Raw genomic sequence first — 122,173 nt, 5'->3', positions numbered from 1 at the left:
CTGCGCGAGACCCTGCGTCCCGCCCTGCTGCACCCCGGGCCGGGGTAGGGGAGCCGCAGGCTTCCGCGGGGGACCCCTCACCCCGGCCTGAGGCCACAGAAACCTGACTCCCATGCATAACCCTGGGGGAGGCCACTAAGACTGAGAGTGTGAGCCACGGGCTGAAAGCCGCAGCCACACACTCAACCCACTTTACACGAGCACACGCAAACACGTGTAGATGCACAGAGAAGCAGACACTCCTGCGCGGTGTAGCAAAGACGCTCTTCTGCCCTAAGGTGCACCAACAATCTTAGCTTTCCTGAGTTCAGCATTAAATTTTAAGAAAACCCCAAACCTTTTAAGCCTAAAATGAAGATCATATTGTTAGCATCAGCAGAGACTGGTTATTTGCATATCTTTCCAGTCTCTAGTTAAAAAGACAAGGAAAGGGGAATGTTAAGCATTTTATGTCAAGAGACAAAAAGAGTAAGTGAACACCTTCTTTGTGTGCCCTTTAAGGTTGGTCCAAAGTCCAGAACAAGTCCCTTATGCCTGATATTGGCCTTCTATTTTGGGAGCTCAATATCCTGGAAAGTTTTTATGCCAAATAATGGAAAAACTATTTACCAAAGAACTAAGTATCGCTCTACCTTTCTCCTTTTTAGACTAAATCTTGGTCTGTCATCTGGAGTTCAGTGACTCGATCACAGCTCATTGCAGGCTCCGCGACTCTTGGGTTCAAGCGATCCTCTTGCATCAGCCTCTGAGTAGCTTGGACTACAGGCGCGCGTCAATATGGCATAGAGACGAAGTCTCTGCGTTGCGCAGGCTGGTCTGGAACTTCTGGATTTAAGCGATCCTCCCACCTCAGACTCCAAAACTGCTGGGATTGCAAGGGGTGGGCCACCACACCTGTCCTTATCTGTTGTTGTTGTTGTTGTTGTTGTTGTTGTTGTTAAAAGAATACATAGTATGACCATAAATATGGAAAACACACGAAGACCCTTCAGCTGCAACAGCAGCTTCCTTGGTAGTGTGTGCAGCCTGTTTCTTGTATTGGCTGCTCTAAGGGACCTTGGAGATAGGCCTTTCAGATGTATGTTCCTGTCTCTGACCTTGCACTACCGCAGTGTAGGCTCCAGAGAGGTTTTCAAGGTGCCTTTGGAAAGCCCCAGGACACTGTGGCCAGGGTTCACATTGGCCAAGTTATCATGTCCGTTGGCACTAAGCTGCAGAACAAGGAGCATGTGATTGAGGCCCTGCACAGGGCCAAGTTCAAGTTCCTTGGCCTCCAGAAGATCCACATCTCAAAGGTGGGGCTTCACCAAGTTCAATGCTGATGAATTTGAAGACATGGTGGCTGAGAAGCGCCTCATCCCAGATGGCCATGGGGTTAAGTACATTCCCATTGTGGCCCTCTACGCAAGTGGTATGCCCTGTACTTTGAGGGCTTCTACTGTGCTGCCCTCTCTTAATACTCACTAATAAACCGTACTTCCTGTCTACCAAAAAAAAAAAAAAATTCTTTGGAATTTTGTTTCATTCTATTTGATTTTTGCTGTTGCTTTACTGTAAATCAGTATTAAAAGTTTTCTCTGGCTGGGCACAGTTGCTCATGCCTGTAATCCCAGCACTTTAGGAGGCCAAGGCAGGCAGATCACCTGAGGTCGGGTGTTCAAGACCAGCCTGACCAACATGGAGAAACTCCATCTCTACTAAAATTACAAAATTAGCGAGGCGTGGTGGCCCATGCCTGTAATCCCAGCTACTTGGGAGGCTGAGCTAGGAGAATCACTTGAACCCAGGAGGCAGAGGTTGCATGAGCTGAGATCATGCCATTGTACTCCAGCCTGGGCAACAAAAGTGAAACTGTCTCAAAAAAAAAAAAAAAAAAAAGAAAGAAAAAGAAGAAAGTTTTCTCTGAATGAAATTTGCTATATACAAATTATTACATAGCTAGGAAAATAAGTAGCAGTATTTTTTATGTTATTCACACGGATAAAAATAACACATTGTATAGAAATAGATTTTGTTTGATAACTTCATATGTGTTTTAAAAATTCAATCTCAGCCAGGCACAGTGGCTCATGCCTATAATCCCAGCACTTTGACATGCCAAGGCAGGCAGATCACCTGAGGTCAGGAGTTCAAGACCAGCCTGATCACCATGGAGAAACCTGTCTCTACTGAAAATACAAAATTAGCTGGGCGTGGTGGTGGATGCCTATAATCGCAGCTACTCAGGGCTGAGGCAGGAGAATCACTTGAATCCAGGACGCAGAAGTTGTAGTGAGCCAAGATCGCACCATTGCACTCCAGACTGGGTGACAGAGCTAGACTCCATCTTAAAAAAAAGGTAAACGAATAAATGAAAATTAAAAATTAGCTGTGCTTAGAGGAGGGGTGCCTGCGATCCCAACTACCCGGGAGGCTGAGGTGGGAGTATGACTTTCGTCCAGGAGGTTGAGGCTACAGTGAGCCATGTTTGTGCCACTGCACTCCAGCCTGAGTGAGATCCTGTCTCAAAAATAAAAATGACTGGGCATAGTGGCTTACGCCTGTAATCCCAGTGCTTTGGAAGGCTGAGAAGGAAGATTGGTTGAGCCCAAAAGTTCTAGACCAGCCTGGGCAACACAGCAAGATTCTGTCTCAAAAGAGAAGAAAAGGAAATAAAAGTAATAATTTTAAATCTATTTCCTTAAATTCTGCTTGAAAAAAAAATTCAGGAGAGGCATAGTGGATTACACCTATAATCCCAGCACTTTGGGAGGTTTATGGGGGAGGGTGGCTTGAGGTTAGGAATTTGAGACCAGTCCAGGCAATATAGAAAGACCCTGTCTTTAAAATTAACAAAAAGAAAAGAATTTAATAAGAAATTTTTAAAAAATTCAATCTCAAGACATGAGATTGGGGAAACATTCTTCTTTTTAATTCAAACAAGAAAAACAGAAAGCTCAAAAAACTAGGCATTATTGGCCAGGCGCGATGGCTCACACCTGTAATCCCAGCACTTTGGGAGGCCGAAGTGGGAGGATCACTTGAGGTCAGGAGTTGGAGACGAGCCTGGCCAACACTGCGAAACTCCATCTCTACTAAAAATACAAAAAAAGTAGCCACATGTGGTGGCGCACACCTGTAGTCCCAGATACTCTGAAGGCTGAGGTGGAAAGATCACTTGAACCCAGGAGAGCGGAGATCACACCACTGGACTCAAGCCTGGGTGACAGAGCGAGACTACATCACAAAAAGAAAAAAAAAAAAGAGATGTTATCAAGGTCCCACCAACAGAAATACCCACTGTGAAGATTGTTAAACATTTATCCAAAAATCTCTCCATGTATGCATATGTAAATGTTGAAATACAGGTATTTAAGAAATCCCTTAATCTCTTAAAATATTTCTTTAGGGCCAGGCCTTGTGGCTCACACCCGTAATCTCAGCACTTTGGGAGGCCAAGGCAGATGGATCACTTGAGGTCAGGAGTTCGAAACCAGCCTGGCCAACGTGGTGAAACTCCATCTCGACCAACAATGCAAAAATTAGCCAGGTGTGGAGGCACACACCTGTAATCTCAGCTACTCGGCTGAGGCAGGAGAATCTCTTGAACCCAGGAGGTAGAGGTTGCAGTGAGCCAACATTGCATCACTGCACTCTAGCCTGAGTGACAGCAAGATCCCATCTCAAAAAATAAAATAAAATATTTATTCAGACGTTCTGGAACACATTAAACACCATTGATATCTAAGATTTTTCAAGGTACTCAAAATTAGTAATAGCATATGCAAGAAATTCACACTTGTTATATTTGAGTGCTGATTTCCTCAGGCAAAGGTTAAGAACTACTAACGTATTGGCAAAATGATAAAATGAGTTAACATACATAAAAATAGTTTGTAGGCTGGGTGCGGTGGCTGAAGCGTGTACTTCCAACACTTCTGGAGGCCAAAGTGGGCAGATTGCTTGAGCTCAGGAGTTTGAGACCAGCCTGGGCAACATGGCAAGACCCCATCTCTATAGAAAAAAAATATATGAAAACAACTTTATAGCCAGGCACAGTGGTTCACACCTAAAATCCCAGCACTTTGGGAGGCCGAGGTTAGCAGATCACTTGAGGTCAGAAGTTCAAGATCAGCCTGACCAACATGGTGAAACCCCATCTTTACCAAAATTTAAAAAAACTAGCCAGGTATGGTGGGGTGTGTCTGTAATCCCAGCTACTTTGGAGGCTGAGGCAGGAGAATCACCTGAACCCGGGAGGCAGAAGTTGCAGTGAGCTGAGATTGTGCCACTGCACTCCAGCCTGGGCAACAGAGGGAGACTATCTCAAAAAAAGACAAGGCATTACTGTGCTCATTCACCTGGAAAGAACGCATGTTGGATAGCTCTGTAACTTATCCTTGTTTCAAGGCCTTCAGCAAATCTTGGTTGAATGTCTATCATCCATGCAGAATTGAGCTAATTGCTTTAGAGAAGATAAATAAGCAACCAGGGCCTTTGGCTGTCTTCCATGAATTTCCTGTCTGGTTGAAGAGGCAAAAAAGTAAATATTTAAACTCAAATTGCAATTCATTCAATTAATTTAATAAATATGGTCTTGAGCAACTATTAGATGCCAGATTCTGGGGATACAGCAACGAACAATGCTGATGAGGTCTCTGCCCGGTAGACCTAGTTTGCCAGTGAGCAAGGAAAGCCTATAAAGTCAGACAGTGGTAAATGTGACGAAGAAAAAGAAGGCAGGCTAAAGGACAGTGACAATATGCTATTTTTAGATGGGCTAATCAGGGAAGGCTGCTCTGAGGAAGCGATATTTGAGCTGAGCTGTAAGCGAAGGAGTAGGCTGTGACCATCTAAGGAATGGTCCTTTAGACAGAGGGGACGGCAAACACCAAGGCCCTGGGTCAGGAACGTGCTCTGTGCACAACATGATGAGGCACTGTGATTGAGTGTCAGATGTGTGCTGTGGTATAGAATCAAAGCATGTCTTCTGGAAGGTACCTTAAAAATCATTCAGCTTGGGCCGAGCGCAGTGGCTCACTCCTGTAATCCCAGCACTTTGGGAGGTCTAGGTGGACAGATTGCTTGAGCCCAGAAGTTCAAGACTTCCCTGGGCAACATGTTGTTTCTCCTAAAAATACAAAAAATTAGCTGGACATGGTAGCTTGTGCCTGCAGTCCCAGCTACTTGGGAGGCTGAGGTTGGAGGATCACTTGAGCCTGGGAGGTGGAGGTTGCAATGAGCCAAGATCATGACACTGCACTCAAGCCTGAGTGACAGAGTGAGACCCAGTTAAAAAAAAAATCATTCAGCTCCCTGGACATGCTGGCACAAACCTGTCATAGCTACAGGGGAGGCAAAGGTGGGAGGATCCCTTGAGCCTAAGAGCTAGAGACCAGCCTGTGTACCCCATCAATTTTAAGAAAAAAATATTTTAAAGAAAAAAGAATTATGCAGCCCAAAGTAAAACAGTTGGGTATTTTGCATACACAAAAATATACAGTTAACCCTTGAACTACTCAGGGTTGGGGCAATGACCCCAGCAGCACAGTTGAAAATCGGCGTATTACCCCAAGAATATTATGGGAAAAAAGAAAGAAAGAAAATTGGCATAACTTTTTTGTTTCATTTTGTTTTGTTTTGTATTTTTTTCTTTCTTTTTTCAATTTTTTTGTTTTATTTTTTTAAATTTTTTTAGTGTTTTTTTTAACTTTTTTTTTTTTAAGGCACAGTCTTTTTTATTATTATTATTGATTTTTTTTTTTAAGACGGGGTTTCACCATGTTGGTCAGGCTGGTCTTGAACTCCCGACCTCAGGTGATCCGCCCACCTTGGCCTCCAAAATGCTTGGATTACAGGCGTGAGCCATCACGGCACAGTCTTACTCTGTCGCCCATGCTGGAATGCAGTGGCATGATAACGGCTCACTGCAGTCGCTCAAGTAATCTTCCTGCCTCCGCCTCCTGAGTAGCTGGGACTACAGACGTGTGCCACCAACCTGCCTAACTTTTTCTGTTATTTGTAGAGATGGGGTCTTGCTATATTGCCTAGGTTGGTCTTGAATGTCTGGGTTCAAGCAGTCCTCCCACTTCGGCCTCCCAGAATGTTGGGATCACAGGTGTGAGCGACCACACCTGGCCGGCATATAACTTTTGATTCCTCAACATTTTAACTACAAGACAAGTGTGGTGGCTCAAGCCTGTAATCCCAGCACTGTGGGAGGCCAAGGTGAGAGGATTGCTTGAGACCAGGAGTTCAAGGCTTCAATGAACTATGATCATACCTCTGCATTTCAGCCTGGGCAACAGAGATCCTGTCTCTAAAAAAAAAAAAATTCAGGCTATGCACAGTGGCTCACACCTGGAATCCCAACATTTGTGAGGCTGAGGAGGGAGGATTGCTTGAGCCCAGGAGTTTGAGACCAGCCTGGGCAACATGGTGAGACTGTCTCTAACAAAAAAACGAAAGCAGCTACTAACTACTAATATTCTACTGCTAACCAGAGGCTGTATGGATAACATAGTCAATTAACACATATTTTGTATGTTATATAAATTATACACTGTATTCTTTTTATTTATTCATTTTTGAGATGGAGTTTCACTCTTGTTGCCCAGGCTGGAGCGCAATGGTGCAATCTTGGCTCACTGTAGCCTCCGCCTCCTGGGTTCAAGTGATTATCATGCCTCAGTCTCCTGAGTAGCTGGGATTACAGGGGTGTGCCACCACAGCTGGCTAATTTTTGTATTTTTAGTAGAGACAGGGTTTCACTATGTTGGCCAGGCTGGTGTCAAACTACTGACCTCAGGTGATCTGCCCACCTCGGCCTCCCAAAGTGCTAGGATTATAGGCATGAGCCACCGTGCCCAGCCAACTTTTCTTAATTTTTTCTTTTCTTTTTTCTGCCATTTCTAGGCTATGCAGTTCATCTGTGAGTTTTTTCAAGTTGTCCCAAGTCTCCAAAAATTGTTATCATACATTTATTGAAAATATCTACATATAAGTGAACTCACACAGTTCAAGGAACAACTGTATTCACTTTCCCCAACAAATATGCAATGTTTTATTCCAAATAATCTACTACTGCATTTAAAAAAATAGACTACACCAATTTCAGTAATCAATTTTACTCAGCCTTTTCATTTTGCTATTTAGAACAAAATAACAGGCATTTATTGGATTCCTGAAAATCATCTACGTTGATACGCCAAAAAACACGGTTATTACAACCCTAGACATTTTCCTCCATAACTTAGCATCCTGTTCGTTCTCCATATTTTTCTTCCTAAACAAAAAAGATGTTGAATTGATGGTCTTAACTGGCAAGATTTACTGAAACACCAATGTTCTACAGAGTAAAAATTTAGTAGAAAAATAAGAAGAAAGAAAACTACCCAAGAATCATGCAAATTTAAATCTGTTTTCATTTAGTTATTTGTTATTTTTAGAAATGAGGTTTCACTTTGTCACAGGCTGGAGTGCAGTAGTGCAACCTTAGCCCCCTGCATCTTGGAACTCCTAAGCTCAAGTGATCCTCCTGCCTCAGCCTCACAGGTAGCTGGGACTGCGGGCATGTGACACCATACCGGACTAATTTTTTCATTTTTTTTGTAGAGATGGGGGTCTTCCTATGTTGCCCAGGCTGGTCTCGGACTTCTGGCCTCAAGCAATCCTCCATCTGGGCCAGTGTTACTATTCCAGTCCAGCCTCCTACTTCCCTGGTAAATCCACAGGATTTCCCAGGCTGGTCTTGAATTGCTGGCCTCAAATGATCCTCCCATCTTAACTTCCCAAAGTGCTAGGATTACATGTATGAGCCACCATGCCCAGCCTTGATTTATTAACTTGAATAAAACAGAAGGGGAATTGCGCATAAAAACTATAACCTGATATAATTAATAATTGTCATTAAGGCAGGATATGGTGGCTCATGCCTGTAATCCCAGCACTTTGGGAAGCTGAGGACGATAGGATAGCTTCAGCCAGGAGTTCAAGATCAGTCTAGGCAACATGATGAGACCCCATCTCTACAAAAAATGAAATAGGCTGGGCGTGGTGTCTCAGGCCTATAATCCCAGCACTTTGGGAGGCTGAGGCAGGCAGATCACCTGAAGTCAGCAGTTTAAGACCAGCCTGATCAACGTGGTGAAATCCTGTCTCTACTAAAAATATAGAATTAGACAGGCATGATGACACATGCCTGTAATCCCAGCTACTCAGGAGGCTGAGGCAGGAGAATTGCTTGAACCTGGGAGGTGAAGGTTGCAGTGATCCGAGATCACGCCATTGCACTCCAGCCTGGGCAACAAGAGGGAAACACTGTCTCAAATAATAATAATAATAATAAATAATAAAAAAATTAGCTGGGTGTGGTGGTGTGCACCAGTAGTCCCAGCTGCTTTGGAGGCTGAGGCAGGAGGATTTCTTCAACCCAGGAGTTCAAGGTTACTCCTGGGTTGAGCTATAATCCTGCCACTGCATTCCAGCCTGGGTGACAGAACAAGACCTTGTCTCAAAAAAAGAAACTGTCATTACAACTAAATTTTAGATAATATGTGATTAAAGTACTCTATTCTGCAGTTAGTGAGACCCATAAATAATAGTTCATGAATATTAGTATCTTCATCATTTACATTATGAAGCATTTGCTCCAGGTATTAATAATCTTAGGCACCATTTACAAACCTTCCTCTTTTTGCACAAAATATACATTATTGTTTCATGTTCTTTTTATCCTTCATAAATACCAAGAGGATTCCAAATAGGGAAATATTTTTCGGTGAGACTTAAAAATAATTAGCAGTGTTGAAGCTTGTATCTTGTTTTTTTTTTGTTTTTTTTTTTTTAAATTTTTTAAAAATAGAGACGGAGTTTCAACATGTTGGCCAAGCTGGTCTTGAACTCCTGGCCTCAAGTGATCCACCCACCTCGGCCTCCCAAAGTGCTGGGATTACAGGCGTGAGCCCTCGTGCCCATCTGAAGCTTGTATCTTGTTCAGGAGAATCCAAATTGATTGACTGATTGACTGATTGACTGATTGATTGAGACAGGGTCTTACTCTGTCACTCAGGCTGGAGTGCATTGGTCCAATCATGGCTCACTGCAGCCTCCACCAACCTACTGGGCTCAGATGATCCTTGCACCTCAGCCTCCTGAGTAGCTAGGACTACAGGTGTGCACCACCATATATATATATATATATATATGATACAAGATTTTGCCACGTTGCCCAGGCTGGTCTTGAATTCCTGGACTCACACAATCCTCCTGCCCCAGCCTCCCAAAGTGCTGGGATTAGAGGCATGAGCCACCTTGCCCAGACAAAATTTATTTTATTTCTACTGTTCTAGAAACGAAATTGCTCAGTTTACAAGCCACTTTGGGGTCTTTGGTGTGTGTATATGTGTGTAATGGTTAATTTTATGTGTCAACTTTACTGGGACACAGAGTGCACAGATTAAACACTATTTCTGGGTTTATCTGTGACAGTGTTAGTAAAGCAGATTGGTTTGAAGCTTGTATGTGAGCCCTGAAAAAGACTCCTATCACCTATAGCCACAGGGCTGAGACTGCTGAAAATCAAATGCAGAACCTCATTCTGTGACTCACTGAATTACATCTAGCCTCACAGGGCATCTACTGTTAAAGTGAGCGTATTGATTGGTAAACAACGGTATCCTGGAAGTTGAAATAGGGATGTGTGGGAAGACCCTGATAAGAGACATTGAGCCCTTAAAGTCTGATGAGTCTTCCATGCCAGTGGAAGAGGCCTCCCTACCCCAGTGGTATTGGTCTCCCCATCACTCCCCAACCCCCATCTCAGGGAATTAACTCTGCATTGCCTTAGGAAACTGTAAAGGCCTCCACTGAGGCAGTTGCCAGGCAAAACTACGCTGATTCTCTTCTGGGCCCACGCCAACATCCTCCTTTGCTTCTAGACCTGTAACTAAACCCAAGTACCAGTAGGCCCCTAAGGTGAAGCACAAAGTGTGACTTAAGAGGAGGAATGCAATGCTCCAAAAGAATGACAGCAGTCCCCCCAATCCATGGCTTTGCTTTTCATGGTTTCAGTTACCCACAGTCAACCATGGTTCAAAGTATTAAATGGAAAATTCCAGAAGTAAGCAACTCGTACTTTTTTTTTCTGTTTCTTTGTTTTGCTTTTGAGACAGACAGGGTCACACTCTGTCACCCAGGCTTGAGTACAGTGGTGTGATCATAGCTCACTGCATCCTTGAACTCCTGGGCTCAATCCATCCTCTCGTCTCAGCCTCCCAAGTTAGCTGGGACTACAGGTGTGCACCACCAAGCCTGGCCAATTTTTTTGTTTGCTTTTGTTTTTGTAGAGATGGGTCTCACTATGTTGTCCATGCTGGTCTTGAACTCTTAGCCTCAATGGAACCCCCACCTTGGCTTTCCAAAGCACTAGAATTATAGGCATGAGTCACTATGCCCAACCAACTCATAACTTCAATTGCATGCCGTTCTGAGTAGTATGATAAAATCTCATGTCATTGCTAAATGGACCTAGGTTGTTTAAAAGAAATAAAGAATAGAAATAAAATAATACAAGAAAATTTTTTAAAAATCTTACACCATCCTACCCAGGATACAAATCATCCCTCTGTCCAGCATACCTGCACTGTGTATGCTACCCACTGATTTTCATTTAGTAGCTGTCTCAGTTATCAGATTGACTGTCATGGTATCGCAGTGCTTGTGTGCAAGTGCCTCTTATTTCACTCAATAATGGCCCCAAAGTGTAAGAGTAGTGATGCTGGCAATTCAGATATGCCAAAGAGAAGCTGTCAAGAACTTCTAAGTGAGGAGGTGAAAGTGCAAAACTTAATAAGGAAAGAAAAAAACTCCAATGTTGAGGTTGCTGAGATCTATAGTAAGAACAAATCTCTCTGTGAAACTGTGAAGAAGAAAAAGAAATTCATGCTAGTTTTTACTGTCACACCTCAAACTGAAAGTTAGACTAAGGTGTGGGGGCTCACTCCTATAATCCCAGCACTTTGGGAGGCCGAGGCGAGCAGATCACAAGGTCAGGTGTTCAAGACCAGCCTGGCCAACATGATGAAACCCCGTCTCACACACAAAAATTAGCTGGACATGGTGGTGCGCACCTGTAATCCCAGCTACTTGGGAGGCTAAAGCAGGAGAATCACTTGAACCTAGGAGGCAGAGGTTGCAGTGAGCCAAGATCATGCCATTGCACTCCAGCCTGGGCAATAGAGTGAGATTCCGTCTCAAAAAAAAAAAAGTTAGACTATAGTGAATGACAACTTTCATTACAGTATATTGTTATAATTGTTCTGTTTTATTAATTATTGTTAATCTCTTCCCATACTTAATTTTTTTGTTTATTTGTTTGTTTTTGAGACAGAATGTTACTCTCTCACCCAGGCTGGAGTGCAATGGCGCGATCTCGGCTCATTGCAACCTCCGCCTCCCAGATTCAAGCGATTCTCCTGCCTCAGCCTCCTGAATAGCTGGGACTATAGGTCTGGCTAATTTTTGTATGTATGTATGTATTGAGACAGGGTTTTGTTGGACAGGCTGGTCTCAAACTCCTGACCTCAGGTGATCTGCCCGCCTTGGCCTCCCAAAGGGCTAGGATTACAGGCACAAGCCACTGTGTCTGGCCTAATTTTTTTTTTTTTTTTTTTTTAGTAGAGTTGAGGTCTTGCTATGGTGCCCAGGTTGGTCTCAAAGTCCTGGGCTCAAGGGATTTTCTCTTCTCAGCCTCCCAACGTGCTGGGATTACAGGCGTGAACCACCACACCTGGCCTACAGCCTAACTCCCTAAACTGAAACATTAAAGGCAGAATCTCTGCTTAATGGGCCCATATCAATTAATTTAGCCTGACCCAACCTCATGTTCTTTCCACCATCATCCCATACCCTTAGTATCCATTCTCACACTTGCTCTCCCATTTCTGTGCATATAAATCAGAAAACTCAACTAGAGAAGTCCCCTCTTAGCCTAAGAGAATATGTTCCAAGACCCCCAATGGAAGATTGAAACTGTGGATGGTACTGAACCCTACATATACTATGCTTTTTCCTGCACACATACCTATGGGAAAGTGTAATTTATCAATTAGGTGCCTGGCATGGTGGCTCATGCCTATAATCCCAGCACTTTGGGTGGCCAAGCAGGGCAGATCACTTGAGGTCACGAGTTCAAGACCAGTCTGGCCAATATGGTGAAACCCTGTCTCTACTGAAAATATAAAAATTAGCCGGGCATGGTGATGTGCACCTGTAGTTCCAGCTACTCAGGAGACTGAGGCGGGAGAATCCCTTGAACCCGGGAGGCAGGGGTTGCAGTGAGCCAAGATCACACCACTGCACTCCAGCCTGGGTAACAGAGCAAGATTCAATCTCAAGAAAAAAAAAAAAAAGCCAGGCATGATGGTGTGTTCCTGTAGTCCAAGTTACTCAGGAGGCTGAGGCAGGAGGACCATTTGAGGCCAGGAGGTTGAGGCTGCAGTGAGCCATGATTGTGTCACTGTACTCTGGCCTGGGTGAAATAGTGAGATCCTGTGAAAAAAAGAAAAGAAAATGCTCTAACACTTTGGTTGGTTGGCTCAAACATGGAAAACGTGGACCAAAACCTGGCCCATGGTGAGCAAATTGGAAATGCCGTACCTGCCTCGGTTTAATATAAAGAAAGGAATTCAGAAGCATAGGGAGATTGGCATGCTAGAGTGAATTTGTCATTTAAGGCCGATTCACCCACACTGGGATGGCTTAAAAGACACACCTTTCACCAATACTGTAAAACATAACATTGTGAGGGGAACACATCCTTGGAGAGCTCTGTGATCGCCCTACTCTGTGGGCTGACACTGGAAACTGTGCTCACAGAATCAGGAAGCCTAAGTGCAATGGGAGTCATTGGATCCCACCCCTGCCTAGAATGGCAGAGGCCAAGTTTTGGCACTCAACCAACAGAGGCAAGGGGGCGTGGTTGCCATGATGAACAGGTTACGTCAGAATGGTCTGACTCATGCAGACCTTTGGAGACCTTTGGGTGTTGGCAAGTTTATCAGGGTGTTCCTAGAAGTGAAATATGTTCTTACTTGTTCTGTATGTGCAGAAAATTTCTAGGTCAGATGAACAAAAGTTTAACCTGAATCATAAAAATCAAGTCATAACCCCTCAATGAATTGCTGGACCTCAGCCACTTTACTGACCCAGGACCACTTGAATGAAGGGGAAACCTGGTCCTATTGAAGAAGAACCTCAATACTTCTAAAAATGTATTTTTTTTTTTTTTTTGAGACAGAGTCTCACTCTGTCACCCAGGCTGGAGTGCAATGGCATGATCTCAGCTCACTGCAACCTCTGCCGCCCAGATTCAAGCAATTCTCCTGCCTCAACCTCCTGAGTAGCTGGGATTACAGGTATGCATCACCATGTCAGGCTAATTTTTGTATTTTTTTTTTTTAGTAGAGACGGGGGTTTCACCATGTTGGCCAGGCTAGTCTTGAACTCCTGACCTTGTGATCCACCTGCCTCAGCCTCCCAAAGTGCTGGGATTATTGGCATGAGCCACTGTGCCCGGCTTTTTTTTTTTTTTTTTTAAGAGACAGAGTCTAAAGTGGCATGTTCGGGGCAGGGAGAAGAGAGAGAGAGAGACAGAGTCTCACTCTGTTGCCCAGGCTGGAGTGCAGTGGCATGATCATGGCTCACTGCAGTCTCAAACTCCTGGGCTCAAGTGATTCTCCCATCTTAGCCTGCCTACTAGCTGGGACTACAGGCACAAACCACTGTGCCTGGCTAGTAAAAATTTATGCTATTAATCTTTTTCCCAGTCTTCCCCAAAGGGACCTATAGCCAGGGATCTATAACTATGGTAGTTGTGCATTGGGAAGAAGGAAATAATCAGAACTTTCAGGGACTACTGAACACCAGCTCTGAACTGATACCAATTCTGGGGTACCTAAAATGTCATTGTGGCCTGCCAGTGAGAATAGGAGCTTATGGAAGTTAGGTGATTAATGGAGTTTTAGCTCAAGTCTGTCTCACAGTGGGCCCAGTGGGTCCCAACCCATTCTTCAGTTGTTTCTCCAGTTCCAGAAGGTGTAACTGAAATAGACATACAAAGAAGCTGGCAGAATCCCCACATTATTTCCCTGACCTGTGGAGTGAGGGCTATTATGAGAGGAAAGACCAAGTGGAAGCCACTAGAGTTGCCTTGAACTAGGAAAATAGTAAATCAAAAGCAGTAACACATTCCCAGAGGGATTGCAGAGATCAGTGTCACCATCAAGGGCATGAAGGATGCAGGGGTGATGATTCCCATCACATCCCCATTTAATTTGCCTATTTGGCCTGTGCAGAAGACAGATGGATCTTGGAGGATGACGCTGGATTATCAGAAGCTTAACCAGGTGGTGACTCCAATTGCAGCTGCTATATCAGATGTGGTTTCATTGCTTAAGCAAATTAACACATCCCCTGGTTCCTGGTTTGAAGCTATTGAACTGGCAAATGCCTTTCACCCCCATTCCTGTCCATGAGGCTCACCAGAGCAATTTGCTTTCAGCAGACAGGGACAGCAATACACCTTCGGGTCCTACTTCGGGGGTATATGTCAACTCTCTAGCCCTATGTCAAAATTTACTCAGAAAGACAAACGTCACATGTTCTCACTCATTTGTGGGATCTAAAAATAAAAACAACTGAACTATGGACAAAGAGAGTACAGCTTGGTTATCAGAAGCTTGGAAGGGTAGTCGGGGAGGTGGGAGGTGAGGATGGCTAATGGGTACATAAACAGTTGTTAGAAAGAATGAATAAGATCCACTATTTGATAACACAACAGGGTAACTATGTCAATAATAACATAATTGTGCAATTCAAAGTAATGAAAATATAATTGGATTGTTTGTAATACAAAGGATAAATGCTCGAGGAGATGAAACCCCATTCTCCATGTAATTATTATGTGTTGTATGCCTGTATCAAAGCATTTCATGTACCCCATAAATACATAAAATTACTATGTACAAAAAAATTATTAAAAATAAAACAAAGTTAAATTCCCAAGGAATTGCCTTTCCCTTCCACAAGGTATCACACTGATCCATTACATTGATGCCGCCATGCTGATTGGACTCAGGGAGCAGGGAGTATCAACTACTTTACACTCACTGGTAAGACGCTTGCATATCAGACGGTGAAAAATAAATCCAGCAAAAATTCAAGAGCTTTCTACCTCAGTGAAACTTCTAGAGATCCAGTGATGTGGGCATGTTGAGATATCCCTTCTAAGGTGAGGGAGAAGTTGTTGCATCTGGCCTCTCCTACAGGCAGAATACAGGCACAATGCCCTGTGTGTATCTCTGGATTTTGGAGGCAATGTATTCTTCATGTAGATGTGATATTGGAATCTACTTACTGGGTGACCCAAAAAGCTGCAGGCTTTGAGTGGGACTCAGACCTGGACAAGGCTCTGCAACGGGTCCAGGCTGCTGTGCAAGCTGCTGCTCCCCTTGGGCCATATGATCCGGCAGAGCCAATGGTGTTCGAAGGGTCAGTGGCAGACAGGGATGCTGTTTGGAGTCTTTAGCAGGTTCCTGTAGGTGAATTGTGGCACAGGCCTAGAATTTTGCAGCAGAGCCTTGCCATCCTCCACAGATTACTCTCCTTTTGAGACACAGCTCTTAGCCTGCTACTGAGCCTTAGTAAAGACTGAATGCTCAACCGTGGCCACAAAGTTACAATGTGACTTGAGCTGCCCCTCACAAACTGAGTGCTGTCTGACCTCTGATGCCATAAAGTCGGATGTGCACAGGAGCACTCCACCATCAAATGGAAGCGGTATATGCATGATTGGTTTCAAACAGGCCCTGAAGGCACAAGTAAGTTACTGAAGGAGTGACCCAAATACCCATGGTCCCCATCCCTGCTACACTGCTTTCTCACTCCCATTCTGTACCAGGTCCCTACAATCAGCTGACAGAGGAAAGTAAGACAGGCCTGGTTTACAGGTGGTTCTGCACAATACGTGGGTGCCATTTGAAAGTGGACAGCATCTACAGACATACCACCCTGAATGCGCCCAGTCTCATCTGAAAGTGGACAGCACTACAGCTTCTCTCTGAGACATCCCTTAAGGACAGCAGTGAAGGGAAATCTTCCCAGCGGGCAAAACTTCAGGCAGCGTGCTTTGCTTGAAAGAAGAAATGGTCAGACATGCAATAATATACCAGTTCAATGGGCTGTGGCTAGTGGGTTGGCTGGATGTTCGGGAACTTGGAAGGAATATGATTGGAAAACTGGTAACAAGGAAATTTGGAGATGTATGTGAATAGACCTTGCAGAATAAGCAAAAATCGTAAGATATTTGTCTCTCATGTGAATGCTTACCAAAGGGTGACCTTAGCAGAGGAGGACTTTAATAATCAAATGGACAGGATGACCTGTTTTGTGGAAACCCATTAGCCTCTTTCTCCAGCCACCCCTGTCATCAGTCAATGGGCTCATGAACAGAGTGGCCATGGTGGCAGGGACGGAGGTTAATCACGGGCTTGGTAATATGGACTTCCACTCACCAAAGCTGACCTGGCTGTGACCACTGGTGAGTGCCCAATCTGTCAGCAGCAGAGATCAAGACTGAGTCCCTAACAATCCCTGGGGATAATCAGCCAGCTACCCAGTGGCAGGTTGATTACACTGGACTGCTTCTATCATGGAAGGGACAGTGTTTTGTCCTTACTGTAATATATTTTTTTTCTTAATTTTTATTTTTTATTTTTAGAGATAGGGTCTTGCTATGTTGCCCAGACTGGAGTGCAGTGGCTATTTGCACAGTTCATGGCACACTATAGCCTTGAACTCCTGTTCTCAAGAATTCCTCCCACCTTGCCTCAGTCTCCCAAGTATCTGGAACTACAGGTGTGCACCACTTGTAATAAACTCTTACTCTGCATATGAATTTGCCTTCCCTGCACACAATGCTTCTACCCAAACTACCATCTGTGGACTTACAGAATGCCTTAGCCATTGCAATGGTATTGGTATTCCATACAGCATTGCTTCTCATCAATGAACTCATGTCACAGCAAAAGGAGTGCAGCAATGGGTTCAAGCTCATGGAATTCACTGGTCTTTTCCCACCATTCTGAAGTAGTTGGTTTGATAAAAGTGTGGAAGGGTCTTTGAAGACTTAGTTACAGTACCAGCTAGGTGGCAGTATCTTGCAGGGTTAAGGGGAGGTTCTCCAAAAGGCTGTATATGCTCTGAATCAGTGTCCAATATATAGTGCTGTGTCTTTTATTTATTTATTTTTTTGGAGATGGAGTTTTGCTCTTGTCGCTCAGGCTGGAGTGCAATGATGTGATCTCAGTTCACTGCAACCTCTGCCTCCCAGGTTCAAGTGATTCTAATGCCTCAACCTCCCAAGTAGATGGGGTTACAGGCACCTGCCACCATACCTGGTTAATTTTTGTAGTTTTTAGCAGAGACAGGGTTTTGCCATGTTGGCCAGGCTAGTCTTGAACTCCTGACCTGAGGTGATCCGCCAGCCTTGGCCTCCAAAAGTGCTGGGATCACAGGCGTGATCACCGCACCTGGCCATGGTGCTGTTTCTCTTACAGCAGGAATTCAGAGTCAGGAATCAAGGGTGGAAATGGGAGTGGTACCATTTACCTTTTTTTTTCTTTTTAGACAGAGTCTTGCTCTGTTGCCCAGGCTGGAATGCAGTGGCATGGCCATAGCTCCCTGCAGCCTCAAACTCTTGCTCAAGCAATCCTCCCACCCAACCTCTCAAGTAGCTAGGACTGCAAGTGCCTGCCACCATGCCCAGCTAGTTTAACAAAAAACAATTTTTTTTTGTAGAAATAGTGTCTCCCGCCGGGTGCAGTGGCTCACACCTGTAATCCCAGAACTTTGAGAGGCCTAGGCGGGTGGATCACAAGGTCAAGAGATCGAGACCATCCTGGTCAACATGGTGAAACCCCGTCTCTACTAAAAATACAAAAAATTAGCTGGGCATGGTGGCGCATGCCTGTAATCCCAGCTACTTAGGAGGCTGAGGCAGGAGAATTGCCTGAACCCAGGAGGCAGAGGTTGCAGTGAGCCGAGATCGCACCATTGCACTCCAGCCTGGGTAACAAGAGCGAAACTCCGTCTCAAAAAAAAAAAAAAAAGAAAGAAAGAAAGAAATAGCATCTCCCTATGTTGCTTAGTCTGGTCTTGAACTCCTGGCCTCAAACAATCCTCCTGCTTTGGCCTCCCAAAGCACTGGGATTGTAGGCACGAGCTACTGTGCCTAGCTGAACCACTATTACTCCTAGTGACCCACTAGCAAAATTTTTGGTTCCTGCTATCACAACTTTATGCTCTGCTGGTCTAGAGCTCTTAGTTCCAGAGGAAGGAATCCTTCCATCTGGACACAACAATAATTGCATTGAACTGGAAGTTAAGGCTACCACCCGGCCACTTCGGGCTCCTCAACACCCTGAATTAACAAGACAAGAAGAGAATACTCTAGTGGCTAGATAAATTGATTCTGACAACCGAGGGAAACTTGGACGACTGCTCCACAATGGAGGTAAGAAGGTATATCTGCAATTCATGAGCTCCTATAGAGCATCTCTCAGTATGACCATGTCCTCAGATTAAGTGGAGTGGAAAAATATACAACAATCCAATCCAGACGGGACTATACATGGCCCAGACCCTTCAGGAATGAAGGTTTGGATCACAACACCAAATAAAGAACCATGACCCCCTGAGGTGCTTGCTGAAGGCAAAAGGAATACAGATTGGGGTAGTGGAGGAAGGTAGTTACAAATAAATACACTGCCATGATCACATGACTGGTTACAGAAATGAGGACTGCAGTTGTTATATTTCCTCCTTATTTTATTATGAACATGTTTGTGTAGCAAATATCTTTGTTTCCTTTCCTCTCATTTTATCATGTAACAAGATATATTGACTCTATATCATAGGATTTAAGTACTGTTAATTTTATATCTGGCTGGGTGTGGTAGTTCATGTCTGTAATCCCAGCACTTTGGGAGGCTGAGATGGGAGGACCACTTGAGCCCAGAAATTCAAGACCAGCCTGGGCAACATAGGGAGACCCTGTCTCTACAAGTGGTGGCGCTTGCCTATAGCCTTAGCTACTTGGGAGGCTGTAGAGAGAGGATCTCTTGAGCCCGGGAGGTGGAGGTTGTGATGAGCTTTGATTGTGCCACTGCACCCCAGCCTGGGCAATAGAGTGAGACCTAATCTCAAAAAACAACAGCTGAGGACGGCGGCACCTATAATCCCAGAACTTTGGGAGGCCAAGGCAGGTGAATTGCTGGACTCCAGGAGTTTAAAACCAGCTCAAGCAACGTGACAAAACCTCATCTCTACTAAAAACAAAAAACAGTAGCCAGGTGTAGTAGCACGCACCTGCAGTCCCGGCTACTTGGGAGGCTGAGGTGGAAAAATCGCTTGAGCCTGAGAGGATGAGACTGCAGTGAGCTGTGATTGTGCCAGTCCACTCCAGCCTGGGCAACAGAGCCTCACCTTGTCTCTATTTTTTTTTTGGTGGGGGGATGGGGTCTTGCTACATTACCCAGGCTGGAGTGCAGTGGCTATTCACAGGCGTGATCCCACTACTGATCAGCACGGGAGTTTTGATCTGTTACGTTTCCGACCTGGACCAGTTCACCCCTCCTTAGGCAACCTGGTGGTCCCCCGCTCCTGAGAGGTCACCATATGGAAGCCGAACTTAGTGCAGACACCCGATCGGCATAGCGCACTACAGCCCAGAACTCCTGGGCTCAAGCAATCCTCCCACCTCAGCCTCCCAAGTAGCTGGGACTACAGGCATGCGCCACTGTGCCTGGCTGACCTTGTCTTTATAGAAAACAAACAAACAGGCCAGGCATGGTGGCTCACGCCTGTAATCCCAGCACTTTGGGAGGCCTAGGTGGGTGGATCACCTAAGATTGGGAGTTCGAGACCAGCCTGACCAACGTGGAGAAACCCTGTTTCTACTAAAAATACAAAATTAGCTGGGTGTGGTGGCGGGTGCCTATAATCCCAGCTACTTGCGAGGCTGAGACAGGAAAATCGCTTGAACTTGGGAGGCAGAGGTTGTGGTGAGCAGAGATCGTGCCATTGCACTCCAGCCTGGGCAACAAGAGCAAAACTCTGTCTCAAAAAAAAAAAAAAAAAGAAAAAAAGAAAAGAAAACAAACCAATAATAACAACAAACAACAAAACTTTTACATCTATTCCACAAAAGTGTCACATATGCAAAGCAGCCCTCAAATGCCAAAGGAGCAGAGAAGCCAAGGAATGAGGCAGACGAATCCAGATTGTTAATGAAGGGTGATTTCTGAGGGAACTAACATACAAAAGTTTAGTCTTGAGCATCAGCAAGACAGGTAGATCTCAGCACAATTCCTCCCCAGAATCAAGGCTCACCTGCCGAGAGGAAAAGGGCTATATGCTCTATAGAGACAATTCAAGGCAACTGATACAGTTTGCATTTTTGTCCCCTTCAAATCTCATATTGCAATACGAGTCCCAATGTTGGAGGTGGGGCCTGGTGGGAGGTGATTGGATCATGGGGGCAGATCTCTTATGAATGGCTTAGCACCATTCCCTTGGTGATAAGTGAGTTCTCACCTGACTGCACGTGAGATTTTGTTGTTAAAAGTGTATGGCATCCACCCCTTCCCCGTCTCTCCTGCTCCCACTTTCTTCATGTGACACACCTGCTCCCCCGTCACCTTCCACCATGACTGTCAGCTTCCTGAGGCTCTCACCAGAAGCAGATTCTAGAGCCATGCTTGTACAGCCTGCAGCCTGCAGGTGGGAGAATTGTGATCTCGACTCACTGCAAGCTCTGCCTCCCAGGTTCAAGTGATTCTCCTGCCTCAGCCTCCCAAGTAGCTGGGATTACAGGCCCTGCTACCACATCTGGCTATTTTTTTTTTCTTTTTGTATGTTAGTAGAGACGAGGTTTCACCATGTTGGTCAGGCTGGTCTGGAACTCCTGACCTCAGGTGATCTGCCCGCCTTGGCCTCCCAAAGTGCTCGGATTATAGGTGTGAGCCACCGTGCCCAGCCTACCTAGCCTCGGGTATTTTTGACAGCAATGCAGGAATGGTCTAACACAGCAGCCCTCAAAAAAAGGCAAGAATGCTATGTGCGTCATAGCCTGTGATTTGTGTGGTAACATCAAGGTTGCCTTGACCTAAAGGCCGTATTTAGAGTGTGTACATGTTCTTACACCAAGGACGGTAAATAAAGTAGGAATCAGAAGGCATTCATGAAACTGGGGTTAGCGAGAAGTCAGCAGGGCAGATCAGCATTCAAGATGGAGTCACTTTTGTCTCTGCAACATCATAGTATTTAAGTTACAGAAGAATATCAAAAGGAAGAGTAAACACCACTCATTTCCATCCGATTCTGGGAAAGCGTTTGTGCTTTCAGTAGCACACAGGATAGATGTATCATATTAGGCAGAATGATGACCTAGTTATTGTCTTTATTTGGCGATTAAGTATGGTTTCAGGAGATGAGGATGAGTGTCAAGTTGACAAGGGGTAGACTTGTGATGGTTATTTTTATATGTTGACTTGATTGGGACATGGGGTGCCCAGGTAAAACATTATTTCTGGGTGTGTCTGTGAGAGTGATTTTGAATGAGACTGGCATTTGTATCAATGGCTGAGGAAGGCAGATGGCCCTCCCCAGTGTGAAAGTCCTCATCCAGTCCCATCATCCAATCCATTGAGGGCCTGAATAGAACAACAGAAGGAGAGGAGGGGGAGTTTGCTCTGTCTGCCTAATTGGTTGAGCAGAGATATCGGTCTTCTGCCCTTGCCTGGGACTTAAACCATCAGATCCCCAATTCTCAGAGCTACATCACGAGACTTTCTGGGTCTCCAGTTTGTAGAAGCATGGGAATTCTCGGCCTCCATAATCACATGAGTTAATTCCTTAAAATACATCACAGATGATAACATAGTGATAGAGATAGAGGTGGATAGACAGATAGATTGAGCAATCCTATTGGTCTATTTTTCTGGAGAACCCTGACTAAAACAGGGTGTGTTTTAAGAGCTCTTTGGTTGGGAGGTGGCAATGTGGAGATGTTGGTCAAAGAGTATGAAGTTTCAATTATACAGAAGGAATAAGTTGTTGAGACCTATAAGAGAACTGATTTTATTTTATTTTTAAATTTTATTTTATTGAGACAGTATCTTGCTCTATCACCCAGGCTGGTGTACACTGGCATGGTCTCAGCTCATTGCAACCTTGACCTTCTGGGCTCAAGTGATCCTCCTACCTCAGCCTCCCAAGTAGCCGGGAAAACAGGTGCATGGCACCATACCTGGCTAATTTTTGTATTTTTGTAGAAATGGGGGTCTCACTATGTTGCCCAGGCTAGTCTCAAACTCCTGGCTCAAGTGATCCTCCTGCCTTGGCTTCCCAAAGTGTTGGGATTACAGGCGTAAGCCACTGTGCCTGACCAAGAGAGCTGATCATAAATGTTCACACCATAAAAAAAAAATTATGTGAGATGATGGATATGCTTGATTTAATTATTCCATAATGTGTACATATCAAAATATCACATTGTATCCCATATACATATATATAGTTATTATTTGTCAATTAATTTTGTTTTTCAAGACAGGGTTTCACTCCTCTCATCCAGGCTGGAATGCAATAGTGTGATTTTGGCTCACTGCAACCTCTACCTCCCAGGCTCAAGCGATCTTCCCACCTCAGCCTCCCAAATAGCTGGGACTATAGGGGCACACCACCACGCCCTGCTAATTTTTGTATTTTTGGTGCAGACAGGGTTTCACCATGTTTGTCAGACTGGTCTCAAACTCCTGAGCTAAAGTCATCAGCCAGCCTTGGTCTCCCAAAGTGCTGGGGTTACAGGCATGAGCCACTGTGTCTGGCTGAATAAATATTTTTAAAAGACCTTTATTTTAATTTACATCCTGTAAAATTCACCCATCCTAAGTGTACAATTCAGTGACTTTTAGTGAAGATACAGAGCTGTGCAATCATCACCATACTCCAGTTTTAAAATACCTCCATCCCCAGAAAGATCTTTAAGGTTCATTTGCAGTCACTCCTTTTCCCACTTGAGCCCTAGGCAGCCACTAATCTACCTTCTATCTCAATAGCTTTGCATTTTCTGGATAATCTCTGTCTTGAGTCGTGTTTTTATAGAACTTGACCATGGCGGTCACTAAGGCACCCAAAGAGAATTGGGAACTCAGCCTAATAAGAATGGAAAAACCCCACTCCCAGAATGAGTTCATTTTCTCAAATTTTTGGACCAGTCTGTATCAAATTCAGAGATTTTTCAGATTCAAGTTTCCACAAGACCACGTAGGCAGCTCCTCCCACCATCTTCCCTGTTACTAGAGGAATTAGTGCCTTTAGCCAGAGGCATGCAAAGCAAATGTTGGTCTCTGGGCAGCCACTTTAGTGGAGAGAAAACTCAGAAACCCAACTAAGATACAACACCCTAGCAGTGCTGTGCATTTACCTCTGTCGCCCAGGCTGGAGTGCAGTGGCGCAATCTCGGCTCACTGCAACCTCCACCTCCCGGGTTCAAGTGATTCTCCTGCCTCAGCCTCCCGCATAGCTGGGATTACAGGTGCCCTTCACCACATCTGGCTATTTTTTTGTATTTTTAGTAGAGATGGAGTTTCACCATGTTGGCCAGGCTGGATTTGAACTGCTGACTTCAGGTGATCTACCCACCTCGGCCTCTGAAACTGCTAGGATTACAAGTGTGAGCCACCATGCCTGGCCCCATTTTACCCTTTCTTTTTAACCCATCCCTGCCAGGTAGTCTGTGGATGAAGAAGACTTCAGACAAGGTGGTCTTGCCTTAGATGGTGCTCACTGACGATTGCTATGTCACCTATCATTAAACAATCCAACCAGGCAAATTCCGTTTCAGAAGACAAAGGCTCTTTTGTCAGAATAGCATGAAAAAAATGAAAAGAAATAAAAAGGCAAAGCCTCTTACTAAATGTCAACACTGCACTCCAGAATATTCTCGTAACAGCGCCTACATAGCTTGAAACACAGTCCAGGCCTGGTCACGAAAGAAGTTTCCAAGGCCCCTTTCTAGAACCAGGTTTTACTATTGTTCTTGTTTTGTTTTGAGAGTCACCTTCTGCTTTGTGTCTAGGAGACAAGTATGACCTTCCTGTTCCTCCTGTAGACCTTTTCTATCACATCTCCAGGACATGGCGGAAGCCTCTACTCCAACCCTACACACCTAGTTCTTGTCTAGGCTACTGCATATCTTTCCAACTGTTGGTTTGGAATCATCCACACCAACACTTGGAACCCCCTCCTCCTGTAATTCCAACATTTTGGGAGACCAAGGCGAGGGGATCTCTTAAGCCCAGGAAATCGAGGCTGCAGTGAGTTGTGTTCACATGACTGTACTGTAGCGTGGGTGACAGAGCAAGCCTTTGTCTTCCCCCACAAAAAAAGAAAAACGAAAAGAAAAAATGACAATGTCACTTTGCTTACAGCACATGATAAAATCAAGCTCTAAGCAGGATGATAGCCACGGAAGTCAGAATCTGCTAAGGAGTGTAAGTAACAACCCGCCTGCCAGAAAAAACACAAAAAAGAAACAAGAAACAAATCGAACTCCAGATTTTTTTTTCTGCTCAAACCCATTTCTTTCACTGTCTTCTGCATCTCAATAAACGATAACCCCGTCCTTCAAGTGACTCAGGCCAAAATCCTCGACATCACCTTTAAGGTTTTTTCTGCCCCACCACACATCCAATCCACCACTGATGCTGCAGGCTCTTCCTTTAGACGGCAGCTGCCTACTTTTTAGGAAATGCACCAACCGCTGGCATCCAAACCACCAGTGTTTCTTGCTGAGATGATTAAGACTGGTTTCTCTGCTTCCAGCCATGCCTCTTGTCCATCTGCTCTTATCCCAGGAACAAAGAGATCCTTTGCAATGGAAAGCCAGTGTTTCTCCTCTGCGCCATGTTTCCCAGTGGCTTTACACCACACTCAGATCCTTAACACGGCTGCAAGGCCCTTACCTGGTCCAATCCCATCTCCTCTCTAGCCTTGTATCCTGCTACTGGATCACTATGCTGCAGCCACATGCGTCTCTGCATTATTACGGAAACCTCCAGCATGCTCACCCGGCAGGGTCTGCGCACATGCTCGTTGGAGACTGGTGCCTCTTCTCCCAGTAATCTCTGTGCCCTCCTCATTTCCTTCAGGTCTCTGCTCAAATGTTGCTGCCCCAGAGGCCTTCCCTGACCGCTCTCTTCTACAGTAACACGCCTTTACAAATGCTCCATTTACCCAAATTTATTCTTTGGCTTTAGCACTTATTTTTAGCACCCAGCATGCACTTATTTGCCTATTCATTGGTTGTCTGTTTTCCCCACTAGAACGTAAGCTCCTCCATGGGAACAGGAGGTTGGTCTGCAAGGCAGACAGGCTCTAAGATAGTCTCCCATGATCCCCACTTCCTGCTGCTCACATCTTTATGTAATTCCCTCTCCTTCAGTGTGGGTGGGACCTGCAATTTGCATCTAACCAATAGCATATGACAAAGTGATAGGATATTATTCCCATGATTATGTTTGTTGTGGTTGTTTGATACAGAGTTTCGCTCTTGTTGCCCAGGCTGGAGTGTAATGGTGCAATCTTGGCTCACTGCAACCTCTGCCTCCCCGGTTCATGTGATTCTCCTTCCTCAGCCTTCCAAGTAGCTGGGATTATAGGTGCCCACCACCAGGCCCAGTTAATTTTTTTGTATTTTTAGTAGAGATGGGATTTCACCATGTTGGCCAGGCTGGTCCTGCCTTGGCCTCCCAAAGTGTTGAGATTATAGGTGTGTGAGTCACCGTGCCCGGCCATGTTTTGTTTTTGTTTTTGTGTTTTTGAGATGGAGTCTCACTCTGTTGTCCATGCTGGAGTGCAATGGTGCAATCTCAGCTCACTGCAACCTCTGCCTCCTGGGTTCAAACGATTCTCCTGTCTCAGCCTCCTGAGTAGCTGGGATTATAGGCGCCTGCCACCTCGCCAAGCTAATTTTTGTATTTTTAGTAGAGACAGGGTTTCACCATGTTGGCCAGGCTAGTCTCGAACTCATGGCCTCAAGCAATCCACCTGCCTCAGCCTCTCAAAGTACTGAGATTACAGGGGTGAGCCACCGCACCAGGCCCATTATGTTGTTTTATAAGACTCAATCTTGGCCAGGCACAGTGGCTCCCTCCTTCAATCCTAGCCCTTTGGGATGCTGAGGTGGGAGGATTGCTTGAGGCCAGGAGTACAAGACCAGTCTGGGCAACACAGTAAGGTCCTGTCTCTATAAAAAGTTTTTTTTTAATTAGCTGGGCATGGTGGTGCATGCCTTTAGTCCCAGTTACTTGGGAGGCTGAGGCAGGGGGATCACTTGAGCCCAAGAATTCGAGGTTACAGTGAGCTATGCAAAAAATACTTCCATCTTTTTTTTTTTTTTTTGAGTCTTGCTGTATAACCCAGGCTGTGGTATGTGCTCACTGCAACCTCCACCTCTAGGGCTTAAGTAATTCTCTGTCTCAACCTCTCCATAGCTGAGATTATAGGCACCTACCAACATGACTGACTAATTTTTGCATTTTTAGTAGAGATGGGGTTTTAGCATGTTGGCTAGGCTGGTCTTGAACTCCTGACCTCAGGTGATTCACCTGCCTCGGCCCCCCAGAGTTCTGGGATTACAGACATGAGTCACTACTCCTGGCCAATAAGACTTCCATCTTGCTAGCAGATGTGCTCTCTCCTCCTGGCCTGGCCTGAAGCAAGCTACTGCTTGTCAACTGCACAAAGGCAGCTTCCAGGAACTAAGGACCTTTGACCAACAGCTGGTAAAAATTCAATGTTCTCCATCCTATTCCTACAAGAAAATGAAGTCCGCCAACCACTGGAGTGGGCTCAGAAGCAGGTTCTTCTCTAGTTGAGTTTCCAGATGAGAACACGGCACTATTGATAGCGTGATTGCAGCCTGGCAAGAACCTCAAGCAGATAACTCAGGGAAACAGTGCATGGACTCTAGACCCACAAAAACTAAGTAAATGTGGGTTTCCTTAAACTGCTACATTTGCAACAATGTGTTACACAGTAATAGATAACTAATACGGATTGGTTTGTTCATTGCTCTATCCTGAGTACATAGGACAGGATTCAAGCATATCTTAGGTACTAAATAAATATTTGTTGACTGAGTATATTGTTACAGAAAAGCAAAATAGCAAACAAAGTGGGCAAATGTTATAATATGTTACCAGTCATGAGTGTCCTATCTGCATACACATCTAGACTATCTCTAGAAGGGTATACAAGGAAGTAACAAAAGACTGGGGGAGGGAAACTGGAGAATAAGAAATCCAGGAAGAAGTGAGGCTTTCACTTTATACCCTTCTGAACTGTTTGAATTTTTTTTTTTTTTTTTAAAGATGGGGTTTCACCATGTTGGTCAGGCTGGTCTTAAACTCCCGACCTCAGGTGATCCGCCCGCCTTGGCCTCCAAAGTGCTTGGATTACAGGCGTGAGCCACTACGCCCGGCCTGAATTTTTTTTTTTTTTTTTTTTTTTTTTGAGACAGAGTTTCGCTTTTGTTACCCAGGCTGGAGTGCAATGGCGCGATCTCGGCTCACCGCAACCTCCGCCTCCTGGGTTCAGGCAATTCTTCTGCCTCAGCCTCCTGAGTAGCTGGGATTACAGGCACGCGCCACCATGCCCAGCTAATTTTTTGTATTTTTAGTAGAGACGGGGTTTCACCATGTTGACCAGGATGGTCTCGATCTCTTGACCTCGTGATCCACCCGCCTCGGCCTCCCAAAGTGCTGGGATTATAGGCGTGAGCCACCGCGCCCGGCCCTGAATTTTTTTTTTAAGACAGGGTCTCTCTCTGTCACCCAAGCTGGATCTGCAATGGTGTGATCATGGCTCACAGCAGCCTCCAACTCCTGGACTCAGGCAATCCTCCCACCTCAGCCCCCTGAGTAGCTGGGACTACAGGCACACAGCACCACATCCAGCTAATTTTTTAAAATTTTTTTTGAAGGGACAAGGTCTTGCTCTGTTGCCCAGGCTGGTCTCGAACTCCTAGGCAAGGAGGGAGAAATAAGGGAAAAGCTTGGCCCCCTTGTTTTGCATTTTACTTCAGAAAAGGCCCTTGTGGCTTGGCTTTACACATGTCTGGAAAAAGAATTTGTAAAACAAAGGAAATGTTTTAAAAGAAGAAAATAAGAATTTACCTTTCTGCTGCTTTTGTTGTTGTTTGTTTGGGTTTTTTTTTTTTTTTTGAGACAGAGTCTCACTCTGTCACTCAGGCTGGAGTACAGTGGCATACCCTCGAGTCACTGCAACCTCCATCTCCTGGGTTCAAGCTGTCCTCCTGCACTCAGCCTCCTAAGTAGCTGGGACTATAGGGGCATACCACCATGCCTGGCTAATTTTTTGTATTTTTAGTAGAGATGAGGTTTCAACATGTTGGCCAGGCTGGTCTTGAGCTCCTGACCTCAAAAGATCTGCCTGCCTCAGCCTCTGAAAGAGTTGGGATTACAGGTGTGAGCCACCGCACCTGGCCCTTTTCTGCTTCTTCGTGATGTAGTCAAAACATAATGTGCTATTGACTCTGAAATTCTTTGTTTTTTAGGTAGGCCAAGGCAGGAGGGATTCCCCAGGCACTGGGATTATAGGTATGAGCCACTGCATGTGGCCTGAATTTCATTTTTACTTTATAAATGTATCACTTAGACATATACCCCCAAACCAAATAGCCACCATGACTTCCAATTTCAAAGGTTTCCAAGTAAAATCCCTTCTTGAGCACTTACTCCTTTGCTTGGCCCTCTGCCTTCCCCATCCAGGAATCACCCTAGTCTGTTGTACCTGCCCGGTAATCCCCCTCCAGGATATTTTGCAGGGAGTGCAGTCAACAAAAGAATAGCTGCAGAATTAAATGTGTTTGGAACCACATGCACATTGTGCTTTGATTACTTCACAAAGGAGCAGAAAGGCAAATTTTGTTTCCAGGCATGTGCAAAGTCAAACCACAGGACCATCTCCAAGGTAAAATGCAAAATGAACGGGTCAGGCTTTTCCCCTTATTGTTATTGTGTAGCCAGCCTAACAGACATTTAATTTGAGAAAAACTTTGAATAATAATATGGAGTTACCCTGGAGTTTTGGGATGGTCTAAGAGTAAGCTTTGAAAAGTGTGGCCAAAATGATTATGATCAGGGAAAGGGGAGCAATTTCTGTGTTAATTTCTCTGACATGAAAAAAAATCCAGCTGAAAATCTGCAGGCTGACAAATGGACAGAACCCATTACAGAGCAAGAAAAACTGAGTCAGAGAGGACAGCCTAGAGCTCTGGGAGGCCACACACCTTGCGCCAGAAATCGAAGCTGCCAAACTTATCACTTACAAACCTTGTTATATCATGTTAGTGGAACGATTTCAAATGTATAGCCCTAATCTGTCTTGAAACTAGCCAATATAGCTGGGTGCGATGGCTCACACCTGTAAGCCCAGCACTTTAGGAGGCCAAGGCAGGTGGATCACTTGAGGTCAGGAGATCGAGACCAGCCTACCCAACATGGTGAAACCCTGTCTATACTAAAAATACAACAGTTAGCCAGGTGTGGAGGCAGGCACCTATAATCCCAGCTACTTAGGAGGCTGAGGCAGGAGAATTGCTTGAACCCGGGAGGCGGAGGTTGCAGTGAGCCGAGATTGTGCCACTGCACAATCTGGGTGACAGAGCAAGACTCCATCTCAAAAAAAAAAAAAAGGCAAAAAATAAACACTAGCCAATATAACCAACTTAAAATATAATGAAAATTATTTATTTTAGGGTTTTAGAGAATATTTGAGACACAGTGAGTGGACTGTTCTTGTGATCACATCTTATTTACCTTCAGTAATTAGCAAAAGACTGACCACAGCAATACAAGATTATTAACCTTGTTCAAAGTTCTAAAACTGGACCTGAAAAACACAACCATAATTAATGTTGAATGATTAATCAACATATATGAATTGATGTCTAAAAAACCTTGAGTTATAAGACATTATCTCTGTCTAGCTTTTTAAATTATAGTTAGTTTTGGGTGTGTGTGCGTATGTGTCTACAAAACATTACAATTTTGCCAGGCACAGTGATGAGTCCCTATAGTTCCTGTCACTCAAGAGGCTGAGGTGAGAGGATTGCTTGAGTCCAGGAGTTCAAGAACAGCCTGAGCAACATAGTGAAACGCCATCTCACAAAACAAGCAAACAAAGCAGCTATAAAACACTGCAACTTCTCACAGGTGACACTATGGCTACATCTGCTTGATATTCAACCTGTTCAAGCCAGACAAGTTGTCAATGTGGCTACAAGTTCATGACTTTGGATTCTATGAAGATCAAAAGCCATGCTCGGGCCAGGTATGGTGGCTCACACCTGGTAATCTCAGAGTTTTAGGAGCCTAAGCTGGAAGGATCACACTTGAGGCCAGGAGTTAGAGGCTGCAGTAAACTATGATTGCACCACTGCATTCTAGTCTGGGTGACATACATAAATAAATAAGGCAGTGCACAGCCTCTTGGCCACAATAACACCCTTTTCAAGAAATATCTGGGTACTTGACTAAATAGCTGCTTTTGCCATTCTTTCATTCATTCATTCTACCAATATATAACACTTGGGTGCAAGGAGGCATAAGTGAGGGTCGTTACTCACAGTCCAGTGGTCCATGGGTTTGTGGGTATGTCTTCCAGCCAATGTGTCATTGTAGCCAAATCTTTTCTCAATTGGTTGGAGTGTGAGCTCCTGGAAAACAGACACAAAAGATGAATAACTCAAGTGGGGAAACTGGTGTTCCTGGAGCAGAGCGTCCTGGTGCCATATCCTCAAATTCCCAAGTGATGAGGAAAGAAGAATGATCAGGAAGAATCTATCTCAACACATTTATTTATTTATTTCTCGCTTTCTTTCTTTCTTTTTTTTTTTTTTTTTGACAGGGTCTCTCTGTGTCATCCCCATGTTGAAGTGCAGTGGTGCGATTTTGGCTCACTGCAGCCTCTGCCTCCTGGGCTCAACCAATTTTCCCTCCTCAGGCTTCCGGGTAGCTGGGACTACAGGTGCATGCCACCATACCTGGGCTAATTTTTTTGTTTTGTTTTGTTTTTGTTTGTTTGTTTCACCATGTTGCCCAGGCGGGTCTTGAACTCCTGGACTCAGGTAGTCCACTTACCTTGGCTTCCCAAAGTGGTGGAGTTACAGACGTGAGTCACCACACCCAGCCCCCATCTCAACACATTTCAAAGAACAAAAATCACACATTCCTCCCATCACTACTTTTTTTGGGGGGGAGGCACGGGAGGTGACGGTCTTCTCTGTCACCCAGGCTGGAGTGCAGTGGCATGATCTTGGCTCATTGCAGTCTTGACCTACCAGGCTCAAGTGATTCTCTCATCTCAGCCTCCAAGTAGCTGAGATTACAGGCACACACCACCATGCCCGGCTAATTTTCTTGATTTTGTTGTAGAGATGAGGTCTTACTATGTTTTCCAGGCTGATCTCAAACTCCTGATCTCAAGCAATCCTCCCACCTCACCTTCCTAAAGTGCCGGCATTACCGGCATGAGCTACAGCACCCGCCCCCTTCACTATTTCCTTCCTTCCTTCCTTCCTTCCTTCCTTCGTTTTCTCCCTCCCTCCCTCCCTCCTTCCCTCCTTCCTACCTTCCTTCCTTCCTTCATTTCTTTTTTGAGACTGAGATGGAGTCTCACTCTATCACCCAGGCTGGAGTGCAATGGTGAGATCTCGACTCACTGCAACCTCCAACTCCCAAGCTCAAGCAAGTATCCTGCCTCGGCCTTCCAAAGTGCTTGGGATTACAGGTGTGAGCCACCGCGCCTGGCCCTCCTTCTAGCTAATTGAAACTATAGGCTATATTATTTTTTGTTGTTTTTTTTGTTTGTTTTTAGACGGGGTTTCACCATGTTGGTCAGGTCTGTCTTGAACTCCCGAGCTCAGGTGATCCGCCTGCCTTGGCCTCCAAAGTGCTTGAATTACAGGCGTGAGCCACCACGCCCAGCTTATTATTGTTAACTATAGTCATCCTATACAGGTATAGAACACTAGAACGTATTCCTCTTATCTAGCTGAAATTTTGTATCCTTGACAAATCTCTCCCTATCCCTCCATTCTCCCTACCCTCCCTAGTCCCTAGTATCCTTTGTTTTACTTTTTACTTTTATGAGATCAACTTTTTTGCAGCTTCCACATATGAATATGAACACGCAGGCCAGGCGCAATGGCTCACACCTGTAATCCCAGAACTTTGGGAGGCCAAGGCGGGAGGATCATTTGAGGTCAGAGGTTTGATACCAGCCTGACCAACATGGTGAAACCCCAAGCATCACTTTAATCTGAGAGGTGAAGGTTGCAGTGAGCCGAGATTGCGCCACTGCAGCCCAGTCTGGGTGATAAAGTGAGACTCTGTTTCAAAAAAAAAAAAAAAAATAGAATATGAACATGCAGTGTTTAACTTTCTGTTCCTGGCTTATGTCACTTAAAATAATGTCCTCCAGTTTCATCCCTGTTGGCACAAATGACAACATGGCTGAATAGTATTCCATTGTGTAAATACACCACATTTTCTTTATCCAGTCATCTGTTTCCAAATGACTGGATCAAGTTGATACCATGTTTTGGTTGATTCTGTATCCTGGCTATTGAGACTAGTGCTGCAATAAACAAGGGGTGAGATGTCTTTTTTTTTTTTGAGACAGAGTCTCACTCTGTTGCCCAGGCTGGAGTGCAGCGGCATGATCTCGGCTCACTGCAATCTCTGTCACCTGGGTTCAAGCAATTATCCGGCCTCAGCTTCCCAAGTAGCTGGGATTACAGGCACCCGCCACCACACCCAGCTATTTTTTGTATTTTTAGTAGAGACAGGGTTTCACCATCTTGGCCAGGTTGGTCTTGAACTCCTAACCTCGTGATCCACTTGCCTTGGCTTCCCAAAGTGCTGGGATTACAGACGTGAGCCACCGCACCTGCCTTTTTTGTTGTTGTTATTGTGATGGCGTTTCACTCTTGTTGTCCAGGCTGGAGTGCAATCATGTGATCTCAGCTCACTGAGACCTCTGTCTCCCGGGTTCAAGTGATTCTCCTGCCTCAGCCTCCCAAGTAGCTGAGATTACAGGTGTATGCCATCAGGCCTGGCTAATTTTTGTATTTTTAGTACAGATGGGGTTTCACCATGTTGGCCAGGATGGTCTCGAACTTCTGACCTCAGGTGATTTGCCAGCCTCTGTCTCTCAAAGTGCTGGGATTACAGGATTAGAGGTGTGAGCCACCATGCTTGGCTGAGATGTCTTTTTGGTATACTGACTTCCTTTCCTTTAAATAAATATCCAGCAGTGGGGTGGCTGGATCATACGGTAGTTGTATTTTTAGTTGTTTCAGGAACCTCCTTAGTGGCAGTACTGGTTTACATTCCTACTAACACTGCATTAGTTCGCTTTTCTCCAGATCCTCACCAGCATTTATCATTTTTTTGTCTTTCTGATAATAGCCATCCTAGCTTGGCTGAGATGATACCTCATTATGGTTTCGTTTTGCATTTCCCTGAAGATTAATGATTTTGAACATTTGTTCCCCTGTATTTGTTGACCACTTGTATGTCTTTACGTCTTCTTTTGAAATCATTTGCCTTTTTTTTTTTTTTGAGATGGAGTTTCGCTCTTGTCACCAGGGCTGGAGTATAATGGCGCGATCTCAGCTCACTGCAACCTCCTCCCCCCAGGGTCAAGCGATTCTTCTGCCTCAGCCTCCCAAGTAGCTGGGATTACAGGTGTCCACCACCACACCTGGCTACTTTTTGTATTTTTTAGTAGAGACAGAGTTTCACCATGTTGGACAGGCTGGTCTCAAATCCTGACCTCAGGTGATCTGCCTGCCTCAGCCTCCCAAAGTCCTGGGATTAAAGGTGTGAACCACCATGCTGGCCCTCATTTGTCTACTTTTAAATCAGATTTTTTGTTTTGCTGTAGAGATGTTTGGGTTTCTTGTATATTCTAGATATTCATCACCTACTGGATGAGTAGTTTGCAAATATTTCCTCCCAATATTCACTCTGATGATTGTTTCCTTTGCTGTTTAGAGGCTTTTTAGTTTGATATAATTCCATTTACTTATTTTTGCTGCCTATGCTTTTTTTTTTTTGAGATGGAGTCTTGTTCTTGTTACCCAGGCTGGAGTGCAATGGTGTGATCTCAGCTCACCACAACCTCCGCCTCCCAGGTTCAAGCAATTCTCCTGCCTCAGCCTCCCAAGTTGCTGGGACTACAGGCGCACGCCACCATGCCCAGCTAATTTTTGTATTTTTGAGTAGAGACAGGGTTTCACCATGTTGACCAGGATGGTCTCGATATCTTGACCTTGTGATCCGCCCACCTTGGCCTCCCAAAGTGCTGGGATTACAGGCGTGAGCCACCGTGCCTGGCATAGATATTTTTTTCTAGTAGATTTATAGGTTCTGGTATTACATTTAGGTCTTTGATCCATTTTGAGTTAATTTTTGTATAGGGTGAGAGGTGAGGGTCTAGTTTCATTCTTTTGTATATGGATCTCCGGTTTTCCCAGCACCATTAATTGAAGAGGCTGTTCTTACCCAGTGAGTGTTCTTGGCACCTTTGCCAAAAATCAGTTGGCTGTAGATAAGTGGATTAATTTCTGGGTTCTCTATTCTGTTCCATTGGTCTATGTGTCTATTTTTATGTCAGTACCATGCTGTTTTGTTTACTACAGTTTTGTTATATATATATATTTATATGTAGACATATGGATACATATATTTTAGACAGAGTCTAAATTTTTCTTTCTTTAGACAGAGTCTAGATTTTTTTTTTAAAGACAGAGTCTTGCTCTGTTGCTGTCTCCAGGCTGGAGTGCAGTGACATGATTTCAGCTCACTGCAACCTTCACTTCCTGGGTTCAAGCAATTCTTGTGCCTCAGCCTCCTGAATAGCTGGGCCTGCAGGCCCATGCCATCATGCCCGGCTTTTTTTTTTTTTTTTTTGAGATGGAGTCTCACTCTGTTACCCAGGCTGGAGTAACATTCTGTTACCCAGCTCACTGCAACCTCCACCTCCCGGGTTCAAGCAATTCTCCTGCCTCAGCCTCCCTAGAAGCTGGGATTACAGGTGTGCACCCCACACCTGGCTAATTTTTGTATTTTTAGTAGAGATGGGGTTTCACCATGTTGGCCAGGCTGTTCTTGAACTCCTGACCCTGGGTGATCCACCCGCCTCAGCCTCCCAAAGTGCTGGGATTAGAGGTGTGAGCCACCATGCCTGGCCAGAAGAATTATCTTCTATCCTAACACAAGAAAGCTAATATAATCGCCCTACACATTGACAAGCACTACTCCACAGGTGTGACTAACCAATAGAACTCTTACACACCCAATGTAAATTTTTGAGCCTGAATATCTTAGACACACACAGACATTTCCCGCACCTCAAAGAACAACTTAAATATAACTGAAGAGCTGAGCACTGTGGCTTATGCCTGTAATTTCAGCGCTTTGGGAGGCCAAGGTGGGCACATCATTTCAGGCTAGGAGTTCAAGCCCAGCTTGGTCAACACGGTGAAAACCCGTCTCAACTAAAAATACAAAACTTAGGAATGGTTGCACATGCCTGTAGTCCCAGCTACTCAGGAGGCTGAGGCAGGAGAATCACTTGAACCGGGGAGGGGGAGGTTGCAGTGAGCCAAGACTGTGCCACTGCACTCCAGCCTGGGTGACAGAGCAAGACTCTGTCTCCAATAATAATAATAATAATAAATAAAAAGCTCAAGGTATTTTAAAATGTGCCAGGCATAGCTGTGGGCACCTGTAGTCCCAGCTACTCGGAGGCTGACGCAGGAGGTTCTCTTGAGCCTGGGAGTTTGAGGCTGCAGTGAGCTATGACTGCATCACTACACTTCAGCCTGGGTGAGAGGGAGACTTCAACAGTAAAACAGAACAAAACACACACTGTCTCTCTCTGTCTATGTCTATACATAACTCAAATATGCTTTGTGTTGCCTTGAGTTCTCCCAAGGTTTCAAGTGCAACCAGTTGTGTGGGTGATCCCAAGAAACACCAGTGGGCAGAGAGGAAGTCCAGTAGGGAAGGGACGGCAGCAACAGTGGATGTGTTTTCCAGCAGGGTGACCCTGGGAGCCTCTAAAACTTAATCTGCTGGAGAACTCTGGGAGCCAATGTAGAAAGTGCTCCTGACCCTCCTGCCCAAGGGGCAGGAGTGTGGGGCCTTTATGCACCTCCTCCTGTCAGTCATCCATGGAGGGATGGGGGCAGGTGAGTCCATTCTCTGCACTTCTGAACCGTCATCCTGCGGCAAAGGAGGACCTGGGGGTTCAAGGAAGTCCTCAGGCAAGGAAATGCAGCGGGTGGCAGCTGGAAGTCAGGCTGGTGTCACCAGAGTGTCAGGATGAAGTCAGGTAGGCGGGACTCCAACTGCATGGGCCACATTCTCTTCCTCATGTTTCTATGTAGGCTTTAGTGACTCTTTTCTCCTGTTTCCTCTGGAATTCACCGGGCTGTGTCATCCCACATAGACTTCTCAGGCTTCTCATTCTTGTCAGCAAGCCTTGGAAGACAGGGACAGGGACTTCCTCACCTCTCAGCACCTGCAGGGAACCAGCATGGTGAGCGCTGAGTCACGTGCAGCCTCCAGATACCCAGTGCCCTGTTCTTTCTAAAGCTCTATTTAAAGCAAGGAGAAAATCCAGAGTGCAAGAGGGATACTCAGGTTTCTGATTCTTATTTTTCTTTCCAAATATAAAGAAAAGAAATCTGGGCTGGGTGCGGTGGCTCATGCCTGTAATCCCAGCACTTTGGGAGGCCAAGGTGGGCCAATCATCTGAGGTTGGGGGTTCAAGACCAGCCTGATCAACATGGAGAAACCCTGTCTCTACTAAAAAAATACAAAAATTAGCTGGGTGTGGTGGCACGTGCCTGTAATCCCAACTACTGGGAAGGCTGAGGCAGGATAATCACTTGAACCCAGGAGGCAGAGCTTGCAGTGAGCCAAGATTTGTGCCATTGCACTCCAGTCTGCACAAGAGAGAAACTCCATCTCAAAAAAAAAAAAAGAAGAAGAAGAAATCCAAGTCACAGCATCAAAAAAAAAAAAATTAAAAAAAAGGAAGAAGACAAGAAGGAGGAGTAAAGGAGGGGGGAGGGGGAGAAAAAAAGAAGGAGGAGAAGGAGAAGAGGGGGAGGCGGAGGAGAAGGAGAGGAAGAGGAAGAGAGGAGAAAAGAAGAAGAGGAGGAAGAGGAGGAAGAAGAAGAAAGGGGAGGAGGAGGAAGAAGAAGATGAAGAAGAAGATAGAAGAAAGAAAGAAAGGAAGAAAGAAATAAGAAGAAAAGAAGAAAAAGAAAGAAGAAGAAGAAAGAAGAAGAAGAGGAGGAAGAAGAAGAAGAAAGAAAGGAAGAAAGAAGAAGAAGAAAGAAAAGAAAGAAGAAAAAGAAAAGAAGAAAAGAAGAAGGAAGAAGAAGAAAGAAGAGGAAGAAGAAAGAAGAAGAAAGAAGAAGAAGAAAAGAAGAAAGAAGGAGAAGAAGAAGAAAAGAAGAAGAAGAAAAGAAGAAGAAGGAAGAAGAAGAAAGAAGAGAAGAGAAGAAAAAGAAGAAGAAGAAGAGAAGAAGAAGAAGGAACAAGAAAGCTGGACCGGGTGCAGTAGCTCACACCTGTTATCCCAGCACTTTGGGAAGCTGAGGCAGGTGGATTGATTGAGCTCAGGAGTTTGAGACCAGCCTGGGCAACATAGTGAGATCTTGTCTCTTCAAAAGATGCAAAAATTAGCTGAGTGTGGTGGCAGATGCCTGTGGTTCCAGTTATTTGGGAGGCTGAGGTGGGAGGTCGGTATGAGCCCAGGAGGTGGAGGTTACAGGGAGCTGAGATCACACCACTGCACTCCAACCTAGGTGACACAGCCATACCCTGTCTCAACAAGACAAAACAAAACAAAACAAAACAAAACAAAACTTTTCTTTTTTAAAAAAAAAATATATAAAGATGGGGGTCTTGCTGTGTTGGCCAGGGTGGCCTTGAACTCCTGGTCTCAAGCTATCCTCCTACCTCGGCTGTAATCCTCCTGGGATTACAGGCATGAGCCACCACACCCAGCCCAAAATACTTTTCAAGAATTATCTTCTACGCAGGGCACAGCGGCTCATGCCTGTAATCCCAGCCCTTTGGGAGGCCGAGCTGGATGGATCACCTGAGATCAGGAGTTTGAGACCAGCCTGTCCAACATGGTGAAACCTGTCTCTATTAAAAAATACAAAAATTAGCCAGGCGTGGTGATGGGCGCCTGTAATCTCAGCTACTTGGGAGGCTGAGGCATGAGAATCACTTGAATCCGGGAAGCAGAGGTTGCAGTGAGCCCAGATTGCACCGTTGCACATCAGCCCGGGCAACAAAATCGAAACTTGATCTCAAAACAAAAAAAAACTACATTTCTTCTTATTTTACTTGAATAACTAATTATATTAAATAAACTCACGATATTGGCTCCCACAAATGAGAGCAGAAACATGTTTTTCCTGGTTTCACTCTTTTTCTTTTTTCTTTTTTGAGATGGAGCTCACTATGTTGCCCAGGCTGGTTTCCAACTCTTGAACTCAAGGAACTCTTCTGCCTCAGCCTCCCAAAGTGCTGGGATTACAGGAGTGAGCTACTGGCCTGGCCTTGGTTTTACTCTTACTAAATGGAAGTAATTGATGATAGTAGATTGTTTACTCAAAAAGAATTTGTTCTTTTCATGGACAAGCATACATGGCTAAAAATGTAAAAAATTTAGGGTAACTGTGTTCTCATAATTAGGACTCCTATATAAGAGTAGGATGGATAAAAATACATTTAAGCAAACTCTCGAAACCACTTGTTTATAGTTTCTCATTCTGCATAGAAAAAAATTACTCAAGTTAATTTTGTTCACTAAAAGAAGAAAATGCTCAATTAACTGGACCAAAATAGTCCCAATTAAAGATATCTATTTCTGGCCAGGCACGGTGGCTCACGCCTGTAATCTCAGCACTTTGGGAGGCCATGGCAGGTGGATCACCTGAGGTTAGGAGTTCAAGACCAACCAGGCCAACATGGTGAAATCCTGTCTTATAAAAAAAAAAAAAAAGAAAGAAAGAAGAAATAAAGATACACATTGTTCTGATGAGCAAAAATTGGGAATCTTTCATGATATGAAGACAGAACTTTTTTTGTTCTTAGATAAACTAATATGTACTTTTAACTTACAGAAAGGACAAGATAAAAAGAGCACTAGGCCAGGCGCAGTGGCTCATGCCTGTAATCCCAGCACTTTGGGAGGTGGAGGTGAGTGAATCACTTGAGCTCCAGAGTTTGACACCAGCCTGGGCAACATAGGAAGACCCTGTCTCCACAAAAAATTAAAAAAAAAAAAATGAGCTGGGCATGGTGGCATATGCCTGTGGTCCCAGCTACTTGGGAGGCTGATGTGGGAGGACTGCCTGAGCCCAGGAGGTTGAGGCTGCAGTGATCCATGTTCACGCCAATGCACTCCAGCCTGGGCCACAGAACAAGACTGTGTCTGAAAAACAAACGAAAAGTAAGATTTTGAAACTCTTGATTTTGTGTGTGTGTGTGTGTGTGTGTGTAAACCAACAGAAGCAATAAGCAGGCTTTGAGGTTTCAGAGAAAAGAACCCAAAAACTTCCTTAAGGAAATTAAGATTTCATAGGAAAATGCTTTCTGACCTCAAACTACAGATGTGTTCTACCTACCTTGGGCCTTGTTTCCCATCTCAGTAGACCACTATTCAGTCAGTTCCCTAAGTGGGAAACTCAAGCGTCATCTTAGCATTTGCTTTTGTTCCATCCTCCAAAGCCTCCGCATCACCAATTCATCCATTTACGCAGGAGGAGGACATTAGCGATTGTGACTCCTTCCTTCAGCTGCAGCTGTCTGTGTTTTCTCCTTCATACTTTTATCTGAAGACTGCTCTGTCTTCACCGGCTCCATTTCCTCCCCTTTCACACTCCAACTCCCTCCAACCTGACTTCTGACCTGGTCACCATGGAAACAGCTCTTGCTAAGATCCCCAGTGACATCCATGCCTCGAAACCAACCGACGTCCCTCATCCCCTCTTGCATCTCTCAACCACATCCAGCTCTTAGCCCCTTCTTCCTTCTGAAGGTGCTCCCTTACTTCTTTTTAAATTATTTTTCTTGAGACACGGTCTCACTCTGTCACCCAGACTGGGGTTCAGTGGTGCAATCTCAGCTCACTGCAAACTCTGCCTCCTGTGTTTAAGCAATTTTCATGCCTCAGCCTCTGAAGTAGCTGGGACTGCAGATATGCACCACCATGCCAAGCTAATTTTTTGTATTTTTGGTAGATACGGGATTTTGCCATGTTGGTCAGATGATCTGGAACTCCTAGCCTCAGGTGATCCACCCGCCTCCGACTCCCACAGTGCTGGGATTACAGGTGTGAGCCACCATGCCCCGCCACTCCCTTGCTTCCTTACTTCTTGACTGAACTCTTCTGGTTTTTTGTTTTGTTTTGTTTTGTTTTTTTTTAATGTATAATATGAGGCTGGGAATGGTGGCTCATACCTGTAATCCCAGCACCTCGGGGGGGCAGAGGGAGGCGGATCACCCGAGGTCAGGAGTTAGAGACCAGTCTGGCCAACATGGGGAAACCCCATCTCTACTAAAAATACAAAACTTAGCTAGGCATGGTGGTGCATGCCTACAGTCCCAGCTACTCAGGAGGCTGAGGCAGAATAGCTTGAATCTGAGAGGTGGAAGGTGCAGTAAGCCAAGATAGTGCCACTGCACTCCAGCCTGGGTGACAGAGTTAGACGGTATCAAAAAATAAAAAAAAAGCCGGGCGCAGTGGCTCACGTCTGTAATCCCAGCACTTTGGGAGGCCGAGGCAGGTGGATCATGAGGTCAAGAGATCGAGACCATCCTGGTCAACATGATGAAACCCCGTCTCTACTAAAAATACAAAAAATTAGCTGGGCATGGTGGCGCGTGCCTATAATCCCAGCTACTCGGGAGGCTGAGGCAGAACTGCCAGAACCCAGGAGGTGGAGGTTGCAGTGAGCCAAGATCGCGCCATTGCACTCCAGCCTGGGTAACAAGAGCGAAACTCTGTCTCAAAAAAAAAAAAAAAACAATAAAAAATAAAAAAATAGAAAAAAAATTAATAAAATGTATAAAATGTAAGCCAGGCAAGTGGCTCATGCCTATAATCCCAGAACTTTAGGAGGCTGAGTTGGGAGGAGCACTTAAAGCCAAGAGTTCAAAAAACCAGCCTGGGCAATATGGCGAGACCCTATCTCTACAAAAATTAAAAAAATTAGGTACTATGACGCACACCTGTGGTCTTGGTCCCAGCTACTTGGGAGACTGAGGTGGAACAATCACCTGAGCCCAGAAGGTGGAGGCTGCAGTGGGCTGTGATGGCAGCACTGCACTACAGCCTGGGCAACAGAGACCCTGTATTAAAAATAATAATAATAATAATAATAAAGGCCGGGTGCAGTGGCTAAGGCCTGTAATTCTAGCACTTTGGGAGGTTGAGGCAGGTGGATCACTTGATGTTAGGAGTTCAAGATGCCTGGCCAACATGGTGAAACCCGGTCTCTACTAAAAATATAAAAATTAGCTGGGTGTGGTGGCACGTGCCTGTAATCCCAGCTACTCGGGATGCTGAGACAGGAGAATCGCTTGAACCTGGGAGGTGGAGGTTGCAGCGAGCCAAGATCATGCCACTGCACTCCAGGATAGGAGACAAGAGAAACTCGGTCTCAAAAAAAACAAAACAGTATAAAATGTAGAGGCTACTGGTGTGAGCCACTTTAAGTGATCCACCCACCTCAACCTCCCAAAATGCTAGGATTACAGGCATGAGCCACCCTGCTCGGCCCTCAGTGTGTATTTTTAATGGGCTATTTTGGGTGATTTTCAAATAAGCATATTTTAAAGCAGATCTTTTTTCCTATGGTCATATGGGGAAAAATTAGTCTTGCTTTGTTGCCCAGGCTGGTCTCAAACTCCTGGTTTCAAGTGGTCCTCCAACTAGGCCTCCCAAAGTGCTAGGGCTACTGGTATGAGCTACTGCACTCAGCCTTCTGGTTTCTTCTATATCTCAGGGGACTCCTGTGTTTCTTTTCAGGTTTATCCTCCAACCAGGCTAGCACATACTAGATTTCTTCACAACTTTGTCTCAATCTTCCTTATTTTCTCTTTCTAGCTCTTACTAGACCAGCAGTTCTTAAAGTGTGTGCCACAGATCCTTTTCAGGGGACTCATGAGGTCAATACTATTTTCACAGTACTAAATGTGACCTGGCACATTGGGGCTGTGGACACTAAAGCGATGGGGTGGAACTGCTGTTGTCTAGTATGAATCAGGGTATGGGCACCAAACTGTATTATCACTGCATTCTCCACACTCATGCACTTACAGGAAAAAAAGCCAGCTGCACTCAAGACTATACTTGATGAATTAGTAAAAACAAATATTAATTGTATTAAATTTTGACTCTTGAGTATGTCTTTTCCATATAGATATTAGTTATTCTAGCACTGTTTATTGAAAAGACTATTGTGTTTCTCCTCCATTGAGTTAACTTGGTATCTTAGTGGAAAATCAATTGACCATATAATTATGAGACTATTTCTGGACTCAGTTTTGTTCCATTGATCTGTCTTTACTTATGCTAAAACCAGACTGATTTGATTGCTATAGCTTTATACACAGTAAGTTTCAAATCAGGTTGCGTGGCGCATATGCACAGCCTAACACCCAGGTCAGCTCCCTTTTTTTTAATGTTTATTTTTATTGAGACAACTTGCTCTCGCTGCCCAGGCTGGAGTGCAGGGGTGTGATCTGGGCTCACTGTAACCTCTGCCTCCCAGGTTCAAGCGACTGTCCTGCCTCAGCCTCCTGAGTAGCTGGGACTATAGGTGCGTGCCACCACGCCTAATTTTTGTAGTTTTAGTAGAGACAGGGTTTCGCCATGTTGGCCAGGCTGGTCTTGAACTCCTGGGCTCAAGTGATCTGCCCATCTTGGCCTTCTAAAGTGCTGGGATTACAGGTATGAGTCACTGTGCCTGGCCCCCCACTTTTTTTTTTTTAAAAGAAAGATTTTGCTCTGTTGCCCAGGATGGAATCATGATTCATTGTAGCCTCAAACTCCACTCCTAGGCTCAAGCCATCCCCCTGCCTCAGCCTCCCAAGTAGCTGAGACTACAGGTGTGCGCCACCACGCCTGGCTAATTTTTTTTAATCTTTAGCAGAGACGAAGTTTCACTGCGTTGCCCAGGCTGGTCTCAACTGAGCTCAAGTGATCCACCCGTCTTGGCCTCCCTAAGTGCTGGGATTACAGGTGTGAACCACCGCGCTTGAACAGTGTTTCTCTTTTTTGCTTTTTGAGATATAGTCTCACTCTGTTGCCCAGGCTGGAGTGCAGTGGCACAATCTTGGCTCACTGCAACCTTCACCTCCTGGGTTCAAGCGATTCTCATGCCTCGGCCTCCTGAGTAGCTGAGATTACAGGCATGAGCCACCACACCTGGCTATTTTTTTTTTTTTTGAGATGGAGTCTTGCTCTGTTGCCTATGCTGGAGTGCAGTGGCAGAATCTCAGCTCACTGCAACCTCCACCTCCCAGTTTCAGGCAATTCTCCTGCCTCAGCCTTCTGAGTAGTTGGGATTACAGGTGCACACTACCACACCCAGCTAGTTTTTGTATATTTGTAGAGATGGTGTTTCACTATGTTGACCAGGCTGGTCTCAAATTCCTCCTTTTAAGTGATCCGCCCACCTCGACCTCACAAAACGCATTACAGGCATGAGCCATGCTGCTCGGCCCCCAGTGTGCATTTTTGGGTGATTTTCAAATAAGTATGTTTTAAAGCAGACTTTTTTTCCTATGGTCATATGGGGAAACATTAGTCTCCATTATCCAGTGCCATGAATAATACTTGCATGCTCTACTGAGCTATTTGTGAATAGTTAAAACTGTCTGGTGTATTTACGAGTTGTTTTCCCTTCTGTGTTGTTAGAGCGGTAAAGTTGAATGGTAGAAATCCAGACCCAATTATCCATGCCTCAGAATCTAAGAAATTTTTAGGATGGCACATCTCCAGTGTAATCTCATCTTCTGTTTTTCAGGATGATTCTGCATTTAACAACCGCTTTAAGAGCTTGATAGTAAAACAGAAAATCACACACAAAACAACCAGAAAACCACTAGCATTTATTTACGCAACTAATATTTATTAAGAGTCGACTATATACTAGGTCCTGTGCTAAATATCCTGCATATTGTTTATAGGTTAGAAATTTGTGGGAAGAACAAGCAGAATGAGAAGCTTTCTTCTCCTTGAAAATAATTATATTTTATAAATAACTGATACAGAGATAATTCCTTTTTGGAAGAATTATTCTCCAGGGAAACATGCTTGGGCCAATCATTTAGCTAAATAATCACTAAACATACACCTATACCTTAAAATTCATGAGCAAGGACCATAATAAAGCGAGGTGTTGCATATGGTACAGCATTTCCATTTTCCCACCATATACAGAATCTGGGTCATTTTACTTGGTGCCATGGGCTAGGAACTCCTAGGGCTGGGAAACAATCTTGGTTTCCCAACAATCTATATCATGTAGGTAAAAACTGTAAAACATACCACAGTGCAGACAAATTCTAACACTACTAGCTCATTTTATGCTGCTATGGAAGTAGTGAATAAAAATTAAGTCCTGGGGCAGGCGCGGTGGCTCATGCCTGTAATTCCAGCACTTTGGGAGGCCAAGGTGGGTGGATCACGAGGTCAAGAAATCGAGACCATCCTGGTGGTGAAACCCCGTCTCTACTAAAAATACAAAAAATTAGCTGGGCATGGTGGCGTGTGCCTGTAATCCTAGCTACTCACGAGGCTGAGGCAGGAGAATTGCCTGAACCCAGGAGGCGGAGGTTGAGGTGAGCCGAGATCGTGCCATTGCACTCCAGCCTGGGTAATAAGAGCGAAACTCCGTCTCAAAAAAAAATAAAAATAAAAATAAAATAAAATAAAATAAAGTCCTATATTGGGTATCTGGCCTTTTATCAAGGCAACTGAGATCAACCATACAGAAATTTTCATATTTCCCTTCTCATCAGGCAAACGGATAGACAATGGAGCCAGTCCAGAGGCCCAGCTGAGAAAATGATGCACTGGGAAACTCCCTCCTTGGGCCCCAGCTGTCACCCTAGTACTTTGAAGACACCGTGAAGTAATGCTGGAAAGTTGTGCTGTTTTAATGTCTCTCATATATTCCAAGCAACATGCATTAGCAAACAAACATCTAGGAATAGGGTTATTTGGTATCTTAAAAAAGATTTTGTAAGACACTGTAACTAGGTCAAGACAGTTGCAGGTGGGCAAAAAGAAAAAAATTAAGAAAAAAAAAGATTTTGTAAGACACAAAACTGTTAAAAAGTTGTTTATTTAAAAATATCTTCTTCCAATTCTGATTCCATATCAAATTAAATCAAGGAATGATGTTACAGCAATAACTCATCAAATTCATGAGTCGGGAGGATGGCAATGACCCCATTAGCTCATTAGTATATTCTAATAAGTAGTGAAATACAAATTCAACTCATTTACTTCTTCACAAAAAGCAAACATAATTTGTATACTTCATATAAAAAAGCTAGTTTATAAAGCCTGTCTTCGTATTTCAGTTTAACGTTAAGCTAATATAAAATGCCTTAAAAAGCCATCCAAACAAAGCTTTGGATTTTCTTTTTCTCCAAAATTCAAGGAAAACATGATTGAAGTTTCTTTACTTTTCGCAAATTAGTTAAGAGCTACCTGAGATTCCTTTATGCTTCCACTCTTCCACCCTTTGAGTTTCCAATGATTAAAATATGTGGGAGACACAATTTAGGGAGTGCTAGAAATGCCACACAGATCTCAACACTTAAAAAAGAGTTTCTGGCCAGGCGCAGTGGCTCACACCTATAATCCCAGCACTTTGGAAGGGAAGGTGGGCGGATCACCTGAGGTCAAGAATTCGAGACCAGCCTGGCCAACATAGTGAAACCCTGTCTCTACTAAAAAAGCGAGGTGTGGTGGTGGGTGCCTATAACACCAGCTACTCAGGAGGCTGAAGCAGGGGAATCACTTGAACCCAGAATGGCAGAAGTTGCAGTGAGCCCAGACTGTGCCACTGTTGTCCAGCCTGGGCAGCAGAGCGAGACTGCATCTCAAGTTAAAACAAAACAAAACAAAACAAAACAGTTTCTGACAGGTTTTTTTTTTTTTTGGAGACTGGGTCTCCCTGTGTCACCCAGGCTGGGGTGCAGTAGCATGATCTCAGCTCACTGCAACCTCCACCTCCCAGGTTCAAGCAATTCTCCTCTTTCAGCCTCCCAAATAGCTGGGATTACAGGGATGCGCCACCCTGCTTGGCTAATTTTTATATTTTTAGTAGAGACAGGGTTTCACCATGTTGGCCTGGCTGCTCTCGAACTCCTGACCCCAAGTGATCCGCCCACCTCGGCTTCTCAAAGTGCTGGGATTACAGGCATGAGCCACCACGCCTGGCCAGGTTTGGAAGTTTTTACAGAATGTAAGCATTAAAGAATGACTTTCAGAAATGTATACATTCAAAGAAAACCTTTTAGTATTTTGAGAATTGAATACTTTGAGGAAGAAGTGGTTTCTTTCTTGGATTAAGAAGTCAGTCTTTTCTCAACAGTTTCTTGATAAGCAATAAACCTTCTCAAATTCATCTTCACATTGTCAAGAACACACAGCTGATCTGTGCTATAATTCCCTTTCCCTTCTTTACGTATCTGCAACAACAACAACAACAAAAGAAAACACACACACACACACACAAAAAAAACATTATATATGACTTGGTACATATGACTAATTCATTTGAATAAAGTATTTAATTTAGGATGTATTTTACCATTTGCTGAACCAGACAGCTGCAAGAATTTGGAAAAAATGTTTTTACTTCCAAGGTAAATGGAACTTGGTAAGTAAAGAGTGAACTGAGAACGTGCACATTAAAAATGACAGCTACAAAGGTGACTGAATGGTAGATGTTAAGTTATATAAGCTATAGAAAGGAGTTATGTAGGCTGGGCGTGGTGGCTCACACCTGTAATTCCAGCACTTTGGGAGGCTAAGGTGGGTGGATCACCAGGTCAGGAGTTCAAGATCAGCCTGACCAATATAGTAAAACCCCGCCTCTACTAAAAATACAAAAATTAGCTGGGCATGGTGGCATGTATGCCTGTAGTCCCAGCTACTCAGGAGGCTAAGGCAGGAGAATTGCTTGAACCCGGAAGGTGGAGGTTGCGGTGAGCCAAGATTGCGCCATTACACTCCAGTCTGGGTGACAGAGTGAGACTCTGTCTTAAAAAAAAAAAGGCTTTTCGATCCGCCATCTCCGCCTCAGGTGAGGCCGCCACCAAAATGCAGATTTTCATGAAAACCCTTACGGGGAAGACCATCACCCTCAAGGTTGAACCCTCGGATACGATAGAAAATGTAAAGGCCAAGATCCAGGATAAGGAAGGAATTCCTCCTGATCAGCAAAGATTGATCTTTGCTGGCAAGCAACTGGAAGACGGACGTACTCTGTCTGACTACAACATTCGAAAGGAGTCTACTCTTCATCTTGTGTTGAGACTTCGTGGTGGTGCTAAGAAAAGGAAGAAGTCTTATACCACTCCCAAGAAGAATAAGCACAAGAGAAAGAAGGTTAAGCTGGCTGTCCTGAAATATTACAAGGCGGATGAGAATGGCAAAATCAGTTGCCTTTGCTGAGAGTGCCCTTCTGATGAATGTGGTGCTGGAGCGTTTATGGCAAGCCACTTTGACAGACATTATTGTGGCAAATGTTGTCTGACTTACTGCTTCAACAAACCAGAAGACAAGTAACTGAGTTAAAAAAAAGACATGAACTAAAAAAAAAAAAAAGGAGTTATGTAAACTATGATCTGGGAAAACAATCCCTAACCTCTAAAGGTCTGGTGCTCAGATTGATTTTTCTATTTAGTATGCATTGCTATGGTAATAATATTTAATTGTTTTCCTTCTCTCAAAGGTATAAAGCCCTAAAGAAATTCCTTTCTTAGGCTGGGTGCAGTGACTCATGCCTGTAATCCCAGCAGTTTGGGAGGCTGAGGAGGGTGGATTGCTTGAGTTCAGGAGTTTGAGACCAGCCTGGGCAACACAGTGAGACCTCATATCAAAAGAAAAAAAATTCCTTTGTTAGCCAGAGGTTAATCTGTAGTGTTGTGGTTTTTCTGTTTGTTCTTGGAACATGGTATCATTCTGTCATCCAGGCCAGAGTCTCATGGTGTGGTCAGGGTTCACTGCAGCCCACCTCCCAGACTCAAGTGACCCTCCCACCTCAGCTACCATAGTAGCTACGACTACAAGCGTGCACTACTATGCTGGGGTAATTTTTAAAAATTTTTTAGTAGAGGCGGGATCTTACTATGTAGCCCAGGTTGGTCTTGATCTTCTGGACTCAAGCGATCCTATAGCCTTGGCCTTCCACAGTGCTGAGATTACTGGTGAGTCACCACGCCCAGCACTGTTTTTTTTTTTTTTTAATAGAGATGGGTTGTGCTTTGTAACCTAGGCGGAGTGCAGTGGTTCAATCAAAGCTCACTGCAGCCTCCAGCTCCTGGGCTCAAGCCATCCCCCTGCTAAGCTTCCTGAGTAGCTGGAATGACAGGCATGAGCCACCACTTAATGGTTAACTCTAAAAAACAAATTTTTTTTTTTTTTAGACCGGGTCTTGCTCTGTTGCCAGGCACCAGGCTGGAGTGCAGTGGCGCAGTCTGAGCTCACTGCAACCTCTGCCTGCACGCCACCATGCCCAGCTAATTTCTGTATTTTTAGTAGAGACAGGGTTTCACCATGTTGGCCAGGATGGTCTCAATCTTTTGACCTTGTGATCCGCCTGCCTCAGCCTCCCAAAGTGCTCGGATTACAGGCGTGAGCCACCGTGCCCCCGCTAAAAATTTTTTTGTAGAGACAAGTTCTGGCTGTGTTTCCCAGGCTGGTCTTGAAATCCTGGACTCAAGTGATCCTCCTGCCTGAGGCTCCCAAAGTGCTGGGATTACAGGCATGAGCCACTGCACCTGGCCTGTGGTTTTTATATCAATTTCATGGAATGTGAATTTGATCTCACCTCTAGTCTAGAGCAGTGGCTCTCAGGTTTCAGTGTGCAAAAGCATCATCTGGAAGGCTTATTAAAAAACAGACTGGTGGGCCCATACACAGAGTCTGTGACTCAGTAGGTCTGGAGTTGGAGCCGAGGATCTGCATTTTGAACAAGTTACCAGGCGGGGCTGATGCTGCTGATACAAGGAGGGCACTTTTGAGAAACACTGCTCAAGAGAAGTTCTTGATTGTTCATAAATGCATTTTGTATACACTGAACAGCCTTTAATACAAATTGTGGCTTCCTTTCGCAAAAAAAAAGAGTTTCATATAAATAACTACAGGCTAGCGTCTGCCTAGTAAGAAATCTCATTAGAGCTTTATACCTTTGATAAAAGAAAAACAAATGTTATTACGACAGCAATACATACTGAGTAGGAAAATCAATCAGAACACACACCTTTCAGAGGTCAGGGGTTATTTTCCCAGTTCACAGTTTACCTAACCCCTTTCTAAGTACTTGCTTCTGCAGAGTTTGAGGACTCTAATTATTAATATATCTGCTTTCCTTGCAGCTGCAGGGAAAGAGGAGATATTTTCTCCTTATCTTGTAAGCTCTTTATCCAGAAATTTAAAGGATCTTTTAAAATGTGGCCAGGCGTGGTGGCTCACACCTGTAATCCCAGCATGTCTGCCTGGCCTACACCTGTAATCCCAGCACTTCAGGAGGCTGAGGTGGGCAGATCACCTGAAATCAGGTGTTTGAGACCAGCCTAGCCAACATGGTGAAATCCCGTCTCTACTAAAAATACAAAAATTAGCCGGGTGTGGTGGCACGCACCTGTAATTTCTGCTACTCAGGAGGCTGGGGCAGAAGAATCATTTGAACCTGGGCAGGCAGAGGTTGCAGTGAGCCAAGATTGCACCACTGCACTTCAGCCTGGGCAACAGAGAGAGACTCTGTCTCAAAAAAAAAAACCAAAAAACCCAAAGCAAACCAAAACAAAAAACAACAACAACAATGTGGATATCTTGTATGTACTGGTATGAAAACATCTCCACAAATAAAGTATAGGACTGTGATTTTATTATACTACCTTTTGGATTAAACACACACACCCCCGACACCCCCCAACACACACACACACATTTGAGACAGAGTCTTGCTCTGTTGCCCAGGCTGAGGGAAATAGTGTGATCACAGCTCAATGAAGCCTGGGCTCAAGTGATCCACCTGCTTCTGCCTCCCCAGTAGCTAGGACTACAAACGTGTACCACCATACTCAACTAATACTTTTATTTTTTATAGCGATAGGGTCTTGCTATGCTGCCCAGGCAAGCCTCAAGTTCCTAGGTTCAAGTGATCCTCCTGCCTCAGCCTCCACCTCCTGAGTAGCTGGGACAACAGGTATATGCCACCACGCCCAGCTGTTATTAAATTTTAAAATGTAACATGCCAAAACATAAAAATATTCAAAACAAACCAATATTAATAGTCTTAAAACAACACTGACTTTAGATGGAAGAAAGATGTAAAGCATGTGCATGACATGTGTTACTATTTTTCTTTTCTTCTGGAAAAGAAAACTTTAAAAAATTTTTTTAAATTAATTATTTATTTATTTCTTAAATAAAATAGAGATGGGGTTTCACCATGTTGGCCAGGATGGTCTCGATCTCTTGACCTCATGATCCGCCCGCCTCAGCCTCCCAAAGTGCTGGGATTACAGGTGTCCGCCAGCGCACCCGGCCAAGAAAACTTTTTTATGCATTAAAAATTTTTCAGAAACTTTGAATTTCTAAATAATACGATCACATTCACCTAAAATAAACTTATTATGTAGTTCTCTCCATGAAAACTGAATCCTATTTTAGGAGTTTGTTCAATAAAAGTAACATTGGAAAATAAAAAAAGTGAGCAAATTTCTCATCAAAACCTCTATTCCTTCAACAAATATTTAGAGGCAAATGTTCAATCAAAAATCTAAAGGTAAATATTTGTATTTTGCAAAATTACCAAGTTTAAAATTGGGTTGAGATAAGGGGAGAATGGTAAACTAGTACATAGACACATAATCAACGTCTGTTTTCAAAATTCCTGGTTGTGCTGCTACCCCTACACCAAAAGAGCTTTTAAAATTATTTTTTGACTCAGAGTTAGCTTCTGATAAACAATAAATAAAATGACTAAAGAAGGTAGGAGCTATATTCTCCAATACAGAATAGCCTGGAATTTGCTCTTTTTTTTCCACCAAAGGGAACTATCCATAACAATGAAATTAACATATAATGTATTACGTGATATAGAATAAATGTAGGCCGGGCACGGTGGCTCATGCCAGTAATCCAAGCACTTTGGAAGGCCGAGGTGGGAGGATCACCTGAGGTTCGGAGTTTGAGACCAGCCTGGAAGACATGGCAAACCCCATCTCTACTAAAAAAAACCAAAAATTAGTTGGGTGATGTGGTGGATGCCTGTAATCTCAGCTACTCGGGAGGCTGAGGCACAAGAATCGCTTGAACCCAGGAAGCAGAGGTTGCAGTGAGCTGAGATCCTGCCACCGCACTCCAGCCTGGGTGACAGAGCGAGATCCTGTCTCAGATAGATAAATAAATAAATAAATAAATAAATAAATGTAAAATGTGCATGAAAGTGCTTTGCAAAATACAGAGTATAATACTGATACATATGAAGCATTGTTAAAATTACTGAACTGTTTAAAAAGAAGAACTTGTCAGATATCATTTTGGCTTCAGTTTAAGTGATTCAATAGTTACACTGCTGAGCTATGACTCAGTCAACAAGCATTTTACAAAGTACTGGGGATGTAGTGCTCCATGCGGGGATTTGTCATGCACATGCTTCTGAGTTGCACGGCGGTAACTACACATACCCTTGTCCCCACAGAATGTTCAGACTTATGCATTTATAAGTGAAATGGCTACAAACCTTCATTTTAAAGACCGGCTGGAATTCTTTCAGAGCGGATAATAATTTAATTTGAACTGAGGCTCTTTCAGCTTCTTTACCATCTGCAAAAACATCGAAGAGGGCATCCAAAGCTTCTCCTGCTACCACAAGGGAAGGATCTTTGGTGGTAACCTCAAGCAGAAAGCACCCAATATTCTGGAAACAAGAAAACACATTTACTATGACTAACACCAGTCTCCAAAACGAGTACCAACTTTGAACGTGGCAATAACTCATGCATACTATTTTATATACAAATGCCAAGGAAAAATTAAAACTTTAAGAGATTAGACTTAAATACTTATAAACATACAAAGTATAATATAAGCAAGATAAATTAAACATGTTATAGTTTATATTCCTAAATAGAGTGAATTAAGATCCATAAAAGATGTATGATTTTGGAAATCACTAAATTTTCCCCACTACCTCTCTCAAAAAATCTTGTTCCGTGACGTCAAAATACATAGAAATCTTATCTGTAACAACAACAACAACAACAACAATCTTCTTTTAAAAGCATAAGAAAAACACTTTGGGGCCAGTTGCAGTGGCTTACACCTGTAAGTCCAGCACTTCGTGATGCCAAGGTGGGGAGGATTGCTTGAGCCCAGGAGTTTGAGACCAAGCCTCAGCAATGCAGTGAGACCTCATCTCTAAAAAAACATAAAATAGGACTGATCTGAATCTAATCTAGTCTGTAGACTTAACTGTCATTTTGCAGGAAATACAAGGATAAAAGAACAAGTTTAACACCACAAGGAAGCAATCAGTCAAATCTGGAAGGTTGGACACTATACAGGACAACTGATCCAGGAGCTGAGAATAACCAGGTGGTGCTAGGCAAGAACTGTTCAAGAGTAAGAGAGATAGAAGACCCCACAGCAAGCACAACATGTGGGCTTCTGCAGTTTACACAAGCTATCTGTAAACAGACACTTTTGAGGCAACTGTAAAATTGCGAATACGGACAAGGAATTACACATATTAAGAAATAACTATTGCCAGGCGCAGTGGCTCAGGCCCGTAATCCCAGCACTTTGGGAGGCCGAAGTGGGCAGATGGCTTGAGCCCAGAGTTCAAGTCCAGCTTGGGCAACGTGGCAAAACTCTGTCTCTACTAAAAATAGAAGGAAAGAAAAACTAGCTGGGTGTGGTAGTTCATACCTGGAGTCCCAGCTACTCAGAGACTGAGGTGGGAGGATCACCTGAGCCCAGGGAGGTTGAGGCTGCAGTGAGAGACTGCACTCCAACCTGGGCAACAGAGAGAGACCCTGTCTCAAAAAAGAAAACAAAGAAAGAAAAGAAAAGAAAAGAAAGAAATGACTGTTAATTGTATAAGGCATGACCACGGCAGTTAATTAGGAAACTGTCTCTTATTTTGAACCAATATGAATTCTGAACCAATAGGACAAAATACCACAATGTCTTCAATATACTTTAATATACCCAGAAAAGAAACTATATGAAATACATATGATAGAATATTAGTGACTGTTAAATCAGCTTATGGGTACACAAAATTCATTGTACTTTCTACTTTTCTTCATGCTTGGAAATAAAAGCCATTTTTAAATATTGTATCTAAATAAATAAATAAATGTGCTATCTGAGAAAAACATCCTGTTCCACTAAATCGGAGCTTGGAAACTATAGTCCCAAGGGAGGCTGTGATTACATGTACACCTGCTCATTCATATATGTGAACACATCTATGCCACACAGCCACACTCTCATTTAACTGTATATATAGCAAAACTCCTGCAATGATACTGAAGAAACAGCTAACAGTGGCTGCCTCTTCAGAGGCAAACTAGGGAGCTGGAAGTTTAGGAGTGGAGGTGAATCTTTTCATTATATAGACTTTTATACTTTTAAAAATGTTTTGTGCCCAGGCTTGGTGGCTCACGTCTCTAATCCCAGCACTTTGGGAGCTTGAGGCAGGTGGATCACTTGAGGTCAGGAGTTCGAGACCAGCCTGGCCAACATGGTGAAACCCCATCTCTATTAAAAATAGAAAAATTAGCCAGGTGTGGTAGTAGGCACCTGTAATCCCAGCCACTCAGGAGGCTGAGGCACAAGAATTGCTTGAACCCAGAGATGGAGGTTGCAGTGAGCCGAGACTGCACTATTGCACTCCAGTCTGGGTGAAAGAGTGAGACTCTGTCTCAGGGGGCAGGGGGAAAAGCTTTTCAAATATCATTTTTCCAAAATAGATTCTTAAAAACATCAGTCATCATTGCAAAGTTCTTAGCAAGTTAAGAGGTACTTTATAATAATGAATTTATTATCCATTAGTCAGTCATTAACACTTCAACAATTAGCAGCACACCAAAGGGTAATTTTACTATGACTATCCTTGTGATTACTAGTGACGCCGTACTCCGAACAGTACAGTTTGTGAGTAACTGTGCAAATACGCTGAGTGAATTCCTAGTATATTGGCACTACTAGGGTTGCTGCTTAAAATTTATGGAGTGATATCAGAATTAACTGTGTGGTATTTTTCAGAATGCATGTTTCCTGGTGTGCAAGGAAAATGGTGTGGATTGTTCCTTCATCAGCAGGAGTATGTAACATGCATACATTGTATGCAACAGCAAAGGCAGAGGGCTTCTTTAAAAATTCTGAATTTGCCCTTTCACAAAAGATAGGCTTATTTTTTTAAAAAAACACCTCTGGAGTAATGTTAAATTGTAAAATGTGGCTCAAACTTTCAAGTACTTACTTAATACACATAGTTAGATCAAACCAAAGGGGATATCCTAACAATATAACTGAACAAAGCAACTTGATATGATTTCTTCTCTTCATGTCCACAGAAGTTTTTAAAAAATCCTACATCAACAGTTCTTCTCTCATTTCTAATTATTTAACATGTTAGGTCAGAAGCAAATTGTTTTACCTTAAGAGTTTCAAGTGTACCATCTTCTTTGGCAAGGACACTACCAGTGATTCCTAAAATGCTAACGACATTCACTCTAACCCCGACATTACTACTATGAATGCCTCCTTTGCATAATGTCATCAGCTGATCAGGAGTCATACACTATTGAAAGAGAAGAGGAGAGTATTTATAATGTTAATCTCAATCATTTCTAACAGCATGAAACACAGGACTGACAGGAATCTCTTCTACAGGCTGCAGGATTTTAAGAGTGACAAAAACTCCTGGCAGGTAAGTTACTATTAATATGTATTCCAGTTCTCCCAGACAGAGCTGGTAATTCTGAACTAAAGAAAGCTCTGCTCATGTTGCTATCCTTACCTAACATAAAGGGGCTCCAGGTCCCATTCATTTCCTTTGAAGAAGACTTTCATTCTAGATTTACAGACTAAAGACATTCCAATTCTTTTTTAATATTAATAGTAAAAAAAGGCTTTGAAAGTATAAATAGGATTATGTAGCTTTAAAAAAAGTGGCTGAGTCTATACACGATAAGAACTTACTTTGAGATGCTTGCATCATCATAAATTATTAATGATTGTAAAAACCATTATATTATACAGCGCTTCTACCATGTAGTGGATAATTTTCAGTTTAAGGTTGGGTACAGTGGCTCACGCCTATAATCTCAGCCACTTGGGAGGCTGAGGCACAAGAAATGCTTGAAGCCGGGAAGCAGAGGTTGCAGTCAGCTGAGATCGTGCCACTGCATTCCAGCCTGGGCAACAGAGTGAGACTCTATCTCCCATAAGCAGCAGCACAGCGTGATGATGAAAGGCTTGGAATCTGGAACCAGACACCCTGGGCTCAAATCCTAGTTTCACTTTACCACTCACATGCGCCCCTATACTGGACTAATTTATTTTTATTTTTTGTAGACATGAAGTCTCACAAAGTTGCCCAGTCTGGTCTTAAACTCTTGGGCTCAAGCAATCCTCCTGCCTTGGGCTCCCAAAGTGTTGGGATTAGCAGCATGTGCCACTGTACCTGGCCCTGAGCATAGCTTTGAGTATTTTCCTTAACCACCACACTGATCCCATAAGCTGCTGCATACATACCAGGGGAAAGCAACAAAATTATTTTGTATTCCTATAGGCCCTAGAGTATAAGGTTTTCTGGTCCATCCAACAGCCACATGGCAGGCTATGCATCCCATTACCATTTCCGTTTCTTAGAAACTGGGGGTCAAATTATGCTTTTCAAAAAAATTCTTAGTTTTGGAAAGCTAAGGTGAGAGGCTTGCTTGAGGCCAGGAGCTCAAGACCAGATTGGGCAACACAGTGAGACCTCATCTCTATTAAAAAATTAAAAAATAAATAAAAGTACAAAAAAATTTTAAAAGCATTAAGAAAAAAATCATATAAAGAAAAAAGAAGCAGAGTGACGCAGTGGAAGCATGCTGGGCCCGTAACCCTGAGGTCGATGGATTGAAACCATCCTCTGCTACCAAAAAAAAGAGAAAGAAAAAAGAAATAGTGGTGTTTTTAGCAGTAACAAGAGCATTGTTATTTTGATACTATTAAGTACATTCTGTAGGGTAAAGCAAATAATTTTAATATCACTACAAATTTTAATGTTACTACAGCAAATAATTTTAACGTTACTTTACAGCAAATAATTTTAATGTCATTTAATGTCACTACAAATTTTAATGTCACTGCTATAAAGTACATTCTTTAGGAGAAAGCAAATGATAAAATTTTTGAAAAATCTTTTTCTTTCTTCTTTTCTCTAATTTTAATTTTTTAAATTATCTATTATCATTTTTTAAGCCAGTCCAACTTAGCAGTGGGGGAGCTGTATACCAACTCTAGTGACACTAATGTTAGTAAGTTCTGATAACCTGCTACCAGCAGACCAGCTGCAAGTAAGAATTTTAATGTCACTAACGTATCTTTTCGGGCACAATGTACCGTTTTGGGTACAAATGTGTTTTTTGGGAGCACAAAAAGATACAAATATAAAATAAAAAATTAAGTAAAAACACTGTACCATTTTTTATTTAAACTGGAAATTATCAGGATGAACTTACTATTTTTGTCTCCTAAAAAATGCTTATTGCCTAGCTATTTCCACTAAAAAGACCTAGAAGCAATGACAACATGGTAGGAATAAGCACTCCAAACTTCACTTTCCCCACTAAAGAAATCAGAGCTTCTTGGAAAACTAACTGATTCCAGGGTTGTTTTTTTTTTTTTTTTGAGATGGAGTTTCACTCTTGTTGCCTAGGCTGGAGTCCAGTGGTGTGATCTCAGCTCATTGCAACCTCTGCCTCTGGCTTCAAGCGATTCTCCTGCCTCAGCCTCCCAAGTAGCTGGGATTACAGGTGCATGCCACCATGCCTGTCTAATTTTTTTATATGCAGTAGAGACAGGGTTCTTCCATGTTGGTCAGGCTGGTATTGAACTCCTGACCTCAAGTGATCCACCCACCTCGGCCTCCCAAAGTTTTGGGATTATAGGTGTAAGCCTCTGTGCCCAGCCAGATTCCATGTTTTAAGCAAGAAAATTACAAGTTGAACCCGGACATCTTATGCCTGGAAGCAAAAGTGATCAAAAACGTAAAATTCCTGTCAAAGAGACACAGAAGCCAATCTGAAGGGACTCCTACAAAGATGGGATGATTTTGGCAGCAAAAAGCATGACTGTAATGGAATGAAATAAAAAGTATAAAAAACCCTGAGTTCATAATGATACTAAAAAGAAAAAAAAAATCCACTGGTCACTTTTAGAGATTGCTAGGGCATCTGTTCTGCCAAAAAAAAAAAAAAAGCGGGAGGGTACGGGGGAGAAATATACACTTAGCTCTTTTCTGTAAGATCTTTACTTCAAAGTTACTAAAATCACTGATGAGAATTTCTTATTTACAGAAAAATCACAGCTAATAAAAAAAAAATGACAAAATTAGGATATCTCTATTCTGCAAGCCACTAATGACATAATGGAGCCAGGTAACCACAATCACTGTTGTAAAACCATTAAGTGAACCCACTAATTAATCTCAGCCTCACTATTTTATGATATTACGTGATTTGTGATATAAATGTAGGAAAGATATACAGCACTATGAATTATTCTTGCCAAAGAATCTGGACCTGTCTACATTACTTATGATAAATTAAAAAAAAAATAATAATCTGGACCTGGATCTAATTAAGGCTCTAGACCTAGCTCCTGGCTCACAGAAAACACAGGAGACAGCAGCATGCTGAACGATGCCATCATGAAAAGTCAGCCAAATCTGCCAGTGAGGAAAACACTATAGAACAAAATGAGAGTTTCTTCAACAGTAAGTGTATGGGAAAAGAGGGGTAGTGAGGGAAATGTTATAGATCAAAAGATTTAAGAATGTGTGAATACACTAAAACCACTAAATTGTACATTTTATCTATTTATTTATTTTTGAGACAGAGTCTCGCTCTGTTGTCCAGGCTGGAGTGCAGTGGCGCGATCTCAGCTCACTGTTAGCTCCACCTCCGGGTTCAAACAATTCTCCCTGCCTCAGCCTCCCAACTAGCTGGAATCAAAGGCGCCCGCCACCACGCCCAGCTAACTTTTGTATTTTTAGTAGAGATGGGGTTTCACCATGTTGTCCAGGGTGGTCTCAAATTCCTGACCTCAGGTGATCCACCCACCTGGGCCTCCCAAAGTGCTGGGATTACAGGCGTGAGCCACTGAGCCAAGTCATGTTAAAAGATACTATGGCAATCTGGGAAAACTGAACTCAGACTGCAACTGGGAAAACTGAACTCAGAGTGCAAAAGGATAAGAAATATTTGTTAATTTGGAGGTTTGGGGTAATGATATTGGGGTTAAGACTTTTAAATTTTCTGTCAGACATGCATAGTGAACTATGTAGTAAAATACTGATGGGTCAAATATGATTTGCTTTACAATACTCCAGGAAACAAAATTAAGGACTCAGTGAGATGAATGAAACCATGTCACAGGAATGACAGGATGCTAATAACCTGCTGAGGATGGGCAATCGTGCATGGAGCCTCATAAAATTCTCTCTGCTTTGGGTATGGTAGCGCATGCCTGTAATACCAGCTACTTTGAAGGCTGATGTGGGAGGATCGCTTGAACCCAGGAGACTAGCGTGGCAGCGCAGTAAGACCCCAACTCAGAAAACAAAACAACAGAATTATCTCTGCTTTCAGGAATGTTTGAAAATGTCCTTAATAAAAAGTAACACAAGTGGTGAGGTACCTATGGGAGATGAAGCGCACATGGATCACTGTGGAGGGTCAGGAGGGCATGCTTGCAAAGTCTGTAATGAAATGTTAAAAAAAAAAAAAAAAAAGCTGGGCACGGTGGCTCACGCCTGTAATCCCAGCACCTTCGGAGGCCAAGATGGGTGGATCATTTGAGGTCAAGCGTTCAAGACCATCCTGGTCAACATGTCAAAACTCCATCTCTACTGAAAATACAAAAATTAGCTAGGTGTGGTAGCGCATGCCTGTAATCCCATCTACTTGGGTGGCTAAGGCAGGAGAATCACTTGAACTCAGGAGGCGGAGGTTGCAGTGAATTGAGATTGTGCCAGTGTACTCCAGCCTGGGTGACATAATAAGATTGTCTCCAAAAAAAAAAAAGTTAAACAAAAAGACCAATGATACTTATTTACAACATATTATTTACAACATATCTATCAATTAAGTTGTATTGATTAAAAAGCACTTGTTTTGCACTTTGGGAGGCCGAGGTGGGTGGATCACGAGGTCAAGAGATCAAGACCATCCTGGTCAACATGGTGAAACCCCGTCTCTACTAATACAAAAAATTAGCTGGGCACGGTGGCGCGTGCCTGTAATCCCAGCTACTCAGGAGGCTGAGGCAGGAGAATTGCCTGAACCCAGGAGGCAGAGGTTGCAGTGAGCCGAGATCGCGCCATTGCACTCCAGCCTGGGTATCAAGAGCGAAACTCCGTCTCAAAAAAAAAAAAAAAAAAAAAAAAAAAAAAGCACTTGTTTTGTTAGTAAGCCTATATATTAAAAAATTAAAAAAAATTAAAACACCTGTGTGTGTCACTGACGGTGGGAAGCAGAAAGATATTACTTTTTATCTTAATCATTTTTGTTTTCTTTTTTACAAAGATCACATATAACTCTTGTACAGAAATATGTATTTTAATAGCTAAGTAATGAATTTTGCCTCTATAATACAGAATCTTTACAAGTTTCATACAAAAATTTTTAAAAATCTTACCTGGGAAATGTTCTTGGAGGCCACTGTTTGCAAAAGGGCCCTCAAAGCACTACTTATGGCTTCTAGAAAGTCAGCACGTTTAGCAAAATCTAGAACATAAAAATGAAACGTAAAATTTGCATTTCTCCAAGATAGGCTATTTTGTAGAAGAAGAAAATGAAACAAATCATGCTAAATGTTAACAAATGCTATTAGATTAAAAAAAAAAACAACCCTCGATATTTAAGATAAAATATTTAGTTAACAGCCCCCTGTATACTCTATACCTAAGTCTGAAAGATAATCAAGGTGGAAATAATCACAGCAAGGAGTGTTCTACAGATGGTCCTTGACTTCCAGACACTGGGTTTTCATTTGACTCACACTTTAGCACATAATAAACCTGAGCTAGCTTTTGCAGACTGAATGCTGCCATTCATAGATCTCCATCACAGTGCTAGGGAGACCTCTGGTGGAGTCAGAATGCTTCCTTGCCAACCCAAGCCCACTGCCTAGCCATGAACTGTTGCTTGTGCAGAGCCAGGACATGACGGCACCACGATTTTCACCGACCCAACTTCCCCCCCTCACTCCTACTCCTTATTCTCACTCTTTTCTTATTGTCCCTTCTTCCCACACAGGACAAACAGAACAGCAGCAGTAAGTCATTATACTGGCACAGGCATGCTCAAAGGACAGTGAAGATCACCCAGGAGAGTTACCTCCTTAACCCCTTTGATGGGAAGGAAGACAGAGTTGCTTGGTGTGGCAGACTGTATTTTCTAAAAATGGCCACAGCAGTATTTTAAGTCCTGCGTGATCTTCCAGAACGTTGCCACTTCCCATAACAATGTGAAATCTACTTCTCCTCTCCTTCAATCAGGGTGGGACTTTGTGATTTCCTCAACCAACAGAACACGAAGTGACAGGCTAGGTCACAAAAGGCAGTATGACTTCCAGCCCTGACTCACTGGTGCATGCTCTTTTTTCTCTCTAGACTTTTGCCCTGGGAATCCAGCCACCCTATTATGCGGAAGCCTATGTCACATGAAGAGGTTACCGTGGGTGTTCTTCCTGATGACTCCTGCACCAACTGCCAGACATGTGAGTGAACAAGACTTTGGATGATCCCGGCCCACACTGCGAGTTTTCCAGCAGAGGCCCTAGACTAGTGTTTCTCAGCCTCTGCACTACTGACATTTTAGACTAGATAATTCTTCATTTTATGTGTGCAAAGGGGTCTCCTGGGCACTGGAGGGTGTGAAGCAGCATCCCTGGCCTCTACCCTCTAGATACCAGTTGCAACTTCCAAGTTATAAAACCAAAAAATACTTCCAAACATTACCAAATGTCCCCAGGTAGGAGGTAGGGGCGGTTAAGTGCCCGTGGTTGAGAACCGCTGGCCAGCCTAGACATTGTGGAGTAGGAACAAAACATTTCCACTGTGCCCTGTCTAAATTCTTGACCTAAGGAAACTTTGAGAGATAATAAATGATTACTGTTGTTTTAAGTCACAGAGTTTTGGCGTAATTTGTTATGTAGCAATAGATACATTGACTTCCTTCCCCACAGTGCCTGGGACTTAATAGCCATTCCGATCTCCCGCTTTTAGGTTACCCGGGTGGAAGAGAGGCAGCTTCTGTTCAATTTTAATCCTGGATGATTGTATTTTTGCTCTTTCATTTTCAGATACATATTATGTATCAAAATAGGGGATTTCCTGTAATGATCACAGAACAGGTAATAGGAGAGCTTTACACACTCAGCACTGGGATGGAGTCCTGCCTTTGACCTAATTAAGTGACTCCTCAAGACTTCATTTTAGTCTTGGCTCAAATGTTACCTCCTCATAGAGGCCTTTCCATACTAACTGGCCTAGTGTAACGCCTTATATCATTCTGCTTTTATTTTTTTCTTCATAGCTGATATCACATAAAACATTTATTTATACTAGAATGCAAGCTTCATGAACATAGTGACCTGGCCTATATTGTTCACACCTGCATCCCCAGGATCTAGAACAGTGTAAGACATAAAGTAAGTGTTCAGTAAAATCAAGAATACAAATAAAAGAATGAATGACCTGGAAGAGGTTCCTTAAACTTTCAGCTAAGGTTCCATATCTCAGCTTCCTCATGAGGACGATGAAGTAGTAAAGCCTGTCTCATAAAACATGGCATCTAACAGGCACTCAAAAGTTAGTGTGAAGCTGTTGGGTTTTTTTTCATAGGGTCTTGCTCTGTTACCCAGGCTGGAGTGCAGTGGTGTGATCTCGGCTCACTGCAGCCCATACCTCCCAGGCTCAAGCAATCCTCCTGCATCAGCCACCTGAGTAGCTGGGACCACAGGCACATGCCACCATGTCTGGCTAATTTTTCTTGTATTTGTAGAGACAGGGTCTCATCATATGTCCAGGCTGGTCTCAAACTCTTGAGCTCAAGCAATCCGCCTGCTTCAGCCTCCCAAAGTGCTAGGATTACAGGTGTGCACCACCCTGTCCAGGCAATTTGTTGCTATTAAACTTAAAAAAGTTACCATATTGACTCTAAAATGTATATTTGATTAAAGCTCTAAGTAGAGCCCTATAAATTTATGAACTGCACATAAAAGAGGTGATTCAAAATGTCTTCACTGTCAACAACTTTGAACAGTATTTAAGAATTTGTAGGATGTCAGCCAGGTGGAGTGGCTCATGCCTGCAATCCCAGCGCATTGGGAGGCTGAAGAGGGCAGATCGCGAGGTCAGGAGATAGAGACCATCCTGGCCAACACGGTGAAATCCTGTCTCTACTAAAAATACAAAAATTAGCTGGGCATGGTGGCATGCGCCTATAGTCCCAGCCACTCCGGAGGATGAGGCACAAGAATCACTTGAACCTGGGAGGCAGAAGTTGCAGTGAGCTGACATCATGCCAATGCACTCCAGCCTGGAGACAGAGCAAGACTCCGGCTCAAAAAAAAAAAAAAAAACCAAAAAGAATTTGTAGAATGTCTAAATGTAGGTAAATATAACCCACAAGTAATTTTTATACTTAGGTGAATTTTTCAGACTTTTTTTTCTTTTTTGAGACAGTCTTCCTCTGTCTCCCAGGCTGGAGTATAGTGACATGATCTTGGCTCACTGCAACCTCTGCCTCCCCAGGTTCAAACGATTTTCCTGCCTCAGCCTCCCAAGTAGCTGGGATTACAGGCATGCACCCCGACGCCTGGCTAACTTTCATATTTTTAGTAGAGATGGGGTTTCACCATATTGGCCAGGCTGGTCTTGAACTCCTGACCTCAGATGACCTGATCACCTTGGCCTCCCAAAGTGCTGGGATTACAGGTGTGCACCACCACCCCCCAGCCTGAATTTTCTTTCTTTTTTAATTGATTTTGAGATGGAGTCTTGCTCTGTCGCCCAGGCTGAAATGCAGTGGTGCGATCTTAGATCACTGCAACCTCCACCACCCAAGTTCAAGCAATTCTCCTGCCTCAGCCTCCCTAGTAGCTGGGCCTGAATTTTCAATATTCTGATACGGAATGGAAAATATATCCCAGAATGGGATACTACCATTTTAATTATAATGAAAAAAGAACGTTCTGATTCTTAAAATCTGGGAAAACAGAATCCTAAATGATTTTAGAACTCATGTAATGGAGCCGAATGACAAACTGACCCAATATGAAATACAACATTGCTAAAAAATGCATTGATGTTTTGAAAACCAATAGCTTTTAATGAAGGAGACAAAGATGTTAGTGTTTTGAAAACAAGGACCAGATTGTACTAAGCCATCCTCCTTTTATCTCTGATATCAGCCACAAACACAAATGTTGGTATGTACAGAGTATCACAAATGTTATAACTACTATATTCAGAACCAGAGTTAGCATTAAAATTAAAACAAGTTAGAGCTATAGAATCTTCATACCTTTTTCAACCATAACACAAAACAGTAGAGATATTTAGTCCCATCCTCCCTACCAAATTCTCTCTCTTTTTTTTTTTAATTGAGACAGAGTCTCACTGTGTTACCCAGGCTGGAGTACAGTAGCATGATCTAGCTCATGGCAGCTTTGACCTTCTGGGCTCAAGCAATCCTTCCATTTTAGCTTCCCTGGGACCATAGGTACAAGCAAGCTACTGCTCCTGGGTAATTAAAAACTTTTTTTGGTGGAGACAGGATATCACTATGTTGCCCAGGCTGGTCTTGAACTCCTGGGCTCACATGATCCTCCCTATTCAGCTCCCAAAGTGCTGGGACTTCAGGTATAAGCCAGTCCCCACTAAATTCTCTTGTAGTAGTTCCCACCATCCATATAGAACCCATAGGATTACATTTAATAAATCCCAAATGCTTACAAGGACTGCATTAGAATATCATCTCTAAATATAAGCAATTATCCTTTATCAAATTCATTCTGATAAGAAAATATACTATTATTCCAAAATAAATAACAATGACACTACTTTGAGTCATTTTGATTCTCCATTTCTCCAAATGCCATGGTAGGTGATATAAAGGCCATAGATGGGATATGAGGATGGGCCCCAAGCAAGCTGGACAGCCCAGAGGCATTGTAACCATCCAAACCCATCACACAGGCAAGGTCAATTCAGACTACCAATCCCTGTAAGTCACTGAGCCCACATTGTTAGGTGAACACATTTGCAAAATTACTGTTACGACAGTAACATGTAGCAGGTGCTTTCTACAAAAATAACATCATGGCCCTCAGGATACACAAAAGCATTTCTTTTTTTTTTTTTTTTTTTTGAGACAAGAGTTTCGCGTGCAATGGCGTGATCTCGGCTCACCGCAACCTCCGCCTCCTGGGTTCAGGCAATTCTCCTGCCTCAGCCTCCTGAGTAGCTGGGATTACAGGCACGTGCCACCGTGCCCAGCTAATGTTTTGTATTTTTAGTAGAGACGGGGTTTTACCATGTTGACCACGATGGTCTCGATCTCTTGACCTCATGATCCACCCGTCTCGGCCTCCCAAAGTGCTAGGATTACAGGCGTGAGCCACTGCGCCTGGCCCTAAAAAAAAAAAAAAAAAAAAAAAAGAAGGCCAGGCATGGTAGTTCATATCTGTAATCCCAGCACTTTTGGAGGCCAAAGCGGGAGGATCACCTGAGGTTGGGAGTTCGAGAGCAGCCTGACCAACATGGAGAAACCCCATCTCTACTAAAAATACAAAATTAGCATGCATTGTGGTGCATGCCTCGAATCCCAGCTACTCAGGAGGCTCAGACAGAAGAATTGCTGGAACCTGGGAGGCAGAGGTTGTGGTGAGCTGAGATCGTGCCATTGCACTCCAGCCTGGGCAATAAGAGCGAAACTCCTTCTCAACAACAACAACAACAACAACAACGATGATGTCAAGAATAGACATGAAATGGGAATTCATTTAAAATCAAAGTGCTGGGGCTGGGCACAGTGGCTCATGCCTGTAATTCCAGCACTTTGGGAGGCCCAGGTGGGGGATCACTAGGTCAAGAGATCGAGACCATCCTGGCCAACATGGTGAAACCCCATCTCTACCAAAAATATAAAAAAATTAGCCGGGCATGGTGACTTGCACCTGTAGTCCCAGCTACTTGGGAGGCTGAGGCAAGAGAACTGCTTGAACCCAGGAGGCAGAGGTTGCAGTGAGCCAAGATTGCACCACTACATTCCTGCCTGGCGACAGAGCGAGACTCGGTCTCAAAAAAAAAAAAAATCCAAGTGCTTAGTTATATTTTCCCACAATTGAGAAACTTTCCAGAACTCAGCTTGGGACAGTGGGAGTCCCACTCCCACCCCACAGGACACCTTGCGGGGCTGATGGGAGCCATAGTAAACTATGAAAATCTGTTAGAATAACATGCATTAGACTTTGTACAGCTAGGTTGTTTTTTATTTTTGTTTTTTTACTCCAAGTGAAACCTGCAGCTAGGTCATTTAAAAGAACATTTAACTCTGGTATTTCTATAGATCTTTGTGTACATATGAAATTGATCCGTACCAGAGACCTGTAACTTAGAGAATCAGCTCCTACCATGCAAAGGTGTTAGAAGAAAGACACATGTTAGATGATGGCAAGGTGTACAACTGTGTGGATGGTATTCTACCATTTGCCTTACATACACACACGCATGCATACATGTGCAGGCTCTCTTATATTTGGAGAATCTCTCTGGAAGGATATACAAGTAACTGGTTTAACAGTGACTTGACTCTGAGAGAGGAACTGGGTGTGGGAGAAAGGAGGGAAGCTTTCCAGTTTCTGTTCTCCAATAACTTTTTAATTCCTTACTACATACATATATTAGTCAAATTTAAATGCTTACAACTAGGAGGAAAAGAATAGAGAATTACTCAAATATTATTACTGGGCCGGGCGCGGTGGCTCACGCCTGTAATCCCAGCACTTTGGGAGGCCGAGGCGGGTGGATCACGAGGTCAAGAGATCGAGACCATCCTGGTCAACATGGTGAAACCCCGTCTCTACTGAAAACACAAAAAATTAGCTGGGTACGGTGGTGCGTGCCTGTAATCCCAGCTACTCAGGAGGCTGAGGCAGAAGAATTGCCTGAACCCAGGAGGCGGAGGTTGCGGTGAGCCAAGATCGCGCCATTGCACTCCAGCCTGGGTAACAAGAGCGAAACTCCGTCTCAAAAAAAAAAAAAGAAAAAAAAATATTATTACTATTATTGAGACAGTTTTGTTCTTTTGTTTTTTAGCAGAGACGGGTTTCACCATGTTGGTCAGGCTGGTCTTGAATTCCTGACCTCGTGATCCGCCCACCTCGGCCTCCCAAAGTGCTGGGATTACAGGCATGAGCCACTGCGCCCAGCCCAGAGTTTTGTTCTTGTTGCCCAGGCTGAAGTGCAGTGGCATGATCTCAGCTCACCGCAATCTCCACCTCCTGAGTTCAAGTGATTCTCCTGCCTCAGCCTCCTGAGTAGCTGGGATTACAGGCATCCGCCACCACATCCAGGTAATTTCTGTATTTTTAGTAGAGATAGGGTTTCACCATATTGGCCAGGATGGTCTTAAACTCCTGATCTCAGGTGATCCACCCACCTTGGCCTCCCAAAGTGCTGGGACTACAGGTGTGAGCCACTGTGCCCAGCCGAGAATTACCCAAATATCTTAATGAGGCCTTTATGACATTTATGATTCAGCCTTGATTGGCCTGACATAAGTGGATGAAAACAATTTTAATAAAAAAGAAAATGATAAGCTCAAGAACTGCTTGCATACTTCATTTTGACTCTGTACCCCCTTGCCAACTACAAATACACGATTCTTTGTGTCTGGGAAGGTTTCTGCAGGTTGGATGACAAACAATATACATTTACAAAATCCAAGTTCCTGACCCTTCAAAATTCTGTTCCATCTGAGTAGTCTTTCACAATAAGGCCTAAATATTTACCTGGTTGAGAAAAAAGCAGCTGTGACAGATGCTGTGCAAGTGTCTGAAGGGCTGCAGCTCCTCCCAGGTGCTCCACATCCAGGAGGGACACAAGACTCTGGAGACACAGGAGGGCTCTGCACTGGATAGTGTTCATCCTGGAAAGGAAGTAAAACAATCCCATCTGTTTCTCCAGAAAGGTGCCCATCAGAATTCAGTATTAACTTTTAGCCCAAGCTTCAAGTTCTGACTGAAATTATCTGTAAATACAAGGGGATCTATGGTAGTTAGCAAAGAATCACAAGGTGAACTGTTTTTTGAGTTTTCTAAAATTTATTATTATATTTAGACAATTATATAATATTATTAGAAAAATAAAATAAATACAAAATTAATTATATTTTTATAATAGTATTATAACGTTATTATTTTTGCCCAGGCTGGAATGCAGTGATGTGATCACAGCTCACTGTCTCAACCTCCTGAGCACAAGTGATCCTCCTTCCTCAGCCTCCTAATGAGCAGGATTACATGTGCATGCAACCACATCTGGCTGTTTTTTATTTTTTGTAGCGATGGGGTCTTGCTATGTTGCCTAGGCTAGTCTTGAACTCTTGGCCTCAAACAATCCTCCTGCCTGGGCCTTCCAAAGTGCTAGAATTGTAAGGTGAACTGTTAATCTGCCAAATCAAACTGCTTGAGTATTCACAGCCTCCGATACACAACTAATTGATGAGTCATGAGGAATGTCTTTTGGAAAAATTTCTGTGTAAGGTAGTATCCTTAAAATTATTATTTTTTTCAGATAGGGTCTCATTGCATTTTCCAGGCTGAAGTACAGTGTCACTACCATAGCTCACTACAGCCTTACACTGCTGAGCTCAAGCAATTCTCGCTTCAGCCTCCTGAGTAGCTAGGACTACAGCTGAGTGCCACAATGTCAGGCTAGTTTTTGTACTTTTTTCTTTGTAGAGATGGGGTCTTGCTATGTTGCCCAGGCTGGCTTCAAAATCCTGGCCTCAAGTGATCCTCCCATCTTGGCCTACCAGAGTCCAGGGATTATAGGTATGAGCCACCACACCTGGCCTAAAATTATTTTTAATTGTGAAATGTGGCATATATACAGTTAAGTATACAACATAGAGAGTTTAACGAATAGTCTATGAAGCTAACACCCATGCACCTGGAAAAGAAATAAACACTGCCGGACCCTGAAAGCCCCTGTATCTCTTCCTCATAACATCCCACCTCCCTGACACCTAGAGGTAACCATTATACAGACTTTTACGGTAAACGTTTCCGTGCCTGTTTTTTAAAAAAATAGGTTTATCACCTAGGTATGCATCCCTGAACCAAATAGTTCAATGCTGCCTGTTTCTCAGCTGAATCACAGTGTGCATATTCTTTTATGTCTTGCTTTGTTGGTTCAACAATGTAAGTTTTAGCCGAGTTATGAGTAGTTCTAATTCAGATCCCTTTTACTGCTGCATGTATTGAAGTGCATGATTTTGTCAAAATTTATTTACCATTCTAATTCTGATGGACAACTTTGCTTACAGGTTGGGGCAACTGTGACACACATTGCTATGAACACTCTCACAGACATGTATCCTAGGGCATGTGGGCACCTATTTTTCTAATGTATTTACCTAGGAACAAAACTTCTGGGTCCTTGGGGGAGTCAGCACCTTCTATTTAATGACCCATCACTTCATAAGATAAAATAATGTTTTTGAGAAGAGTAAAGTTCTTACTTTCTAATCAAAGGTTTCCAAGTAGGGTTCCTAGAACATAGGTCAACTGCAATGCTGTTTGGAAAGGCTGTTTTCTCAAAAACCTAGATTTAAAAAAGGCAGTAATGCAAAGGTTAAAGAGTAGTCATTTAACACACGATTCTCCTATATAACTCCAATATACTACTCCTAAGTGAAATGGTTAGGCTTCATATAGAATGACCTTTTCGCCTATTTCCAGTACTGTTAGGTCAGCTTTGTCTCAGATCTTACCACCACCTACAACCTGGAAGTGTGAGCTTACTTCTTTTGTACACAGAATGAATACCTTGCTTAAGCCTTTTCCATGCTCCATGGTAAACCTAGAATGAGAACAGATTACCTTCTTTGGGATGAGGTAGTTGGTGAGAGCCGTGTGAACCTCATGGGAGAGGCAGAGGGGAGAGAACAGCTGTCCCCCGCATTCATTGAAGGAATTCTCCATAAATGCATCGCTTTCATCACTGCTAGAAAGCTCTTCCCATTCGTCATCGGAGGGATCTGGGAAGAGGGCAAACCACGCAGAACTGGAATAGTTAAGAAAATCTCCACAGGAGTTTCCCTCTTGGCCCAGGGGGAAAACGTCTAAATGTAAATTGTTAACAAACCTTCGTTGCAGCACATGTTGACGATAATTTCCAGAGCAGTCTGTTGGGCTGTCAGTAATGCTATAGTCTCTCTCAGTTCCTTGTCAGTGGCCTGAAAAAAAAATAAAAAAAAGCAACTGACCAACTCTCACTGGTTGGTAAAATGCTTTTGGGGAATTTCCTTAGTGAAAGTCTACTAGATTTTTGCACTTGGAATAGAGCATACAGGGAATGGGGTAGGTGAAAGAAAAGTCATGAAGTGCCAGAAGTACAAATAACCATTATAATTCCTCTTGGTACAGTGGAGCATGCCCCCGTTAACTGGGTTCCCATCTATCTGCATGGCTAGTCTCCAAGCGTCCCCTGGTTAGCTGAAGAGAACAGACAAATACTCATGAATTCTGAATGGAATTCACCCTGAAACTTAATCTACTGTGTCAAGAAGTAGCTGGGCACACTAAGATTTAAACAAGAGTTCATTCCAGACACCAGGCACTTACAATGAACCTGCTTTTAGATGCTTAGCTTAGATGTCTTCTTGGAATGGCTGCGTTAACAAACACTACTAACAAGCCCTTACATGAGCTGCAGAACTTGCTATGGAGCAGACAGACTTGCTTTCTGGCTTTCTTTAAAGACTACAACAAAGCATTTCTCTAAGACTGAAGAAAAAAGGAAGCTTGTTTTTCCTCTGAAAATACACAACGCCAACTTAAACTTAAAATCATCAACTAACATTTCTTAAAATGGGTAATACAAATTTATATGACCTCAATTCTCAAATTGTCTATGAAAAGTGAAATAACCATACTGATATTTCAAAACAGTACATGAGCTAAAAATAATGTATATTTTACTGTCTGAAGATTTCCAAGTTTCAGTTTTCAATTGTCTTTTTTTTCCCCCTTAGAGACACAGTCTCAGTCTGTTGCCCAGGCTGGAATGCAGTGGCACGTTCATAGCTCAATGCAGGCTCTAATTCTTGGGCTCAAGCAATCCTCTTGCTGCAGCCTCTGAGAAGCTAGGACTATAGGTGCATGCCACCATGCTCAGCTAATTTTTTATTTTTTATTTTTTGTAGAGACAAGGTCTTGCTGTGTTGCCCAGGCTGGTCTCAAACTCCTGGCTTCAACTAATCCTTCCATGTCCACCTCCCATAAGTGCTGGGATTACAGGTGTGAGTCTGGCCTCAACTGTCTTTTTAATGGCTGCACAATATTCCATTAAATGAATTCACTATAATTTACTAAGTATTCCACTAGTGTGGAATCTTTCAGATTTCCTGCATATGTTATTTCCTCAGATTTACTAGGTCAAAGGTTTAAAATACATTTATAGATCCTAAGACATATTCCTGTTTTCCTTTCCAGAATGTTCATACCCATTTACAATCCTACCAACAAATTTTTCTTTTTGAGACAGAGCCTCACTCTGTCACCCAGACTGGAGTGCAGTGGTGCCATCATAGCTCGACTGCAGCCTCAACCTCGTAGGCTCAAGGGATCCTCACAACTCAGCCTTCTGAATAAATGGGACTACAGCTGCACACCACCATGCCCAGCTAACTTTTTAAAGCCAGTCTAATTTACCTGCTAATGGCTGGGCGCGGCGGCTCACGCCTGTAATCCCAGCACTTTGGGAGGCCAAGGCAGGTAGATCACCTGAGGCCAAGAGTTCCAGAGTAGCCTGACCAACATGACAAAACTCTGTCTCTACTAAAAATACAAAAAAAAAAAAAAAAAAAAAAAAAAAATTAGCCAAGTGTAGTGGCACATGCCTATAATTTCAGCTACTTGGGAGGTTAAGGCAGGATAATCACTTGAACCCGGGTGGCAGAGGTTGCAGTGAGCCAAGATTGTACCACTGCACTCCAGCCTGGGGAACAGTGAGGCTGTGTCTCAAAAAAAAAAAGAAAAAAAAATTATCTGCTAATTTTTGTGGGCTTTTAATTTAATTTAATTTAATTTTTTGTAGAGATGGAGGTCTCAGTATGTTACTCAGGCTGACCTTGAAATCCCGACCTCAAGTAATCCTCCCACCTCAGCCTTCCGAAGTGTTGAGATTTTAGGCATGACCACCATGCCCATCCCTGTTGAGTTTTCTGTGCAGCAAATTAACTTTGAAACATATTCTTTAAAAAAATAAAATAAAAAAGCAAATTGCTAATTTAATAGATGTAGTTCAGGAATCCCTAAATTTGAATTCCACTTATTGGTAGCAAGAATGTATATAAAAATCATTTCCATTTGCTTTGGGTGTGTGCTAATTCAACTAAATATACATTTATTAGAGGAGACTCAAAGCTAAACAAGATATGTTGCTGCTAGGCTCTCATCCACTTAAAATATATGAAGATCTGGCTTATTCTTTTCAATTTATTTATTATTTTTTTGGAGACAGAGTCTTGCTCCGTCACCCAGGCTGGAGTGCAGTGGTGTGATCGCAGTTCACTGTGATCTCCATCTCCTGGGTTCAAGCAATTCTCATGCCTCAGTCTCCTGAGTAGCTAGGACTACAGGCATGCACTACCATGCCTGGCTAATTTTTTGTATTTTTAGTACAGACAGGGCTTCACCATATTGGCCAGGCAGGTCTTTAACTCCTGGTCTCAATGATCCACCCACCCTGGCCTCCCCCGAGTGCTGGGACGAAGATCTGGCTTAAAAGGAGCTCTGAAACTAAGCTCCACCTCTTTATGTAACTCTCTTCCTCAGAACTTTTCTCTGCTTCTTACTGCTATCAAGCTGACATAAAGAACCAATTTAGATGAAATGTTATGACATCTGAGATTTGCTTCAAAATAATCAGTAGAGAAAAGACAGTGTGAGGGGAACTAGATGAAGTCAAACAGACCAGGATTTGAAAATTGGTAACTGTGGAAGCTGGACGGGGGTACTCTACTTTTGCATGTACCCCCCGAAAAATCAAACTTGGGTTGAACTGCTCTTCCTTCATTTGTGATTATACCTTCTTAATTTAAATGATGCAGTTTTGATTCTAAAAGAGTGCTGCAGAAGACACTGAGTAGGATGGAAGACCACAGCGGAAAATAATTTGTGTTCATGTCACGCTACTGGCACTTAAACACCAGCCGGCTCACTGGCTAGCATGTTGATCATTCAGTCTAGTCAGTTATGTTAAGACCACTTTATTTTCCATTTTTCCTCCTCTACCCTTGCTACCCACCACCATCCACCACTACAATCTTAAGAAAGACTTTATCCCTACTTTTAGTTTTATTTTTTTGAGACAGATTCTCACTTAGTTGGCCAGGCTGGAGTGCGGTGGTGTGATCTTGACTCACTACAACCTCCACCTCCTGCGCTTAAGCAATTCTTGTGCCTCAGCCTTCCAAATTGAGTAGCTGGGACTACAGGCTTGTGCCACCACACCTAGTTCATTTTTGTATTTTTGGTAGAGATGGGGTTTCACCATGTTGGTCAGGCTGGTCTTGAATTCCTGGACTCAAGCAATGTGCCCACCTCAGCCTCCCAAAGTGCTGGGATTACAGGCATAAGACACCATACCTGGCCAAAAGACTTAAAAAAGCAAGTTTTTACTATAAGAAAACACTGCATTTTTATAAGCACCAAAATAAAAGTAAAACAAAAATAAATCTCTGTATAACAGTTAAATATCAATAGTTTTTTATCAACAGTGGCACTTCTATCTAAACCTTGTTAGACTTGGGTCTCACCCCCAGCCTTACTCCCTATAGAAGCCCCTTGGAAGCAAGAATGGAGATAGGGACAATCACACAAGAATGTCATTCTCCCGTTACCAGCCAGAGATTTCAGATCCTTCAAACACAATATACCTTTATCAGTTAGGATCAACAGAAACCTGAGTAGGATGGTGCCCACAGCTGAAAATGACCTCACAAGCCCTGATTTATCACATCCCCTCTTCCCACATACAGGTACGCAACAGGTTGGGTACTATGGTGTACGCCTATAATCCCAGCTTTTTGGGAGGCTGAGGTGGGAGGATCACTTGAGACCAGGCAGCATAGTGAGATCCTGTCTCAAAATAAACCATTAATAATAAAACAAAAAGATCTAGGCCTGGCGTGGTGGCTCATGCCTGTAATTCCAGCCTGACCAACATGGAAAAATCCCATCTCTACTAAGAATACAAAATTAGCTGGGCATGGTGGCAAGCGCCTGTAATACCAGATACTTGGGAGGCTGAGGAAGGAGAATCACTTGAACCCGGGAGGCAGAGGTTGCGGTGAGCTGAGACCATGCCGTTGCACCATTGCACTCCAGCGTGGACAACAAGAGTAAAACTGTCTTAAAAAAAGAACTGTGAGCAACTCAAGGACAGGGTGGCACCCACAGGTTGCTCATGTCGGGGGAAAAAGTGGTTCTATCCGCGTTTTCATTTCTTTGAAACACCATCAGTTTATGCTTCCCAACATCATGAACACAGGTAAGCATGAGAGGACATACTTGCCTCCTCCCAACTCAGCCTTCATCATCCTTCAGCAGCCTCCTGACTGGTCCTCCTGGTGCCAGGCCCCTTGTGCTCTCCCTCCCTTCAGCTGCCTGAGTGATCTCTCCAAACACTAACTTGCTTTTTCTTACCTCTTTTATGACAGCTCAGGTCTTCTGTCCAAAAGGCTCTCTTTGGCAGCCTCTTTCTTGCCTCTCCCATTGGGGCTGAGTTACAAGGGCCTACTCTACAGATACCACTTTCTTAGAAATCTGTGCACAGCCATAGCACTATTCTTAGCACAGGCCTTAAAGCCTTGGTTTTATGTGTCTGTCTTCCCAACACAGAGGAAGTTCCTGAAGGCTGGAAATTATGTCTTAATTATCTTTCTATCACCAGTGTCTAGCACAGTGCCTGGCATACATTAGGAACGCAGTAAACGTGCATCTGAAAGAAGAAAGCCTCACTCACTGTGTTCCCTGTCTTCCTATTTGCTCTCCTCCTTAACAAAATGCTCTCCCAAAGTATGGCTCTCTGCAGACTGTGTCAGCTGCAATGCTTCCTGCACCCAAGACTACTCTCCTTTTCTGCAGTATCACACCACCAGCACAAGTATGCCACCATCACCCACTCCAAGAAAACTACAAACCATCATTCATCTCACCATCACACAACATCTTCTGATCAGTAGTGTATAAATGAAGGTTTGGTCTGCCACCTTGATAAGGCTAAAAAATAAGAGGCAAGAATACAAAGGACAATTCAGGCAAAGAACAAATTCCTTTAGTTTGAAGACAGTCTGGCAGACAGTATGTAACAGAAGCGGGGAGATGCAAGAGTTACAAAGATGATCGTCCAAAGTGTTCCAAAAGGATAGGTCTACTCCATCTCTGAAATCTCCTATATAGAAAACCATCATTATAGACAAGAGATATTGCCTCCTTTAGGAGGAGTAGATTTTTAATGACATAAAGAGAGTCAACAGGAAAATACGACTCATTTTTACTGAAACTCACTTTATAGCTAATTTTGCTATAACATTGTTCTGCGAAGCCAAGGATAACTGGGGGAAAAAAACCCAGCTGTATTAACCCCTATTTGAGAACATCAATCTGACTTACCGGAAGTAAATCTGAAACAAAAGTTTTCCTTCTGACTTTCCTTTTACGAGAAATGCCTTCCATTTCATCATCTTCAATCAAATCATTACCATTAGTGTTCTCTAATATTTCCTCAGCCTCTGCCACAGTTTTTAGCCTTTGCATTTCAGTCTCTTTCATTTGAATAACCGTTTCACCAGCATCCATTTCCAAAACTTCAGATAAGATCTTTAGTAAGGCATTTATGATTTCTGCTTGACTCTTGCATGGAATAATGTCCTTTAGATTCCAAATTGTGCCTGGGAAAAAGTGAGCATAAAAATAAGAATTGCCTGTGAAATACTTTATTAAGTTTTCACAAGACTGAAGCTTTTAGGCCAGAGTAATTTCAAAAAAATCTCAGTCCCACTGCCTTTGTTCATTTTTTATTAAGTATCGATGAGTACCACACTGAGGCAGTGCCCTTAGTTATAACCCTGCACAATCATCTCTCCCTTCCTTGGCACACAATGCCTTTCTCTGATACACTCCTTATCAGCAGACCCAGAGAACACTGATCCAGTTTCTTTTAAAATGACAAAGTGGGCTAGGCGCGGTGGCTCATGCCTATAATCCCAGCACTTTGGGAGGCTGAGGCGGGAGGATCACAAGGTCAGGGGTTCGAGATCAGCCTGGCCAATATGGTGAAACCCCATCTCTATAAAAAATAAAATAAAAAATAAAAAAAAAATGACAAACTGAGTAGCATCGCTTTCTTTCATTGTAACCTATGCTGCTCTCCTCAGTAGCTTATTATATTCCAAGAGTGGAATGGAATGTACTAAGATTCCAAGGTCAGTCTCCTATACAAACAAGAGAGCAGATTCTTGGTCTTTTAAATTACCAAAATAGAACAGAAGCTATCATTAAGTAGTCAGAGTAATTTTTCTTTTTATGTTACTATAAAAATAAAAACACCTCCTGGCTATAAACCCAAAAGAACTGAAAGCAGGGACTTGAATAGATTACATCCATTTTCAGCAGGTGTGGTGGCTCACCCTGTAATCCCAACACTTTGGGAGGCCAAGGTAGGCGGCTCACCTGAGGTCAAGAGTTCAAGACAAGCCTGGTCAACATGGTGAAACCCTGTCTCTACTAAAGATACAAAAATTAGCCAGGTGTGGCGATGGGCGCCTGTAATCTCAGCTACCTGGGAGGTGGAGGCACGAGAAACACTTGACCCGAGGAGGCGGAGGTTGCAGTGAGCCAAGATCTCTCCACTGCCCTCCTCCAGTCTAGGCAATAGAGAAAAACTCTGTCTCAAAAAAAAAAAAAAAAAGATTACATCAATTTTTACAGCAGTCATATTCACAGCAGCCAAGTTTAGAAGCAGCCCAAGTGTCCATCAACACATGAACAGATCACCAAAATGTGGTATTATATCTACAATGAAATATTATTCAGCATTAAAAAGAAAGCAATTTCTGACACGTGCTACAACATGGATGAATCTTAAGGCCATTATGCTAAAAAAAAAAAAAGAAAGTCGCAAAAAGACAAATTCTGTATGATTCCACTTCTATGAGGTATTTAGAGTAGTCAAATTCACAGAAGGAATGGTGGCTGACAACAGCTGGGGGAAGGGGAACAGGAAAAATTATATTTCAAGGGTACAGTTTCAGTTTTGCAAGATGAAAAAGAGTTCCAGATTTCTGTTGCACAACAGTCTGAATGTACTTTACACCATTAAATTATACGTTTAAAAACAATTAAAGGCTGAGCGTGGTGGCTCATGCCTATAATCCCAGTGCTTTGGGAGGGGCAAGGTGGGCAGATTGTAAGAGCTCAGGAGTTTGACACCAGCCTGGGAAACATGGTGAGATGCCATCTCTGCAAAAAAAAAAAAAAAAAAAATTGCTGAGCAGAGAAAAAATTATTAAAAAAAAAATTAACTGTGGCTGGGCACAGTGGCTCATGCCTATAATCCTAGCACTTTGGGAGGCTGAGACAGGCTGATCACTTGAGGTCAGGAGTTCGAGAGTAGCCTGGTGAACACTGTGAAACCTCATCTCTACTAAAAATTACAAAAATTAGCCAGGTGTGGTGGTCGGTGCCTGTAATGCCAGCTACTCAGGAGACTGAGGCAGGAGAATTGCTTGAACCCAGAAGTCAGAGATTGCAGTAAGCTGAGCTCACATCACTGCGTTCCAACCTGGGAGAACAGAGTATATCTGAAAAAAAAAAAATTAACTGGGCCTGGTGGTACATATCTCTAGTCCCAGCTACTTGGGAGGCTGAGGTGGGAGGATCACTTGAGCCCAGGAGGTGGAGGCTGCAGTGAGCCCAGATCACACCACAGCACTCCAGCCTGGGTGACAGAGGAGGACTCTATCTCAAAAAAACCGAAACGATCAAGTCAGTAAATTTTATGTGTATTTTACTACGACTAAAATTAAAAAAAAAAAAAAAAACAGGCCAGGCATGGTGGCTCATACCGGTAATTCCAGCACTTTAGGAGGTCAAGGCAGGCAAATCGCCTGAGGTCAGGAGCTTGAGACCAGCCTGGCCAACATGGTAAAACTCTTGTTTCTACCAAAAATACAGAAATTAGCTGGACATGGTGGCATGCACCTGTAATCCCAGCTACTCCAGAGGCTAGGCACTTGGGAAGTGGAGATTGGAGACTGCAGTGAGCTGAGATCATGTCACTGTACTCCAGCCTGGGTGAGAGAGCAAGACTCCATCTCAAAACAATAAAAAAAAAGAAAAAAGAAAAAACCCAACAATCTCTCAACATAAATTATCTCTGCTAGGCCAAAGGGCAAGAGGAAAATAGATACAGAAACTAAATAAAGTACATACTAAACAGACCTTCAGATTACTTCTTACTTCTGTATTCAGGGATTCTGGAGAGAAAAAAGTTGGTGGTAAAAAAAAAACTTATAGAAACCCAAGTGGGCAATTTCTGAAATCACTGGTTCATAAATAGGTGGGGATCCTGACAACAGCATGTCTTTAACAGGTTAACAGTAGTTTGTTAAATTCAAAACAAATCTAGGCCGGGCATGGTGGCTCACGCCTGTAATCCCAGCACTTTGGGAGGCTGACGCGGGTGGATCACCTGAGGTTGGGAATTCGAGACCAGCCTGACCAGCATGGAGAAACCTCATCTCTACTAAAGACAGAAAAATTGGCCAGGCGTAATGGCACATGCCTCTAATCCCAGCTATTCAGGAGGCTGAGGCAGAATTGCTTGAACCCAGGAGGTGGAGGTTGCAGTGAGCCGAGATGGCACCATTGCACTCCAGCCTGGGCAACAAGAGAGAAACTTTGTCTCAAAAAAATATATATATATATTCTACAAGGCTTTACAACTATAGACAACTACTTGAAGTAAGGGTCTCTTCTTAAATATTAAAATTGTCAGAACAGATAAAAGCACAGAAGGCCTGAGCAGTTGAAATGAATAACTACACTTTGGCTCCCACCTCTATCCATACTGAAAGCTACTAAAACGTTACACTGTGTCATAAGGCTAAATATTACCTGCCACCAATGTCTTCAATAGAAGGGATTCCATGGAACTGACAGGAGAAAGCAGTACTGATTCCAGCACGTGCAATGCTGTAGCACTGAAAGACTTCAGCAGCTCTGGGTTATCCTCAGTCACTGTCTGCAAACAGTACGCTATAAGGCAAAAAATAAATATTTAAAAACAAATGAATTCTGCTTAGGGTAATTTACACCAGTATAATTCATCAATAAAATCTGTATTGCTACCACTTCATTAGATACATGTAGCTTTTGCAGAATATATACGCTTTAACTCAGGATGACATAAGCAAATGAGGCTTCCCAAACTATCAGTGCTGGAAAAGATCATGTTTCTTTTCTTTTTAAATTTCTAATCCTGTACAGATCTATACTTTTTTTTTTGAGACACTCTTGCTCTGTCACCCAGGCTGGAGTGCAGTGGTGCGTGTAAGTGTCTCAAGTGATCTGTCTGCTTCGGCTTCTCAAAGTGCTGGGATTACAGGAGTGAGCCACCACGCCCAGCCAGATCTACACGTTTTATAAAATACAATTTAAAAGGCTCTTAAATGTCATGGCAATGTCGTTACTATAAATATTTACAAAAGTTTGTCCTCAGACGAGGCATGGTGGCTCATGCCTGTAATCCCAGCACTTTGGGAGGCCGAGGTGGGAGGATCACTTGAGGTCAAGAGTTCCAGATCAGCCTGGCCAACTGGCAAAACCTCATTTCTACTAAAAATACAAAAATTAGCTAGGCATGGTGATGCACGCCTGTAATTCTAGCTATTTGGGAGGTGAGAGGATAGCCTGAACCCAGGAGGCAGAGGTTGCAGTGAGTTGAGATTGTGCCACTGCACTCCAACCTGGGCGACAGAGCTGAGACTCTGTCTAAAAAAAAAAGTTTACACTCAATTTATGTACTTATCAAGGACCAGTAGCAAATGGCCATGGACCATACTCTTATTGTAGTTCTGTTGTCGATAACAGGTCCTAGGTTTTGGGATGCTCTGGCTTCCTTTAAATTTATCATGACCTCCAAAGTTAGGGTTATTTCTGGCGGAGCAATAGCTCTTTAAGAAAAAAAGCAGTTTTATATAAAAGTATGAGCAAATTAAGAGATGTGTAAAATATCAAATCATGCCCATCCAAATTACTCAAAACGCATGCTACTGCTGTGATAGACAATACATTTATACAGAAATCCACATATATGCATTTCTGTATATATATTCAAATGCAGTATCTTCGCCATTAAGAGTCTAATTAAATTTACTTTAGCAAACATCCATAACTGCTACTATACAGGTTCAAAAAAAGTTGTATGGATACATGGGATGGAAACTTATGAGTTCATTTTTCTATATGTAAGCCTTGCCTGACTTTAGAAGCAGAAGTAATATTTTAAAAATCATTCATCTAGCTACATGCAGAAGGAAAACACTATTATACAATGCGAAACTACTTTATTCTGATCCATTTCAAAAAGGCTCATTAGAGGGAAGAAAAACTAAAAACAGAAATAAGTCCAGACTAAAGGCACAAAAATGGAAATGGCTTTTCTTTTAAAAGATATGAACTAACTTTCCTGAAATTCTCTTATCATAACAAAAACTGTCCTCTGAGATTAAGTCACCTATCAATTTCCTAAAAACAGCTGAATTGTTTTTAAAATCCCCATGTACTCACAACTCCCAGCCCCGCCAAGACTCCATTTGAAGAAATGATTTTTAAAATTTTCTCAGTAATATTTATTCCACTATTTCCCCCCCATTTCTGTTCTCTTAAAAATATCCTTTAGAGCCAAGAGAAACAGCAGTTGGGAAAATACACTTCTTCCTCGCCAGGAGAAACACAATTCCATAAAGGGACAGCTAGATGCCTGCCGTAACGACGGGTAGAAAAGCAATGCTCTTCCTCAATTGTTTCTCCACTCCCACCCAGAATTCTGCTGAGCTGCCCATGCTCTGGTTTCTGCCTCCTGCCACTGAGCTGAGGGTCGCCAGTGGCTCTCCAGCCCAATAAAGAGAAGGCGAGGCAGTCAAGGCCACTCAAGTTGCTGGACTTTGCCTTCCCTGTCTCATGGAAGGCATGCAGGCCTAAGTGGAATTTCTATCACTTCTTTTCCTCTCTCTCTCAACAAATTCAGGCAGTCAGTCTTCTGCTGGAAGTATGAGACAGTAGCATTAATACATTTGAGTAAGTTTAGACTCCAATTAACTGGCTTAAAGCCCTGGTAGTTATGGGTTACTGTTTCTTAGTAAATGGAGTAGAAAACTTCAAGAATTAATAAAGTCTGCTAAGAATGGGAACAGGCTAGAAACCACATATCCTCACATAATTACCTTTCTCCCTTTCAGAGCCAAAAGCAGAAAAATTGAAGGAGTAGATAAATAATATTAATTACAGATTTAAGAAGACCCAGAAAAAACAGGTGTTTAGCTACACATTCACATACAATGAGAAAAATAAATTGTTCCTGTAGAATAAACATGCTAAAGCTACTTGAAAATTTTTGAATAAGGCTACATATACTTAATAAGTCATCATCTTTTCTTCACTTACCTACTGAAATAGCCAGGTCAACATTGGTGGGAAACCTACTTAAATACTTTAACACAATCTCCAAACACCCTTCTTTGTTGAATATAGACACTGCTCTACTACTGCATTCACTAAATTGAAGGGGGAAAAAAAAGTTTTACTATTCACATTTTAACAGTAGGAAATCAACCACAGCAATCCATAAAAAAACAAATTAGGCCTTATAAACCAAGGAGTTGGTATCAAACACCCACCATTTTTATCAATGAAGGAACTAACGCCCATTCATATTCACTGTACATGAGAACTGGCTATCTATATTTTATTTCTATCACAGTGGAACCTTTTAATCAGTCTCTTTGCCATGATGAGTTTCCTTATAGAAGGTTAGAGCTGGAAGAGATCTTGTAAATCATTTAATTCAACTCTCCATTTTATAAATGCAAAGACCCAGGCCCCAAGCGGAGAAATGGCCCATCAAAGAGCACACACTCTGTTAGTGGTAGAGCCAGGCCTGGTTCCTAGTTTCCCTGGGTCCAGCCTACTGTTTTTTCTTTCTTCTATACCACAATGATAACAAGTTAAAGAAGGATAAAAGGCCTCTATATTCATCGCACAAAAACACAAATTTATTTTTTAACCTACTATATTTTAGAACATCAACAAAAACACAAATTTAAAGGAAAATAAAATTTCATTTTATTCAAGCCTTTTAGAGTGCAATTATAATTTCATCAAGCAGGATTTACAGTCTGCAAAAGAGAAGTTATAAGTAACTATTTTTTAAATTGTACCTTTTAATAAAAGACTCAGACAGCTATCAGTGATATGAATAAGCATACATACTAAATACAGAGTAAACAAGGCTAATTATAATAATTGTATCCATGTTTCTAGAAGTACTATCCATGTTGTATGTTCCCTCCATACATACAACATACACCCATGACATGTTAACAGCTAACAGAGCTGACTAAATTAATAAAGTAAATCTGTTATGTGATGAAAAATATTTCATATCTTCTACCTACCTACCTAGTTATGGCAGCATGAAGGAGCCCATAGTATAGTCAGGGAGACAAAGCATACATATGTCAAGATAATTTGAAATGTAAATTATAAAACAAAAATGTTAAAAGCTATAGTAACTAAATGATACTGACAGGGCTCATAGGTATTCAGAAAAGAGAAATCACCTTGGAGATAGATTTAGACTCTTTTCAAATAAAATTTTTTTAAAATTTCCAAATGCAACAATTTCTATAACTTAAAGTTATGTGGTGTACAGAAAAACTGCAACCATCAGTTATTGCTTGAATGCTATTTCCTCAGATCTGATCTCTCTAATTTTTCTGGTGGAATGCATTCATTAAAATGAAATCACAGGGCCGGGCGCAGTGGCTCATGCCTGTAATCCCAGCGCTTTGGGAGGCCGAGGCGGGTGGATTACGAGGTCAAGAGATCAAGACCATCCTGGCCAAACATGGTGAAATTCCCTCTCTACTAAAAAAATACAAAAATTAGCTGGGCGTGGTAGCGTGTGCCTGTAGTCCCAGCTACTCGGGAGGCTGAGGCAGGAGAATTGCTTGAACCCGGGAGGCGGAAGTTGTAGTGAGCTGTGATCGCGCCACTGCACTCCAGCCTGGCACCTAGCAACAGAGCAAGACTCTGTCTCAAAAAAAACCCAAAAAAACCCAAAAAGATTAAATCACAGGCAAGGTCAGATTGCTACGTAAGCATTTCAGGATCCAACTTAATCTTGTATTCTAAGAAACATCTGTGCTTTTAGGTCAGCCACTATAATTACTGCTGACTGAAGATAAGGAACTGTGATAGAATCTTGCTAGAAATGTGGGACATAAAATGGGGCGGAAAAAAGTAAATCCAGGTTGTGCTTCTAGCCATTTCCATTTCTAGCAGTGAGTCCACTCCACCTTCACCACTGCTACAGCAGTCACAGAATGGAGAGCGGCCTTCTTCCTCCTGGGGCCAAAGAAGCTCTTCTTAGGCATCTATGTCCCACTCAGACGGTAACTGCCAGGGAAGAGGAAGAAAAGCACCAGCAGAGGTCTGTGGTCCCTATCTCAGTCTAGAGGCCAAACCGAAGATGCATCTGCACCTGGGCCTGACCAGCTTAAAGACAAATGCTACTCAGGGTGTGTAGGAAGTCAGGGGAAAGGAGGAGCCACAGGTGCTAATGGTCATGATGCCTCCTATTTTTGTCAGGTGCAATGACTGGAGAGGAAATCCGTAAAACAAGAAGTAGTGATGCAATGAGGAAAGGGATTGGGAAGGAGGGCTGATTTTAGGTCACCTCATCCTACCTTTTACCAAATCTTTATTTTTGAGACAGAGTCTTGCTCTGTCGCCCAGGCTGGAATGCAGTGGCACGATTTTGTCTCACTGCAACCTCCACCTCCCAGGTTCAAGCGATGCTCTTGCCTCAGCCTCCCAAGTAGCTGGGATCACAGGCACGCACCACCACACCCAGCTAATTATTTTATATTTTGGTAGAAACGGGGTTTTATCACGTTTGCAAGGCTGGTCTTGAACTCCTGACCTCAAGTGATCCACCTGCCTTGGCCTCCCAAAGTGCTGGGATTACAGGCGTAAGCCACCACGTCCAGCCCCTACCAAGTCTTAACATCTGGATTAATAGGTCTACCAAAGGGAATAGAGATTCCTATGCAGTGTAATAGACAGAAAAGAAGCCTGGGTACTGCTACAGCAGGAGGCTGTGTTTGGAAGGCATCTTACCATATATTCCACAGCACATTCACAGCCTCATTGGCTATATTCTCAATAGAATTTCTGTTCTGATCTTTTTTCTCCTGTGGAGACATCTCATTTGAATCCAGTCCAGCACTACACTGTAACCAAATATCATGATTAGCACCCCGGTTCCAAAGAAGAATTAAACAAAAAGGGTAATGATGGTGATTAAACACAAAGGCTAGACATCAGAAATTACTGTGGTTAACAAGCCAATTGAATCCTCACAAGCAACGGTACGAAATCAATACAAAGTGTTTTACCTAATAAATGTGATAACAGACAGTAAAGAGGGCAATGAAAGATGAAATAAGAGCTTCTACATAGTGCCTTCTGTTTTGTTTTCGTTTTTTTATTACATAGCCTTCTAAAGTACTATTCTAAGTATTTACATGTATCAAGTCATTTAATCCTCACAATAAATCTATGAGGTAGGTGAACTATTATTATCCCCAATCTCCAGCTGCAAATGGGAAAGTGAGGTACAGGGAGGCTGCTGAAGGTGTAGCTTAGCATGTGGTGAAGCTGGGATTCAGACCCCAGCATTTGGCTCCAAAGCTGGTGTGCTTAAGCCCCTCCAGCACAGCCCAGGAGACCCTCTAAAGCAGGGCTTTTAATCCAGGTACTACTGAAATTCTCCGCCAGAAAATCCTTTGCTGGGGAAGGAAGGGCTATCATGTGCATTTGCGGATGTTTAGCAGCATCCCTGGCCTCTACCCACTGGATGCCAATAGCAATCTTTACCCCACAAGCTCTGTAACAACCAACGATGTTTCCAGACATTGCCAGTTGTGCACTGGGAAGCAAGATCATACCCAGTTGAGAATGACTGCTCTAAAATGACTGATGACTCTCACCAAAACTGGATATCCTTTATGTAGCTTTAAGTGAAAATTACCCATCAACACAGAATAGTGGCTTAGAGGCACTCCAGATAGAGAGCTCTTTAACCTCTTAACTACGTCATGCAGTAAGATTGGAATGAGATCAAACATGAGGACTTACTGTAATCTTCTCAACAAGTTCCTAATGTCTGTGCCTCGGCTTTGTCATCTGTAAAATGGGAATAATACCTGCCTCATAGGATACTGTGAGGATTAAATTATATAACATCCAAAATGTGAAAACAATACCCGGCACATAAATAATAACTAAATACTATTTATTTTTATTGTAACAAGTTTAACAACTAAAGGAGTGAGTCTGTACAGTTTTAGGAAAGTCTTTTCTAATTATCATAAAAATAAAGGTACAAAATAGAGGTTAGTATCAATAATGAGAGTAGATAGGTGTTTCCAGGAAAAGGAATTAAATTTCCATACAATGTTTAGGTAGAAGACAAAGTCACTAACATCAAAGTACTAAAAAAAGTCTACGTTTGCATCCCAAAAGCTACCATCGAGATACTGTAAAAACTGCATACCTCTTTTAGTAGCGCGACCAGAGGGGTCATGATATCCTTAGTCACCATGTCATCACAAACTTCAAAACCTCCACAAGCACTGAGATTTCTACACAAGAAGTTTAAAACATGTTTTACTTTCATGTCACATATCACAAAACACTTCTACACTCTCAAATTATATCTATTTTTAGCCATATTTAAGTTTTCCCAGAGGAAATAGCTTATTGTTTCTGTCATATGCTACAGAACCAATCCAGAGATTTCCACCTGTTCTGATCCTTGTTCTACAAGATGTAAACTGATGACTGTCATATAACAACTTAGTTCTGAGGTCTGAGACAGTATACAGGTGCATAGCTACAAGAAAGGGAGAGGGGAGCCTTTTCCCACATGAATAAATCATGTACAAAGGGATCTTTTATTGAAATTAAGACTACAAGGGCAGGGCTAGGTGCTGTAGCTCACACCTGTAATCCCAGCACTTTGGGAGGCTGAGGTGGAGGATCACTCGAGCTCTGGAGTTCAAGACCCGCCTGGGCAACATAGAAAGACCCCGTTTCTACAAAAAAAAAAAAAAAGAAAGCAAACTGCAAGGGCAGCAAGGTGGGGCTAGGGAGAATGACACCTCCTGAAGCAGCCCTGGCTAAATTTTAATTGGAAAGACATGAGTCTTCCAAGTGCATAGCACTGTGCTAGGCCCTAAGGATATGATAGTCAGAAGGATATGGATAGTCACAATCCTCCAGGATCCCCTAGCCTGTGTATGCTGTGGGAGGAAGGGAAGGGCTTTCAACATGCTGTTTCCTTCCTAGGGGAAGTAGGGCATCTATCTCCCCCATTCATCCCTCAGAGCTGACCTCAAGCATCACTCACTCAAGAATCTTCTTCCCTGAACCCGTTTGTACCCTCTTGCAGCACCCTTTGTCATTACCATTCGTTGCAATTATACACTTATGTAATTGGTTAATGCCTGTCTCCCTCAACAGACTAAGATTTCTTAAGAGAGACACTACCTTGCTCATTACCCCATTCCCACAGCCTAGCTCAGTGTCTGGCACACAGTAGGCACTTGACACATATTTGCTAAATCAGTGAATGAAACATAAATCACAAGTAGAGACAGAGCTGTAAGAACTACAAGTATTAACTTCTACTCTTGCCCCCTCTGCAGTCCATTCTCTGCACAGCCACCAGAGTGTCCTTCTCAAAAGATGAGTTATAACATGTCACTTTCCGGCTTAGAGTAAGTCCTCATCCCTACACCATCCTACAGCTTATCCCTCTCTCCAGCCTCACCTCCTGTAATTACTCACCCCTGCTCTTCTCAGCCACCTACCCTCTCTGCTCTTCAACCATGCCAAGCCGCCGGCTGCTTCGCTTCTTTGCTGCTGCTGTTCCCTTTTTGGGTAATGCTCCTCCCCCTATTTTCCCACGTCTCCTGGCTCTCTCACTCTGCAGATCTCGGTTCACAAGTCATCTAAAAAGCACGTTTTCTTTCTTTCTTTCTTTCTTTTTTTTTAAGAGACAGGGTCTTGCTCTGTCACCCAGGCTGGAGAGCAGTGGTGTGATTACGGCTTACTGCAGGCTCAAACTCCTGGGCTCAAGCGATTCTCCCACCTTAGCCTCCTGAGTAGCTGGGGTTACAGACACCCACCACCATGCCTAATTTTTTAAAATTTTTCTAGAAACAGGGTCTTGCTATGTTGCCCAGGCTGGCCTTGGACTCCTGGCCTCCAGTGATCCTCCTTCCGTGGCCTCCCAAAGCAATGGAATTACAGGTGTGAGCTACCACGCCAGGCCCAAGAGCACCCAATTCAAACTTCCCACCCCCAACTCATCATCATCTCGTTTTCCCACAGCAATTCTCACTATTTAATATTATGTTTTACCTTTTTACTAGCTTCCTGTCTATGTCCCCCAACAACATGACTTGTGCCAAGACAGGGATCTTGGCTGTCTCGCTCTACAATCTTGGCTGCATAAATTCCCCTGCATCTAGAACGATTCCTGACACATGAACTGAAAAGTTCATCCAAGCAAGGGACCCTATGGAGGGCTTTTGGATCCAGTAAAACGTGCGCCAGGCGTGAGGGCAGAACGCCTGAGCAGGTGGACGCTGCAGGTGAAGCAGCCAGGTAGACAGGCAGATGAGATGCGTGTGGTCCGGGGATACTGGGGTTCTCCGGATCCTGGAGAGTGGGTTCAAATCTCTGCAAACAGGAGATCGCGCCAGTGCCTGGCACACAGAAAACGCTGGGTGACGGCTGCGACTGCCTGGAGCCCAGGCGCGGGGGAGGCTAGCGGTGGCACCGCCCTAGACCCTTTCCCGGCTCACCTCAGCGCGCCGGCTGCCGTCTCTCTGACGGTCAGGCTGGGGTCCAGCAGCAGCGGCCCGAGGCGGCGCACGGCATCTCGGCGCGCCAGGCCCGGGAGCGCGGGCCGCTGCTGCACCAGCCGAGCCAGTCCCGCGCAGGCGCACTCGCGGACCTCGGCGCTCGGGTGTTGGAGCTGCGGACAAGAGCAAGAACCATCAGAAGGCACGCAGAGCGCAGTGCGCACGCGCGCGGGGTAGACTCACCTCGACCCCCGGCGCCGCGAAGCCCTCGCCTCACCTTTTCCAGCAGTTCCGCCGCCGGCCCGTCGTCATCCTCACCTCCGGTCCCATTCGCCGCCGCAGCAGCATCGGCCTGACAGTCGCCCGTAGGGGAGAACTGAGGTCGCTTGAAGCGCTTCGTTCGGCTCTTGCCCATGGCGACGTGCGCTGTGCGGACCACCAAGAGAGGAGGGCAACAGCAGGCGATGGAGGCTGCCGCGCTGGTGACAAGGTCCGTTGCCGAAGGACTTGCCTGCGGCTGCTCAGCTGGGCCGGCTGACGGCTGGAGCACACATGGGGAAGCAGTGCGCAGGCGCGCGGCGCGTCGGCAGCGAGGGGGGAGCTGGCGCGCGGAGCGCGCAAGCGTGGAAGAGGACGTAGGCGGGGCCAGCTTCGGCAAAGGGGCGGAGTCCTGTGGGTATACCAGGGAAGTAGGAGGCTGGACTAGAATAGCAACGCTAACCCAGGCGAGAGGATCACTTGAGGCCAGAAGTTCGAGACCATCCTTGGCAATATAGGAAAACACTCCAGCCCCCCCCGCCCCACCCTCCCAAAAAAATTAAAAATTAGCTGGGCATAGTGGCTTGTGTGTGTAGTCCCAGCTACTTGGGAGGTTGAAGCGGGGGGATCACTTGAGCCCAGGAGTTTGATGCTGCAGTGAGCCTTGATCCTGCCACTGCACACCATCCTGGGTGACAGAGTGAGACCCTGTCTCAATCAATCAATCAATAAGTAACACTATAAATAAATGTGATACCTTTCAGTGAGGATATGTGTTTGAAAAGTAAAATATTTTTTTAAAAAAAGGATACCTAGCCTGGCGCGGTGGCTCACGCCCGTAATCCCAGCACTTCGGGAGGCCGAGGCGGGTGGATCACGAGATCAAGAGATCGACACCATCCTGGTCAACATGGTGAAACCCCGTCTCTACTAAAAATACAAAAAATTAGCTGGGCACGGTGGCGCGTGCCTGTAATCCCAGCTACCCAGGAGGCTGAGGCAGGAGAATTGCCTGAACCCAGGAGGCGGAGGTTGCGGTGAGCCGAGATCGCGCCATTGCACTCCACCCTGGGTAACAAGAGCGAAACTCCATCTCAAAATAATAAATAAATAAATAAATAAAAAATAAAAAAGGATACCTAACTTGCAAGGTTATTGTAAAGTTACACATAAAGTTCTCTGAAGTGCCAGACACCAAGCCTGACATATACTAGGTACACAAAAAGTATTAACCAGGATTTTGTCTCCCCAGCACCTCCCATAGCTCCTGTCATAGACAGAGACCAGTTAATTTTTTGGAACGAATGTATGTCTATATTTGATAAAACAGAATCGCTTAAGAAGTTAATCTCCCTGCCTTAGGTTCCTCATCAGTGAACTGGGGACATCAATAGTATATACCTCATGGAGTTGTTATGAAGACTAAATGTGTTAATATGTTTAAGGTGCTAAGAACAAAGACCGGCAAATAATAAGCACTATGTAAATGTTTGGAAACTTTTGTTTAACAAAGAGATTCTTTTGCAAATATTTGTTGAGTACTAGGTACAGTGCTGGGCCTTGGAATAAAACAATAATCAAGGCAGTTTGGTTTCTGTCCTCTCCTCCTGTCCTTATGGAGTTTACTGTCCAGGGAGAAATGTGTTGAATATATAATTATATTAATAACTTTGGTTACAATTGTGGTAAATACTAAGCAGAGGAAAAGGTACAGAAGAATCTTAGATAGTCTTTATAATTAGATGTGTAATGAGTGAGTACTCAGTATATCCATAGCTTTGGGTCAACTTTCTGTTTTTCTTTTTTTTTTTGAAACAGTCTCGCTCTGTTGTCCAGGCTGGAGTGCAATGGTGCAATCTTGGCTTACTGCAACTTCTGCCTTGGAGCCACTGAATATATGTTGGTGAGTTTTACTTACTGTATATCTTATCAGGCCATTGATCTGCCTGCCACCTACCTAGTCCAGGCTACCGTTTTGTTTGTTTTGCTTTGTTTTGTCTTGTTTTTTGAGATGGAGTCTCGCTCTTATCGCCCAGGCTGGAGTGCAATGGCACCATCTCAGCTCACTGAAACCTCTGCCTCTTGGGTTCAAGCTATTTTCCTGCCTCAGACTCCCGAGTAGCTGGGATTACAGGCGCCTGCCACCATGCCCAGCTAATTTTTGTATTTTTAGTAGAGATAGGGTTCCACCATGTTGGCCGGCTGGTCTCGAACTCTTGACCTCAGGTAATCCACCCGTCTTGGCCTCCCAAAGTGTTGGGATTACAGGTGTGATTTACACACCCACCCGAGGCTACTGTCTTTTATCTTGAGCACGTGGCTTTCTGGTCTCTTCATTTCCACCCTGCTCATCCTCCATCCATAAAGCAGCTACGGTGATCTCAAAATATTCCTCCACCTTTCTCTTTATATTGTATTCACTTCCTTGCTTAAAACTTTTCAGTGACTGCCAGCCGTGGTGGCTCACGGTTGTAATCCCAGCACTTTCAGTGACTGCCAGGCGTGGAGGCCAAGGCGGATGGATCACTGAGGTCATGAGTTTGAGACCAGCCTGGCCAACATGGCAAAACCCCATCTCTACTAAAAATACAAAAATTAGCTGGGTGGTGCCACGGACCTGTAATCCCATCTACTTGGGTGGCTGAGGCAGGAGAATCACTTGAAGCCAGGAGGCTGAGGTTGCAATGTGCTGAGATCATGCTACTGCACTCCAGCCTGGGTGACAGAGTAAGACTGTGTCTCAACAAAACAAAAACAAAAACTTTTCAGTGGCTTCCCTTTCTCTTAGGATAAAGATCAAAATCTTAGCATGGCTGCAGGGTTTCATCCCAGCATCCAGCCTCACCTTTTCATTCTGCTCTTTTAGCCAACATCTATGGGGTCTCAGGGCTTTGCACAAACCCCAGCCCCTACCCTATGAATTAGTGAACACAGTCTTCATAGGCAGGGACAGGGACTTCGTAGTCAAGGACAGGTCTCCCCTGAGACAGCATGTACCTGTTTCTTTGCTTCAAAGCACAGATCAAAATTACAGTTGTAATTTTCAATTTCTTTGTGAACAGTTATTCAATTGCCTTTCTCCCCAACTGAACACTAGCACCTGTAAAGACAAGACAGTACCCATTTTCACACATCACTGTGTCCCCAGCACTAGCCTAGAGGCTGGCACAAGATAGATATGCAATTTCTTGAATGAATGGAGAGACCACATAGTCAGGAAAGAGCAGGGCATGCAATCTAGATGGAATAAGATGATGAGAATTTAGATGAGATAGAAACAGATTCCTCCTGTTTCTCTCACTGTGGATATGAGCAAGAAAAAAGTGGTTCAAAACCCAGGCCAGGCGTCGTGGCTCATGCTTGTAATCCCATCACTTTGGGAGGCCAAGGCGGGCAGATCACCTCAGGTTAGGGGTCCAGACCAGCCTGGCCGACATGGTGAAACCCTGTCTCTACTAAAAAGACAAACATTAGCCAGTCATGGTGGTACATTCCTGTAGTCCCAGCTACTTGGGAGGCTGAGGCAGGAGAATTGCTTGAACCCAGGAGGTGGAGATTGCAGGGAGCCGAGATCGTGCCACCACACTCCAGCCTGGGCTACAGAACGAGACTCTGTCTCAAACACACAAACAAACAAACAAAAAACACCTTAACTAGATGAGCACAGAGGAATTTTAGGGCAGTGAAAATACTCTGTATGATGTAATAATGGTGGATACCTGTCATTATACATTTTTCCAAATGCACAGAATGTGTAATGCCAAGAGTGAACCCTAACGTAAACTATGGATTTGGGGTGATAATGGCGTGTCAACATAGGTTCATCAGTTGTAACAAATGCATCACTGTGGTGGAAGATGTCATCATGGGAGAGGCTGTGCATATGTAGGGCTGGGAGTATGTGGGAAATCTCTGTACTTCCCTATCAATTTTGCCATGAACCTGAAACTGCTTTAAAAAATAAAGTCAGGCTTAGTGGCTCAAGCCTGTAATCCCAGCAGTTTGGGAGGCCATGGCGGTTGGATTGCTTGAGCTCAGGATTTCGAGACCAGTGTGGGCAGCATAGTGAGACCCCATCTCTACAAAAAATTAAAAAATTAGCAGGGTGTGGTGATGCGTGCCTGTAGTCCCAGTTGGGAGGCTGAGGTGGGAGGATCGCTTGAGTGTGGGAGGTGGAGATTGCAGTGAGGTGAGATCACGCCACTGCACTCCAGCCTGGGTGACAGGGTGAGACCTTGTCTCAAAAAAATAAAGTCTTTAAAAAATAAATGTAAATATAAATGCCATAGCTAGAGCAGAACTTTGTGGTCTGTCATCATTAGTTACTCTTTCCAGTGATAAATTACCATTGCTCCTAAAATGAATGATTAGCTTTATTTAATGAGTTTAAGAGCCCTTCTGGGAGCCTCCCTCAGTCGACTGTCAGTCATGAAAGGAGCCCAGTGATCTTTAACCAGTCTAATCTTCCTTCACCAGTCATTTTTTAAAATCCAGTGAAGCAATGATTATCTAACCATCCCTTTTTCCAGCAAATTATCTTTGTCAAGAGGGAATTTTTGAATTAGACTGCTTAGAGGCCTCTTCCCTGGAGACAAGTTGGAAATAAGCTTGTCATCAATTATTGGTCTGACAAATTTTTTTAAAAATTAGGAGTTAGGCTGGGTGCAGTGGCTCACCTGTATTCCCAGAACTTTGGGAGACCAAGATGGGAGGATCACCTGACTGCAGGAGTTCGAGACAAGCCTGGACAACATCAAGAGACCCTATCTCAACAAAACATTTAGAAATTAGCCAAGCACATATATATATATATAAATCTATCTATCTATCTATCTATAAATGTATCTGTATAATATAAAACAGAGATCACTACCAAAAAAAAAAAAAAAAGAAAAGAAAAGAAATTAGCCAAGCGTATTGGTGTTTGCCTGTATTCCCAGCTACTTAGGAGACTAAGGTGGGAAGATCGCTTGAGCCCAGGAGTTCAAGACTGCAGTGAGCTATGATTGTACCACTACACCCCAGCCTGGGCTATAAAGTGAGACCCTGTCTGAAGAAAAAAAAAAAAGAGCTGTTCTGCCGGACTCCTGTTTTTTCCCCCTTCTAATTTTTGTGATGTAATCTTCCTACAGCACACTCAGATCAATATTTTCTAGAACATTTAGACAGTCACCTGCTCTTATACAGTCGGGTTCAGACTTTTACATAACATACATGATGTGGCCACAGCACTCTGCCACGTGCCTCCAACACCACATCTCCAGCCCTGGGAGCCCCCCTCAGTCTTCCCAGAAACTCCGTGGGGCTTTGCTTTCCTTAGGCCTGGAGGGCTGTAGAGCTGGGCAGACTTCCACAGCACATACTGGCGTTAATCATTACCATTCTCCTGGTACACAGTCTTGGATGGACTTACAGTTCCTGTGAGCTTTAAGGACTCATTGTGGGAAGAATGAGAAATATAAACCCAAAAGGTGGCCCACCCCTGGGGCCTGGCCTACTGTCCTCTCTCTCCCCCAGCAGATGCTGCATCCTTGGGCCAGCCATGTACTTTATGTGCCCTGTACCTCTCAGAGTTGTTCATGAAACCCGGTGTGGTGGTACACACCTGTAGTCCCAGCTACTCAGCAGGCTGAGGCAGAAGGATCACTTGAGCCCAGAAGTTGGAGGCTGCAGTGAGCTATGATCATGACACTGCACTCCAGCCTGGGTGATAGAGTGAGAACCTGTCCCTAAAAAAAAAAAAAGTAATTGTCCATGAGTTGTCATCAAAGGTATACATGTGAGGCCAGGCACGGTCGCTCACACCTCTAATTCCAGGACTTTGGGAAGCAGAGGTGGCAGATCTCTTGAGCCTGGGAGTTCAAGACCAGCCTGGACATTGAGGCAAAACCCTGTCTTTACAAAGAATACAAAAAATTAGCCAGGCATTGTGGTACACGCCTGTGATCCCAGCTACTCCAGAGACTGAAATGGGAGGATCACTTGAGCCCAGGAGTTTAAGGCTACAGAGAGCTGTGATTACACCACTGCACTCCAACCTGGGTGATGGAGTGAGACCCTATTTCAAAAATAAAAAGTATGCATGTGAACTGGCCACACTCGCCTCTGAATTAGCAGTGCCTGGCACTTAGCTGAATTAATGTCCCCGGCGTGTCCACTCCCTCCTCATGATTACTGTCCTCTGTCTCAGCTGGCCCTACATAGAGTGACTCAGTAGTCACCAACAAGAATGTAAAGTCATCTGCAAGATGATTAGACACCGGGCCTCGAGTTCCAGTTCTGCCACTAACAGGCTGTATGAACAAGGGAAGTTTTCTTTATTTACATAGACTTGGTAAGGGTTTTTGAAATGTTAGGGAGCTGGGAACCATTTAGATGATTTCAAGAAAGAAAGGAAATTATTTCCGGAAGGAAAATTGCCTGTTGAGTGCCTCCTGAGCAGGTGTCACAGCCTGGGAGAGGCACTGTTGCTGGTGATCCCCCACTTGGTCCTCAGAACTTGCTGAGTTAGGTGTGACAAATGCATAACTGGTGATAGCCAACCCAAGGAAGTCACTACAAAGGGACCTGCTACCCACTGATTTTCATACCATTCATTCACTTAGCAGATGTTTATTATTATTATTATTATTCGAGATGGAGTTTTGTTCTTGTTGCACAGGCTGGAATGCAATAGCATGATCTCGGCTCACCGCAACCTCCACTTCCCGGGTTCAAGTGATTCTCCTGCCTCAGCCTCCTGAGTAGCTGGGATTACAGGCATGTGCCACACACCCGGCTAATTTTGTATTTTTTAGTAGAGACGGGGTTTTTCCACGTTGGTCAGGCTGGTCTCAAATTCCCAACCTCAGATGATCTGCCTGCCTCAGCCTCCCAAAATGCTGGGATTACAGGCATGAGCCACCGTGCCCGGCCAGATTATTTATTATTGAGTGCTTGCCAGGTGTCAGTCCCTGCACCAGGAGCTAGGGATAATGAGAGAACTAAGGGATAATGAGAGAACTAAGTCCCAGTCTGTGATGTCATGGTGTTTACAGTCTATCTAGCCTTGCAGCTGTAGGCTGCCTTTAACCAAGGTCCTATAGAAGTGTACTATTAAGAAAAATTATTGCTCACTCACTGCCACCAGCCTGCGCACCACGTCCTTCTGCTGCTCAGCTGCCCACTTCTCCATGATAGCGATGGAAGAAGAGATTACTGCGCTCATCATTGACAATGGCAGGTGCAAAGCTTGCTTTGCTGGGGACGATGCCCTCCGAGCCATGTTCCCTTCCATCGTTGGGCGCCCTGGGCACCAGGTCATGATGGTGAGCATGGATGGGCCAGAATGACTCCTATGTGGGTGATGAGGCCCAGAGCAAGTGCAGCCTCCTGACCCTGAAGTATTCCATTGAGCAGGGCATGGTCATCAACTGTGACAACATGGAGAAGATCTGGCACCACACCTTCTACAACAAGCTGTGTGTGGCTCCGAAGAGCATCTGGTGCTGCTGACTGAAGCCCCCTGAACCCCAAGACCAGCAGAGAAAAGATGACTTGTATCATGTTTGAGACCTTCAACACCCCAGCCATGTGTGTGGCCATCCACGCCGTGCTGTCCCTCTAGTCCTCTGAGCGCACCAGTGGTGTTGTCACGGACTCTGGAGACAGGGTCGCCCACATGGTGCCTATCTGCCCTGACCAACTACCTCATGAAGATCCTCACCGAGTGTGGCTACAGCTTCACCCCGAGAGCTGAGTGGGAGATTGTGGGCAACATCAAGGAGAAGTTGTGCTATATTACCCTGGACTTTGTGCAGGAGGTGGCCACCACTGCATCCTCCTTGTCCCCAGAGAAGAGCTATGAGCCACCCGACAGCAGGTCATCACCATCAGCAATGAGTGGGTCTGGTGTCCAGAGGCAATGTTCCAGCCTTCCTTCCTGGGCATGAAACTGTGTAGCACCCACAAAACCACCTTCAGCTCTATTGTGAAGTGTGATGTGGATTTACAAATACCTGTAGGCCAAGACGGTGCTGTCCTGCGGCACCACCGTGTACCCAGATATCACAGACAGGATGTAGATCACCACCCTGGCGCCCAGCACTATGAAGATCATGGTCATCACACCCCCTGAGCACAAATACACAGTGTGGATTGGCGGCTCCATCCTGGCCTCATTGTCCACCTTCCAGCAGATTACAGGCAGGAGTACAAGGAGTCGAGCCCCTCCACTGTCCACCGTAAATGCTTCTAAATGGACTGTGAGCAGATGCCTAGCATTTGCTGCATGGGTTAATTCAGAAGAATAAATTTCCCCCTAGCAAATGCATATACCCCATGCTAGCCTCATGAAACTTGAATAAACCTTCACAAAGAAATTCGTCCTTGAAGCTTGTATCTGATATCAGCACTGGATTGTAGAATTTATTGATGATTTTGACCTTATATGCAAGTTAACTGTTCCCTTGGTACTTAATACCCTGTACATATCTTTGATTTCAACCCTTAGTACATGTGACTTGGTCACTTCGTGACTGAGGTAAGAAGGTGCCTGTGGAAGACAAGTCCATGGCTTGGTGGGTCTGCGTGGCCAGCAGTCTCTGATCTGTGCAGGGTGTTAATGTGTCAGGGCTGAGTGTGCTGGGATTTCTCTAGAGGTTGCAAGGGCTCCTGAACCAGTGTTTCTGTCCTGCTGGTCTGTCAGGGTTGGCAAGTCCAAGCCCTAGGACCCAGTTTCCTTTCTTAGCTGATGTTTTCCTGCCAGAGCACCGTGGCTGTTACTTGCCTTGAGTTGGAAGCGGTTTGCATTTACACCAGTAAATGTATTCATCCTTTTAATTTATGTAAGGTTTTTTTGTATGCAATTCTCAATTCCTTCAGAGATGACAACAAAGTTTGGTTTCCTACTGTTATGTGCGAACATTAGGCCCCTGCAACACATCAGCGAGTAAGGAAAATAAAAGTGCTGCTGAAAAAAAAAAAAGAAAAATTATCCAAAACTTGGAAATAAGGAAAAAGGATAGCTGCACATTCTTTTCCTTTTTTTTTTTTTTTTTTTGAGACGGAGTTTCGCTCTTGTTACCCAGGCTGGAGTGCAATGGCGCGATCCCGGCTCACTGCAACCTCCGCCTCCTGGGTTCAGGCAATTCTCCTGCCTCAGCCTCCTGAGTAGCTGGGATTACAGGCACGCGCCACCATGCCCGGCTAATTTTTTGTATTTTTAGTAGAGACGGGGTTTCACCATGTTGACCAGGATGGTTTCGATCTCTTGACCTCGTGATCCACCTGCCTCGGTCTCCCAAAGTGCTGGGATTACAGGCGTGAGCCACCGTGCCCGGCCTTTTTTTTTTTTTTTTTTTTTTAAGACAGAGTCTTACCCTGCTGCCCAGACTGGAGTGCAGTGGTGTGATCTTGACTTACTGCCATCTCCACCTCTTGAGCTCTAGCTATCCTCCTACGTCAGCCTCCCTAGTAGCTAGTACTATAGGTGCCCACCACCATGCCTGGCTAATTTTTGTATCTTTTTTTTTGTAGAGATGGGGTTTCATGTGTTGCCTTGGCTGGTCTCTAACTCCTGATTTCAAGTGATCTGCATGCCTCAGCCTCCCAAAGTGCTGAGATTACAGGCATGAGCCACTGCGCCCAGCCTGCATATGTTTTCAATATCATATTGTCCCAATGTCTGTCAGACCCATGAAATGATTATTTCTCTAAGGCAGTACCATGAAGCAGAATTTTTCAAAGAGAGAAAAATGTTCTCTGCCTCCCTTGACCAGTAGAGTAACTCCTAGCCCGACATGGCTATTTTGCTGCTGTTGTTTTATTTTTCTATTTTCATTTTCTTGTAAAAATGGGATCTCTCGCCCTGTTGCTCAAGCTGGTCTTAAATTTTTGTGCTCATGAAATCCTCCTGACCTGACCTCTGAAAGTGCTGGGATTATAGATGTGAGCTACTGCGCCTGGCCCACAATTGGCTATTGAATGCTTGAAATAAGGTTACTTCAAGGAACTAATCTTCAATTTTAGTTAATTAAAAACATTTTTTTGTTGTTACCTGTCCAGTTTTCCAACAAGCCAGATGTCCAAAGAACTGAAGCTTGAGAAATGTACATTTATTCTGTGGATGCCTCTGCTGCCTGTCGACCAACTCCTCTTTCTTGCTCATCCTGTTATGCTCCCATGATGTGTAAACACCTAACTTTAGTCAGGGAGGAGGAATGGATTTGAGGTTTATTTCCTGTCTCTCCCACTGATGTCACCTGAAGAAAGACTTCTTCCCTGCAATACTTGTTGTCTCAGTGATTGGCTTCCTGCACGTCAAGCAACAGGACCTAGGCTGAACCCCTGGTGTTCATTAACATTATGACACTAAAAAGTAAATAAATAAAAATAAAATAAAAAATAAAAATAAATAGCTACACATGACTAGAGGTGATGGATTTGTAAAGTGCAACTCTAAAGCAGTGCTCTGACCTGGGAACAATTTTGCCTCCCTGTGGGACATTTGAAAATGTCTAGAGACATTTTGGTTGTCACAACTGTGGGGGTGCTACTAGCATCTAATAGGTAGAGGTGGGCACCACTGACAGCGTAGGCTGGATAATTCTCTGTTGTGGAGGTTGCCAGTCTGGGCTGGATATTTCTTTGTTGTGGAGGCTGTCCCATGCATTGTATGATGTTTAACAGCACCCCTGGCCTCTACCCACCAGATGCCACTAACACTCCCCAACAGTGACCACCAAACATGTCTTTGGCCATTGCCAAATGTCCTCTGGGAGGCAAAATTACCTTTGGTTGAGAATCATTGCTCTAGAGAAATATATGCTTTTGTTTGAATGACTATTTACTTAGGGGCCTAGACTCTATGAAATTAGATGTGAATTTATATATTAATAAATTGCAAATGACTTTGATTTTGTCCAGTTGAGATGCAAATTATTTCTGTCGAGCAGAAAAAACCCCAAGGATAGAATTTTGTTGCCTGTAGAATATTAACCAGTTTCATATCTAACCTAGAAATCCCATTTAAATACATTTTTCCTCACTAACTATATAAATTTCTGTTTCTCTTTTGAACCAGTTTTACCATCCTCCTGGTTCCTTCATTAAAGAACACATACATGATCACCCTGTGTGTATATGAAGGTCAAAATTTTAACTTGAAAACCATCCTTTGATACTGTTTATTCATAGGGAAAGAAAGGTGTTCATCAGGTACTATGAAGTCAAAAGGCAGGTTACAAAGCAGCATAAATAGCATAATCACACTTTGGAAAAACACACAACACAGAGAAAAACTCATGAAAGTATATATACCTGGACCTTTCCCATTTGTGAAAATGGAACAAAAAAAAACAAAGAAAGCATTATGTACCAAAAAGTCTCCTGTGTTTGCCTCTAGGCAGAATTAAAGGACATATATTTTATATAATATGTATTTTATATATGTATATATTTTTTTCAGATGCAGTTTTATTCTTATTGTCCAGGCTGGAGTGCAATGGTGTGACCTCAGCTCATTGCAACCTCCACCTTCCGGGTTCAAGCAATTCTCCTGCCTCAGCCTCCTGAGTAGCTGTGATTACAGGAGCCCACGACCATGCCAAGCTGATTTTTTTGTATTTTTAGTAGAGATGTGTTTTCACCATGTTGGCCAGGCTTGTCTTGAACTCCTGACCTCAGGTGATCCACCCACCTTGACCTCCTAAAGTGCTGGGATTACAGGCATGAGCCACAGTGTCCGGCCAGATATTTTTTAAAGTCTTATTATTGCCCTGTTTATATTTTCTGGGTTTTCTAAAATGAGTAGGTAGTATTTACATAATTTTTTAAAAGAAATACAATGTAATTCTTGCCTCCTCCACACAGTCCCCATCCTTTTCTATTTCCCGCATGTCCACCTATGACCCACCAGTGGCTACCTTTGGCTCTTAGAAGACTCATTTGGTATCTGGACACTAGGTTAGTTGTAGCACAAGTGTTTCATATAGTACAAAGATCTTATATTTGTAGAACTTTTTTTTTTAAGACACAGGGTAGCCGGGCCTAGTGGCTCATGCCTGTAATCCTAGCACTTTGGCTAGGATCAGGAGATGAGGTCAGGAGATCGAGACCATCCTGGCTAACACAGTGAAACCCCATCTCTACTAAAAAAAAAAAAAAAAAAAAAAAAAAAAATTAGCCAGGTGTGGTGGCATGTGCCTGTAGTCCCAGCTACTCGGGAGGCTGAGGCAGGAGAATTGCTTGAACTCAGGAGGCGGACGTTGGAGTGAGCCGAGATTGAGCCGTTGAACTCCAGCCTGAGTGACAAAGTGAGACTCCGTCTCAAAAAAAAAAAAAAAAAGAAACGCAGGGTATCACTCTTTCACCCAGGCTGGAGTACAGTGCTGTGATCATAGCTTATTGCAGCCTTGATCTCCTGGGATCAAGTAATCCCCTTGCTGTATAGGCCCACACCACCATGCTAGGGCAATTTTTTTTTTTTTTTTTTTTTGAGACAGGGTCTCACTCTGTTGACTAGGTTGGAGTGCAGTGTTGCAAACATGGCTCACTGCAGCCTCAACTTCCTGGGTTCAAGTGATCCTCCTGCTTCAGCCTCCCATGTAGCTAGGACCACACACAGGTGTGCACCATCACGCTTGGCTAAGGTTTTGATTTTTTTGTAGAGACAGGGTCTCACTTTATTGCCCAGGCTGGTCTTGAACTCCTGGCATGAAGCAATCCAAATTGGTACATAATAATTGTACATATTTATGGGGTAGATGTGATACTTTGATACATAAAATACATACAATGTAATCATCAAATTGGGGTAATTAGCATATCCATCACCTCAAACATTCACCATTTCTTTGTGTTGGGAACATTTGAAATCTTCTCTTCTAGCTTTTTTTAATATTTGTTTTGTTTTAAATTTTCTTTTTTATATTGACAAGCAATAATTATGTATATTCATTGGGTGCATAGTGATGTTTCAATATATATAATGTGTAGTGCTCAGATCATGATAATTAGCATGTTCATCTCAAACATTTATTATTTCATTGTGTTGGGAACGTTCAATATTCTCCTTCTAGCTATTGAAACATACCATAAATTGTTATTAATTATAGTTACCCTACTGTGATATGGGACACTAGAACTTATTCTATCTGACTGTGTGTTTGTACTCACTAACCAAGCGCTCTCTACCATTTCCTTCCAGCCCCTGATAACCATCATTCTACTCTCTATTTCCATGAGAGCAACTTTTTTAGCTTCCATATGTGAATGAGAACATGCGATACTTGTCTTTCTGTGCCTGGCTTATCTCACTTAAAATAATGACCTCCAATTCCATCCATGTTGCTGTGATAGGATTTTATTCTTTTTTTGGTGGCTGAATAGTATTCCCTTGTGTATATATACCACATTTTCTTTATCCACTCATTGATTGATGAATACTTAGGTTGAGTCTATAACTTGGCTATTGTGAATAGTGCTGCAATAAACATGGCGGGGGCAGGGGGCAGGTATGTCTTTGATATACTGATTTCCTTTCCTTTGGGTAAATACCCAGTGGTGGAATTGCTGGATTGTAGAGTAGTTCTATTTTCAGTTTTTTGAGGAAACTTCATGCTATTTTTTGTAATGGCTGTACTAATTTTCATTCCCACCAACAGTGTATCAGAGTTCCATTTTCTCCACATTCTTGCCAGCATTTGTTATTTTTTTAATCTCTTTGATAATAGCCATTCTAACTGGAGTGAGATGACAGCTCATTGTGGTTTTGATTTACATTTCCCTGATGATTAGTGATGTTAAGCATTTTTTCATATACCTGTTGGCTATTTGTGTGTCTTCTTTTGAGATGTGCCTATTTATGTGTTCTTTGCCTGCCACTTTTTTTTTTTTTTTTTTTTCCTGGAGACAGAGTCTCCCTCTGGTGCCCAGGCTGGAGTGCAGTGGCGCGATCTCGCTGCAGCTCCTGTCTCCCGGGTTGAAGCGATTGATTCTCCTGCCTCAGCCTCCAGAGTAGCTAGGACTACAGGCGTGTGCCACCATGCCCAGCTAATTTTTTTTGTAGTTTTAGTAGAGATGGGGTTTCACTAAAAAGTGGGCCTGCCGAGTGCGGTGGCTCATGCCTGTAATCCCAGCACTTTGGGAGGTCGAGGCAGGTGGATTACCTGAGGTCAGCAGTTCGAGACCATGTTCTGACCAGCAGTTCACCAGTTCTGACCGACATGGTGAAAGCCCATCTCAAAAAGATTACAAAAAAAAGTAGGCCTTTGCCCACTTTTTAATGGGATTGTTTTTTTACTGTTGAGTTGCTTGAGTTTTTTATTTATTCTGGATATTAGTCCCTTGTCGGATGAATGGTTTGCAAATAATTTCTCACATTCTACAGGTTGTCTCTTCACTCTGCTGACTGTTTCCTTTTCTTTTTAGTTTAATATAGTCTCTTTTGTTTTTGTTTTTGTTGTCTGTGCTTTTGAAGTCTTAGGCATAAAATCTTTGCCTAGACCAATGTCCTGGAGCGTTTGCACTGTGCTTTCCTCTAGTAGTTTTATAGTTTCAGGTCTTACATTTAAGCCTTTAATTCATTTTTAGTTGATTTTTGTATGTGGTGAGAGAGGAGTCTAGATTCATTTTTCTGCATGTGGATATCCAGATTTCCCAGCACCATTTTTTGAGAGTGTCCTTTCACCAATGTATGTTCTTGTCTCCTTTGTCAAAAATCAGTTGGCCATTTGCGGCAGATTTCACGCAGAAAAAAAAAATCAGTTGGCTATATATATGTGGATTTATATCTGAATTCTCTATTCTGTTCAATTGGTCTATGTGCCTGTTTTTATACCAATATCATGCTGTTTTGGTTATTATGGCCTCATAGAATCTTTTGAAGTCAGGTAGATGCCTCCAAATTTTGTTCTTTGTGTATTGCTTTGGGTGTTTGCATTCTTATCTGGCTTTAATTATGCCAAGGCAAGCCTTGATTCCTCTAAAGGGTACTCTATTTTTGTACTTGTTTTATTGATTTTAACTGATCAATGGGCTAATATCACTTCAGTTTTTAAATAAGTAACTATTAACAGTGATTATGTATTTTTGTTTTTGCATTGCCTTCCATGCTACGTCAAAGTCAAGATTTATCAAATTTTCAAGTAACAATGGAGGTAAGATTTTATTTTTTATTTTTATTTATTTATTTTGTTTGTTTGTTTGATTTGCGATGGAGTTTCACTCTTGTTGCCTAGGCTGGAGTGCAATGGTGTGATCTCAGCTCACCGCAACCTCCACCTCAGGTTCAAGCAATTCTCTGGCTAATTTTTATATTTTTGGTAGAAATGGGGTGTTGCCATGTTGCCCAGGCTGGTCTCAAACTCCTGGACTCAAGTGATCCTCCCACCTTGGCCTCTTAAAGTGCTAGGATTATAGGCGTGAACCACCACACCCATCCTGGAAATAAGGAATTTTAAAAATTATAAAAGTAGAGGAGATCCAAGATGGCCGCTTAGGAGGAACTCGGGAATGCAGCTCCGAGAGAAAGCACAGAGGGTGAGTGGACGCCGTATTTCCAGACTGATTTTTACTGCCCACAGAACAGGAGATTCACACGCAGAGAAGCCACACGGGTCGCCAGCGCCGCTGGCGCCGCTGGCTTGAACGGCGCAGCCGCTGGGCCGGCACCCTGAGGCAACAGCTCACTGTATAAAGTGAGAGAGTCTGAGTCCCCTATAAGCCAGCAAGGGGAGCTGAAACGGGGAGCCAGGCCAGCGCCACGAATCTCAGAGCCGCGGCTTTAGCCAACGCAGCGGCTCCGGAGGCAGATCGGATGAGACGGTGTCCCCTCTTACCCAGCAAGAAGACCTGAAACACAACTGAAACCGGGACGGTCCAGCTCTGTGGAGGAGGGGCGTTCTCCATAGGCACCCTGCTGTTCTGTACCAAGGCAATCCGCCACTACAGAGACTCCGTCACTACAGGGGCGGGCCAACATAGCGGAAGCAGTTCTAACTACACCCAGAAGTTCACACGGAAGCTGGGTGGAGCCCACAGCAGCTTAGCGAAGCCTCTGCAACCTGAGTGTGACTAGGCTGCCACCTTGTGGGCAGGGAAAACAGCAACCGCACAGGGGAACATCAGAAAACAGTAACTCCCTGGGACAGAACACCTCGGGGGAAGAGCAGGGGGTTTATGAGTTCTGCCACAGCAGACTTAAAATTACCAAAATCAGAAAGACAACAACTACAAAGTCAGCAGGTGGAAAAATCCACAAAGATGGGAAGAAACCAGCGCAAAAAGGATGAAAACACCCAAAACCAGAACACTTCTCCTCCTACAAGGGATCACAACTCCCCACCAGCAAGGGAACAAGACTGGACGGAGAATGAGTGTGATGAAATGACAGAATCAGCTTTCAGAAAGTGGATAATAAGAAACTTCCGTGAGCTAAAAGAACATGTTCTAACCCAATGCAAAGAAACTAAGAACCTTGAAAAAAGACTTGACGAAATGCTAACAAGAATGGACAACTTAGAGAGGAATATGAGCGAATTGATGGAGCTGAAAAACACAACACGAGAACTTCGTGAAGCATGCACAAGTTTCAACAGCCGAATTGACCAAGCAGAAGAAAGGATATCAGAGGTCGAAGATCAACTCAATGAAATAAAACGAGAAGGCAAGATTAGAGAAAACAGGGTAAAAAGGAATGAACAAAGTCAACAAGAAATATGGGACTATGTGAAAAGACCTAATCTACGTTTGATAGGTGTACCTGAATGTGACGAAGAGAATGCATCCAAGCTGGAAAATACTCTTCAGGATATTATCCAGGAAAACTTCCCCAACCTAACAAGGCAGGCCGAGATTCAAGTCCAGGAAATACAGAGAACACCACAAAGATACTCCTCTAGAAGAGCAACCCCAAGACACATAATCATCAGATTCACCAGGGTTGAAATGAAGGAGAAAATACTAAGGGCAGCCAGAGAGAAAGGTCGGGTTACCCACAAAGGGAAGCCCATCAGACTCACTGCAGATCTCTCAGCAGAAACCCTACAGGCCAGAAGAGAGTGGGGGCCGATATTCAACATCCTTAAGGAAAAGAACTTTCAACCCAGAATTTCGTATCCAGCCAAACTAAGCTTCATAAGTGAAGGAAAAATAAAATCCTTTGTGAACAAGCAAGAACTCAGAGAGTTCATCACCACCAGACCAGCTCTACAAGAGCTCCTGAAGGAGGCACTACACATAGAAAAGAACAACCAGTACCAGCCACTCCAAAAACACACGAAAAGGTAAAGAGCATCAACACAATGAAAAATCTGCATCAACCAAAGGGCAAAACAGCCACCTAGCACCAAAATGACAGGATTGAATTCACACATAACAATATTAACCCTAAATGTAAACGGACTAAATGCCCCAATCAAAAGACACAGACTGGCGAATTGGATAAAAAGCCAAAACCCATCAGTGTGCTGTATCCAGGAAACCCATCTCGCATGCAAGGATACACAAAGGCTCAAAATAAAGGGATGGAGGAAGATTTACCAAGCAAATGGAGAGCAAAAAAAAGCAGGAGTTGCAATTCTCATCTCTGATAAAATAGACTTTAAAGCAACAAAGATCAAAAGAGACAAAGAAGGACATTACATAATGGTAAAAGGATCAATGCAGCAAGAAGAGCTAACGATCCTAAATATATATGCACCTAATACAGGAGCACCCAGATACATAAGGCAAGTTCTTAAAGACTTACAAAGAGACTTAGACTCCCACACAATAATAGTGGGAGACTTCAACACACCACTGTCAATATTAGACAGATCAACGAGACAGAAAATTAACAAGGATATCCAGGACTTGAACTCAGACCTGGAACAAGCAAACCTAATAGACATTTACAGAACTCTCCACCCCAAATCCACAGAATATACATTCTTCTCAGCACCACATCACACCTACTCTAAAATTGACCACATAATTGGAAGTAAATCACTCCTCAGCAAATGCAAAAGAACGGAAACCATAACAAACAGTCTCTCAGACCACAGTGCAATCAAGTTAGAACTCAGAATTCAGAAACCAACCCAGAACCGCACAGCCTCATGGAAAATGAACAACTTTCTCCTGAATGTTGACTGGATAAACAATGAAATGAAGGCAGAAATAAAGACGTTCTTCGAAACCAACGAGAATGAAGACACCACATACCAGAATCTCTGGGACACATTTAAAGCAGTCTCTAGAGGAAAATATATAGCAATAAGTGCCCACATGAGAAGAAAGGAGAGATCTAAAATTGACACCCTATCGTCAAAATTGAAAGAGCTAGAGGAGCAAGATCAAAAAAACTCAAAACCTAGCAGAAGACAAGAAATAACTAAGATCAAAGCAGAATTGAAGGAGATAGAGACACGAAAAACCCTTCAAAAAATCAATAAATCCAGGAGCTGGTTTTTTGAGAAGATCAACAAAATAGATAGACCACTAGCCAGACTAATAAAAAAGAAAAGAGAGAATAACCAAATAGATGCAATAAAAAATGACAAAGGCGATATCACCACAGATTCCACAGAAATTCAAACCATCATCAGAGATTATTACAAACAACTCTATGCACATAAATTAGAAAACCTGGAGGAAATGGATAAATTCCTGGACAGCTGCCTCCTGCCAAGCCTAAACCAGGAAGAAGTCGAAACCCTGAATAGACCAATAACAAGGTCTGAAGTCGAGGCAGCAATTAAGAGCCTACCACCCAAAAAAAGCCCAGGCCCAGATGGGTTCACAGCCGAATTCTACCAGACATACAAAGAGGAACTGATACCATTCCTACTGAAACTATTCCAAATAATCCAAAAAGAGGGAATCCTTCCCAAATCATTTTATGAGACCAACATCATCCTAATACCAAAACCTGGCAGAGACTCAACAAGAAAAGAAAACTACAGGCCAATATCCATGATGAACATAGATGCAAAAATCTTCAATAAAATAATGGCAAGCCGATTACAACAGCACATCAAAAAGCTTATCCACCATGATCAAGTAGGATTCATCCCGGGGATGCAAGGCTGGTTCAATATACGCAAGTCTATAAATGTAATTCACCACATAAACAGAACCAAAGACAAAAACCACATGATTATCTCAATTGATGCAGAGAAGGCCTTCGACAAAATTCAACAGCCCTTTATGCTAAAAACCCTCAATAAACTAGGTATCGATGGAACGTATCTCAAAATAATAAAAGCTATTTACGACAAACCGACAGCCAATATCATACTGAACGGGCAAAAACTGGAAGCATTCCCTTTGAAATCTGGCACTAGACAAGGATGCCCTCTCTCACCACTCCTATTCAATATAGTACTGGAAGTTCTAGCCAGAGCAATCAGGCAAGAAAAAGAAATAAAGGGTATTCAATTAGGAAAGGAGGAAGTCAAATTGTCTCTATTTGCAGACGACATGATTGTATATCTAGAAGACCCTATCACCTCAGCCCAAAAGCTCCTGAAACTGATAAGCAACTTCAGCAAAGTCTCAGGATACAAAATCAATGTGCAAAAATCTCAAGCGTTCCTATACACCAATAACAGACTTAAAGAGAGCCAAATCAAGAACGAACTGCCATTCACAATCGCTACAAAGAGAATAAAATACCTAGGAATACAACTAACAAGGAATGTAAAGGACCTCTTCAAGGAGAACTACAAATCACTGCTCAACGAAATAAGAGAGGACACAAACAGATGGAGAAACATTCCATGTTCATGGTTAGGAAGAATTAATATCGTGAAAATGGCCATACTGCCCAAAGTAATATACAGATTCAATGCTATCCCCATCAAGCTACCAATGACCTTCTTCACAGAACTGGAAAAAACCACCTTAAACTTCATATGGAACCAAAAGAGAGCCCGCATAGCCAAGTCAATTCTAAGCAAAAAGAACAAAGCAGGAGGCATCACACTACCAGACATCAAACTCTACTACAAGGCTACAGTAATCAAAACAGCATGGTACTGGTACCAAAACAGAGATATAGACCAATGGAACAGAACAGAGGCATCGGAGGCAACACAACATATCTACAACCACCTGATCTTTGACAAACCTGATAAAAACAAGCAATGGGGAAAGGATTCCCTGTTCAATAAGTGGTGTTGGGAAAACTGGCTAGCCATATGCAGAAAGCAGAAAATGGACCCCTTCCTGACACCTTACACTAAAATTGACTCCAGATGGATTAAAGACTTAAACATAAGACCTAACACCATAAAAACACTAGAAGGAAACCTAGGCAAAACCATTCAGGACATAGGCGTAGGCAAGGACTTCATGACCAAAACACCAAAAGCATTGGCAACAAAAGCCAAAATAGACAAATGGGACCTAATCAAACTCCACAGCTTCTGCACAGCAAAAGAAACAGTCAATAGAGTGAATCGGCAACCAACAGAATGGGAAAAAATTTTTGCAGCCTACCCATCTGACAAAGGGCTGATATCCAGAATTTACAACGAGCTAAAAAAGATTTACAAGAAAAAAACAAACAAGCCCATTCAAAAGTGGGCGAAGGACATGAACAGATACTTTACAAAAGAAGACATACATGAGGCCAACAAGCATATGAAAAAATGCTCATCATCACTGGCCATTAGAGAAATGCAAATCAAAACTACATTGAGATACCATCTCACACCAGTTAGAATGGCAATCATTAAAAAATCTGGAGACAACAGATGCTGGAGAGGATGTGGAGAAATAGGAACACTTTTACACTGTTGGTGGGAGTGTAAATTAGTTCAACCATTGTGGAAAACAGTGTGGCGATTCCTCAAGGACCTAGAAATAGAAATTCCATTTGACCCAGCAATCCCATTACTGGGCATATATCCAAAGGATTATAAATCGTTCTACTATAAGGACACATGCACACGAATGTTCATTGCAGCACAGTTTACAATAGCAAAGACCTGGAACCAACCCAAATGCCCATCGATGATAGACTGGACAGGAAAAATGTGGCACATATACACCATGGAATATTATGCAGCCATTAAAAACGAGGAGTTCGCGTCCTTTGTAGGGACATGGATGAACCTGGAAAACATCATTCTCAGCAAACTGACACAAGAACGCAAAATCAAACACCACATGTTCTCACTCATAGGCGGGTGTTGAACAAGGAGAACACATGGACACAGGGAGGGGAGCACTATACATGGGGGTCTGTTGTGGGGGAGTGGGGGGGACAGCGGGGGGGTGGGGAATTGGGGAGGGATAGCATGGGGAGAAATGCCAGATATGGGTGAAGGGGAGGAAGGCAGCAAATCACACTGCCACGTATGCACCTAAGCAACAACCTTGCATGTTTTTCACATGTACCCCAAAACCTAAAATGCAATAAAAAAAAAAAATAAAAAAAAAAATAAAAAATAAAAAAAATTATAAAAGTAACTGATAGAATAACTGGGCATGGTAAAACCTCGTCTGTACTAAAAATACAAAAAAAATTAGATGGGTGTGATGGTGAGTGACTGTAATTCTAGCTACTCAGGAGGCTGAGGTAGGAGAATCACTTGATCCCAGGAGGCAGAGGTTGCAGTGAGCCGAGATCATGCCACTGCACTCCAACCTGGGTGATAGAGTGAGACTCTATCTCAAAAAAAAAAAAAAGGAACAGATGGCTTGTTTTATGTATCTCAAATAAATAAATAGAAAGATTACAATTGATTATTTAGAGAACCTGTATCAAATGTGATAAAACATGCAAAGTTAGGTAAACTCTAAAGAATCATGTCTGTTGATGCCACATTATACTTGCAAAAGGAATAGATAACCTCTCTATAAAACGTTCAGACTTACAAGTTCATTTCACTTATTTAACCAATGTCAAAAGGAACAAAACATAAACTAGCTTTTCTTTTCTTTCTTTCTTTCCTTTTTTTTTTGAGATGGAGTTTCACTCTTGTAGGCCAGGCTGGAGTGCGGCGAGATCTCAGCTCACTGCAACCTCTACCTCCCAGGTTCAGATGATTCTCCTGCCTCAGCCTCCCAAGTAGGTGGGATTACAGGCATGCACCACAACGCCCAGCTAATTTTGTATTTTTAGTAGAGATGGGGTTTCTCCATGTTGGTCAAGCTGGTCTCAAACTCCCGACCTCAGGTGATCCACCCGCCTCGACCTCCTGAAGTACTGGGATTACAGGTGTGAGCCACCATGCTCGGCTGATGTAGCCTTTCAATTATTTATTTCAAGTATTTACTAAGAGGTTAAACTTTTTTTTCAAATAGAGAACTAATATTTAAAAAGAGTTTTGGCCATTCAGTGGCTCACGCCTGTAATCCCAGCACTCTGGGAGGCCAAGGTGGAAGGATCATTTGAAGCCAAGAGTTTGAGACCAGCCTGGGTAATATGGCAAGACCCTGTCTCTATGCAAAAAAAAAAAAAAAAAGAAAAAAAATGGACAGTGTGGTAGTGCACACTTGTAGTCCCAGGTACTCAGGAGGCTAAAGCAGGAGGATCACTTGAACCCAGGATTTCTTTTTTTTCTCGCTCTCTCTCATTATTATTATATCTGGGGTACATGTGCAGAGAGTGCAGGTTTGTTTCATAGGTATACATGTGCCATGGTGGTTTGCTGCATCCATGACCCCGTCATCTACATTAGATATTTCTCCTAATGCTATCCCTCCCCTATCCCCCACCCCCTCCTATCCCTCCCCTAGCACCCCAACCCCCAACAGGCCCCCATGTGTGATGTTCCCCTCCCTGTGTCCATGTGTTGAACCCAGGATTTTAAGGCTGCAGAGAGCTATGATTGTGCCACTCCACTTCAACCTGGGCAACAGAGATTCCATCTCTAAAAAAGTAAAATAAAAATAAAAATACAAAAGTAAAAGGTCTTTTTTTTTTTTTTTTTTTTTTTTTGGAGAAAGCCAATAGTGAGTGAGCATTGCTCGAGCCAGATCAATTTCGTGTTGTAGAATATTTACATCTTTACCCTTGAAATCTATTGCCTGCTTTGTTGGCTGTTTAGCCAAGAAGAACACTGTAAAAAAAGCAAAACAAACAACAACAACAAAAACACCTAGGTTGCAACAACAACAAGCCACGTATACTTGGTAGAATTTTTTTTTTTTTTTGAGGCAGAGTCTCGCTCTGTTGCCCAGGCTGGGGGTGCAGTGGTACGATCTTAGCTCACTGCAACCTTGTCTCCTGGGCTCAAGCGATTCTCCAGCCTCAAACTCTCCAGTAGCTGGAACTACAGGTGCATGCCGCCATGCATGGCTAATGACATCCATGTTTAACGTTACCTGACCAATCTCTAGGGAATATGGAATCAAAGGCATGAAAAGGCACAGAATCCATATTTTGTTTGGGGATAAAGGGGATAATCTTTGTTTCATCTACAATCCAGTCCTAACTGGATTGAAGATAAAAGCGATAATCTTTGTTCCAACATAAGATAATGTTGGAACATTTAGTTTCATCTACAAGCTAGTACTAACTATACCAAAATAAAGTGTCAACCAACTCCTGAGTGGTTCTTCCCCTTTAAGCATTACCTAGTATACAGTGATTAGACACTGAAGAAAATAAAGAAAAACAATTGAAAATACATGAAGAAATAGAAACATGAAATTTTCAGTAGAGATGGGGTTTCACCATGTTGCCCAGGCTGACCTTGAACTCCTGACCTCAAGTGATCCGCCCATTTCGGCCTCTCAAAGTGCTGGGATTACAGGCCCAGCCCATTACTTTGTTTAAGTCATAGGTCAGGTGCACTCCACTGCACTCCAGCCTGGATGACAGAACAAGAAACTGTCTCAAAACCCCGCCTCTCAAAAAACTAATTCATACTAACTTACCAAGAAAATAATAAACAAACCAACATTTTAAACAATTATCACTAATTGTCATTTCTTTTGCTAGTGTTTCTCTCTCAACAATATGCAAAAATGCCACTACAGGACTATCCACCTGTCTCCGTCTCTTGGAGTCTTGGGATCGGAAAAAGGCTGGTCCATTAATCTTCACTGCAGATGTTTCTGCAAACAGCAAGTGCGTGTGGCTGCCAGTGACATTGGGTAATCGAGATTAGTCTGGCAGGTTCTGGATCTGGGACCTGAATTCTTTGCACACCAGGGAAGCTCTGGCTCACTTGCACTTGTATTCTTCCAGTTTATGCTTTCTCTGTGAGGGCTTCCATTGGACAGTGAAGAAAATCTGCTAACATTCGAGTGAGTTGCTTTCTCTCATCTATATTTCTGCTGCCATTCTGCCGCTGTAATCTGCTGGCAACATTCACGTATCCATCATTTTAGAAAGCCTTTCTCCGGGTTCTTTATCTGCTTGTTTATCTGGTAGGGATACTTCTTGGACTACAGCAGGCAAAAAAGTGATCCTCTAGTGAACTGCTGCATCACTCAAGGCTGCATTTTCTAGATTTTGCAATGTTCTAACAAGATTTAGAGTCTGTGGTGGTGGCTCACTGCCACTTGCAGATGTCAGAAAGGTACAGTTTTTATTTTCATTCATCTTTATCTGTTTATAAATTTACTTCCTAGGCTTCTAATCACCACACAGAGCTTGTTTAAGTTGTTCTAATACATTATTTCATTGTTTCTTGTTTGTTTGCTTGTTTGTGGTCTTTTTGAGACAGGGTCCTGCTCTGTTGCCCAGGCTGGAGTGCCGTGGCATGATCCTGGCTCAATGAAGCCTCAACCTTCTGGGGCCAAGGGATCTCCTACCTCAGCCTCCCAAGTAGCTGGGACCACAGGAGCATACCACCATGCCCAGCTGATTTTTTTTTTGAGACAGTCTAGCTATGTTGCCTAGGCTGGTCTCAAACTTCTGAGCTCAAGTGATGATCCTCCCGCTTTAGCCTCCCAAAGTGCTGAGATTACAGGCATGAACCTGGCCTCTACATACATCATTTGCATAAGCAGACCTTTCTTTCCAAATAGACAAGGCTCTTCCAAAGTGCTTCTTACAACTCTCATCAGTTTCACTTGAAACATGCTTAAAAGCTTCCGCTATAACCGGTGAAAATCTTTTGTAAGCTCCAGCCCCCTCCTCTTGCTTTGTATTTAGTAGAGACAAGCTTTCACCATATTGCCCAGCGTGGTCTCACTGGCAAGGTGAGAAAAGTAAGCCTCCTGTTTGGCTTTGCTCTCTGCAGCTCCAGCTACCACGCAGTGACTACAGGCCCTGGGTGCTTGCTGTAGTGAAATAGAGCCACAGGGGCCAGGTCTGCATGCTCTGCTGTGAGTTGCTCAACACCTACAGCTCCTTCTCCAGTGCTGCCTCAGAGAAGGGACATCCCTCCCACCTCACACTCACGCTGTCCCACTAGGGTGACTGGAGGAAAGTTTCCCTCCCTCCCCCCTCCCCCCTTTCTCCCTTCCTCCCTTCTTCTCTTCCTCTCTTCCTCCGTTCCCTTCTTCCCTTCTTCCCTTCCTTCTCGGAGTTTCACTCTTGTCACCCAGGCTGGAGTGCAGTGGCAATCTTGGCTCACTGCAACCTCCGCCTCCCACATTCGAACGATTCTCTTGCCTCAGCCTCTCAAGTAGCTGGGACAACAGGCATGCGCCACTACGCCCGGCTAATTTTTGTATTTTTAGTAGAGACACGGTTTCACCATATTGGCCAGGCTTGTCTCCAACTTTTGACCTCAGGCGATCCACCCACCTTGGCCTCCCAAAGTGCTAGGGTTACTGGTGTGAGCCACCGTGCCTGGCCTTACCCTACCGGAGGAGTTTCGTTGCTCTCTGAAGCCTCGCCCCCTTGCCCCACCCTCCTATGCCCTACCACCACTCTGCTTGGTAGGATTTAATCTTAATACGCATTACCCTAAATCTCATCTAACTCATTCAAACTTTGGAAAGTGACATACCTTAAATGGTTGTGATCACAACAGGCCATTAACTTCTTTTGCTCCAGTGTGCTAAGAAACATTTGAAGGATATCCTTTTTCTGTTTGTTTTGTTTCTGAGACAAGGTCTCACTGCCGCCCAGGCTGGAGAGCAGTGGCACCCTGATACTCATGGCAGCCTCAAACTCCTGCGCCCAAGCGATCCTCCCATCTCAGCCTCTTGAGTAGCTGGGACTACAGGTGCACACCACCATGCCTAGCTAATGTTTTTAAAATTCTTTTGTAGAGATGAGGTCTCTCTGTGTTGCCCAGGGTGGTCTCGAACTCCTGGCCTCAACTGATCCTCCCGCTTCAGCTTCCCAAAGGGCTAGGATTACAAGCATGAGCCACTGCAACTGGCCAAGGACATTCCGTTTACCTAAAAGAAGTCAACAAAACGGCTGGGCGTGGTGGCTTGCACGTGCAATTCTAGCACTTTAGGAGACTGAGGTAGATAGATTGTTTAAGGAGTTCAAGACCAGCCTGAGCAACATAGTGAGACCCTGTCTCTATTGAAACAAAATTGAAAAAAACTTAAATATGAAAGAGGTTAACAAAACCAGTTGTTTAATATCTTTGTCAATGCAGAATTGTCAGTCTTTCTCGTCTGAGCCATTTTAGTGGGTTTACGGCTACCAGAGCCTTAAACACTGATGGTAGGAACATGATATGCTGCAGTCGCTTGACAAAATAGTTTGGCGATTTTTTTTAAGTAAATTTTCTTTTTTTCTGAGACTGAACCTCACTCTGTAGCCCAACCTGAAGTGTAGCAGCGTGATCTTGGCTCACTGCAACCTCTGGCTCCCGGGCTCAAGTGATTCTCTTGCCTCAGCCTCCAGAGTAGCTGGGATTAGAGGCGCCCGTCACCATGCCCGGCTAATTTTTGTATTTTTAGTAGAGATGGGGTTTCACCATGTTGGCCAGGCTTGTCTGGAACTCCTTACTTCAGGTGAGCTCCTGCCTTGGGATCCTAAAGTGCTGAGATTACAGGCAGGAGCCACTGCACCCAGCCAGTTTGGCTATTTTTAATAAAGCTGCATACATAGGCAGCTCATGATCCAGCAATTCCACTCCAAGGTATTCCCAAGGAAAGTGAATGAATCTATGCAGACTTGTACATGATTATTCATAGAACCTTTATGACTCATAGTCCCAAACTGAAAACAACCCAAATGCCCATCAACTTGTAAATGGATAAACAAAGAAAGGAACAAATTGCCAACATGTGTGTTAACATAGACAAAATCTCAAAAGCATGTTGACAAAAAAAAAAAAAAAAATCAAAAGCATGTTGAACAAAAGAAGCCAGAGATAGGATTATTGCACTGCATGATTACACTACAGTGTCATTTGCGTGAAACTCTTGAAAAGACAAATCTACAGTGATAGAAGCAGGACAGTAGTTTCCTGGAGCCAGGAACTGGGGATGGGACCTGGCAAAGGAAACTTTTGAGAGGATAACAATATTCTGCTTCTTGGTCTTGGTTACACAGGTGCCACATTTACTAAAATTCACACTGTACAGCTCAAATGGATGTATTTTATTATATGTAAATTAAACTCAATAAAGTTGATTTTTTTCTTTTCTTTTTTTTTCACTATGTCCAGTAATGGCTATAAGCAATAAAGTTGATTTTTTAAAGCCCACAGAACCTGTCTCTGTTTTGATGAGTTCCCCAGATTCATTTTTTTTTGTTTTTTATTTTTTGTTTTTTTTCTTTTTTTGAGTTTCACTCTCATTACCCAGGCTGGAGTGCAAAGGCATGATCACAGCTCACTGTAACCTCTGCCTCCCAGGTTCAAGCAATTCTCTTGCCTCAGACTTCAAGTAGCTGAGATTGCAGGTACCTGCCACCGCGCCCTGCTAATTTTTGTATTTTTAGCAGAGACAGGGTTTTACCATGTTGGCCAGGCTGGTCTTGAACTCCTGACCTCAGGTGATCTGCCCACCTTACCCTTCCAAAGTGCTGGGATTATAGGCGTGAGCCACTGTCCCTGGCCCCCAGATTCATTGTTAATTTTAATGGGTTGCACTCCCTATTTGGAGAGTGAGCTTCCTGCTATCACTATTTATTTATTTTTATTTTCTGAGAGCAGGTTTCACTCTGTTGTTCACAGCTCACTGCACCTTCCTGGAGTCAAGCAATCCTCCCACCTTAGCCTCCTCAGTAGCTGGGACTATAGACATGCACCACTACACTTGGCTAATTTTTTTGTATTTTTTATAGAGATGGGGTCTCACCATGTTGCCCAGGCTGGTCTGGAACTCCTGGGCTCAAGCAATTCTCCCGCCTTAGCCTCCCAAAATGCTGGGATAACAGGTGTGAGCCACTGTGCCTGGCCAGTCGCTATTTATTGATCCCTCAATATGTGTCAAATGTTGCTCTAAGAGCTTTGCATATATTAAGCTACTAAATCTACCAACAATCCCACGCAATGTCAATAGCCCCATGTTAGAGATGGGAGAGGCAAAGGAAGGGCAAGCTCCTTGCCTAAGAGCACAGCACATGATTTTTAAGTGACAAACAGAATTTAACCTACACGGTCAGGCGCCAGAGTTTGGTTTGTAATAACTGCAATACACTGTCTCCTACTGCATTTGCTGATAGATACCTAAGAGCTAGTAAATTGAGGAAATCAAAGTTTTAATTAATAGATAACACCAGGTAGAAGGAGGAACACAGTAAATGACTAAAAATGACGCAGGTGAAGGGTTCCCAAATTGGGCAATATGCTTTCTGTACCTGTTTCCCCATGTGTAAAATAACCTACTCCATCTAGCAAACTCATACTTAGCCACCTCACTGAAAAAAAAAGTATTTCATGTGCATACGCAACTTAAGAAGTTAAGGGCCAGGTGTGTTGTCTCATGCCTCTAATCCCAGGATGTGGCGGGTAGAGGTGGGAGGATTGTTTCAGTCCAGGAGTTTAAGACCAGCCTGGGCAATACAGCCAGACTTGGGAAAGAAAGAAAGGAAGAGAGAAAGGGAGAAAGGGAGAAAGGGAAAGAGAGAGAGAGACAGAGAGAGAGAAAGAAAGAGAGATGATAATTGTAGAAAGCAGAATTTAAAAGTCAACTTCTAGCAAGGATATTTCTCTTTTAATTTACGTAATGAACTTACAATAGACTTAGTTATTTTAGTTTCTCTACTGTTATTTAAATTACAAATCTGAGGCCGAAGTGGGATGATCGCTTGAGCTCAGGAGTTTGAGACCAGCCTGGGCAACATAGCGAGACTCTGTCTCTACAAAAAATTTTAAAGTTAGCCAGGAATGGTGAGAGCCTGTAATTCCAGCACTTTGGGAGGCTGAGGTGGGAGGATTGCTTGAGCCCAGGAGTTGGAGGCTGCAGTGAGCCATGATTGTGCCACTGCACACCAGCCTGGGTGACAGAGCGAGACTCCAACTTAAAAAAAAAAAGAAAATTTATGTTTTAGTGTATTTATGTATTTATGTACAAACTCAATTTCAATACCAAAGTCAAGGTTCATCCATTTGTTCAACCAACAGCAATTCAGCATCTTCCATAGATGCCAGGCATTCTTGGGTACTCCAGATACACATATACCAAGGATTCAGAATAGCGACTCAAAAGTTAGTTTGTGATTTAACAAAGAAGCTGGAAAGTTATCTTTTACATACATTATTTCATTTCATCCTTCTGGCTATTCTGCAAGATAGCTATCTAACAGGCCTAAATGCAATTAAGGTTCAGAGAGAATAAGTCACTTGCCCCAGTGGCTAATGGAGGAAGTGGGACTGTAATTCACTTTGATCTGCCAAGCCTGAGCCCTTTCACTGCTTGTGGCCCTGAGCGCTCTCACCTGCCAGATAGCATGAGGCTTGATTGGAAGCACCCTCATCTGTTAAGATCAACTCTCCACCGTGTCCTCCTAGAACACAATTGCTGTGTATTATGCTAGCAATCAGGCAAGCAAGAGAAGCTGACTTTGATTAAACCGAAAACCAATTATTTAAAGGATATTGGGGACTTCAGGATTTTGGAGAGGTCTAGAGAGACTGGTTCAAGGCTAACGTACCAGAAGAAAAAAATGCCCAAGCCCATCTTACAGAACTGGTTGGATGAAGAAACTAATGCCACCACTCCTGAGCGCCACTGAGTGCCCTGCCACGGAAACACAGCTTTACCACCTCCCTACATACCTGGGTCCCAAATGCAGAGGAGCCCAAAGTTTTCTGGGTGGTCCTGAGACAGGATGGACTGACATAGCCAGCATGCCTCAAACTTAGCACAGGTGCTCAGAGGGAGGTGGGCAGGGCTACCAATCTGTGATTCTCTCTGTGGGATGTTCAATATGTTTGCATGCCTCTTCTCCAATTAAAAAAGAGGAACTGGACAGACAGAAACTCCCACAAACACCCTCCGTCCCCCAAAGAATGTGAACAAATGTTTACTGAAATAACAGAAAAGCAGGCAGTTTAACAGGTTTCTCTACTGCAGGGCCACTCTGGGCATTCATTCATTCATTCATTCATTCATGAATGACAGGGTCGTCCAGGCTGTAATGCAGTGGCGCAATCATAGCTCACTGCAACCCCGGCCTCCGGAGCTCAAGGGATCGGCCTATCCCGGCTTCCCAAGCAGCTGGGACTACAGGCAAGAGCCACTGTGCCCAGCCAATATGGAGCTTTTAATATGATTTAGAGCATGAGTAATCTCAAAGAGGAAGATGTGATAGTTCCCAAATACTGGTGATCATGGAACTTTTATTTCTGTAACAGGCTAAATACAATGGAAAAAGGGGTGCTGGTGGTAGGCTTTATGCTCAATTGCTTTTTCTCCTGTCCTCTACAAAGTCCCATTCATTTGACATTAATATATATATATATATATATATATTTTTTTGTTTCTGAAAAGCTGTAAAAAAATATATTTTTTAATATTAAAAAAATTCCCCACTTGCCAAGGCTGACCTATCATTTCTCCTCTAAGAGGTTTATGGGTAAGCACAGGCACAGATTAAAAAAAAAAAATAAAAGCCAGGCGCGGTGGCTCACACCTGTAATCATAACACTTTGGGAGGCCGAAGTGGGCGGATTGCCTGAGCTCAGGGGTTCGAGACCAGCCTGGGCAACACGGTGAAACCCTGTCTCTCATAACATAAAAGGCACCTGAATCACCTACTAGGGAACAGCTGGATTCCTCTTTTGGTTTCTTCTAGAGGCCATTTCAAAAATAAATAAATAAATAAATAAAATAAAAAATAATATTAATAATAAAAAAAAGAAACTCTGTCTCTACTAAAACACAAAAAAATTAGCCAGGCATGATGGCATGTCCCTATAGTCCCACCAGCTACTTGGGAGGCTGAGGCAGGCGAATTGCTTGAACCTGGGAGGCGGAGGTTGCCATGAGCCAAGATCGCGCCACTGCACTCCAGCCTGGGCAACAGAGTGAGACTCCATCTCCAAAAAAAGAAAAAAAAGTTGTATTTCTCTGATTCCACTCCCTGAACTCTAGTTTTGGGACCCACATATCTCACCTGGGCTATAGCAGCTGCTCCCAACTAGCCTCCCAGGTCCTGCCCCTCAGTCATCACAAATGCAAATCCAGTTGTCACTTCCTTAACTGAAAACATTTTGATGGCCTCCCATTGCACTCGTGAAATGCCATGTTCTGGTTCCTACTTCCTTCCTGTTTTCTCTCTTGCCACAGTCCCCCCCCCAAAACTTCTCCCCCTACTGGCAACACACACCAGATGTTTGCTAATCACCTACTTTGGAAAGGCTGGTCTGGCTGAGTCCTCTTCCCATGGACTCCTGTAGCATCCTACACTTTTACACTTTTCATAGCACTTAAACCACATGATAACTGCTTGACCACTTGACCACTGGTCTGTACTCTCCACCAGATAGCAAGTTCTGAGGTTCTGAGAGGGCAGAAATTCTTCATTTTTTAAGACGGGGTTTCACCATATTGGTCAGGCTGGTCTTGAACTTCTGACCTCAGGTGATCCGCCTGCCTCAGCCTCCCAAAATGCTGGGATTACAGGTGTGAGCCACCGGAAATTCTTCATTTTGCTTTTTTTTTTTTGAGACAGTCTTGTTCTGTCATGCTGGCTGGAGTGCAGTCACACAAGTCATAGCTCACTGCAGTCTTGAACTCCTAGGCTCAAGCAATCCTCCCACCTTAGCCTCCTGAGCAGCTGGGACTGTGGGCATGTGCCACGCCCAGCTAATTTTCTCATACATGAACACCCAGCAAAACACTTGCCACGTAAAAGACAGTCTATAAAGTGATGAACACACTTTAAAATAGGGTAAGAAATATCCTTTTTCTCTCTCAGACTGGCATAGTAGGTATCAGTGGCACACTAAAAACATCATATTTTAACGTGTGTTCCATGATGAAGCAGACGAGATGCACATCCTACCTTTGGTGGGAAAAAAAAGAAATTATACTTACCTTTGGTAAAATCATAGAGAAAGTTTAGAGTCTGAAGAATGAGACTCGAATTTCTATGGTTTCAACAGGAAGGGAGGGAGAGACACCTCCGTTGCTGAGGGCAGGGAATTTGTCAGTTAGGATTGTTAAATCTTTATAAAATGCCAATCAAGAGGCTAGTTCTAAAGGAGAAAACAGCGTCTCCAAAAAGCAGCACTATCAGATGGTCACAGCTTGAATGTTTTCAGCGAGGTTGCTCAGGAAAACACCTAACACCATTTTCTGAAGGAAAGGTCAAATATCCTCTTTGCCTTTAGTCCAGTTTTCAGGAGTTTGCTTGTTCAAAAGATTAGCTGAAATTTCCTCATGGTTATCTCAACTAAGATGTTGACCTTGTGCAAAGTTGTAACAATTAGTTTTTGTGTTTTCTTCCCTCTTGAGGATTTGGTTTAACAAGCTTACTGAGCACTGACTCTGCAGCCAGGCACTATTTAAGTGCTTTACATGAATGAACACTTTAAGACTTGAAATAAGCCTGGAAGATTAGCATTATGCCTGTATCCTAAATATTACCTTGCTGTACCAAAGAAATTGGCACTATGCCCATTTAATAAATGAGGAAACTAAGGTTGCATAATTTACCTAAAGTTACAAAACTACCAAGTAGCAGATCTGAGATTCAAATCCAGGCAGTATGGCCTAATAGTCTACATTCTTAACCATAATACTATAATGGCTCTTGAATTAATAAATTCACCTCACACACATACATAAAGATCCACTCAATTTGAGTGGAGATTTGGGTTTTGGTGCTGGCTCTGTCTTTTTAATAAGTTGTGGGAATTTCATGTAAAGACACTTTCCAAATGGGAGGCCATCTACCCGTCCCGTAAAATTAGATGATGGGTTTCAGTCAGTGACTTCCTAATAGTGTGTGAGACGGGATGAGAAGGTAGAGGTGGTGGTTAGACACTAATGTCACAAGGATCCTTGGGCCATTCCAAACAAAGACTCTTTAGGAAAATAAGTTGTTATGCTAGAAGTTAAGGTGTGAAAACTCTCTGGACTATAACAGCTTGTTTTCTCATGAAGCCCATGAACTCCAAGTAATGTGGCAACTGGAAGTCCCCTCCAAGTGCATGCGAAGACACAGGTGGGTTTTCCTAGGGAAGGAGTCAAGTCTTTTATTAAACACTCAAAAAAATTCATGACTCCAAAAAAGATGAAGGGCCTATAAAATACTTCTTCAACTTTATGCTTTTGGAGGAAACTGGCAATCCAACTTTGTAAAGAGCAGTATGACAAAACCTGTATTTTCTGATTAAGAGCCAAGTATCATAAGACTATGATGAATAAGACATTAAAAGTAATAATAACTGGCTGGGCACTGT

General features: G+C 43.3%; 1 protein-coding gene and 3 pseudogenes across 3 annotated transcripts; 2 read left to right on the top strand and 2 right to left on the bottom strand.

Annotated features, from left to right (window-relative positions):
* The first annotated feature begins 980 nt into the window (after nt 1-980).
* Nucleotides 981-1,069, top strand: LOC135277309 (small nucleolar RNA SNORA70; annotated as a pseudogene).
* A 29,607-nt stretch (nt 1,070-30,676) lies between these two features.
* Nucleotides 30,677-88,757, bottom strand: HEATR3 (HEAT repeat containing 3). 3 transcript variants are annotated; one of them, XM_012472244.3, is made up of 15 exons: nt 88,501-88,757; nt 88,224-88,396; nt 85,907-85,994; nt 84,469-84,581; nt 81,733-81,842; nt 79,183-79,323; nt 75,679-75,956; nt 70,145-70,235; nt 69,880-70,037; nt 69,519-69,601; nt 67,786-67,922; nt 60,403-60,491; nt 55,151-55,294; nt 52,226-52,402; nt 45,562-46,937 (listed from the first exon to the last, which is right to left on the bottom strand). In XM_012472244.3, exons 1-15 carry the CDS (start codon nt 88,636-88,638, stop codon nt 46,815-46,817), a joined length of 2,043 nt encoding a protein of 680 aa, XP_012327667.2. In that variant the 5' UTR covers nt 88,639-88,757; the 3' UTR covers nt 45,562-46,814. The 3 variants fall into 3 exon arrangements, with proteins under 3 accessions (XP_064239112.1, XP_021529274.2, XP_012327667.2); XM_064383042.1 differs by lacking the exons at nt 45,562-46,937; nt 88,224-88,396; nt 88,501-88,757 and adding an exon at nt 30,677-30,841; XM_021673599.2 differs by lacking the exons at nt 45,562-46,937; nt 88,224-88,396; nt 88,501-88,757 and adding an exon at nt 36,222-36,717 and having other exon boundaries at nt 85,907-86,174.
* LOC105730808 (ubiquitin-ribosomal protein eS31 fusion protein-like) lies at nt 47,572-48,081 on the top strand (annotated as a pseudogene).
* A 23,015-nt stretch (nt 88,758-111,772) lies between the features above and the next one.
* LOC105730795 (regulation of nuclear pre-mRNA domain-containing protein 1A-like) lies at nt 111,773-115,042 on the bottom strand (annotated as a pseudogene).
* Nucleotides 115,043-122,173: the final 7,131 nt, after the last annotated feature.

This window comes from Aotus nancymaae, unplaced genomic scaffold (genome assembly GCF_030222135.1).
Source record: "Aotus nancymaae isolate 86718 unplaced genomic scaffold, 86718_ANA_hifiasm-v0.15.2.pri h1tg000030l, whole genome shotgun sequence".
Lineage (NCBI taxonomy): Eukaryota > Metazoa > Chordata > Mammalia > Primates > Aotidae > Aotus > Aotus nancymaae.
This window is presented reverse-complemented; position numbering and strand designations above follow the sequence as displayed.

Coding starts and splice junctions, on each gene's coding strand:
- HEATR3 (XM_012472244.3), bottom strand. CDS start 88,638: ATGGGCAAGAGCCGAACGAAGCGCTTCAAGCGACCTCAGTTCTCCCCT. Junction 79,324..81,732: donor TGACCTGGCTATTTCAGTAG/GTAAGTGAAGAA, acceptor TTTGCCTTATAG/CGTACTGTTTGCAGACAGTG. Junction 69,602..69,879: donor ACTACCTCATCCCAAAGAAG/GTAATCTGTTCT, acceptor TTTTAAATCTAG/GTTTTTGAGAAAACAGCCTT.